Raw genomic sequence first — 121,896 nt, forward strand, 5'->3', positions numbered from 1 at the left:
TCTGTACAGAGAGATCCCATAAAACTATGACACATAGGTATTCCCTGTACTAAGCACAATTCAGCAGGAACAGTCCCTAAGTTTGCTCATAGTCTGTACAGAGAGATCCCATAAAACTATGGCAGCATAGGTATTCCCCTGTACTAAGCACAATTCAGCAGGAACAGTCCCCTAAGTTTGCTCATAGTCTGTACAGAGAGATCCCATAAAACTATGGCAGCATAGGTATTCCCTGTACTAAGCACAATTCAGCAGGAACAGCCCCCTAAGTTTGCTCATAGTCTGTACAGAGAGATCACATAAAACTATATCAGCATAGGTATTCCCCTGTACTAAGCACAATTCAGCAGGAACAGCCCCGTAAGTTTGCTCATAGTCTGTACAGAGAGATCCCATAAAACTATGGCAGCATAGGTATTCCCTGTACTAAGCACAATTCAGCAGGAACAGTCCCCTAAGTTTGCTCATAGTCTCTACAGAGAGATCCCATAAAACTATGGCAGCATAGGTATTATTTTATTCCCTTGCTTATAAAGTTTATCTGAGACAAACAAATGTATTTTTCACTATTTACTGTCTCTGTGTGTTTTCATTCTGCTCATTAGATAAATAAAACGTCTTTAATTGATACATAAGAGAATCCCCTCCCTGTGGCTTTTTTATCTGCTCACAACTGAAGATCAGAAGGAACATTCATGAAGTGGTCAGCAACTGAAAGGGCGTGGGGCTTCCCACAATTCACTATGATTACTCGGATTACTCAAAAAAATGAAAAATTATTTGACACATTTTGTTTAAAGGAGAAGTTCACCTTTAAAAGCTTTTAGTGGGTTATGCAATAAAGGTTGGACAGTTTGCTCCAGGTTTTTGACCCAAAGTAACCGTTCGGATGTTTGTTTTTTCAGATATCGACTAGTAGATGCTGCCTGCTGATTGGTTGCTGTTTGATACTAGACCTCGTACAAAGTTTTTTTTACTCTTAGTTTGATTTGATTGTCCAGTATAAATATAGTTGCTGGGGTCAGTGACCCCAAAAACCAGAGAGCATTTTACGTTTCGGGCTAACCTGCCTAAATTGCCTACAGCAAGGAAGAATAGAAAAGCAAGCGTTAGAAAAAACATTTTCAAAAATCAAGTATTTTCCTTCCTATTCTGCCTTTTTTAACTAAAATTTAAAATGCTTTGTGATTGTTGGGGGTCAATGACTCCAGCAACCAATGAAAGGGTAGCCTCATCTTTAAGTTAACTTCTAGTATGTTATAGAATGGCCACTTATAACCAACTTTTCAGTTGGTCTTCATTTTCTTGTAATTATTAGCTCTTTCCAGCTTTTAAATGGGAGTAAGTGACCCCATATAAAAAAAAAAAAAACAAATACTCTGTAAGGCTAAAAATTAGGGATGCACCGAATCCACTATTTTGGATTTGGCCGTACCCCCGAATCCCTTGCAAAAGATTCGGCCGAATACCGAACTGAAACCGAATCCTAATTTGCATATGCAAATTAGGGATGCAAAGGGGAAAATATTTTTTACTTCCTTGTTTTTTTGACAAAAAGGCATGCGAATTAGGATTTGGACTTGGTTTGGCCGGGCAGAAGGATTCGGCCGAATCCTGCTGAAATATGCTGAATCCTGGCCAAATCCCGAACTGAATCCTGGATTCAGTGCATCCCTACTAAAAATGTATTGTTATTGCTACTTTTTACTACTAATCTTTCTGTGCAGGCCTCTCCTATTCATTTTCCAGTCTCTTATTCACACCAATGCATGGTTGTTAGGGTAGTTAGACCCTAGCAACCAGAATGCTGAAATTGCAAACTGGAGAGCTGCTGAATCAAAAGCTAAATAACTCAAAAACCACAAATAATAAAAAATGTAAACCAATTGCAAATTGTCTCAGAATATCCCTCTCTACCTCATTTATATACTACTAACCTCTGACTTTCAAGCTACTGTCAGGTTGTTATGGTACCTGGGAGCCTAGCAACTGGTTAAAATTCCACAGAACAATAAGTAAAAATATGCAAAAAGAAATCATAGAAAAGACCAGTTGTCTTAGAATGTTTTTAGCTCCATCAAAGTTGTCCAACTGGAGGCCCTTGAGACAGATGTGGCCCTGTAAGAGATTTTTAGGGCCCCTGGACAAATTAGAAGTCCGCATTGGCAAGTGCCACTTGTGTAGAGGATTTATCACTTGAAGTAGGTGAAATATTACATTTCCAATCAATAAAAATCCCAGGGCAAAAGGTTAATGCAAGACTTACAGTAGGAAATATTTCATTTATTATCTAATAAGACGGGAATTATTGCAAAACAAAATAAATGTTCCACTTGCTTTTCACTCATTGCGACACTTGTCCCCCCCTCGAGAGTGGCCCCTTCTCATAAACATCCCCAGATCTAATGCTAATTCTTAAATTTAACGGCAACATTTGAGGTTTTGACTTTTTTTGAATGGGACTTCCTACTGCGAAACAGAACTTTCTGTTCAACTTCCTTATTGAAAAGGAGCAGAGAAGAATCACATCCCGTCATGATCGACCAAAACCTCAGATGTTCTCCCTGAGGAACTTACTTCAGCAAATTAACAAACAAAAAAAGGCACCTCGACGTGTCGGGAAACAATAAATCAAACTGAAGCAACTTTAACTCCTTCACTGGCCCCTGTGTAATATTAACTGAACCTCCAACAAAGTACAGAATACAGTCATAATCAATCCCTACTGTAAAATCTATAATCAGTTGTGCTCCCATTGTACCAATTAATGAAAGAGGTTCACTCATGTATTATAAGGGATAATGTACCCCCTACTGTAAATGATAAGGATATTAGAAGTCACTGAGGGGTTGTTCTGTGACCATATAAAGGCACAAGGCTGCAGGCTGAGTTATACAGGGAACTCTGAGTATCACTCATGTATTATAAGGGATAATGTACCCCCTACTGTAAATGATAAGGATATTAGAAGTCACTGAGGGGTTGTTCTGTGACCATATAAAGGCACAAGGCTGCAGGCTGAGTTATACAGGGAACTCTGAGTATCACTCATGTATTATAAGGGATAATGTACCCCCTACTGTAAATGATAAGGATATTAGAAGTCACTGAGGGGTTGTTCTGTGACCATATAAAGGCACAAGGCTGCAGGCTGAGTTATACAGGGAACTCTGAGTATCACTCATGTATTATAAGGGATAATGTACCCCCTACTGTAAATGATAAGGATATTAGAAGTCACTGAGGGGTTGTTCTATCACCATGTAAAGGCACAAGGCTGCAGGCTGAGTTATACAGGGAACTCTGAGTATCACTCATGTATTATAAGGGATAATGTACCCCCTACTGTAAATGATAAGGATATTAGAAGTCACTGAGGGGTTGTTCTGTGACCATATAAAGGCACAAGGCTGCAGGCTGAGTTATACAGGGAACTCTGAGTATCACTCATGTATTATAAGGGATAATGTACCCCCTACTGTAAATGATAAGGATATTAGAAGTCACTGAGGGGTTGTTCTGTGACCATATAAAGGCACAAGGCTGCAGGCTGAGTTATACAGGGAACTCTGAGTATCACTCATGTATTGAACATTCGGCGGACGCGAACGGTCGAAGTTCGCGCGAACAAGTTCGCCGGCGAACAGTTCCCTACATCCCTAAAAGCCAGTCCTCCCAAACCACCCTTCCATCAATTCCCAGAGTGATTCTGCCTACCTACGTAGGGAGCACGGTTCCCTCCCTGGTTTGGGAGGACTGGCTTTGGCAATGACCAGTTACTGACGCTTGGTCACTAAAAGGCATATTTTCACTCTGGCTAAAAGGAAAAGCCGTTTTTTGGTGGTCTTTTGGGTTTAATTTTTAACAACCAGAATATTGTTATACATAGATAATAGCAAAGATAAACTTATATATGCCTCATTACTGAATATATTTGTAGAGACAGTGGCTGATTGGATATCAGTGCACTAATATCCCACTTGTCCATCCTATGTGGTTTTAAGTTATGTGTATTTTTATGGACATTGTCCAGCCTCATTGTGGGTGATCCCCAATGATGTGTTTGTATAGCGTGTTCTTTTAATGAGATTAATAAAAGTTGAGTTTTAATTAATGAATTACCTCAGCACCTGAACTAGTTAACTGGAGGAATACAGGGGGGACACGGCAGTTATTGTGCGTTCCACCATGCTTTTCCTCAATAGATATATATGATAGTTACAATTGTTTCAATTTAACTTGCGGGTGCATTGTTACTTTGTTTCACTTTCTGTTACTCCGATAGTTAGTATCACTCATGTATTATAAGGGATAATGTACCCCCTACTGTAAATGATAAGGATATTAGAAGTCACTGAGGGGTTGTTCTGTGACCATATAAAGGCACAAGGCTGCAGGCTGAGTTATACAGGGAACTCTGAGTATCACTCATGTATTATAAGGGATAATGTACCCCCTACTGTAAATGATAAGGATATTAGAAGTCACTGAGGGGTTGTTCTGTGACCATATAAAGACACAAGGCTGCAGGCTGAGTTATACAGGGAACTCCGAGTATCACTCATGTATTATAAGGGATAATGTACCCCCTACTGTAAATGATAAGGATATTAGAAGTCACTGAGGGGTTGTTCTGTGACCATATAAAGGCACAAGGCTGCAGGCTGAGTTATACAGGGAACTCTGAGTATCACTCATGTATTATAAGGGATAATGTACCCCCTACTGTAAGTGATAAGGATATTAGAAGTCACTGAGGGATTGTTCTGTGACCATATAAAGGCACAAGGCTGCAGGCTGAGTTATACAGGGAACTCTGAGTATCACTCATGTATTATAAGGGATAATGTACCCCCTACTGTAAATGATAAGGATATTAGAAGTCACTGAGGGGTTCTGTGACCATATAAAGGTACAAGGCTGCAGGCTGAGTTATACAGGGAACTCTGAGTATCACTCATGTATTATAAGGGATAATGTACCCCCTACTGTAAATGATAAGGATATTAGAAGTCACTGAGGGGTTCTGTGGATATATCAGTACTGCAGTTTGTGACTGCATTCCATGCCAGTCTAGCATTTTATGGTTCAAATACTCTGTGCAACCATGCAAAAGTGCAGACTACATTAGAATATAAAGTTCTTAGTTGTATCTGCCCTTTATGACTTTTGAGCAGGCTGCAGTGTAACCAGGACAAGTGCTGATACATCCCCTTCTCGTGTCACGTTAGTCAAAGAAAATGCAGAAACTGACATTTGACAGACATAAACATGTTCTCTTATTAGTCACTCACCAATACAGCCCCGGAGTGGAGGCCCGATTTGCACAAGGGCAGTAACCCATAGCAACCATACGAGTACTGCAGTTATTATTTCTAGATATCTGATATACAGTATGTTACTGTGACATATACATTTAACCCCCAATTAACTAGCAGAAGAGTAAGTATGACTGTGTGTAAATAAAAAGTGTGCAGAAAAGCTAAACCAAAAGGCCAGGTTGTGTAAATGAAGTCTACTAAGACTGAGCTTCAGCCAATAAAGAGAGGAATGCAGAAAAATGCAGCCAACCAGGAGAAGGCAAAGAACAGCAATGAGGTGCAACAAGGGACAATAAGAAACAATTTACATTAATAATGGGACAATGTTTTTCTATGTCCCTCCAAAGCCAACGTTGTTCCTTACATTTCCTTACACAGCCCCAGGGGTCGGGAGGAGTCGGCGTCCAATTTGGGCGCACCGGCATTCAATTCGGTGTGCTGCGTTAATTGTTCGGCGGCCCAGTTCAGGACTGTCTGAGGCCTGTTTCTGGGGCGCGGCCTGGCGGTTAGGGACCCCTGCTTTACCATACTTGAGTAAACAGCTCTAGAAGTTATTTGTTTGTTTAGGATAGCAGTTGCCATATTAGCTTGGCATGACATCACTTCCTGCCTGAATCTCTCATAGCTCTGGGCACAGATTACAGCAGGGAGGGAGAGAGGAGCAAACTGAGCATGCTCAAGCCCAAGCCCTGGAGGTTTAAGCTGAACACAGGAAGTCTGATACAGAAGCCCATGAGTACACAATAGAAGGAAAGAAATGTGGAGATTCTTTTGACATTACTTTGAGGAGTTACTGGTGTATTTGTATAGACCTTTCTGATAACGCTTACTTAATTTTAACCTTTCCTTCTCCTTTAATACTACTGAACCTCATCACGCAAACTCCTCATTACGGCCCCATTCTCCAATAATAAGTAATAAAAATACTAGTGGAGAAGGTAGGCTCGCATCATGTTTTCTCCTATTTGCTGGCAGAGATTTCTGACCAAGACCAGGACCATATTAGCTTCAACTGTTGTCTTATCTGCAGTAGGAAGCCATGGACAGGAAGTAAAGCAGACAGACATGGTGGCCACCAACCACACTGTGCAACTTTACGTTGTTAATATTAGGTTCAGTTGTAATGGGAAGTGAGGTTGGTTGTGGTTCAGGATGGAGACTCGGCAGGGGCCCTATGAGGCTTAAAGTGTGGTCCAACACAGGAGACCTCTTCTGGAGAGTTAAGTGAATGAAGCAATATCTAAAGAGAAATATGGTCATCAACGTATCTTACGCTTCAGCCACCTTTAGTGATTAGACCCCTGCATATTTGACCATGAATGCTCATTTTAAATACAAACAAAGTCAGGAACATCTTTGTAATGCCTTATCTCGCCCATCCCTCAGCATTGCAGGCTCTTAGTTAGTGTGCATGGGTGAACTTGACCTTCATGTGAACGCACATGCTGCCCCATAGGATAAGGTAATAGTGCAATTCAAGCAAACCACAAGCAAGAAGGTGCTTAGGAAGATTGGAAGAAGGTTGTTTTTCTGTTACTAACCACAGGCTGTTGTAAGAGTAATTCTTAGAACAAAATGTTGGGGAAACTCACCACAACTTTCCCTTTTGCCACTCATCCATTGTCCAACCGTCAATGAACGTGTATCATGAATTACATAACAATCGGGTTTCTACATTTATTTAAGTGATACATCAGGGCATCTGCGGTCGCGGCATTGATAACAACGTTTCCTCTGGAATAGAGAAGTTCACTGCTCAGATGTAACCAACGTGTTTCAATTAAATAACTACAGCACACTGAGTGCTAGAGATACGTCATGTTTTTGAGATATCATTGTTACCCATGGGCTTTTATCTGGAGCACATGGTACTGTCAGCCATTGCATCAAAAATGATTAACTTTATAGAAAATTACATGCAGGATTTAAAGAGTTATTAAAGCCTCCTGTGACTGTTCAGGCCTTAAAACAACAGTGTGGGAGTAGGTACCAGAGATATATAATGAGCTCCCCCAACACCAAAACATAAAGCCCATGCTATGTAGTCTCCCATACCATCTAGACTCATGGAGATAAAGTATCCCTATGACAATAACATCCAAGAGTCAAGAGTGAGATTATTGTCATTTCATCCATATACGTTTGTACAGAACACAGTGAAACTAAACAACATTCCTCTAGGACCCTGGTGCTACACACAACATAGATGAACCGGACAACAGACTAAAAGTGCAAGTGCAAAAATATGCAACTCCTGCAAGACAGGACAGCAGTGTACACTCAGTAGATGGAATATGTTAAGTAAATAATGCTAAACGTCAGACATGATGGGTGTATCACTGTGATATGACAAGAGTAAGAACATGATAAAGAACATGATAAAGTGCAGATGTGCTCATAAAGAGAGACACCTATGATCTTCTCTGCTGTCTTCACTATCCTCTGTAGGGTCTTGCACTCCATGACAATGCAGTTGCCAGCCCAGACAGTGATACAGCTGCTCAGGATGCTCTTGATAGTCCTTCTGTAGAAGGTTTTGAGTATGGATGGTGGGAGATGGGATTTCTTCAGCTTGCGCAAGAAGTAGAGGTGTTGTTGGGCTTTCTTGGCTAAGTAGCTGGTGTTGTGAGACCAGGTGAGGTTCTCCGCCAGGTGGTCACCAGGGAATTTGGTGCTTTTGATGATCTCCACATTAGAGCCGATGTACAGTGGCAGGTGGTCACTCCTAGTCTTCCTAAAGTCAACAACCATCTCCTTTGTTTTGTCTACATTGAGAGACGGGTTGTTGGCTCTGCACCAGTCTATTAACCGCTGCACCATCCTCCTTCTATATTGAGCCATTAAGTTGTGTGTTCTTTTGTTCTTGATCGACCATCCCGGACCACTCATCTGTCGTCTGTCCACCCTTGACATGAATAAACCTCTGTTTATGTGGTGTACTGTATAACCCCTTTGTTGACTGATTTTTTCAATTGACTTTTCCACTTTCTGCCTGTTACCGTCTCAAAACACATCTTCTTCCTCATCTTGGCTACTTTTTCTTCTGATCTTCTGGATTTAATATGATTCAGGTCCCTTTCAGTCAAGCTACGTTTGTCCACTTTGGGCTCTCTCTAAGAACAAGACTGTTCTGCCTATGATCTGTAAGGATTGGCCTGGAAACATTTACACCATTGGATCCCAAAGATTCCCAAACTGTGTGACTACTTGGAGTTGTGGGGGGGCTCAGCCTGAAGGTCACTTATGTTGAAAACTTGGGAGAGTAACCATTTATTCTTAAAGCTACTACTGATGGGCGAATTAATTCACCTAGCAAGAATTCGTGGCAAAGTTGCGCATATCGCCGTTGGCAAATAAATTTGCCAGCGTCCAAAAAGTCGCTCACGTCAAAATCACTGTGCTTCAACACTATTCTGACACCCATTGACTTTAATGCCTGTTTCAAAATTGACACAAGCGACTTTTTCTGGATGCACGTACAAAATTGACGCGAGCGTCAATTTTTTGCTATCACAAATTTTTCGTGAATTTTTCACAGTTTTGCGAACTTCACGGGAGATTCGCTAATTTTTTGCCGAAGCGAAACAGGAGAAATTCGCCCATCACTAAAAGCTACATATGAAAGCATAAATGTGTATTTGCTGTCCTAGATATTCTTGCAACTATGATGGAATGACTGTTACACCGATATTTTCCAATATGTGGGAATTTCATGAGAGGGCCCTGAACAAAGGTTGTCCCTTCAAAGAGGGTCCTAGCGAAATATTGGACTTTAAAGTGGTAACAAGGATCTACAATTTTCTTCCAAGCCAACTAAATTAATAAAGGTAGCAAGAATGTATTTTTTGCCACGGAAAGCAACAAAGTGTTAGTGAGCAGCATGTTTCTCCCAAGCCACTGGTGGGGGACAACTGCCCAAGAGTGACCTAAAATCTGGTCATAATGAAGCATTTGTTGTCTTGGAAATTGACTGTCTATTTCATAAGCCATCACATGGGGGAATCCCATAAAAACAAAATAGTAGGGTGCAAATGCTACATTGTATGTACCAGTCCAATGCAACCACAGCCTGAAGATGTCCCCAGTTGCTACAGAGTTGCTATAGAGGTTAGAATAATTATTTTCCCCAGTACAACTGGAAAATACATGGGTTGAAAAATGTATTCATTTGTGTTGTTGCTTCTTACAGTCACTATAAATTTTCCATCTTCGTCTGATGGTGTAAGAGCGCCTCTTGCTGTCTGGTTAAAATAATGTTTTCCTTTCATATAACCATTACTCATATATCCTGTATATACTAGGAGTGCAGATATTATTTATGTATTGCATGACTCCTGGTAGATCTTAACCCTTCTCTATTTTTGATGTCAGAGAGAGAACTGATTTAAATGAAGTAAAGTCCAATATACCATGGGGAACATGGAATATTTATGGGATCTAAACGAGGTTAAAGAAGCCTTTAATCTCTTTGAATTAAAGGTGAGACTTGGAAATAAGCAATGATTTGCTAAAAAGAGAAGCAAATGTGAGTAATTGTGCAAATGTTCCATGGGCCAACTAAATGAAATTCACGTTTTAGTTGGTATCTGCATAATGGTTAGGGATGTGCTGAAATTGAATTCTTATAGGAGTGTTTCTCATTTATGTAGGGATGATTGGATGAAATTACAGTAGGTGTAGCCCTGGAACTATAGATATGTCAAGAGCACCCAATGGCGCTCTGCTCCTTTTCGGCGCCGTGTCCAAGATGGCAGCACCCATAGCCGCCACGTGGATAGCGGCGCCAGCGCAGTAATGCCGGCTTGCAGACATGTGACGTCTTCACGTCAAGTCTGGTGCCAAAATTCGAAATAAAAAGATGCCAATGTCACATATTCAATGCCCGATTATACGAATTGTTGACTCGTGTTCCTGGGTTTTCTAAGATCCTAAATTACTGTTTCCTGGATTCCTGACCCTCTGCTAGACCCTGATTCTGATTATTGCTGCCTGCCTATTTGAACTCTTGACTGAACTTGACTACGCTTACACCTGACCCCTTTGGATACCGCGAACTTGGACTTCAGCTAACCCCTAAGCTTGGTCCGGACTCTCTGCTGGTAGCCAATAGGCCCCCTTACAAGATGACAGGGGGTCAAACTACAATACAGCACCAGGTGGTAGAATATAGGGCAAGGGCCGGAGCTTATTTCAGGCACTTGCATGGAAAATGTTGGGTTGGTGCTGCAGACCCCTAGTTTATGGGAACTCAGTGCATGAAGCAAAGTGTGTATGAAGACCAGTTGACTAATCAGGGTGCTGTAGTTAGTTGAGTCAGTGTTGTCCAGGAGTACAGTGACCCTAAGTCATCCCAAGGTAAGGTCTACCATATTAGAATTCCCCTGGAAGAATCAAATGAAAGTCCAAAGACAAAGAGAAGAGAATCCCGGTGAGTCAATTAGTGTGGCTGTTGCTTTTGGTTCCATTGAGCTGCATGCTAAATATAAGAATCAATCAACATTAAATACAGTTTGGCCTAACGCCAGTAATGTCATCATTTGTTTTCATTAAACTTTATTTTTTTTTAATACAAATAACATTTCTCTCGAACGTGTATTTACGAGTGCAGGATTTTCTTTGTCAGACTGGCCACAGTAGTAGACAGGAACAAACTGAAGACTGATGAAGTTCTACATGTCATTAGGTTTGACCAAGGTCTGGGATGAGGTCAATACCCGCGTCCAATAACTACACATGAGACACTAGTGAAAGGGAGAAGGGGGTTTAAATTAAACTTTAAATAAAAAGGTCCAGCCAGGGCAAACAAATGACAACTGAGGGGACTCAACTAGGTGTTCCCCCCAACAATCTCTATCTTTAGGATAACCCCAAGCTGTCTCCATGCCTCATGTAATATCTCAAGTTTCTAATGGGTTGGAAATGCAGTTAGTAGAAGGTTGTGATAGAACCTCTGGTGTTTCGGTTGTAGAGACAGGCAGAAGGGTCCCCACTGTGTCCATTAGTTAAACTTATTTCCAACGTATTTCCAATATATTCTGGTTTTCTCTACCAAAAGAACTGCCATTCTTTTTACCCAGCATTGTTATTATAATTTCCCGAGTCATTGCTGTAATTGTAACCTAGCAAGCAATTCTATTGAGAATATCCAGCAACTGCTTGTTTTATTTAATTTTAGCAGACAAAATTAAAAACCCAACTTCTTATGACCACAGTTCACCGTCATATATATTTATCAAAGAGTGAAGTTAATAGGGAAGTTCCGCCACTAGAGTGAAATTCCGCCACTCTCCATTCATTTCTATGGGATTTTTATAGGCGTATTTATCAAAGGGTGAACTTTCACTTTCACCCATTGATAAATACGCCTTTCAAAATCCCATAGAAATGAATTCAGAGCTGCGGAATTTCACTCTAGTGGCGGAACTTCATTCTTTGATAAATTTACCCCCAAGAGTAACGTTCATGACTCTCTTTTGCGTTCTGCACAAACATTCAGTTCTGCCTTCTGGAGTAGGGAGTAATGGAGGCAGGTCCGGACTGAGAATTAAAGTAGGCCCTGGCATTTCAGGTACACAGAGGCCCAATCAGCCCACTCAGAGGGCCAAACAGCCCCCACCAATACTGACTTTCTATGGCACCTTATAGCAGCCCCTCTGGCATTTGCCAGAGCCCACAGATTGCCAGTCTGGGCCTGAATGGAGGGAATGCACAACACTTTACCCTGGTACAATTTGCCCAAGATGTACAACTTGCTCTACAAGGCTTGCACCTAATGACATGGTGATTTTTGTACAAGGAGTCAAGTGCATTCCCTTTCCCTTCGTGATCAGAAAAAAGGAGTAAAAATCGCTATTGAGAAGGCCCGCGGGCCGACCTGCGACCCGCAAACCCGCAGAACCATGGACCCGCGTCTATACCCGCACCCGAAACTTCTATCCGCAGGGTACTGCAGGTTTTTGTGGGTACCCAACCCGCTGCAGGACTCTAGCCCAGTATTGTTTTTTTTTTCCAAGAAGTTTCAGTGAGATTCTGAGGGTCTGGTGTAAGTGTTCTTTCTTCCCTCCATTAAAACTTGCACTGGTCAGCAGCCTACTTAAAGGGTACTGGCTTTCACAACTAAATGATTTCAGGGTCCCCTTTCCCAATATCCTTTGAGAAGATGACTTACGAGGCATCTTTCACTGCTCAGCCCCTAGCAGCTGTGAGTTCTGCTGTCACTACCATTACACCCTTGGAATGTCTCCTATTCCATCCCTGGTAAAAATATCAGGTTTATTTAGAAGTGTCCTAACCACATGAATAAAGTGGCCGGCACGTGTGACTTTCTGAATGTCATCTATAGTCCTCTTGGCCTTTCCTTTTTTCTCTCTCTATCATGAAGTGAGGATCCGTGTGCTGGAGTCAACGGCAACCTAAGAAAAATCTTATGCCACTACGAGTTCATGCAAAGCAGAGTAACGAGAGACGGCACATGGCACTGAGCACAAGCAACGATATAAATCTCCAGAGTAAATATATCCATTTCCAACTGGCATGTGCTGGAATGATCCAGGGAAATCACTTAGTAGGTTGATCTGAGTCAACAAGAAGTCAAGTGCATGTTGGAAAATTTGCAGGGATTTAATCATTATCGCTTCATTGTTCCAGTTCGATGCAATTGGTGGAAATGCCGTTCCTTATTTATACAAGAGAACCTGCATTCCATTAGACGTTAAGCACAGAGACCTAGTTACAGTTAATGTGGGTTGATAAGACAACTGACCATCAGGTTTAATGCCTCCTGGTGTTCCACAACCTCACCGACCTCATTGTAAAGAATAATTTTTGCTGTTTCAAATTAAAAATTCAGTTTCTCAAGTCTAAATGGGGGGTGTGAGTTGCCCTGTTATCTGTCTATAATGTCTTGCAATGTACTTGTAAAGGGTATTCATGTCCTCTTGCAAGTGCCTTTTCTCCAACCCCAACCTAAATAGTCTTTACTCAAAGCTTAATTTTTCCATTCATTTTAGCAGTTTAGTTGCACTTAGTCTCTGCACTCCTTTCCAGCTCAATTATATCCCTCTTAAAGGAGAAGTAAACTCTTTATTTGAAAAACCCCTACCCTACATAGACCCCCTGCCTCCTCCCCCCCAGTCTAGCTGTTACCCTAACCCTAACTTTTTCCTTTTCGCGGGCACCATCTTCTTCTCTTCGGTCTTCATTGGGAAGTAAGTTCCGTATTGACGCATGCGCAGTTGGAGCAGTCTTCGGGTTTTTGTCAACTGCGCATGCGCCGAAAGTCACGATAATTGCCGAAGCGACAGAAGAAAACCTGATGAAGACAGAAGAAGAAGAAGATGGCGCCCGTGAACTCTGATGCCACAAATCTGCACCGAAGGGTAAGTAAAAAGTTGGGTGCATCTGCCTGGGGTAGCAGCTAGGCTTGGGGGGAAGAGGGAGGGGGTCTATGTACGGTAGGGGGGTAGGGTTTTTTTAATAAGGGGTTTACTTCTCCTTTAAGGACTGGAGCTGCTCCTCAACTATTTTTACTTCTGAATATTGCTCATGGGTCATACACTTATTTAGTGTATAACTAGAATTCATGTTATTTTTGTCCATAGTCATGAAATAACTCTCTTATGAATTCACTTGCACCTATAAACATTAGGTCCCCAGTGCAAGACTAGATTTTGCAACAGACAGAGCAATAACCCATATGGCACGATAATTTGCACCTTTTTGGATCCATTAAATGACAACCATCCTCTCCATTTATCTGGTGGTCACTACATGAAACTTCCTGGTCTAGACTTAGGGCATCACTTATTACAGGTTGTGAAAAACCTAGTGTGGCATACAGCTGAGAAGAGTTCTATTTGTTCTAAAGACACTCCAGTGTCCATCCAGTGTCCATCATTTCATGTTCCCTTGGGTGCTGGACACTGACCACTTCTGGAATGTTGTAATGGACTTATAAACACAATGTACCCTATGAGAGATAACAAAGTTTATACCAGCATGAAAGTGAGAGAATTGCTGCTCAGACTGCAACGTGAGACAGTTAAAGGGCATGTAAAGTGTAAAATAGAATAAGGCTAGAAATGCTGTATTTTGTATACTAAATATAAACATGAACTTACTGCACCACAAGCCTAATCAAACAAATAATTTATGCTTTCAAAGTTGGCTACAGGGGGTCACCATCTTGTAACTTTGTTATACATCTTTGCAAGACTAAGACTGTGCACATGCTCAGTGTGGTCTGGGCTGCTTAGGGATCGTCATAAACAAAGCTGCTTGAGTTCTGCATGGCTGGGAAGTAAGGTGAGGGCTCCCCCTGCTGTTCATAAGTATGATTGTTTCCCTGCTCAGCAGTTAGGGACCGTCTATCCACAGCAGTAAATGAAGGGGGAATTTCACTGCATACAGTCAGGTTTCTTATAAAAACGGTACATATTTTTTAATTAAAGTATATTGGAGATAGGTTTCTTTTTCATTAAAGAAAGTAAAAATGGGATTTAATTTTTTTGTCTTTACATGCCCTTTAAAGGAAAGAAAAGTGTAAAGAAAGTATTACTAAAATAAGCATGACAGCCCTAAGGCTTTAATTCTAATCACAACTGACCTATCCGATTGGCCACCTCCATGGGCTGACCAGTAGTCACAAGCAGTAGCGTCACTTGAGGGGGGCGGGCCCTGGTGCGTGACGCGCAGCCGGGCCCCGCCCCCCTCCGTTCGGCCGCATTTGGGCATATTTGTCAGTGGAGCGTGAGCTTCCGGGGGGCCCTGAGGGGGTGCAGGCCCTGGCCCGCTCGCACCCCCTGCTCCCCCGGGAGTTCCGCCACTGGTCACAAGTCCCAGAGGACTAATTGCAAGCCAGATGCAGCATTCAGAGATCAATTGGGTTTGTTGGCAGAATTTGAATTCTTCCCTCCATTTCCTCTGTTCTCTCTTAGAAATGGGGTAATGGCTATGGTATAGACATACAAGGCAAATAATTGGGTGAGCAGAAGGGCCCACTGATACCTGGGCCCACCGGGAGTTTTCCTGGTATCCCGATGGGCCAGTCCAACACTGGCCACTGGGCCCTATACTTACCACCTACCCTATAGCAATCAATAAGCACAGGGCTGGACAATGCTACTTAGGCAGACTTGGTACATCTCTGTGCATGAGAACTAAGGGTCACAGACTTGGTCAACACCCCTATACTGAGGATAATGCAATGTTCACTTCAACTTTCCTCTTGAGTATTGAAACTTAGGATTGGGAGGTCCAACGGCTGTTACCTAAACACCCCAAATGTCTACATGTTTCTTTCTAAGTTATCTTTTTACTTCTACGTTACTTCTTTACCCCTTTCCACTTCCTTTCTAACAGATATAAAGTAGAAAGGCCAATGTCACTGAGGTTCTATCAGTCACAAGGACACAGGCTCCCCCATTGTATATGTTTAGTACAAGAAAAGTGTGTTGAGTTAAAAATTAACTACAGAAAGGCTCAAGCAACCCATGGGGGTGGGAAATTCCTGGGAAAGGAAGATACTTTCAACGGAACATTGCTTAGTGTTCAACTTGATCGTGCTATTCAATAATAGGCCCTGTCTGAAGTTAACAGAGGAGAAATAGCCTGACATATCAATCATACCCAAGCATTCTGTCTCTGTTTCATGGTGGCCTCAGCATTGGCACCTTATATGTTCAATCTTGAGTGTCAAAGATCATCATGTAGACTTATTTCTATGAATTTCAATGCTTCAGTTCAGAACATGTACGTTGTGTGCCGTCCTTCTCAGCTTTCCTATATCCAGTGTTCTACTCTGGTTTCATTCCAAAGAGTGAGAGCTAACTCTTTCCGTACAGTGTAGAAGCTCCGTGCATGAGTTCATGGACCTATTTGAAGTTCTATTCTTAGCGCAAAACATGTATCTGAATGTACATGGCTGGGAATATGTAGCACAAATTCCTCCAGGTGTTTTATTTTGGGAGATAGTAACTTTTCCGACAAGCAAAGCGGGCAAAGTTTTAACTAATGACCTGCCGAATCCAGTGAGTAGCATAGCAATTTCTTTCTATATTATTTTATTCTTGTCTAACATTACTGGGAAATGAAATTATGATGAGAGGTTCATCAATGCCCCTTGAGCAGAAGAGATCTCTTTCCAACTGTTGTATGAAATGTTTAACTGAATGAAATATATTGGTGTGCTCACTTCTGCCCTGAATAATTTACGGAATAAAAGTGACATCAGAACTTGGAAGTGATGTCACTGACAAGTTAAATATTGGCAAAGCCCAGGGTTTCTGTTTATTATGTTAATAGGCAGGGCAAGATTTACATAGCGGCCACCCCTAGGCCCACTGACGTTCGTTGTCCCTGTCCCCTCTATTTTATTGGACAAATTTTGATTATCGGGACCAAGCAATGGGGATTGGCGCACGGGAAATTTAAAAAAACGATTTTACCTCTTGTGCATCCCCAGTGTTTCTGAACCAATGTGGTTGTGGTTGGGCAGCATGCTGCCCCCTAAAATCCTGCCGCCCTAAGCCCGGGCCTTGGTGGCCTTTCCACAAATCCGGGCCTGTTAATAGGGGTCCAAACCTTTTTTCCACCATGAGCACATTTAAATGTAAAAAAAGCTGGAGAACAATACTACTGTGCAAAAATTTCCTGGGACTCGGGGTGCCAATTATGGGCTTGGTAGCCCTTATGTGGACTGGCAGCCTATATAGCAGAAGATATGGCAGCCCACAGGCTATGAGCAAACTTAGGGGACTGTTCCTGCTGAATTCTGCTTAGTACAGGGGAATACCTATGCTGCCATAGTTTTATGGGATCTCTCTGTATAGACTATGAGCAAACTTAGGGGCTGTTCCTGCTGAATTGTGCTTAGTACAGGGAATACCTATGCTGCCATAGTTTTATGGGATCTCTCTGTACAGACTATGAGCAAACTTAGGGGCTGTTCCTGCTGAATTGTGCTTAGTACAGGGGAATACCTATGCTGCCATAGTTTTATGGGATCTCTCTGTACAGACTATGAGCAAACTTAGGGGACTGTTCCTGCTGAATTGTGCTTAGTACAGGGAATACCTCTTCTGCCATAGTTTTATGGGATCTCTCTGTACAGACTATGAGCAAACTTAGGGGACTGTTCCTGCTGAATTGTGCTTAGTACAGGGGAATACCTATGCTGCCATAGTTTTATGGGATCTCTCTGTACAGACTATGAGTAAACTTAGGGACTGTTCCTGCTGAATTGTGCTTAGTTCAGGGAATACCTATGCTGCCATAGTTTTATGGGATCTCTCTGTACAGACTATGAGCAAACTTAGGGGACTGTTCCTGCTGAATTGTGCTTAGTACAGGGAATACCTATGCTGCCACAGTTTTATGGGATCTCTCTGTACAGACTATGAGCAAATTTAGGGGACTGTTCCTGCTGAATTGTGCTTAGTACAGGGAATACCTATGCTGCCACAGTTTTATGGGATCTCTCTGTACAGACTATGAGCAAACTTAGGGACTGTTCCTGCTGAATTGTGCTTAGTACAGGGAATACCTATGCTGCCATAGTTTTATGGGATCTCTCTGTACAGACTATGAGCAAACTTAGGGGACTGTTCCTGCTGAATTGCGCTTAGTACAGGGGAATATCTATGCTGCCATAGTTTTATGGGATCTCTCTGTACAGACTATGAGTAAACTTAGGGACTGTTCCTGCTGAATTGTGCTTAGTACAGGGAATACCTATGCTGCCATAGTTTTATGGGATCTCTCTGTACAGACTATGAGCAAACTTAGGGGACTGTTCCTGCTGAATTGTGCTTAGTACAGGGAATACCTATGCTGCCATAGTTTTATGGGATCTCTCTGTACAGACTATGAGCAAATTTAGGGGCTGTTCCTGCTGAATTGTGCTTAGTACAGGGGAATACCTATGCTGCCATAGTTTTATGGGATCTCTCTGTACAGACTATGAGCAAATTTAGGGGCTGTTCCTGCTGAATTGTGCTTAGTACAGGGGAATACCTATGCTGCCATAGTTTTATGGGATCTATCTGTGCAGGCTAAGAGCAGACTTTAGGGCTGTTCCTGCTGAATTGTGCTTAGTACAGGGGAATACCTATGCTGCCATAGTTTTATAGTATCTATCTGTGCAGGCTAAGAGCAAACTTTAGAGCTGTTCTTGCTGGAGTTACACCACTGGAAAGATCAATCTATATATTTTGTCTTCCCTCCCCCTATGTTTGCCATGGTAACTACATAGTAAATAGGATGTTACACGAAATTCGACATTTGATCATGGATTGTGCAAAGGTTGGAGAATCATTGCATTGTCCCCATATTTCCGCTTGTTAAGCCGTTTAGGGACTATAATAAGACTCCGCTCATAGAAAGAGTGTTGTGGACAAATAACCTTTTCTCCCCTCGCTGAAATTCAATATGCACCCACCGCTCTTTCATTTCAGCCGCGTCATTACAGGATTAAAGGTTCCCCGTCCCTGGAAGGGTGAAAAAAAGCAAAGTTGTTTTATTTGTTCAATTATCAAATAATCTCTCTGGGAACAATATAATGACAGCTTTCAGTTCTGTCTTCCACATTCCATTCCCTCTATCAGCTCCATTTATCCACCCAAACACCTACAGGAAATCGCTATGAGGATAAAGGTCACCCATGCCCTGCGCTTGGCAGTAATTACCTGCTGTCCTTATAACAGACTCGGCCGAGGGTCCATTTTTGAAAAGAATTTCTAAAGAAAAAGAGGAAATGAGATATTGAGGGGCAGGAGGCATCTTGTAACTAAGGGAAGATCATTATGGAAACAACATAACTGTAATCTCTTTGTCCTGGTGACTATAAGATTGCCATGTCTCCAAGCAGGGGAGTTTGAGAAGAGGGTCCCTGGCAATGCAAGAAGGTTACAGTCTTATCTGGGAGGGGGGAACTTTTATCAATCGAAGATGCCCAGCCTACAGTGATTCCTGTATCAGGGAGACTAGGGTGCAGCTTCTCTGTTCACTCACTCACTTAATTCTCCTGGACTCTTCTCTGTACATTTCATTATAATTCCTTCTGCAGTATTTCTACTCCTTGTTCTCATATAGAAATGGAGAATTGGCATGGGAGAGCCACATAAGGCAAAGCAGTTGGGCCGGTGGGAAGTTTCACAACGACGGAATCAAGTTATATTTGGTTTATCTTACCCTTGTGTGTGTTTGTGAATGTGATAGGGACTTTAGATTGTAAGCTCCATAGGGGCAGGGACTAAGGCGAATGTATAATATCTGTAAAGTGTGCAAGGCACATTGATAACACCTAATACTATATAAAAGTACATCTGCTGAGAGTTGCAGTTTTACAAGTGGAGAGTTGCAGATTCAATATCCTTAGTCTAGGTAACCCCCCCACCCCAACCCGTGTTCCCAGGCTGTGTCCCACTGCAATTACAATATTAAAATCCAATTAGCCATACTCCAGTGATTCCCAATCCCATAGAATTCCTGAATTCCCAACAGATTGTTACAGATCCATCACAGAACAAAGACTAATGGCTGGAACCCCCCAGTATCTATAATGTGTTAGATGTGCCCGCTATATATTTAAATGCATTGAATCATTCAATTTACGCGACACCAGAGGGGGGTGTCAGAGGGATGTGCCCAGCAGAGACATTTATTATTCCCTATGTGATGCCCATTATACAGAGGAATAGAGATTGGGCTAAAAATTGCACTTTTCACATTGCACTTTTCACATTGCACTTTTCACATTGCACTTTTCACATTGCACTTTTCACATTGCACTTTTCACATTGCACTTTTCACATTGCACTTGTGATACATGAGCAGTATCTGCATCTATAGTGGGTGGTGGGTGGGGGAGCACATTCCCTGGAACCTGCCCTCAGATTTGGATACAGAGCGATGTACCTGCCACCCACCTATGGCACCGACTCTACTACAGGCTGCACCGTCTGATTGGACCAAAGGCAAAGCTCTCAACCCACCTGCATTGAAAATCAGAACTTGGGATAAAAAACCTGCCCCAGCCGTTCTGACTCCTGTGGTCTGAGTGGACCTATTTGCCCCCAAACATGTGTGAGTGTGTCTGTGTGTGAGTGAGAGTGAGTGAGTGTGTGTGAGGGTGTGGGTGTGAGTATGTGTGGGTGTGTGAGAGTGAGTGAGTGTGAGTGAGTGTGTGTGAGAGTGAGTGTGAGTGAATGTGTGAGAGTGAGTGAGTGAGTGTGTGTGAGGGTGTGGGTGTGAGTATGTTTGGGTGTGTGAGAGTGAGTGTGAGTGAGGGTGTGTGTGAGAGTAAGTGTGAGTGAATGAGTGAGTGTGTGTGTGTGAGAGAGAGTGAGTGAGTGTATGTGTGTGTGAGAGAGTGAGTGAGTGAGTGTGAGTGAGTGAGTGTGTGTGTGTGTGTGTGTGACTGAGTGTGAGTGCATGTGAGTGAGTATGTGAGTGTGTGAGAGTGAGTGTGTGTGAGTACATGTGAGTAAGTGTGTGAGCGAGTGTGTTAGTGTGTGAGAGTGAGGGTGAGTGAGTGTGTGTGTGTGTAAGTGTGTGTAAGTGTGTGTGAGAGTGAGAGTGAGTGTGTGTGTGAGAGTGAGTATGAGTGAGTGTGTGTTTGAGAGTGAGTGTGTCTGAGTGCATGTGGGTGTGTGTGAGTGAGTGTGAGTGTGAGTACATGTGAGTGAGTGTGAGTGAGTACATGTGAGTGAGTGAGTGTGTGAGTATGAGAGGTGGAAGCCCATTGGCTGTGTGTGGTGCAGTTGCACGTGGGAGTGTGTAAAGTGAGGAGAGAGGACACAATCGTTCCATATCGGCATGGGAACCAGCGTTGAATGGGAGAGCACAAAGTAGCCAACAGATAATAATTATTTGCACATTTTCTGCAGGACACAAAGGGCCCCACAAGATCAGGTTATTATAGAGGATTAGGCCTTTGAGGACAGAAGACTTGAAAGTCGAGGTCAGACCCCCAACTGCCGCCCAGTTCCTCTGCCCCCCGTCATTCAGGGCCCGGCTCCCTCGCTACGTTTTCATCTGCTGGGAAAGAAGAAGCCGGACTTGGAAATTCCAAGAAACAACTTTAATGAACAATTCCATGAAAACAATTCATTAGCGAGGAGAAAGCACCACCCCCAGCCCCAGAGGGGCCCCTCGTGAGAATAAATATGTTTGAGTATGAAACACATAAGTATTAGATTGTTTCAGCATTTACAAAGACATTGTGCCTCTCAGTGGTATTGTGAGAGTTGTAGTCCAACAAGAGCTGGAGGCTTCCATGTTTCAGTTAATACAGTTTTCCTAATGAAGGTGAATTGCCCATTAAGCTGTGAGTCTCACTTCTCCCAAGGGACCTTTTATCTTATATTGTTACAGTTACTTATTTGCTTATCTCAATATTATTACAAAAGTATCTTATCTGCAGTTGTGGCTGTTCTGGGCTCTCTGCCAAACGCCGATTAAATTAGAAACTTTGTTTCTTTTTCTGGATGTTCGGTGCAGAGAAAAACGGGACTTTCCAGTACAAACGAGGGACTGCGGGTTGAGCTGTCAAAAGAGGGACTGTCCCTCTAAAACCGGGACAGTTGGGAGGTATGATCGTTGGACTCTTTCCAGCTTTTGAATGGGGGTCACTGACCCCATATGAAAAACAAAAGCTCTGTAATGCTTCAAATTTATTTTTATTGCTTCTTTTTATTACTCATCTTTCTTCTCAGGCCTCTCCTATTCATATTCCAGTCTCTAATTCAAATCAATGAATGGTTGCTAGGGAGGTCAGGATCCTAGCAACCAGATGACTGACATTGCAAACTGGAGAGCTGCTGAATAAAAAGCTAAATAACGCAAAAACCACAAATGATAAAAAAACAATTGCAAATTGTCTCAGAATATCCCTCAGTATCTCACTGACTTATACTGGATCTTTGGGGATCCAATAAATAAGACGCCGGGACAAATAGAGGAAGAGGCAACAGCAAAGTATTGGGACAAAAGTCTGAGACAGTTCAGCTGAGGAGACGGAGAAGAGTCTTTAATCTTTGCTGGAGTCTCTGTGACAATGGCCGACACTATCAGCAACTGAACTGAACTCCTGCAGGATAAGGACAGACATGGAATTCCTTGTGATCTGAGCAAAACAAGTCTCATTGTGTGAGTGAGTAAAAAGCATCAGAATCCACATTGGCTATTGAGCCCAGAATTACTTGTGACATCAGATAGTGGAGAATTGATGAAGGGCATTAACTACTAGACAATGGCACAAAGATACAATACGTGGGAAGCCACGGGGTCAGGGGAGCGAGTAACAAGCACAGAGTATGAGAGTAATGAGAAAGTGTCACACGTGAGAATGAAACGAATGACGTTTGTGTAGAGGAATCCTGAGCTTTATACAGGGGGTAATAGTCTCTGGGAAGGGAGTGTGACTGTGGGATAGCAGGTATAGTAGGGAGAGATGTGTCTATAGTAACAGTGGGATAATAGTCTCTGGGAAGGGAGTGTGACTGTGGGATAGCAGGTATAGTAGGGAGAGATGGTGCCTATAGTAACAGTGGATAATAGTCTCTGGGAAGGGAGTGTGACTGTGAGATAGCAGGTATAGTAGGGAGAGATGGTGTCTATAGTAACAGTGGATAATAGTCTCTGGGAAGGGAGTGTGACTGTGGGATAGCAGGTATAGTAGGGAGAGATGGTGCCTATAGTAACAGTGGATAATAGTCTCTGGGAAGGGAGTGTGACTGTGGGATAGCAGTATAGTAGGGAGAGATGGTGCCTATAGTAACAGTGGATAATAGTCTCTGGGAAGGGAGTGTGACTGTGAGATAGCAGGTATAGTAGGGAGAGATGGTGTCTATAGTAACAGTGGGATAATAGTCTCTGGGAAGGGAGTGTGACTGTGGGATAGCAGGTATAGTAGGGAGAGATGGTGCCTATAGTAACAGTGGATAATAGTCTCTGGGAAGGGAGTGTGACTGTGGGATAGCAGGTATAGTAGGGAGAGATGGTGCCTATAGTAACAGTGGATAATAGTCTCTGGGAAGGGAGTGTGACTGTGGGATAGCAGGTATAGTAGGGAGAGATGGTGCCTATAGTAACAGTGGATAATAGTCTCTGGGAAGGGAGTGTGACTGTGGGATAGCAGGTATAGTAGGGAGAGATGGTGCCTATAGTAACAGTGGGATAATAGTCTCTGGGAAGGGAGTGTGACTGTGGGATAGCAGGTATAGTAGGGAGAGATGGTGCCTATAGTAACAGTGGGATAATAGTCTCTGGGCAGGGAGTGTGACTGTGGGATAGCAGGTATAGTAGGGAGAGATGGTGTCTATAGTAGCAGTGGATAATAGTCTCTGGGCAGGGAGTGTGACTGTGGGATAGCAGGTATAGTAGGGAGAGATGGTGCCTATAGTAACAGTGGATAATAGTCTCTGGGAAGGGAGTGTGACTGTGGGATAGCAGGTATAGTAGGGAGAGATGTGTCTATAGTAACAGTGGATAATAGTCTCTGGGAAGGGAGTGTGACTGTGGGATAGCAGGTATAGTAGGGAGAGATGGTGTCTATAGTAACAGTGGGATAATAGTCTCTGGGAAGGGAGTGTGACTGTGGGATAGCAGGTATAGTAGGGAGAGATGGTGCCTATAGTAACAGTGGATAATAGTCTCTGGGAAGGGAGTGTGACTGTGGGATAGCAGGTATAGTAGGCAATTCTAGTAGGTAAGTAGTAGGTGCCTAAAGTATAGTGTTTCCACCTCACCCCTTAAAAACTGAACACATATAGAATACACAGTCTGCATGGCTAATTAGCAATTAATTTAGATGTATGATGTATGGCTGCACATAAATCAGTTCAGTCTGCAGCTAAATGAATTACTAATTAGCCATGCAGACTGTGTATTCTATATGTGTTCAGTTTCTAAGGGGTGAGGTGGAAACCCTACTATAGTAGCAGTGGGATAGTAGCAGGTACAGGCAGGTAAGTTGGTCTCTGGTGAAACTGTCCCTTGGGAGAGGCACTTACTACTATTAGTGATGTGTGAAAAAATTTGCCAGGTTTCACCACAAAAAGACTCCAACGGGTGAAAAAAATTGTTGTGTGTCAAAAAAAATGTTGTCTATTAACTTCAATACATTTGAAAAAATTTTCACAGTTTTGTGAATTTTCAGGGAAACTGGGCAGATTGGCCCTTTATTATCCATTGCTAAACAAGCACAGCAAGTGTCAGGTGCATAAATACAGCCTTTATGTGGCAGTTGAATAACATCTTTATTTTCCACTTGTTTCTCTCCCTGTGACACGGAGCTTGTAGTAAACAGCTGAGAAGGGGCGGCTACTCACTGTATGATGAAACCAGTTGCAATGGAACCTGCCTCCAAAGCTGAGCCTACACTGCCACCTAATGGCCAGAAAGCGAAGGTTTTGCTTGTTTGATATTTATATAAAACTCAATTTACATTAAAGGATAAGTAAAACTTTAAAATAAGTGCATGCAAAATGGATGAGGGGGCTATTCTAAGCACTTTTGTAATGTACATTCATTATTTATTTTTCTTTAATTCCAAGATATTAAGGGATACATGTGCTGTTAATATGAATGAATTTTGTTACAACAGCTCCACCTGCTGGTCAGTTTCCCACCAGTCTGACCACCAAGAAAATAAATATCCCACAGTCACACTCCCTTCCCAGGAACTATTATCCCACTGTTACTATAGGCACCATCTCTCCCTACTATACCTGCTATCCCACAGTCACACTCCCTTCCCAGAGACTATTATCCACTGTTACTATAGACACCATCTCTCCCTACTATACCTGCTATCCCACAGTCACATTCCCTTCCCAGATACTTTCATCCCACTGTTACTATAGGCACCATCTCTCCCTACTATACCTGTTATCCCACAGTCACACTCCCTTCCCAGAGACTATTATCCACTGTTACTATAGACACCATCTCTCCCTGCTATACCTGCTATCTCACAGTCACACTCCCTTCCCAGAGACTATTATCCACTGTTACTATAGACACCATCTCTCCCTACTATACCTGCTACCCCACAGTCACACTCCCTTCCCAGAGACTATTATCCACTGTTACTATAGACAGCATCTCTCTCTACTATACCTGCTACCCCACAGTCACACTCCCTTCCCAGAGACTATTATCCACTGTTACTATAGGCACCATCTCTCCCTACTATACCTGCTATCCCACAGTCACACTCCCTTCCCAGAGACTATTATCCCACTGTTACTATAGACACCATCTCTCCCTACTATACCTGCTATCCCACAGTCACACTCCCTTCCCAGAGACTATTATCCACTGTTACTATAGACACCATCTCTCCCTACTATACCTGCTATCCCACAGTCACACTCCCTTCCCAGAGACTATTATCCACTGTTACTATAGGCACCATCTCTCCCTACTATACCTGCTATCCCACAGTCACACTCCCTTCCCAGAGACTATTATCCCACTGTTACTATAGACACCATCTCTCCCTACTATACCTGCTATCCCACAGTCACACTCCCTTCCCAGAGACTATTATCCACTGTTACTATAGACACCATCTCTCCCTACTATACCTGCTATCCACAGTCACACTCCCTTCCCAGAGACTATTATCCCACTGTTACTATAGGCACCAGCTCTCCCTACTATACCTGCTATCCCACAGTCACACTCCCTTCCCAGAGACTATTATCCCACTGTTACTATAGGCACCAGCTCTCCCTACTATACCTGTATCCCACAGTCACACTCCCTTCCCAGAGACTATTATCCACTGTTACTATAGACACCATCTCTCCCTACTATACCTGCTATCCCACAGTCACACTCCCTTCCCAGAGATATTATCCCACTGTTACTATAGACACCATCTCTCCCTACTATACCTGCTATCCCACAGTCACACTCCCTTCCAAGAGACTATTATCCCACTGTTACTATAGACACCATCTCTCCCTACTATACCTGCTATCCCACAGTCACACTCCCTTCCCAGAGACTATTATCCCACTGTTACTATAGACACCATCTCTCTCTACTATACCTGCTATCCCACAGTCACACTCCCTTCCCAGAGAATATTATCCCACTGTTACTATAGGCACCATCTCTCCCTACTATATCTGCTATCCCACAGTCACACTCCCTTCCCAGAGACTATTATCCCACTGTTACTATAGACACCATCTCTCCCTACTATACCTGCTATCCCACAGTCACACTCCCTTCCCAGAGACTATTATCCACTGTTACTATAGGCACCATCTCTCCCTACTATACCTGCTATCCCACAGTCACACTCCCTTCGCAGAGACTATTATCCCCTGTTACTATAGGCACCATCTCTCCCTACTATACCTGCTATCCCACAGTCACACTCCCTTCCCAGAGACTATTATCCCACTGTTACTATAGACACCATCTCTCCCTACTATACCTGCTATCCCACAGTCACACTCCCTTCCAGAGACTATTATCCCACTGTTACTATAGACACCATCTCTCCCTACTATACCTGCTATCCCACAGTCACACTCCCTTCCCAGAGACTATTATCCACTGTTACTATAGACACCATCTCTCCCTACTATACCTGCTATCCCACAGTCACACTCCCTTCCCAGAGACTATTATCCACTGTTACTATAGACACCATCTCTCCCTACTATACCTGCTATCCCACAGTCACACTCCCTTCCCCAGAGACTATTATCCCCACTGTTACTATAGGCACCATCTCTCCCTACTATACCTGCTATCCCACAGTCACACTCCCTTCCCAGAGACTATTATTCACTGTTACTATAGGCACCATCTCTCCCTACTATACCTGCTATCGCCAGTCACACTCCCTTCCAGAGACTATTATCCCACTGTTACTATAGACACATCTCTCCCTACTATACCTGCTATCCCCACAGTCACACTCCCTTCCCAGAGACTATTATCCCACTGTTACTATAGGCACCCATCTCTCCCTACTATACCTGCTATCCCACATCACACTCCCTTCCCAGAGACTATTATCCACTGTCACTATAGGCACCATCTTCCCTACTATACCTGCTATCCCACAGTCACACTCCTTCCCCAGAGACTATTATCCACTGTTACTATAGCACCCATCTCTCCCTACTATACCTGCTATTCCCCACAGTCACACTCCCTTCCCAGAGACTATTATCCCACTGTTACTATAGACACCATCTCTCCCTACTATACCTGCTATCCCCACAGTCACACTCCTTCCCAGAGACTATTATCCCACTGTTACTATAGACACCATCTCTCCCTACTATACCTGCTATCCCACAGTCACACTCCCTTCCCAGAGACTATTATCCACTGTTACTATAGGCACCATCTCTCCCTACTATACCTGCTATCCCACAGTCACACTCCCTTCCCAGAGACTATTATCCCACTGTTACTATAGACACCATCTCTCCCTACTATACCTGCTATCCCACAGTCACACTCCCTTCCCAGAGACTATTATCCCACTGTTACTATAGACACCATCTCTCCCTACTATACCTGCTATCCCACAGTCACACTCCCTTCCCAGAGACTATTATCCACTGTTACTATAGGCACCATCTCTCCCTACTATACCTGCTATCCCACAGTCACACTCCCTTCCCAGAGACTATTATCCACTGTCACTATAGGCACCATCTCTCCCTACTATACCTGCTATCCCACAGTCACACTCCCTTCCCAGAGACTATTATCCCACTGTTATTATAGGCACCATCTCTCCCTACTATACCTGTTATCCCACTTATCCTTTAAAAAAAATATTTGTATTATCATACTGAAAATTGGGCTACAAGTTAGTGGAGCTTTGTCCTATTGTTGAGACTGGGCAAATAACAGTTGGGCAGGTCATCATTTTTGCCCCAGTGCAGAATAAGTGGTTTATTGGATATAACAGAAAATACTCTCTACGTCTGCCACTCCCTACGGTGCCATGTAATGGACAATATTAATGACTGGTGCAGGGCAGTGTTCTTTCTTACAAGTGACTTTGCTGTTCATTTCTCACCAGGAAAGGGTTAATGAGCTGTGGGAACTGCAGCTGTACTTTGCCTTTGATGCCATTTGTGTTTTAAGCTTCTTTATAGAATGTTATAAATAATCAGCGTTGTCCCAACTGTAAGAGGGGCAGGTGGGGGACTGCAGGTGTTTGGGACAGAAGCAGCTTTCCCAGGCTTCATACAGGGGCCACAATTAGAGTGTGAGCTCTTTAATATAAGAGGCAAGATCAGTGAGACAGAGTAGGAGATATTCACTGAAAATTAAAGGGGACGTTTGTCAGGGGACCCCAAAGTCTTCCAGTACATTGAAATTGCTCCTTATTTGGGCCTCGTGGGGCCCCCTATATCTCCTGCCCCCCTCTCAGCAACTGCAGGGTCTGCGTCTTCTGTAGTGACACCCCCTGATCTGCTGAGAGACCTCTGCCAGTCTGGAAGTGACACGAGTTTCTGCAAAGTAGCGAATGTGCAAGTCCTGCCTTTTCTTCAGCCAGTGGGGAGACAATGAAGCTTCAGAGGTGCACCCCAATATTTACTTTGCCGGGTAGGTGAGAATGGAGTTGCAGAGGTGCACCCCAATATTTAAATTGCCAGGTAAATGAGAATGGGGTTGCAGAGGTGCGCCCCAATATTTACTTTGCCGGGTAGGTGAGAATGGCGTTGCAGAGGTGCACCCCAATATTTACTTTGCTGGGTAGATGAGAATGGAGTTGAGCATCTATAAAAGCTTTGTCAGGTAGATGGGAATGCACATTGGGGTGCCTCTCTGCATCTTCCAGAACCAGTTATAGGGGGACACAGAGGAAGCACTTTTGTAACTCCAAAAAACAATATCCCTCTCCCTGGCAGTGTTGCTGCTGCCCTAGAGTCCTATGGTGCCCGTCTTGTTCTGCTCTCCATTCCTACAATGGTGCTCCACAGAGCAGGTGTCTGTTCCAGATTGTTGTGTGACTTGCACAGAGGCAAATCCTCTTATCCATCTTGTGTTTCCCAGCAACATGAGTCATAAGCTCTAGAAGACAACGGGTGCAACAGATCAACTCTGTCCTCCCAACCATAAATCCCTCTCTCTAATAAACACTGGGCTCATTTACACCCCCATAAATATTTCCTTCATCCTCACTGATTCTGTATGTGACCCCTTCTTGCTCAGACTCGCCTCACACAGTGATTGAAATATCACATAGGGGCACCCAGTATCCCCAGTTCTCTCCGGGGCACACAGTGGGATTATACAAAAGGCTTCATATTGTATTGACAGTGAAGTGAAGTTGTAATGGCGGATACATTGGACAGCTTCAAGGAAGGGCCAGATGCATTTTTAGCAAGTGAGAGGACAGAGGGCTACTAACAATACTCTGTGTACAATGTAGGGACTGTTCAACTGCCATTTAGTAGTCAGGAAGGAAAGAATCACCCATTCTTAGGAAACTGGGGGCAGTTCTGTATCATCCAATTAGTAGATACTGTAGGAGTTACTGGACCTTTTTAAATGACTGCAGGGTAAGACTTAAAGGACAAGTAAAAGAGAGAAAAACACCAGGAAGATGGTATGAGGTAACTGGTTAGACACGGCAAGTGCCCTTCTCTGTGACCAAAGTGCCTGACATTTTATCCTGGACTTGGGGTTCTTTTCAATGAGGGGCAGCTCCATCTTTCCTGCGCTCCTGGGGGCCCTGAGCTGGGCACATGCAGAGCACAGATATTCTGAGACTATTTGCAACTGGTTTGCATTTTTTATTATTTGTAGTTATTTAGCTTTTTATTCAGCAGCTGTAAAGTTTGCACTTTCCGCTATCTGGTTGCTAGGGTACAAATGACCCTAGCAACCATGCATTGATTTGAATAAGAGACTGGAATATGAATAGGAGAGGCCTGAATAGAAAGATGAGTAATAAAAAGTAACAATAACAATAAATGTGTAGCCTTACAGAGTGTGTTTTTAGAGGGGGTCAGTGACCCCCCATTTGAAAGCTGGAAAGAGTCAGAAGGCAAATAATTAAAAAATTATACATAAATAATGGAGGCCAATTGAAAAGTTGCTTAGAATAAGCCATTCTATAACATACTAAGGGGCATATTAATCAAGGGTCGAATTTCGAATTGAAAAAACTTCAGAATTCAAATCCAAAAAGACCAACCGAAATTAAGTCGAAGGTTTGTTTTGGTCGAATAGGTCTGTTTTCGATCTAAAAGGTCTGTATTCGGTCGAATTCGAATCGTACGAGTCGAAGTGTTTCCCAAAAAAAAACCCCTCCAAATAGGTTCTAGCAGGTCCCCCAATTCGGCAGGTTTTCGATGGTGAATGGTCGACGTTGAATTTTTAAAGAAACAGTACATGATAAAGTTCGATATTGGAATTTTTTTCAAATTCAAATGGAATTTGGACTATTCCCTAGTCGAAGTACACAAAGCATAGCTTGAAATTCAATTTTTTTACTTCGAAAATTCACCTCGATCTTTGATAAATCTGCCCCTAAAAGTTGACTTACAGGTGAACCACCCCTTTAAGTTGTGAATGAGCCATTCTCCCTACTCAGTGGTTCCAGGCCTGTGGAGATACAAGACTGCATAATACAGACCCCGGGGGGTTGACGAGTCTGCTCTGTAATGAAGATTTTGCGACATAGACAAGACTTCCCTCCCCTAAACTTTGGAAAAAAGACATGGTCTTTTATGACAGGGGCGGGGCTATGTAACAACAATCAGTGATTGGCTGAAGAACAGACAGGCTTGACCCATACTGCCCTTGCAAAAACGAGGCTGTGAGTTAAAGATTCAAGATTATCTTTTGGGATCTGGCTTGGCATCTCTGCATTCCCCTGTTCCATTAATTTTCTACAACTCTGGAACAGCCCAGAGCCCACTGAGCATGTGCAGAGCCACTGACACAAAAGATGCCTAACAAGATCCAAGATGGGGAGCTCCCACTGACAACTCTGAAGACCTGGATCATTACAGTTACAGGGCTTCTAAACCTTTGACCTGGCACAAAAGGCCATTATATAAAATACAGCATTTCTACCTATATTCTTTAAGGCTTTAGTTCTCCTTTAAATAAGGGACGGCGGTATTGCTTTAAACTTGAATTAAACATGTAACAGGAGCCATTATTACACATACATCAGCTTTTTAGATTGATCGCTCTAAAGGGGCCATTAACATTCTTTATAGGGGAGACGTAAAGGTGGCAGTTAATCAGTGGATGGAAACCCAATACAGAAAGGTACCAAACATGGATGATCACAAAGGGGTGCAAGTTGGCAGTAAATCTGACTAATTACAGTCATTAACATCGGAGGCCACACACATTCCGGGAACTTCCAGTGAACGCCATAAATGTGTGGCTTAAAGGGTAAGTGCTTCTTATTCAGCCCTTCTTTCTAAGAAACTCATGCCTAGGTATGTCTAACAAGGTCCTTAAAGGAAAAGTAAACCTTTAAAATAAGTGAATGTAAAATTGATGAGGGGGCTATTCTAAGCATTTTTGCAGTGTACATTCATTATTTATTTTTCTTTAATTCTAAAATATTAAGGGAAACATGTGCTGTTAATATGAATGAATTTTGTTACAACAGCGCCACCTGCTGGTCAGTTTCCCACCAGTCTTACCACCAAGTAGTCAAGGAAGTTGTCAGGAGAAAGAAAGAGGCTGCTCTGATGTTCTTCTGCTTAGGAAAGATGTGAGAAAGGCTTCAATTTTTTTTCCTAAACAGAAGAACATCAGAGCAGCCTCTTTCTTTCTCCTGACAACTTCCTTGACTACTTGCTGGTCAGAATAGTCAGAAACTGACCAGCAGGTGGCGCTGTTGTAACAAAATTCATTCATATTAACAGCACAAGTATCCCTTAAAATTTTGAAATTAAAGAAAAATAATGAATGTACATTGCAAAAGTGCTTAGAATAGCCCCCCTCATCAATTTTGCATTCACTTATTTTAAAGGTTTCCTTATCCTTTAAAGGAGAAGGAAAGGTTAAAACTAAGTAAGCCTTATCAGAAAGGTCCATCTAAATATACCAGTAAACCCCCAAAGTAATGTTGCTCTGAGTCCTCTGTCAAAAGAAACACTGCATTTCTTTCCTTCTATTGTGTACACATGGGCTTCTGTATCAGACTTCCTGCCTTCAGCTTAAACCTCATTGCCCTGGGCAAGAGCATGCTCAGTTTGCTCCTCTTCCCCAGGCAGGAAGTGATGTCACACCACATTAATACTGCAGCTCCTATTCTAAACAAACAGAGAGTTTCTAGAGCTTTTTACTCAGGTATGGTAAAACATTCTACAGAATAAATATAGCATTCTAGCTTGCACTATTGCGGCTAATCTATTGGCAATAAAATGCCTCCGTAGCTTTCCTTCTCCTTTAAGCAGAGTGGAGGACAATTTGACCGCTGGAGGCAGCTGTTTCATTGGAGGCTACGGACAAGTTCTGTACAAGACACACTTAGAAAAATGAAAGCTGATTTTTATTTATTTGTTTGTTTACAGCCATCCATTGGACATAAACATGCATACGTAATCGTTACGCACACATCACATGGTTTAATGTTAGTCATCAAAGATTAAAACATACAACATACATCCTTACAAAAATGAGTCCAAATTCAACCAGAAAACTTTGCTTTACTAAGGAATCCATGAAAATCCTTGTGCTGGGTACCATTTTGTTTTCTTTGTAATTTATACAACACGGCTAACAAACAAATCTGCTCGTTCTTGTAGGCTAATAGCCCAGGTGGGGTTCTGACCAAAGTTTTTAGAAAAAGGGTGTGGCGTCATACGCCATGAGGTTCTGGAGATCACCTTCAGGTGCTTTAAAGGGAATGGTATCAGCATTGATTCTCACCAGAAACCATGTATATGTGTGCTTTTGGACAAGGATCTTCCGGAACTCTCATTCTGCCATTTTTGAAGGACTCCACTTGTGGTTTTGACCAAAAAAAAAAAAAAAGGGGTCAGCATCTGCCATGACTTTATGGGGATACCTCCCAGAGCTCCAGTGTGGATCACCTCAACATCAATCCCAACCAGAAACCAAGTATATGTGTGATTTTAGTCAATAATCTCTGTAACCTCTCATTTGACCATTTCTAAAAGCCCTACTTGCGGATTTGACCAAGAAAGTAGGGTCAACTGCCATGACTTTCTAGAGATGCCTCCCAGAGCTCCAGTGGGGATCACCTCAACATCAATCCCAATCAGAAACCAGGTATATGTGTGATTTTAGTCAAGGATCTATGGGAGCTCTCATTTGACCATTTCTAAAAGCCCCACTTGAGGCTTTGACCAAGAAAGAAGGGTCATGAACTGCCATGACTTTCTGGAGATGCCTCCCAGAGGGGGATCACCTCAACATCAATCCCAATCAGAAACCAGGTATATATGTGATTTTAGTCAAGGATCTATGGGAACTCTTATTTGACTATTTCTTAAAGCCCCACTTGTGGATTTGACCAAGAAAGAAGGGTCATTATCTGCCATGACTTTTTGGAGATGCCTCACAAAGCTCCAGTGGGGATCACCTCAACATCAATCCCAACCAGAAACCAGGAATATTTGTTATTTTAATTAATGATCTCTGTAAACCCTGACCATTTTTAAGGCCTCCACTCCTGTGGTTTTGGCCAAGTAAAAAGAAAAACAAGGTAGCATAATTTGTCACAACTTTCCAGAGATCACCCTCTAGTGCCTCAACAGAAATCATGTCACCTGAAAGCAAATGTATGATTTTTGGGAATCAAGCTAACATGCAAGACTTGCCAGTAATTTTAGACAAGCTTCTCTAAAAACTCTTAGGTCTCTATCTTTAGAGGCCCGCCACTTATGGTTGACCAAGTAAAAGCATGTGACATCCATCATATGTCATAACGTTTCGGAGATGATTAAATGATAATTGTATCAACATTGATTCTTACTAGAAACCAGGCACATGTGTGGTTTTTGGTAAGGATCTATGGGAACCCTCAAGTCATCCAGTCAACGCAATGGGTCCAACGTAATTGTGGTTTTGCCCAAATAAAACAGGGTAACGCACACCTCGATTTGCAGAGATTGCCCTCAAGAGCTTCAATGGGAACCACTTTAGCACCCAAGATTTCCCAGGGATTCTCACCAAAGTGGTGTTCAGGCAAGGATCTCTGAGAATTTGTGGTTCACCGTCAAAGCGGTGGCGTTTTGAATGGGACTAAAAAGGGGTGGTGGTCAAAATACCACGTGTGCTATAAGCCCTTCTTATCTGGGGCAAAAAAAAGCGGCAATAGAATTTTTTTTTAAACTTTTTCATTAAAGCAGAAGTAGCCAATTCCGCCATGCACTGTAATTAATATTAAATATTAAGTTTTCTTTAACCCAAAAAAACTAAATAAAATTTAAAAAGAAAAAAAAAAAAAGAAATTCTTTAAAAAAAAATATTTAGTTCAAGTCACAGAGCCCTCTTCCATACAGAGGAAACCTAACGCAACGCTTAAATAGCTGCCACTGAAACGCCATTCTGACGCGTACAACTGCCTCCCAGGATTTAGCATTTTCAGTTTTCACTGATTTTGGCACAAAAAAAAGAAGATGATGGAGCTTATTTAAGAACAAGAATTACAGTTTAAAAAGGAGGGGAGAGCAGGAAGGGCAAAAAGGTAGAGCCGGGGTGGAAATAAAAGGAGCAGCGGGGGAGAAAGTCATTGCAATCACTAAAATCCTGTGTATCTCAGTCATTGCAGAATACTGTCTTCTAACCACAGGAGGTGCAAATCTAGTGGCGCCGTTATTGCAGCATCGTCTTGATTTGCTTCGAGGTAGTCTCATCATTCAAATGTTTTGTTGTGTACCTGAGCGGGAACCAAATGAAACAAGCAACAATGTCAGATTAGTTTTGGATGAGCCCCAATGAACAGCTTTCCCAAACTTACATGCCATACCCCAAACCTATGGATACCATAATAAAATCATGAAAGCAAAACACCCCTTGGTACCTCATGTGGGCAAAAATAAGGGGACACCTGCCTGTTCAACACTTCATTCCCAAACCAAAGCAATTAATATGAAGTTTCTCCTAAAACCCCTACTCTTCTGGGAAGGTTTCCACTAGATGTAGGAACATCATTGCTGGGATTTGTTTCCAGTCAGACATATTAATGAGGTTGGGCACTGATGTTCAGTTGGGTTCAGGTCAAGGCATGGTGCAGGCCAGTCAAGGTCTTCCACTTCCATCTATGCAAGTCCATTCAGTATGGACTTTGGGTTGAGGTCAGATATTGGGGATCGGGCCTAGTTTTCAGTTGGTCTTCCAATATATTTCAAAGGGATTCAGTTGGTTTGAGGTCAAGGCATGGTGCAGGCAAGTCAAGTTCTTCCACTTCCAACTCAGCAAACCCATTCTGTACATGCTTTGTACATGGGGGTATTTATTTGCCCTAACAGAAAGGGATCTTCCCCCAAACTGTTGCCACCAGACGGAAGCACAGAATTGTCAAGAATGTCATTGTACCCTGTAAAATAGAATCAGAGGCCCTTGCCCATGCCATGGAAACTGGCCAAAACCATTTGTTCTCCTGCACCATCTTTAGTTAAGGGATTCTGTCCTGATTTTTATGGTGTAGTTTTTATTTCTAAATGACACTGTTTACACTGCAAAAAATTCACTCTACAATATAAAATGTCATTCCTGAACCAGCAAGTGTATTTAATTGTAATATTGGTGTGTAGCTGCATTTTAGGTGATTTTGCCTGGTCATGTGATTTCAGAAAGAGCCAGCACTTTAGGATGGAACTGCTTTCTGGCAGGCTGTTGTTTCTCCTACTCAATGTAACCGAATGTGTCACATTTTACTATTGGATTTTACTATTGAGTGCTGTTCTTAGATCTACCAGGCAGCTGTTATCTGGTTACCTTCCTATTGTTCTGTTGTTAAGATGGCCATAGAAACAAAGATTTTCGGGCTGTGTGTGGAGTGTTTCGTGCCATGGTGATCGGTCGTTCAGACGATCAGATTTTAAGGTGGCCATAGACGTTAAAATTACGATCTTTTCCTGCCAAACTCAGATCTTTCCCTCAAACTTCTAGAAGGTGAAATGCTTTTTGTCTCTCCATACGTTGTTTCCACTGCTTCAGAGTCCTATATCAGCGACCTTTACATCATTCCAGCCAGTGCTTGGCATTGCACAGGATGATTTTAGGTTTGTTTGCCTCTGATTGCCTATAAAAAACCCCAAGTTCTCTATCAACACTTCTTGCAGTGATTTTGCTTTTAAAGATACTTTGGAACTCAACAGACTGGAGCGCCGAGATACTTCTAGCCATATAGTGTACCTTGAAGAAACAACTTATTTTAGGCTCCTCCTGATCCCTTCCCAACCCATTTAGCCATCATTCCTATCTGAATGTGTTGCATACGATTATGGAATCAATGAAAGCAAAACTATAGAAACATACCCGGGTTTGGAGTCCCCGCCACCGCAACCTGCAATCCAAAACCCGGACCCTCAACCCGCATTCTTATCCGTTTGGACCCGCAAGTACCTTATCCGCAACCCGGACCCGCTGACTATCAAGAATCAGGAAGTGCTGTCATTGTAAACCGGAAGTGACATCACCGGAAGTAGACGTGATCAGAAAAAAGGAGTAAAAATTGCCATTGAGAAGACCCGAGGGCCGACCCGCAAACCCGTGTCTATACCTGCACCCGGAACTTCTACCCGCAACCTGGTGCCGCAGGTTTTTGTGGGTAACCCGCAAGAGTTGTTTCTTTTTTGTCCTGACAGTGTTTGGGTTCAGCCTTGCACTGGACAGTAACTAGTAGTAAGGTTACTAGACCTATCAGCAGCCTGCTGTTTACTTACTTACTTACTTTACTGGAAAGCCATGCAAAAAGGAGAGTCTCCATCAGGTAAATAATGGGAAATTAAAAATCACAAGTTGCCGGTTGCTTCACGTCACCCGCCCGGGCGATACTTTAACCTAACGTGTCCATGACCCCACGGCAGACGATACAATGCCCTCTATGTGGGAACAATCATCAGCAGAACCTGCAGCTATTGCTGAACTACAACGGAACAGTTATTCCCATTACAAACTGTCAGATCTGCCCATACATACCTGAGAGCATTTAAAAGACCTTCTACACTGTTGGGAGGCTGTTCTTTCAGAACTTTAATGCAACCTTTCATCTAATGAGAAGAAAAAAAAACAACAGAGCGATACATTTAGTAGGGGGCAGACAATTTGCAATAAGCCGTCTTTTTAGATTTTTTGGTGTTTTCTTTATTGCCGCTATCAGGCTTGGAGTTTATACTACTGATATGGGACCTGCTATCCAGAATGCTGGGGACCTGGGTTTTTTGGGATAACGGATCTTTCCATAATTTGGATCCCCATACCATTAAATCTACTAGAAAATCATGTAAACATTAAATAAACCCAATAAACTGGTTTTGCTTCCAATAAGGATTAATTATATCTTAGTTGGGATCAAGTACAAGCGACTGTTTTATTATTACAGAGAAAAATTATACTGGACTCTATGGCAGATGGCTTTTTCATAAGTCGGTGCTTTCTGGATAATGGGTTTCCAGATAACGGATCCCATACCTGTACTATGTGATTGCAAGGGGTTAATTCCCTTAGCAATCAGGCAACAGGACAAGAAGGTGGATGAATTTGCACCTGGGCAGTAACCCATAGCAACCAATCAGTGAGTGGCTTTTTTCAGCCACCTGCAGGTTGAGCAATGAAAGCAAACCTCTGATTGGTTGCTATGGGTTACTGCCCAGGTGCAAATTTGCCCTGTGTATATAAAAGAACCCCAGTGTGTTCATTTGCAGACTGGAAAGAAGTACAATAGGAACATTAATACAATAAAAAAAATTTAAGACAAGTTAAAAAGTTGCGACATGCTAAGATAACTTCCCCTATAAGAGAGCACAAAACAGCTGCTGGCCTAGTGATTGTGCCATTGACACCCCATTAGTACAGTTGTCTATAATATATTAAATATATATATACTGATATAAATTACTTCCTATGAGCTTTGATGTAAGTGAGACCCAGTCAGCAGTTCATGAGGCCCATGTTACACCTCCATTTAGTGCTAAAGAGCCGGCATTAAAATCAAGTCTCCTAAAAACGCATTTAGCCGGGGCACGAAAGTGAAGCAGTTTGCCCGGAGCTTAGTCTGACACATTCTCTGACTGGAGACAAGACTTTCATAGGCTTCTGCTCACACTGAGCTCTGCTAATGTAGTCAGTGAATAGGAATAATGCATTTTATAGTGCAGACTGTCTGCTGTGCGAGTAGTGTAGAGGGGGGAGTAGTGGGGAGGGGAGAGTAGTGTGGAGGGGGGAGTAGTAGGGAGTTGTGTAGAGGGGAGAGTAGTGTGGAGGGGGGAGTATTGGGGAGTTGTGTAGAGGGGGAGTAGTGTGGAGGGGGAATAGTGTAGAGGAGGAGTAGTGGGAAGGAAAGTAGTGTAGAGGGGGGAGAAGTGTGGAGGGAGGAATAGTGTAGAGGAGGAGTAGTGCAAGGTAAGTAGTGTAGAGGGGGGAGTAGTGGGGAATTGTGTAGAGGGGGGAGTAGTGTGGAGGGGGGTATAGTGTAGAGGAAGAGTAGTGGGAAGGGAAGTAGTATAGAGGGGGAGTAGTGGGGAGTTGTGTACAGGGGGAGTAGTGTGTAGGGGGAGTAGTGGGGAGGAGGGAGTAGTGTGGAGGGGGAAGTAGTGGGGAGGGGGGAGTAGTGTAGATGGGGGGAGTAGTGTGGAGGGGGGAATAGTGTAAAGGAGGAGTAGTGGGAAGGGAAGTAGTGTAGAAGGGGGAGTAGTGTAGAAGGGGAGTAGCGGGGAGGGGGAGTAGCGGGGAGGGGGTTTTACAAACAGTGACTTACATCAATCTTTGATGTTTTTGCGAAAGCGCCCACTGGGTGCACATGGTCGTAGAGGATGATGACTCCCACCATGACTCTCAGACAGAACGATACCGTCTCTTCATTAGTAAAGCGGCTTCTGTACTCTCTGGAACAATAAGAAAATGCTTTACTTAGACTTGAATCCGCTCTCTTTCCTAGGAAGGTTGGGATACAGAATTAGGAAAGCAAAGACATTGTGATGAAGATAAGCTGCAGTCAGAAATAGAGTAATGGAGGTCTATGGTGCTGATGAACCAAGTCAACAGCTGATTGGCCCATGTGTGGGGCCCTACGTCGGGCCAACTACTGACTGAGGCTGAACCGAGTTGGAGCAACTACCATCAGCTCATTGATTCAGTCCTTGCCCCGACGCCCTGCATTCCCCATGAGGATCAACCCGGTATCTCCCTGTGTCAATTAATTCCCCTTAGATTTTGATCCATTGTATAACAGAACTGCAACTCCCAACATCCTCGACTGATTTTGGCTTTCAGAAGATGCCCAGATGACGGTTCAGCTACCTGAAGTGCTGTATTATTTATAAACACTGGGCAGTAACGCATGGCAACCATTTGTGCTTTGAGTTTTTTCCTTCAGCTACAAGTAGAACAAAGAAAGTAAAGATCTGATTGGTTGCCATGGGTTACTGCCCAGGTGCACATTTGCCCAATGTTTATAAATGACCCTCAATGTGATCATTTCAGGCTGCTACAAACACTCATAAGAAGAGATGAAAGACGGGAACTTACGGCGTCTCCAGCATTACCCGGCACACGCTGGCCATGGTACTTAAACAATCAGTGGTGTTTTCTATTGGTAAATTCTTGTTCTGTGCAAAAGACAAAGTACAATTTAGTTAATAAAGGAGCAAACTTCAAAAAATATTAGGGATGCACCGAATCCACTATTTTGGATTCGGCCAAACCCCCGAATCCTTCAGCCGAATACCGAACCGAATCCAAATCTGCATATGCCAATTAGGGGTGGGAAGGGGAAAACATTTTTACTTCCTTGGTTTGTGACAAAAAGTCACCTGACTTCCTCCCTGCTGAAAAAGGCCGAATCCCAAAACGAATCCTGGATTCGGTACATCCCTAAAAAATATATCCATCCCAGAATAACAAAACCTGCTTAGTACCTTAGAACAGGGACCCCCAACCTTTTTACCATGAGCCACATTCAATTGTAAGGGCTGGGGAGCAACACAAGCAGGAAAGTTTTTGGGGTGCCAAATAAGGGCTGTGATTGGCTATTGGTAGCCCCAATGTGGACTGGCAACTACAGGAGGTTCTGTGTGGCAGTACATCTGGTTTTTATACAACCAAACCAGGAATTCAAAAATAATCACCTGCTTTGAGGCCACTGAGAGCAACATCCAATGGGTTGGAGAGCAACATGTTACTCACGAGCTACTAATTGGGGATCACTGCCTTAGAATTATAATATAATTTCACCCCGTATATATATTTTAATACTCTCAGCGTGATCCTATGAGATTAGAAGAAGGGAAATGATAGGGAGAAGTATGCACGTACAGATAATATTGTATGAAACAAATTCTCGTACGATATTCGGTGCGTGTATGGTGGATGAAGAGCCGGCCAATATCGGCAGAAGACTTGGAAATCGGTCGGCTCTTCAATCGGACTGTCCGAGAAATTTTGATCTGGCGTCTTTGAAGGCCCCCAAACATCGGCCATTGTTAGTGCTGAATCGTCAGACACCGGTAGAATTCTATCGTTTCTCTCTGTATATCTGACCATTCAGCTCTACACGTGTGTATTGAAACGAACGATCTTTATTGGAAACATCTTTTCCAGGAAAGATCGTAATTTTAACGTCTATGGCCACCTTATGATACATTCATGGGAATAAAATGTTTTTTTTTTTCCAAAACACATCAGTTAATAGTGCTGCTCCAGCAGAATTCTGCACTGAAATCTGTTTCTCAAAAGAGCAAACAGATTTTTTTAAAAATCTGACATGGGGCTAGACATATGGTCAGTTTCCCAGCTGCCCCCAGTCACGGGACTTGTGCTCTGATAAACTTAAGTCACTCTTTACTGCTGTACTGCAAGTTGGAGTGATATTACCCCCCAGCAGCCTAACAACAGAACAATGGGAAGGTAACCAGATAGCAGCTCCCTAACACAAGATAACAGCTGCCTGGTAGATCTAAGAACAACACTCAATAGTAAAATCCAGGTCCCACTGAGACACATTCAGTTACAATGAGTAGGAGAAACAACAGCCTGCCAGAAAGCAGTTCCATCCTAAAGTGCTGGCTCTTTCTGAAATCACATGACCAGGCAAAATGACCTGAGATGCACCTACACACCAATATTACAACTAAATACACTTGCTGGTTCAGGAATGACATTTTCTATTGTAGAGTGAATTATTTGCAGTGTAAACGGTGTCATTTAGAAATAAAAACGACACCATAAAAATAAGACAGAATCCCTTTAAGTCCCTTTATTTAAGTCCCTGTACTCACTCACCTCCGATACAAACTTGGTGGTGGCATCACTTAAGGTTTTAAGCATGGGCGTGGCTTCTGCGTAGAACAAAGACATTCTGTTTGCCAGTTCGTTATTGACTTCGTTTTCTCCCTCTGCCTGTTTAGGGAACACAATGGATGTGAGAATGAGGAACACATAAGAAGACATAAGAAGAAGTAGCTATTTAGGGAAATCTTTGCTTTATTGCTCCTGTTCATGCTGAGCCACTTCCCTTACTGGTATAAGTGGAACCCCTGTTATGTGGATTCCTTCCCACAACTAACACAGAACAAAAGTGGAAGACGTTAGTGGGGCAGATAAGATACTTTCTTCTCTCTCTGTTTGTGTGTGTCCGTGCCCTGATATATATCGGTTTGAAAAAAGAACTGATCACCTCGTTGTGGTACCTGTTATCAAAGGAAAGGAAAACTCTCCAAATAAATCAATGTAAATTGCTCTTCTGAGCAATCTAGCAAATTACATTCATTTTATTCTTCTAGATTTCAATATTGTACAGGTATAGGACCTGTTATCCAGAATGCTCAGGACCTGGGGTTTTCCGGATAACGGATCTTTCCGTAATTTGGGTCTTCATGCCTTAAGTCTACTAGAAATTCATTTAAGCATTAAATAAACCCAATAGGCTGGTTTTGCCTCCAATAAGGATTAATTATATCTTAGTTGGGATCAAGTACAAGCGACTGTTTCATTATTACACAGAAAAAGGAAATCATTTTAAAAAATGTGGATTATTTGGATAAAATGGAGTCTATGGGAGACAGCCATTCCGTAATTCGGAGCTTTCTGGATATCGGGTTTCCGGATAAGGGATCCTATACCTGTAGCAGTATTTGCTACTAAAATGAATTGGAAAGAGAGGTGCCACCTACTGTTCATTCTGGTAAAATGAAATGAAGTTGGTGAGCAGAGTCAGCTGAATGTTTATGTCTGGCCAGAACTAAGCAGAGCAATGTCCGTTTCTTACTAAGACAGACCTCCCAACATTTTGGAAATAAAAACAGGGCCAAAAAAGTTGCCGCGCGCAAACATTTTTGGCCACACCAATTTTTGTGGCCACACCCCCTAATTACCATGTTCTTTTTACAACATTTTGCAGGTTAAGTTTGAACATATTTCTGTGTTTTTTTCAGTTATTACAGTTTTGCTAATGAAGGTGAATTGCCCTTTAAGCTGCGAGTCCCACTTTTCCCAAGAGACCTGCTTATCTTATATTGTTACATTTACTTATTTGCTTATCTTGAAATTGTTACAAAAGTATCTTATCTGCTGCTGTGGCTGTTCTGGGCTCTCTGCCAAAAGCCAATTAAGTTAGAAGCTTTGTTTCTTTTTCTGGCTATTCCGTGCAGAGAAAAACAGGACTTTCCAGTACAAATGAGGGACTGTGGGTTGAGCTGGTAAAAGAGGGACTGTCCCTCTAAAAACGGGACAGTTGGGAGGTATGCTGAGATCATTTTGTATCTTCTGTGTCCAGTCAGCACGTGGCAATGTTGTTTCTAGTTCATTCTGTTAGCACTGTGTAAAAACGAATAATGTTTTGAAAACTAGTAAAAAAAAAAAAAAAGAATGTGAAATGTAAAAGTGCTCAGAAGAGCAATTCTATAATAATATGTTGCAAGGGATTACATTTCCTTTCGTTGTACAGGAAGAAAGGTAACAGTTATGGTAAAAAAACTATAGGGTGCAATGTTTGAAGAAAAAACAACTCAACATAAATAACTTCATATATTTTTTTATCTGATTAAAATACATATTAAAAGTCACAGGATTACCATTAATAGACACAGAACCCCTCAGTGTTATACTCAGAGTTCTCTGTATAACTCAGCCTACAGCCTTGTGCCTTTATATGGTCACAGAACAACCCCTCAGTGACTTCTAATATCCTTATCATTTACAGTAGGGGGTACATTATCCCTTATAATACATGAGTGATGCTCAGAGTTCCCTGTATAACTCAGCCTGCAGCCTTGTGCCTTTATATGGTCAAAGAACCCCTCAGTGACTTCTAATATCCTTATCATTTACAGTAGGGGGTACATTATCCCTTATAATACACGAGTGATGCTCAGAGTTCCCTGTATAACTCAGCCTGCAGCCTTGTGTCTTTATATGGTCACAGAACAACCCCTCAGTGACTTCTAATATCCTTATCATTTACAGTAGGGGGTACATTATCCCTTATAATACACGAGTGATACTCAGAGTTCCCTGTATAACTCAGCCTGCAGCCTTGTGCCTTTATATGGTCACAGAACAACCCCTTGGTGACTTCTAATATCCTTATCATTTACAGTAGGGGGTACATTATCCCTTATAATACATGAGTGATACTCAGAGTTCCCTGTATAACTCAGCCTGCAGCCTTGTGCCTTTATATGGTCACAGAACAACCCCTCGGTGACTTCTAATATCCTTATCATTTACAGTAGGGGGTACATTATCCCTTATAATACATGAGTGATACTCAGAGTTCCCTGTATAACTCAGCCTGCAGCCTTGTGTCTTTATATGGTCACAGAACAACCCCTCAGTGACTTCTAATATCCTTATCATTTACAGTAGGGGGTACATTATCCTTTATAACTCCATGTGGGGCCTGGGAGAGTAGCTCTTACTGGCACATTGTTGATCCTCATGCGACTCAGGGTTCGTCTGTAGTAACTGAAATCATTCTGTATCGCAGGGTTTGTCATCTGGGAAAGCAGAAACAGGTCACAGCTGCATTACAGTTGGTCTGTGTATTATATATTAAAGTGACATTAATGATGTGCAAAGCCACAATGCTGTTGTACTAAATATATCTCTGGTTATACAGTGAGTGCATACGGCAGCTACATCCTCCCTGCAACCCTCCAGCAACTCCCAGTGCCCCCCGAGACTTACGCTTCCCTGGGACTGTATTTACAGGGCTGCCAGGTTCCTCTACAAACCTCTGTGTATCTCAAGGAAACAGAATTTCAAATATAAGGGAATTATAAGGGAAATATATTTCAAATTAAAGTGATACTTTCATGGGAAAACATGTTTTTTTCAGAATGCATCAGTTAATATTGCTGCTCCAACAGAATTCAGCACTGAAATCCATTTTTCAAAACAGGAAAAGACTTAATTTTGAAGTCTGACATGGGGTTAGACATATTGTCAGTTTCCAAGGTGCCCCCATTCATGTGACTGATGCTCTGTAGTAGGGATGCACTGAATCCAGGATTCGGTTCTGGATTCCGCCAGGATTTTGGCCGATTCCTTCTTCCGGCCAAACCGAATCCTAATTTGCATATGCAAATTAGTGGCGAGGAGGCAAATTGCGTGACTTTTTGTCACAAAATAAGTAAGTAAAAAAATGTTTTCCCCTTCCCATCCCTAATTTGCATATGCAAATTAGGATTTGGATTTAGTTCTGTATTGGGCCGAATCTTTCTCGAAGGATTCAGGGGGTTCAGCCAAAACCAAAGTAGTGGATTTGGTGCATCCCTACTCTATAGTAAAATATAGGTCGCACTGCGACTCCTTCAGTCCAGAGTAGGAGAAACAACAGGCTGCCAGAAAGCAGTTCCATCCTAAAGTGCTGGCTCTTTCTGAAATCACATGACCAGGCAAAATGACCTGAGATGCACCTACACACCAATATTACAACTAAATACACTTGTTGGTTCAGGAATGACATTTTATATTGTAGAGTGAATTATTTGCAGTGTCATTTAGAAATAAAAATAACACCTTAAAAATCATGACAGAATCAATTTAACCTTTTTTTGGGGGGGGGGGGTTTCATAAAACAATTAACAAGCAGCATTTTCAGCATTTTAAATTATTGACCTTTTTTTTCCAGCAGCTCTTTAGCTTGGCATTTATATTGCGGTGTTGCTGCGAGGCTCCCACTTTGCCTTGCATGCATGCAGCAGATTCAGGGCCAGATTTATCAAAGTGTGAGATTAGAGATCACCACAGAAAAACTCACTCATTTTCTATTCATTCCTATGGGATTTTTAAAAGCATATTTATCAAAAACGAACTCCATTAATAAATACGATTCTAAAAATCCCATAGGAATGAATGGAAAGTGAGCGAGTTTTTCTGTGGTGAGTTCTAATCTCACATTTTGATAAATCTGCCCCTAACTGTCAGTTGAATAACAGAGGGTATGAACAAAATGAAGGTGCAGAGAGGATAAGGTAAAATACCACAATCAGGGTGCACCTTTCATTCTCCAACAGAGGCACAGGCAAAGCACGGTTAAAAGTATACTGTCATGGGAAAACATGTTTTTTTCAAAACACATCAGTGCGGTTTCAGCAGAATTCTGCACTGAAATCCAATTGTCAAAAGAGCAAACAGATTTTTTTATATTCAATTTTGAAATCTGACATGGGGCTAGACATATTGTCAATTTCCCAGCTGCCCCCAGTCATGTGACTTGTGCCAGCACTTTAGGATGGAACTATTTTCTGGCAGGCTGTTATTTCTCCAACTTAATGTAACTGAATCAGTCTCAGTGGGACTTGGATTTTATTATTGAGTGCTGTTTTTAGATCTACCAGGCAGCTGTTATCTTGTGTTAGGGAGCTATCTGGTTACCTTCCCATTGTTCTGTTGTTAGGCTGTTGGGGGGGAAAGGGAGGGGGGTGATATCACTCCAATTTGCAGTACAGCAGTAAAGAGTGACTGAAGTTTATCAGAGCACAAGTCACATGACTGGGGGCAGCTGGGAAACTGACAATATGTCTAGTCCCATGTCAGATTTCAAAATTAAATGTAAAAAAATGTATTTGCTCTTTAGAAAAATGGATTTCAGTGCAGAAGTCTGCTGGGGTAGCACTATTAACTGATGCGTTTTGAAAAAAACATGTTTTCCCGTGACAGTATCCCTTTAAGTATATAACTGCGGAGGAACCTGTGGGGTTCATTGTCCTACCTTGAGCTCATCGAAGCGCAGAGTAAAGTGGAGAATTTCTGCAAACTGTTTGGCAAGAGCCTGCTCTCGCTCCAGGTGCTGTGTTGGGGAGTATGGGGTGCTGGTCAGAGCTCCCAGAAGGCCCCGCAATGCCGCCTCTAGGTGACCAAAGAGAGAGACACAGTTAGTAAATAGGTAATACATTAGATACTGATGCAGGTGTCATATACATATATAGACCATTAAAAGAGAAGGAAAGCTACCAAAGCAGTTTATTGCCAATAGATTAAAACTGAGCATGCTCAAGCCCTAGCCCTGGAGGTTTAAGCTGAAAACAGGAAGTCTGATACAGAAGCCCATGAGTACACAATAGAAGGAAAGAAATGTGATGTTTCTTGTGACAGAGGACTCAGAGCAGCATTACTTTGAGGGTTTACTGGTGTATTTATATAGACCTTTCTGATAAAGCTTACTTAGTTTTAGCCTTTCATTCTCATTTACAATGAAGGAGCCATATATTTTTATATAAACCATATAAAGAACATATACATATAGTCATAAGAAAACGTTTGGGAACCCCTCTTAATTGTTTGGAGTTTTGTTTATCATTGGCTGAGCTTTCAAAGTAGCAACTTCCTTTTAATATATAACATGCCTTATGGAAACAGTAGTATGTCTGCAGTGACATAAAGTTTATTGGATTAACAGAAAATATTTCAACTTTGTGACTGATGCTTGAACATTATCCTGAAGAATTTGTTGATATTGGGTTGAATTCATCCGATCCTCGACTTTAATAAGGGCCCCAGTAGTCCCTGAACTAGAAACACAGCCCCACAGCATGATGGGACCTCCACCAAATGTGACAGTCAGTAGCAGGTGTTTTATTGGAATGTGGTGTTCTTCTTCCGCCATGCAAAGCGCTTTTTGTTATGACCAAATAACTCAATTTTTGTCTCATCAGTCCAAAGCACTTTGTTCCAAAATGCCTGTGGTTTGTCTAAATGAGCTTTTGCATACAACAAGCGACTCGTGTGAGTGCAGAAAGGGCTTCTTTCTCATCACCCTGCCATACACATGTTCTTTGTGCAAATTGCGCTGAATTGTAGATAGGGTTGCCACCCGGCCGGTATTTTACCGGCCTAGCTGGTAAAATACCTGCCAAGGCGGGGGCCGGTATTACAAATTTACCGGCAATGTAGCTGCCGGTAAATTTGTAATACAATTAAAAGGAGCCCTCGGCCTGCCCCCAATCCCCTGGAACTTACCTTTTCTTTACTTCTTCAAGCGTCCGTGTCGTGGCCCCGCCCCTTCTGATGTCACGGCACGCCCCTTTGTGTCCCCGCCCCCCAGCAGCCGGTAATTTTTTTTTAAAAAAGGTGGCAACCCTAATTGTAGAACGATGTACAGATACACCATCTGCAGCAAGATGTTCTTGCAGGTCTTTGGAGGTGATCTTTGGGTTGTCTGTAACCATTCTAACAATCCTACACATATGCCGCTGCTGAATTTTTCTTGGCCTGCCAGACCTGGGTTTTACAGTAACTGTGCCTGTGGCCTTCCATTTCCTGATTACATTCCTTACAGTTGAAACTGACAGTTTAAACCCCTGAGATAGCTTTTTGTAGCCTCCCCCTAAACCATGATACTGAACAATTTTTGTTTTTCGATCTTTTGAGAGTTGGTTTGAGGATCCCATGCTGTCACTCTTCAGAGGAGAGTCAAACAGAAGCACAACTTGCAATTGGCCACCTTAAATACCTTTTCTCATGATTGGACACACCTGCCTATAAAGTTCCAGGTTTAATGAGCTAATCCAACCAATTTGGTGTTGTCAGTAATCAGTATCGAGCAGTTACATGCATTCAAATTAGCAAAATTACAAGGGTACTCAAATTTATGCACAGCCAGTTTTTCACATTTGGTTTAATTTCATACAACTGAATTCTGCTTCACTAAAAATCTTTGTTCAGAAATCACCCCAGTACTCCGATGTTCCTGGGAAATGAAAGACCACTGTTATCCTTTTTGTTGAAAGTGTAGTAAATTATTATGAAGGCTGAGAGGGGTTACCAAACTTTTCATATGACTGTATATAGACCATTAACAAGGTACAGGTATGGGATCCATTATCCAGAAACCTATTATAAAGAAAGCTCGGAACTACGGAAAGACCGTCTCCTGTAGACCCATTTTATCCAAATAATCCAGAATTTTACAAATGATTTCCTTTTTTTTGTAATAATAAAACAGAACCTTCCAAACTAAGATATAATTAATCGTTATTGGAAGCAAACCAGCCTATTGGGTTTATTTAATGTTTACATGATTTTCTAGCAAACTTAAGGTATGAAGATCCGAATCATGGAAAGATCCATTATCCTGAAAACCCCAGCTCCCGAGCATTCTGGATAGCAGGTCCCATACCTGTACTGATTCAGACAGAGCAGAAGTTCTGCATTCATTAAGCGCATAGGAATGGCAGTGAATAGAAGCAGGCTTACCTAGCCTTTGAGAGAATTCATAGAATTTCTTGAGTTTCCCTACGAGTGGGACCACAGCCGCCCAAGCCTTCTCCTGCAGCTTCTCATCAGTAGCATGTTGTATGGCCTTTAGGATGTAGGAACAGCATTAGAATTTAGGATGTTGCCCGAGTCCCTGAGGCTGAATAGGGGCCAGAACTGATCCCAGGTTAAAGAACGTCTACACAGATGAGGTATGGGACATTATGGGCGAGAGAATACTGGCAACAACATCTCAAGGGCCTCCACTTGCCCACGCCTGGTCAAGAGGAGATCTGTGTTATATGGACATACTATTTAAGTCATAGCGAGCAGGCTTACCGTCTGCTGGTTGAAAGCAAATATCTGACTGGTTGCTTAGGGTTTCAAGATCTGGATAAAACTTTATGACTATTATTACCCTTCTGAGTAAAGTGTACAGACCTCACGTGTTTGGAGAAAAAGACAAACTGCAAGTATAACTTACCTCCCGGATTTCATGGCCGGCCCCTCGGTAGGACTGTAAATGATCCAGGATCCCTTCTGCGTCCTTTAATACTACATTCACCTGATTATACACTGCCTTCTCGGATTCGCTGGGCTGAGCATCTAAACAGCATGAGAGCAGATTAACGCTTCGGCCAGTAACATGGAGTTAGAGAACGTGACTCATGGGTAAGACAGAGAGCTCAGGGCAAGCAGATTCTCCCTCTACGGGGAGATACATTGGCCGGCCCTAATGCTGCTCTCCAGCTCAACATATACACTCTACAGAGAACATGAGAAGAACTGTGACTGGAGAGAACTCTACTGAACAATATGAAGGACTGGGAAGAAAATGGAAAGTGTTATGCCAGTTGAGATGCCTTGGCACCATCACACAAATAGACATTTCCCCTGCTTAGGGCTTGTGGGGCACAAATTAAAATCAGTTACATAATTAACCTGCTCCTTATTTGTAAACCCAGTTAATTATTATATATATATGTGTTCCTTCCTTTCAATCTTGATTTTCTGCTCTGCCTATTTGAAAACCCCAACAAGAGCAAACTTCCTTTGCTTTGTTTATCCAGTGATTCTAGCTCAGATGACAGTTTAAGGGTTGGGGCAGGTGGGAAGATTCGGGGAGATTTAGTCGCCTGGCGACTAATCGCCTCTTCTGCGGGGCAACAATCTCCCCGAACTACCTTCCGCAAACTAATGTACTTGCGGTTCTTCAATTTCCGAAGTCATGAGGCAACTTTGGAAATCGAAGCACCACGAGTGCATTAGCGCAGGTGATTTTTCATTCAAGCAGGCGGGAGGCAGACGGAAGGCAGTTCGGGGAGATTGTCACCCCGCAGAAGAGGTGATTAGTCGTCAGGCGACTAAATCCCCCCGAATCTGCCAGTCTGCCCCAACCCTTAACTGACAGTTGAGCTGAAGCAGCTACCACACCTTCCACAGAGCTCATACAGGACAAACGGGTGTGGTAAAGTGTTACTATGGGTGTGGCAAACTGGAAATGGCTCTATCCATAGCAGGCAGAACTCCTTGGTATAATTCCCCTACTAAGCCTCATATTGATAGATAATTGGAAGGATCAGTGACCTTTTAAGGAACAAAGGCATCTCAGAATGGCATGACCCACCCAAAAGAGAATATCTAGAAAGATCAGTGTTACTCAATCAGAAGAATGAATGTGACAACAAACTGAACACGGATGGACTTCTCAAACACACAACAGGAATCTTAAAACATTCTAACAAACACAACACTGCCATTTTTTAAAGGCTAAAAAAAAACACTGAATGCGGTGACTAATGAATCCCCACTATTATGGCCCAATGTAATTGCATGATTGTAGGTCCTTTGTGTTCACTGAGATTAGGGACGGTACATAGGAGATTCAGAATTGAAAGAACGGGCCAAGGTCCTTATGTAGTGGTACCAAGTAAGTACATTTTTATAGCTGCTGAAGACTGCTATGTGCATGGAGACAGTTTGGTAGAATGGGACAATAAGCACAGATCAACCCAACAGAAGTCATGCTGCAATACACAGAGCGGCATTTGAGATCACTGATTTAATCAAGACTTGTCGGAAGTTGTACAATGAACTTAGTGGATACCAACAGTAGGTGTCTACTTTGACTACCCTACGAATAGTCTCCGTCTTCTATGCAGAATCATGCACATAATCTATACCCATTTTACAATTACATTTAGATCATTCACCACAAATCTCAGACCAGAGACGACTACATTTTAAGGAAATTCTCAGATGAACTTCACTTCTCTATTTGAAAGTTTTACATTTATTCTTTCACCAAGTGGAAATTACCTTCAGCGCTTGACTCAACTTAGGTAGAGCTTAGAACTGGCAATGGGTCAAACGAAGTAAAACAAAAAGTTGTTTTATTGCACAGATAGGTTTCTTTTTGGCTTTGCACAGATTGAAAGATCATCGATGCAGGGAGCATTTCTTATTATTGGCTCCGACAAGTCTTGATTCTGAGCTCTCTTAAATGCCGGAATATTGACGGATTAAAAATTAGACGTACATGGAAGCCAAGAGAGAGGACAATGGAAATGGTGATGGAAAACAGTGCATTAATGTCAGGCTGCAACAGGACACACAGGGAAAGGCAAATCACAATCTCACTGGTGTAAAACACAATACAACCTTCCCAGCTTTCCACAGAAGACATGAACCAGGCTGCTCAGTAAAGACACCCAGCTGGTCAACAAGTACAGCTTGCAATTCTATTGGCTAGCATGGTGCCTGATTTAATGGACATTTTACTTTTGACTTCCAGACTTAGAAATCAACATGCAAAGTCCAAGCTGGTCAAAAGCACAAACTAACCTGAAGTTGGTCTTCAGGACTGAGTGATGTTAGTTACATGGTGGGCATCCACTAGACTATCTAAGCCTGGGGGCAGATGCAATTTAAAGTCTTCCACTGTGGATACATGTACCTATATCCAGAGGTCACCGGAATTTGCTGCTGTCCAATATTCACATACAGTAGAAAACTGCTGGTTTGGGAGAAGCTACATGACTCCAACACTGGTATGATCAATCCTTACACTCAATAATGGTTGTCACAGTGATCACAAAGACAATTGTGGTGATATAGTACACCAATCTTGTCCAAATCTCATGAGTAAATTGTCCCATGGGCCATAATACCTTCTAGTAAAATGGTTCCTGCATCTTTGTTGGTGTTACAGGATCATCGTGTAGTTCTAACCATAGCTGAGAAGCCACTGGCTCTGACACTGGCTAAAAGATTCTCCCATGGGACCATCAAGAACCTGCAAAAGGGACCTAACCTTAAAATCCAGTGCTTTGTGGTTTTCTGCTTCTTGTGGCTTTCTATATAGGTACAATTGGAACCAGGGGTCAGCAAATGAATGGTGCATAACTCAATAAAGTCAGCATCTAGATTTTAACTATGTAACATGGATGCCCACAATGTGCCATTGGCAGGCATCGGACTTGTATGCCAAGACTTTAGCAGAAAGCTTGGAATTTGCTGTAACTGTTAGTTCATGTAAACCGCCACCAAGCACAAACCAATATGCTACATTAAGGAGAACTGGGTCACGAAGAACAAATATAGAAATCTTATTAAGTATGTGGCATCACAGTGCCAAAAGTCTATGGGTGTTCACCATGGCCCTCAGGTCTCACCGAGGATGAGATGGAGAATTCCCTCACGGTAGCACAGCAATGGACAACCATGTCCTGTTTCACCTGTTCTACTGGGAAAATTCACACAGCTACTGATGGATAGAGGTGAGGACTATGACCCTATGGACAGACCATTGATGGCCAACTGGAGAAGGAGGGTGTAAACAGAGGCCAAACAACTGTTAAATTGGTACTTTTTAAGAGCATAGAGTGATAGACAAACACTTACTGATCTACAGTTCCCAGCAGCATCGGTGGCATTGCAGATTGGCAATTGCTAAAATGCCACAGGTGCTTCCATAAGTGGGAGGTGCAATGGCATTAGATAAAAGTACAGTGCTACGCAATATGTTGGCGCTATATCAATACATGTTAATAATAATTCAGTGCTTTATTTAGAATTTATATCAGAAACAAACTCTGCTCCAGTTCTAGTAACCCATTGTAACATATCCGCACAAAGCACAAAATGTGAAAAGCAAATATTTGATTGGTCTCTATGGGTTACCAAACCTGGGGCAAACTTTTTGAGAAAAGAAAATTATGTTCCCCCTCCTGTAAATGATAAGGATATTAGAAGTCACTGAGGGGTTGTTCTGTGACCATATAAAGGCAGAAGGCTGCAGGCTGAGTTATACAGGGAACTCTGAGTATCACTCATGTATTATAAGGGATAATGTACCCCCTACTGTAAATGATAAGGATATTAGAAGTCACTGAGGGGTTGTTCTGTGACCATATAAAGGCACAAGGCTGCAGGCTGAGTTATACAGGGAACTCTGAGTATCACTCATGTATTATAAGGGATAATGTACCCCCTACTGTAAATGATAAGGATATTAGAAGTCACTGAGTGGTTGTTCTGTGACCATATAAAGGCACAAGGCTGCAGGCTGAGTTATACAGGGAACTCTGAGTATCACTCATGCATTATAAGGGATAACGTACCCCCTACTGTAAATTATAAGGATATTAGAAGTCACTGAGGGGTTGTTCTGTGACCATATAAAGGCACAAGGCTGCAGACTGAGTTATACAGGGAACTCTGAGTATCACTCATGTATTATAAGGTATAATGTACCCCCTACTGTAAATGATAAGGATATTAGAAGTCACTGAGGGGTTGTTCTGTGACCATATACAGGCACAAGGCTGCAGGCTGAGTTATACAGAGAACTCCGAGTATCACTCATGTATGGAAGCAGTCCTCTGATGTTTAGTAGGCAAACAGTGAGACAGACAAGAAGCAGACAAACATTTAGCACAGAGGACAAGTGCAGTCTACGGCAGGCAGAGAGAAAAATATATACAAAATCATATTCTCACTTTCAAAATCAAGGAAAAAATTTGGCCCCTGCTCAAGGTCTGTGCAAGTCAATACTTTAAGAAGGTTCCCCATGACAAGGTACCTGCCAAGACAAGAATGAGAAAAGACACAGGGTCTTTAGGAGACAGTAACAGTAGGATCAAATGCTGAAGTGGGGTCATATCAGAAGAAGAGGTGGACATCAAGCTGCTTCGTTCCTAGGAGAACCTGCAGGGTTGGGTAGGCATGGTTGGGTTGGCATAGACATCTGATGGATATTATTATATGACCAGCATTTTGACCACCTCCTTGTGGGCAAATCCTATGTCTGCTGTCCCCAGTGGTGTTCTCAGTGAGGGGTCCCAGCCTCCAAAGCAAATTATCGTTGGTATAGATGGACTTTCATGGCTTCTGTAGATTTTCTCATCAATGATATTCAAGGCATGAAGCCTATCAGGCAGACTGATTAACTTGTAAATTCTCAGGTCAAATTATACTAGTGATGCATGCAACCTATCATTTTTTGATTTGGCAAAAAATAAGCCCAAACCAGATTGGAACCATATATACATTTGTAAAAAAAAATCGGTGTTCAGTTTTCCAGAGCTTCAAAGTCACGTGACTTGGATTAAGTTTGGCGAAACACTAAGAGGCAGATTTGTCATTTTATCGAATTTGTTTGTACTCGAAATTCAAATATTCGACTATTTATTATTAAAATCGAATATTTAAACCTCGGACGAATTTTACCGGCTTGAAAACTTGAATCAAATTCGATATGAATGTCAGGAAGGCTGCAAACCACAAAATTGATCCCTGGACCTTTCCCATTGACTTAAAAAGCAATTCAGTAGGTTTTAGGTGCCGAATAGTCTAATTCTTAAAGGGCCAGAGTATGATAAATCGATTTCAAATTTTTTTTAAAAAAACTTGAATCGAGTTTGGATAATTCGATTTTGACAGTTTTGACCATAAAAAAAATCTTAATTCAAATTTTCAATTCAACCTTTAATAAATCTGCCCCTTAGGGTTGCACCAAAGCCAGAATCAGCGGATCCTTGTTTCATTCTTATTAGCAATTTTAACTGGCCAAATTAGAAGGTCTCAAAAATTCATTTAATGGGCAAAAGACTAGCAGATCTGACTAGCCAAGTGTCTTTAGTTTCAGCCAAGCTGCCGTGACATCCCTATACATAAATGCCATGAACAGAAAGTTGGGTTCTGATTGAGTTCAGTATTCAGCACAATGTTTGGTGAAAATATTAGGCATCGTGCTGTATGTCTGTGTAGGTTTCCCCACCACAAATACCTCTTCGGACAGCAAACTAGAATTTGCCCACGCCGGGCTTTGGATCCCTGATATTAGGACAATAAAAATAAAAAACTGATCACAAAGGACCCCAATGAGTTTGGATATGGAGATCATCTTTGCTGCCGGATAATAGAAGTGTCCCCTCCAAGTGGAGAGCTGAACGAGGCTTCACGCGACACTTACTTTCAAAATCCAAGAAAAAATGGGCTGCATTGTGGTCTATGTCTCTGGTTAGCACCTTAATGAGATTACCCATGTCAGCCAACCTAAAAATAAAGAACGGCACAGTCATTGAGTTCCAGTAAATGGGAGCGAAACGCGTGAGTTCAGTTAGTGCTCTGCTGCTTGTGGTTTCCTACAGGGGCGCAGGAGTGGAACCAGAGCCTGGCATGTGAGAAGGATAACTCTGTGCAACGTGTCCGTGGTTAGGCTCTTCCTTTCATACCCCCCCCCCCCCACAAAAGAATTAGGGAGTGGAAAGAGTGATGCTGGGTAATTTCTCCCCATTTACATCTCTTTTAGTAGAAACCCCAGCAGCCTAATGTATAGCACACATGCCTAACTTTTGGCACCCCCTTGAAAAAAAAAAAAAAACTTTCCTTTTCCTTTAAGCAGATATGAGACACATAAATACATAAAAGGATAAGTAAACCTTTAATATAAGTGAATGTAAAATTGATGAGGGGGTTACATTCATTATTTATTTTTCTTTACGATCCCTTCACGATATTAAGGGATACATGTACTGTTAATATAAATGAATTTTGTTACAACAGCGCCACCTGCTGGTCAGTTTCCCAACAGGCTGACCACCAAGTAGTCAAGGAAGTTGTCAGGAGAAAGAAAGAGGCTGCTCTGATGTTCTTCTGCTTAGGAATAAAACTTTCTCACATCTTCCCTAAGCAGAAGAACATCAGCCTCTTTCTCTCTCCTGACAACTTCCTTGACTACTTGGTGGTCAGACTGGTGGGAAACTGACCAGCAGGTGGTGCTGTTGTAACAAAATTCATTCATATTAACAGCACATATTTATTGTAAATATCTCTGGGAGCACAGGAGAGCCGTTAGTCACCATGTTTCTATATATCTAGGGGCTTATCTGGTTGATGGGAAACTTGAACAAATGTTTGACTACAAAGGGGGACCCTAAGCAAATCTATTAAGGCACCTGCTTGTGGCGTAGAGCTCCGCCCCCCTGAGCCCCAATCCATGCAGTAAAGGCACCTGCAGTTTGATACGATCATGTGTGGTTGCAGCTTTCACTAAAGAATCATTAAAGGGAAATCCTTATAGAAATAAATACTTGTGGCTACAGCCCTGAAGTGCTATCGAGGCAAGGAGTGCAATTAATGTGGCCTCGTTTCTTTTTTTGGAATAGTGGGGACTGTGCTACATGAATGCTGGGGCGGGAGATGCCCCAATTTTAATGTTTCTTAAAGGGGTGGTTCATCGTTCAGTTAAATTTTAGTATTTTATAGAATGGTCAATTCTAAGCAACTTTTCAATTGGCCTTCATTATTTATAGTTTCTTTTCTTTCCAGCTTTCAAATGGGGGTCACTGACCCCATCTAAATACAATCTATAAAACAAATGCTCTATAAGGCTACAAATGTATTGTTATTGCTACTTTTTATTACTCATCTTTCTATTCATGCCCCTCCTATTCATAATCAAGTCTCTTATTCACATCAATGCGTGGTTGCTAGGGGAATTTGGACCTTAGCAACCAGACTGCTGCAATTGCAAACGGGAGAGCTTCTGAATAAAAAGCTAAATAACTCCAAATTACTGCTAAATATGAATCTCTATATGAAGCTAATTATGTTCCCCTTATAAATTTTACCAAAAACCAGCTTGCGAAGTGGGCGCAATTTCCGATATCTTGGTTTGGTAGGATTGCCGCCCTTAAAATGAGTATTTTACCAAAATATTTATACTTATTTCAGACCCTACCGGTTATGGTACCCCCAGCTGTTCAATCTCAATTCCATCAGTTTATTTGGAGCCAAAAGAGTCACCGTATAGCTCGATCAGTGCTGCTCGCTTCTACCAATTATGGAGGTTTGGGTGTCCCTAATTTGCAGAAATATTATGGGGCGACACAATTACGACAATTGTTAGCCTGGTCGAACCAATCTCTTCCTACTGTTTGGACTTCTATTGAAAGCATGATTGTCCCAGATTTATCTATTAATCCTTACATTTGGTCTGATGGTGTCAAGGATATTCCCAAGAAAAATTTGCTCCCAACAACACGACTGACTCTGCAAATATGGGATAAACTAAAGTATAATCGAAATCTCCTCTCGCACTACTCTTTAAATGTTAGTTGTTTCCGAAATCCTAATTTTCCCCCGGGTGTTACAGCTTCCTTTTGCAAACGATGGGGTCAAACGGGCATGTTTACTATACAGGATTTTCTCCACAATCCTACCAAAACTATCCCAACGTTACAGGAATTGCGAGATATGGCACCACAATCTATTTTACATCAATTTGAATATTTTCAACTTCGCCACTTTCTACATCCGTATTTAGTGGCAGAAAAATCAAGGCCAAACACAGCATTTGAAACATTGGCTAAGCAGGGGCTCCCCCAAAAGGGACTTATCTCTAGGATTTATAGACTTCTCACTGAACCTTTCCCTTTAAGTTTGGAGCAACATTCCTATATGACTAAATGGCATGGAGTGACTCAGGGTACCTTATCCCTAAGTCGGCAATTTGGCAAAATGCTCGACAAATGATCACTTGTGTGAGACAGAAAGAGCATATCTATAAGATTTTAATGTTTTGGTATTATACTCCTGACCGACTTCACAAGCTCTTCCCTGATCACTCGCCACTTTGTTGGAGAAATTGCGGTGACCTAGGCACACTTCCACATATCTTTTGGGACTGTCCGGTTGTTAGGCCGATGTGGTTGGCAGTTAAGAAGGTACTAGATCAGGTCTTAGCAACCCAGGTTCCATTAGATCTATCTACCTTTTTGTTGGGAAGGCCCTTTGCTGGTATACCGAATTTTAGCCAAAAATTGGCCAACCATGTCTTAACAGCTGCACGAATAGCCCTAGCGGCCAGATGGCATACTCTTGATTGTCCAACTATTCAAGAAATAATCGCTAGAGTTAATGGAAACAGAGTTTTTGAAGCCAATATTGCGTATTTGCGTAATACTACCCCCCAATATCTTAAGATTTGGTCCATGTGGGAATTCAGAGGCTTTGTCTCGGGAGGGCCAGCCTCTTGATTCTGGGGGATATCTTTGACACTATCTGTTCATTAACTTTCTGCTAATATCATATATTTATTTATTTTAGTTACCCCTACATATGCTAATTCATACATGATACTTGCCCTGGACATAGGTAGCAGTTTCCTCTTCGGTCCTCCATTGATTTAACCATTGTTACTTAATATTTACTGCTTATGTGCTTTTGATGTATCATGCTAACTATGATGACTTGTGCCCTACACCTACTGTCTACTTTTCCTTTACCCTACATGCGGATATTATGTGAGCTTTTTCTCTTATTTTCCTTTTTCTTTTCTTTCTTTTCACCGGTCTGGGATCTTTCTCTTTTTACTCTTTTGTATTTTTTACTGTGAATGTTTCTTACTTTTGTTAAATTTCACTGTTTTTTTTTTATTTCTATGAAAATTCTTTAATAAAAATTATAAGTTACAAAAAAAAAAGCTAAATAACTCAAAAACCACAAATAAAAAAAAAGAAAACCAATTGCAAATTGTCTCAGAATATCCCTCTCTACATCATACAGGTATGGGACCTGTTATCCAGAATGCTCGGGACCTGGGGTTTTATGGATATTATCTTTCTGTAATTTGGATCATCATACCTTAAGCCTACTAGAAAATCACATAAACATTAAATAACCCCAATAGGCTGGTTTTGCTTCCAATAAGGATTAATTATATCTTAGTTGGGATCAAGTACAAACTACTGTTTTATTATTACACAGAAAAAGGAAATTATTTTAAACATTTTGGATTATTTGGATAAAAAGGAGTCTATGGGAGATGGCAACTCCTTAATTCGGAGCTTTCTGGATAACGGGTTACTGGATAATGGATCCTATACCTGTAGTATTTTTTGCTTCCAGTAAGGATCTTAGTTGGGATCAAGTACAAGCTACTGTTTTACCCGAAAGTCACAAAGTTTCTGAAAAAAGAAATCGGAAACTTTGTGACTTCCGGGCGCATGCCTTAACGATAAATCCCTCTACCGCACATGCGCCAACAAATGCCGGCGAATACAGGAAGAAGAGCGCACAGGCAAACATGGCTGCCGTGAACTCAACAGGAGAGGAACTGCACGGAGGGGTCAGTAACAAGTTAGGGGCATTTGCCCGGGGGGGAGAGGTAGGTCGGGGGGAGGAGGGGGGGCAACATAGGGGAGGGGGGAGGGATTTCAATTCTCCTTTAATCTCATGTAGGACCTCCAGTGGGAGATGCACTAATACATCCCTATCACTTGGGTGCTCCTCACCCGAACCATATGCATTATTCCCCACACTCGCCCCTCCGAATGCATTAAGCTGTGCAGCAACCTGCAAGGAAAATGGAATTAATGGGAAACTCCCCCACAAAAAAAAACTATTTGCATAACAAAAGACAATAAAATTCTAAGCAACTTCCCAATATCAATTCACTGGTTTTTCCATTATTTGTAAATGTAATTGCTACTGAGAACAGGGCCAGCCAGTTCCGTTCTGCACTGCTGCTTCTGCGCCTTGAACGAATGTAGCAAAGGATACAGGCAACCCTGTTTCAGGAGTCTGAACCAGCAGAGCAGAGGCTATTCACAGCCAATACTGCTATCAATAGCCAATACACTAAAGTAAAATAAGCTGGAAAATGTTTATTAAGGATGCACCGAATCCATGACTCGGTTCGGGATTCGGCCTTTTTCAGCAAAATTTTGTTTCAGCCGAATCCTTCCGCCCGGCCGAGCTGAATCCAAATCCTAATTTCCATATGCAAATTAGTGACAGTATGGGAAATCGCATGACTTTTTGTCACAAAACAAGGAAATAAAAAATGTTTTCCCCTTCCCGTCCCTTTTGGATTCAGTTCTGTATTCGACCAAATCTTTCGCAAAGGATTTGGGGTTCGGCTGAATCCAAAATAGTGGATTCGGTGCATCCCCAACGTTTATATAGGATCCGTTATCCGGAAACCTGTTAGCCAGAAAAGATGGAAGGCCATTTCCGCCTTTGAGTAAAGTGCCCACTATAGGCACGAAACGCGTTAGGCTCATACATGTTCTATTAAAGTCTTTTTTATTTGTTAAAACTTTGGCTACTCCCTTACTATTGGATGCTCTCTACCCACATTTGAATTTTCTACATACTCCAAAACTAATTGAGGGTTCACCCGGGACAAGAGACTACCTTATAAACTACATCATCTTTTTTATTTCTTTCCCTTTACTGATTTTTGTTTTAAGAATAGAGCCACACAACATTGAAATTATTTAGCATCTCCCATATTTATCCAAATAATCCAAATTTTGAAAAACAATTTCCTATTTCTGTGTAATAATAAAACAGTAGTTTGTACTTGATCCCAACTGAGATATAATTAATCCTTATTGGAAGCAAAACCAGCCTATTGGGTTTATTTAATGTTTACATGATTTTCTAGTAGACTTAAGGTATGAAGATCCACATAACGGAAAGATCTGTTATCCAGAAAACCCCAGGTCCTCAGAATTCTGGATAACAGGTGCTTGGTGCTTAGGGCTCTTACTGACGAGCGTTTTTACCTACGCTCCCCTGCGTTCCGTTTTTCTGTGTTCAGCCGCAGGGGAGCGCAGGAATAGACGCATTACATTTTTTCCGATGGGGTGTGTACTCACACAGGCGCGTGAAGGCGCCGAACGCAGGAAAAATGCAGCATGTTGCGTCTCAACCTGCGTTCAGCACCTACACGCGCCTGTGTGAGTACAGCCCCATTGGAAAAAATTTAATGCGTCTATTCCAGCGCTCCCCTGCGGCTGAACGCAGAAAACCGCAATGCAGGGGAGCGCAGGTAAAAACGCTCGTCAGTAAGAGCCCTTACAGTGGAAGAATATTGTGTCTGTTCAGCTAAAGGAGTGCCCCTTTCATGCTGCAGAAAAGCAACATTGGCATCTAGTGGCGGCTTTTAAGAATGCAACTAATCGAAACTGTCAGGGCTCTGACTAAAATAAATAACAGTAGTAACCCTAGCAACGACTGCTTCGCAGAAAGTTACAGTGAATATGGCTCAGGAGGATGGCAAGCATGCACTGTGTGGGGATTAAAGGGGTAGGACATATTAAAATTTAGCTATGTTAAAGACATTTTGCACTTTTTTGTAGATTTGGTGCATTTCTTTGTTTCTGCAACTGTCAGCTATCTGGCAGCAATGATCCAGGACTTCAAATTTGTCACAGGGGGTCACCATCTTGGAAAGTGTCTGTGACACTCACATGCTCAGTGGGCTCTGATTGGCTGTTGAGAAGCTAAGCTTAGGGCTCGTCACTAATTATCCAGCAGAAAATGAGCTTCCCTGGCTGTAATATAAGCTGATGCTACAGGTTTGCTGATTATTAAATTCTGATGCTAATTGCCCTGGTTTCTGTGCTGCCATGTAGTAATTATCTGTATTAATTACTAATCAGCCTTATATTGTGACATTTCTATTCTATGTGTACTGTATATTGTGAGTGGGTCCCTAAGCTCAGTAAGTGACAGCAGCACAGAGCATGTGCAGTGAATCAGCAGAAAAGAAGATGGGGAGCTACTGGGGCATCTTTGGAGACACAGATCTTTACTGCTAAAGGGCTGTGGTTGCCTTGGGCTGGTACAGAAGCACAAAACATCATGTACAACATTTCTAGCTACTTCTTTAGTTAGGCTTTAGTTTCCCTTTAGAAGTGAAGTGGGCAGATATCTGCCAGTCAGTTGTATAAAGAGTCTGTCAGAGATAATGAACTTTATTTCACTGGGTGCCTATAGCAGAAGTGTGAAACGTGCCAAGCTCATTTACAGACACCCAGGCTGAGAAGGGGAAATGAAAAGAGATCAGTATATAAATAAGACAGTGGGTAACACAGTGCTGGTACAAAGCTCACATGCAGATTAGGCAGCAGCTCATTAGAAATATTCAGTAATATCAGGTTTGGGGAAATTGGCTTCAGCACTGCATTTAATAATTAGATAATAATTAGATGTATGATTAGCATGTAATTAGAGAATAGTACAAGAGATGGGTTTCTATATCTGCTAGTCTGTGCCCGTTATGATTTTAAAGGGACAGTTCAGTGTAAAAATAAAAACTGGGTAAATGGATAGGCTGTGCAAAATAAAAAATGTTTCTAATATAGTTAGTTAGCCAAAAATGTAATGTATAAAGGCTGGAGTGAGTGGATGTGTAACATAATAGCCAGAACACTACTTCCTGCTTTTCAGCTCTCTAACTCTGAGTTAGTCAGTGACTATAAGGGGGGCCACATGGGACATAACTGTTCAGTGAGTTTGCAATTGATCCTCAGCATTCAGCTCAGATTCAAAAGCAACAGATATGTCCTATGTGCCCCCCTCAAGTCTCTGATTGGTTACTGCCTGGTAACTAGGGATGCAGCATATCCACTATTTGCATATGCAAATTTGCGAAAGATTCAGCCGAATTCAAATCCTAATTTGTATATGCAAAGTGGGGGTGTGAAGGGGAAAACATTTTTTACTGCCTTGTTTTTTGACAAAAAGTCACGCGATTTCCCTCTCCCCTTAATTTGCATATGCAAATTAGCATTCAGATTCGGATCTGCCTGGCAGAAGGATTCGACCGAATCTGAATCCTGCTGAAAAAGGCCGAATCCTAAATTGAAACCTGGATTCGGTGCATCCCTACTGGTAACCAATCAGTGGAAAGCAAGAGAACTGAAAAGCAGGAAGTAGTGTTCTGGCTATTATGTTACATATCCAGCCTTTATACATTACATTTTTGGCTAACTAACTATATTAGATACATTTTGCACAACCTATTTATTTACCCAGTTTTTATTTTCACACTGAACTGTCCCTTTAAGGCTTTTTATCCCCTCTCCAAGTAGTCAAGGAAGTTGTCAGGAGAAAGAAAGAGGCTGCTCTGATGTTCTTCTGCTTAGGAAAGATGTGAGAAAGGTTTCTAATTTTATTCCTAAGCAGAAGAACATCAGAGCCGCCTCTTTCTTTCTCCTGACAACTTCCTTGACTACTTGGTGGTCAGACTGGTCAGAAACTGACCAGCAGGTGGCGCTGTTGTAACAAAATTTGTTCATGTTAAATTAATATCTTGGAATTAAAGAAAAATAAATAATGAATGTACATTGCAAAAGTGCTTAGAATAGCCCCCTCATCAATCTTACATTCACTTATTTTAAAGGTTTACTTATCCTTTAAGACGAAAAAAATTGGCGCATTAAACTAGCCCTAAAAAGATATATGGGCTCAAGTAGGACTGCAGGCAGGTGCTGGGGCTCTAAAGGTACCTGGAGCATACAAGCATGTAGCTACAAGCCCAATCCCCATAGTATCAGTATAGAATCCGGCTGAAATTTCAGGTGAGACCCCTGAGGATAAAAAAAAGAAAGGAAACTCCTCCTTTTAACCTTTGTCCCAGTATTGGGGGGGGGGGCACCTGTAGGAAATGCAGCAGTTACAGCAATAATAATAATAATAATAATAATAATACTGATAGTCAATAGAATGCGCAACAAACTAGAGATGCACCAAACCCTCCGTTTTGGATTTGGTTTAACCCTGAATCCTTTGCGAAAGATTTGGCCGAATACCGAACCAAATTTGCATATGCAAATTAGGGGTGGGAAGGGGAAAACATTTTTTACTTCCTTGTTTTGGGACTAAAAGTCACGCGATTTTCCCTCCCCGGCCTTAATTTGCATATGCAAATTAGGATTCAGATTTGGTTCGGCCGGGCAGTTGGATTTGGCCGAATCCAAATCCTACTGAAAAAGTCCGAATCCTGAACCGAATCCTGGATTCGTTGCATTCCTACAACAAACATGAGGCGCTCACCTATAACCAGTGCTGGTGCTGCAGTCTGCGCTCCCCAATCTGAAAATGAACAATGAGAAAGGATCATTGGGGGGTTGTTTCAATCACCAAATCACAAAGACACAACGTTGCAAATACTGCTCTGAACTCACTGGACTTTGTTTATAAACACTGGGCAAATTTGCAACCGGGCAGTAACGCCTGGCAACCAATCAGATGATTGCTTTCAGTGTTCACCCTGCAACTGGCTGAAAAAAGCTAATCGCTGATTGGTTGCTATGGGTTACTGCCCAGGTGCAAATTTGCCCAGTGTTTATAAATGAGCCTCACTGAATGGGATTGTTGGTGCAAAATAAACCATTGTCACTCTTTATTATAAGCCATAAGTAACCCCTAGGGGTCACTGCGGGACAATAAGTGTAAGTTCTGGTGGCTCAGTACTAATTTTTCCAATCTAGTTTAATGTGCCCCCACGCTGGCACTGGGAATATAAACAACCCCATGCTTGTTCATTAAGCCATAGCTGCTCTGGGAAGCCTGGTGTGGTACTATGGGGCATATTTATCAAGGGTTGAATTGAAAATTCAAATTTGAAATTCACATTTTTTTTGTGGTCAAAACTGGCAAATTCGACTAGGGAGTTATTCAAATTCAATTTGAGTCTTTAAAAAAAATTGAATTTGATTTTCGAGATTTATTATACTCTGGCCCTTTAAGAACTCGAGTTCGACTATTTGTCGCCTAAAACCTGCTGAATTGCTGTTTAAGCGAAAGCGAGACGTTCAGGGATCATTCAGAGTCGTTTGCAGCCTTCCTGACATTCAAGTTTTTTCAGAGACAAAACTCGAAACGAGTTTTTTTTAAAATTGAATCGAATTTGATTCAAGTTTTCGGGTTGATTTAATTCATCCGAGTTTGAAAAATTCTATTTTTTTTTAATAAATTTCGATTGGTCAAATTTTGAATATATGGGAGTTTAGGGGAGTTTTTTAAAACTTTGATTCACCTCCCGTGTTTGTATATGTTAGGGATGCACCAAATCCAAGATTCGGTTCAGGATTCGGCCAGGATTCTGACTTTTTCAGCAGGATTCGGATTCGGCCGAATCCTTCTGCCCAGCAGAACCAAATCCGTATCCTAATTTGCATATGCAAATTAGGGACAGGGAGGGAAATCGTGTGATTTTTGTCACGAAACAAGGAAGTAAATAAATGTTTTCCCCTTCCCACCCTAATTTGCATATGCAAATTAGGATTCAGATTCGGTTTTTAACCAAATCATTCACCAAGGATTCGGGGGTTCGGCCGAATCCAAAATAGTGGATTTGGTGCATCCTTAGTATATATTAATTAAAAATACAGATGCAAAGAACCCTTCTTTCCTGGGTACCTGAATTCGAACTCCGGGCAGAAATTTTCGCTTTGTGTGCGATAATGGGGTTCTGTTCAGTCTAGGCTGTTGGATTGAGCCGACTCCAATCTTGCTCAAAATGACTCAAACACAGGTGAATCCTGAACCAAATCCAGGATCTTTAGTTGCTGGACACTGTAATTGGGCACATGAATGAACTTTGTTACAAAAGCGCCACTGATGTTCTTCTGCTTAGGAAAAGTTTGAAAAAGGTTTCTGGTTTTTTTTCCTAAACAGAAGAACATCAGAGCAGCCTCTTTCTTTCTCCTGACAACTTCCTTGACTACTTGGTGGTCAGACTGGTGGGAAACTGACCAGCAGGTGGCGCTGTTGTAACAAAATTTCATTCATATTAACAGCACATGTATCCCATAAAATTTTGAAATTAAAGAAAAATAAATAATGAATGTACATGGCAAAAGTTCTAAGAATAGCCCCTCATTAATTTTATATTTACTTATTTTAAAGGTTTATTTATCCTGTAAGCAAGAAGCGGAGTAGAAAAGCGGCAAAGAAACCATTACGGTCTGCAGCAGGCATAGGACTAGAATGTTTTGCTTGGATATTTCAATGATTTCACAGAATGGGAGGCTTCAGCTTATTCTTATTCTAATTTCACTGAGGCCCTCGACCCATCGCCCTTCACTCACACTCTGATAGCTGCCTGGTTGCTATGGTAATTAAGCCCTTGCAACCAGATAGCGCTTTAAATGCCAAGCCTGAGAGGCACAGAACAAAAATATCAGTAGCTCAAAAATGAAAGATAATAAGACGAACTATAAGAGAACTGTCTGTCCCAAACTACAAGTCATGATTTTTATGATGTAGTTTTTATTTCTAAATGACACTGTTTACACTGCAAATAATTCACTCTACAATAGAAAATGTCATTCCTGAACCAGCAAGTGTATTTAGTTGTAATATTGGTGTGTAGGTGCATCTCAGGTCATTTTGCCTGGTCATGTGCTTTCAGAAAGAGCCAGCACTTTAGGATGGAACTGCTAGACATATTGTCAGTTTCCCAGCTGCCCCCAGTCATGTGACTTGTGCCTGCACTTTAGGATGGTACTGCTTTTTGGCAGGCTGTTGTTTCTCCTACTCAATGTAACTGAATGTGTCTCAGTGGGACCTGGATTTTTACTATTGAGTGTTGTTCTTAGATCTACCAGGCAGCTGTTATCTTGTGTTAGGGAGCTGCTATCTGGTTACCTTACCATTGTTCTGTTAGTAGGGATGCCAGCGATTTGGTTCGGGATTCGGCCAGCGGCCTTTTTCAGCAGGATTCGGCCGAACCCTTCTGCCCGGCTGAACCTAATCCTAATTTGCATATGCAAATTAGGGGTGATTAGGGAGGCGGGAAGGGAAATTGTGTGACTTTATGTCACAAAACAAGGAAGTAAAAAATGTTTCCCCTTCCCACCCCTTATTTGCATATGCAAGATAACCATATGCAAATTAGGATTCGGATTCAGTATTTTGCCTAATCTTTCACAAAGGATTCGGGGGTTTGGTTGAATCCGAAATAGTGGATTTGGTGCATCCCTAGTTGTTAGGTTGCTGGGGGGGGGGGGAAGGCAGAGGGTAATATCACTCCAACTTGCAGTACAGCAGTAAAGAGTGACTGAAGTTTATCAGAGTACAAATCACATGACTGGGGGCAGCTGGGAAACTGACAATATGTCAAGCCCCATGTCAGATTTCAAAATTAAATATAAAAAAATCTTTTTTTTTTCGTTTGCTGTTTTGAGAAACAGATTTCAGTGCAGAATTCTGCTGGAGCAGCTCTATTAACTGAAAAAAAAAAACATGTTTTCCCATGACAGTATCCCTTTACAGTGAAGGTCTACGTCCCCCTGTGTAAACTGAATAGAACTCTAGGCTATAAAAGCTGCAGCCAAATTTCTGCCTTAGGGACGGCAATGGGCCCCACAGTTTAGACATAGAGGATCCCTGCTCCTGGCGTCTAACACAAGTCTGTTACAAGCAGTTGAACTAAATCACACTGCAGGTTACACAAGGGTCTAATGAAGGCAGCAGGCGGCATTACTTCTGACTGAGACAATGGCAAATGATCAGCTCAAATGTGTTCCAAAGCCACAGACAAAAATGGATGGTTATAACAATAACTCCAATATCAACCTCCAACCCCACAAGCAGCACACATGGAGCAGCTACACATGGGGGGTTTAGCTCCCTCTGCTGGGGAAAGATGGGATGCAAAGCATCAAGCTTCCCACACTGATTTGGCCCCTCTTTTTGTTCTCACTATAGATCAGTCCCTTCACTTCCCCAAACGCATAAAGAACTGCCACTTCCTCCTGCAAATGGAACATCCCATAATGCAGTCACACGGGGGGGGGGGGCAGTGAATATTTAGTTCCCTATCAATGGAGACCAGTCAGATATCAGGCTAAAGGGGTGGTTCGTCTTTACGTTCATTTTTAGTATGTTTTAGTATGACTTATTCTAAGCAACTTTTCAACTGGCCTTCATTTTTACTTTGTTATAGTTTTTTTTTCTTCTGTAGCTTTCAAATGGGGGTCACAGACCCCATCTAAAAACAAATAATCTGTAAGGCTCCGATTTAACAGTTATTTTTACTTTTATTGCTCATTTGGCTATCCAGCCCTCTCCTTTATATTCCAATGCATGGTTGTTAGGGTAATTTGGACCCTAGCAACCAGGCTGCTGAAATTGCTGCTAAATAAAAAGCTACGTAACTCAAAAACCAAAAATAATAAAAAATGAAAACCAATTGCAAATCATCTCTGAATATCTCTCTCTACATCATACTAAACGTTAATTGAAAGGGGAACAACCCCTTTAAAGGCTCCGTAAACACTTTGCTGGAAATGCGTTGGGGCTTTGATGGACTTGAAGGGGTGGTTCACCTTTCAGTTAACTTTTAGTATGCTATAGAATGGTAATTTTTCAATTGGCCTTCATTTTTTATAGTTTTTTTTCAATTATTTGCCTTCTTCTGACTCTTTCCAGCTTTCAACTTGGGGTCACTGACCCCGTCAAAAAAACAAATGCTCTGTAAAGCTACAAATGTGTTGTTATTGTTACTTTTTAATACTCATCTTTCTATTCAGGCCTCTCCTATTCATATTCCAGTCTCCTATTCAAATCAATGCATGGTTGCTAGGGGAATTTGGACCCTAGAAATGCAAACTGGAGAGCTGCTGAATAAAAAGCTAAATAAGTCAAAAACCACAAATAATAAAAAATGAAAACCAATTGCAAATTGTCTCAGAATATCACTTTCTACATCATACTAAAAGTTATCTCAAAGGTGAACAACCCCTTATACAAAACACATCAGTTAATAGTGCTGCTCCAGCAGAATTCTGCACTGAAATCCATTTTTCAAAAGAGCAAACAGATTTTGTTATATTTCATTGTGAAATCTGACATGGGGCTAGACATATTGTCAATTTCCCATCTGCCCCAAGTCATGTGACTTGTGCTCTGATAAACTTCAGTCACTCTTTACTGCTGTACTGCAAGTTGGAGTGATATCACCCCCTCCCTTTTCCCCCCCAGCAGCCAACAAAGAACAATGGGAAGGTAACCAGATAGCAGCTCCCTAACACAAGATAACAACTGCCTGGTAGATCTAAGAACAACACTCAATAGTAAAAGCCAAGTCCCACTGAGACACATTCAGTTACATTGAGTAGGAGAAACAACAGTCTGCCAGAAAGCAGTTCCATCCTAAAGTGCAGGCACAAGTCACATGACTGGGAAACTGACAATATGTCTAGCCCCATGTCAGATTTCAAAATTGAATATATAAAAATCAGTTTGCTCTTTTGCGAACTGAATTTCAGTGCAGAATTCTGCGGAAGCAGCACTATTAACTGATGTGTTTTGGGGGAAAAAACATGTTTTCCCATGACAGTATCCCTTTAAGGCATGTTTTACACATCATGATGTGACATAGGCTGAAGAATTCTGTATGAGCGCGCCCAAGAAGAGCAAATAAATGGGAGAAAAGAAAGAGGCGTAGTCTGCCGGGGACGAACATTGGCTCGCACCTTCGTAGAAAGGGCTTGTCCTCGCACTGAATAGCTCCACTGACGGCAAACAATGAGCCTTTCATCGTAAGCAAAACAAGCTCGGAGAAAAAAGGAAGAATGTAAAAATACATAAAATTTTCTCATCCTTTTGTAAGAGCAAAGTTATTGCTGAAATCACTGAGCTGTGTCCTGGTTCTTATTAGCATAACCATCAGGGTAAGTCCATACACTGCTTCCAACCATCTCTCTATCTACAGACAGTGTAGCAGAGAATTATGCACCCATGGGTGGTAACCAGTGTCCGAAAAATTGCCCAAGTCTATATTTTACATTAGTCCACATCAGGTGCAGATAAAGAGAAACCTACCATGCCTACTCGGTGCCCTGTGTAAACTTGAAATGCATCAGGTTTTGTTTTTCTTTTTACAGGGATGCACCGAATCCACTATTTTCGATTCGGCCGAACACCCGAATCCTTCACGAAAGATTCGGCCGAATACCAAACCGAATTTGAATATGCAAATTAGGGGTGGGAAGGGGAAAACATTTTTAACTTCCTTGTTTCGTGACAAAGTCACGTGATTCCCCTCCCGGCCCCTAATTTGCATATGCAAATTAGGATTCGGTTTAGCCAAGCAGAAGGATTCGGCCGAATCCAAATTCTGCTGAAAAAGGCCGAATCCCGGATTCAATGCATCCCTACTTTTTTTTATCTCATTTCTATTGCCATGTAAAAATAAGTGCCATGTGTAGGCATGAAAAGCATCAGGCTCTGTTTCTCTTTGCTTTGATCTCATTGTTAGGGCCATGTACAGGTACAAAACTAGGGATGCACCGAATCCAGGAATTCTAATTTACATATGCAAACTAGGGGTGGGTAGGGAAGGGAAATCGTGTGCCTTTTTTGTTTCCCACCCCTAATTTGTTTATGCAAATTAGGATTGGGATTCGGTTAGGCTGAATCTTTCGCATAGGATTCGGGGGTTGAATCCTGGTCGAATCCAGAATAGTGGATTTGTTGCATGCCTACACAAAACGAATCAGGGTTCGTTTTTATTTCATTGTAAGTGCCATGTGTAGGCATGAAAAGCATCAGGCTCTGTTTCTCTCCATTTTTATCACACTGTTAGGGATGTACAAGTACAAAACGCATCAGGCTTGGTTTTGTTTCATTGTAATTCCCGGGGGAGACAAGCAACACGTATGAAACACATGGTTTTGTTTCTTCCTCACTGTAATTGCTCTGCATAGGCACAAAACCTAGACTTTATTTCCCTTTGTTTTGGCCTCTACTGTCCTGTGTATGTACGAAAGACATCAGGCTTTGACTTGGTTTTCACATTTTTGTAGTGCCCTGTGTAGGTCTAAAATGCATCTCTCTTTCACCTCATTCTTCAGCATAGTCATGAAACACGTCAGACTTTGTTTCTCTTTTAATGGGACTAAAAAAAAATAAAAGCCTGGCACGTTTCGTGCCTACTAATGGCACAGTGCCCTGTCATTGTAAGAAAACCTTCAGGGTTTGTGTCTCTTTGTTTTGACCTCTTTGTTAGTGCCCTGTGTAGGCATGAAATGCGTCAGGCTTTTTCTTTGCTTTGAACGAGGCTGAATAAACTTCTGTCACTGATGTAAGATTACACAGGTGTTCCTTCTTTTAAACCTTTTTGTCCATTGCTCTTGCTAAATGGGAAAAAGCAACATATCCACTTTGACACTTTAAATCGATTTACGTAGATAGCGAATACATTAGTGTCCACTCTCCCTCATCATCCTCCTTTTTTTGTGTACCTTTTACTAGGGATGCACCGAATCCACTATTTTGGCTTCGGCCGAACCAGCGAATCCTTTGCGAGAGATTCGGCCTATACCGAACCAAATCCTAATTTGCATATGCAAATTAGGGATGGGAAGGGGAAATTTTTTTGCTTCCTTGTTTTGTGACAAAAAGTCAAACGATTTCCCTCCCCGCCCCCATATGCAAATTAGGATTCGGTTCAGCCGGGCAGGGGGATTCGGCAAAATCAGAATCCTGCTGAAAAAGGGCGAATCCCGGAGCATCCCTACCTTTTACTGCTAGAAGAGAGACCGTACCCTGAGCATCATGGGCCACTTACTTGTGACCCCTGCAGTGCACCCCAGAAGCTTCACACTGAGTAAATATTGAACCAAGAATTTTAAATACAATCAAACCTCAATTTTACAAACCCTTATTTTAAAGCGATACTATAATGGGATAACAAGTGATTTTCATAATGCATCAGTTAATAGTGCTGCTCCAGCAGACTTTTGCACTGAAATCCGTTTTTTTAAAAGATCAAACTGATTTTTTTTATATTTCATTGTAAATTCTGATATGGGTTAGACATATTGTCAGTTTCCCTGGTGCCCCCAGTCATGTGACTTGTGCTCTGATAAACTTCAGTCACTCTTTACTGCTGTACTGCAAGTTAGAGTGATATCACCCCCTCCCTCCCACCCCCAGCAGCCCATCGGTAACAGCTCGATGGTAGATATAAGAACAGCACTAAATAGTAAAAATCCAAGTTCCACTGCGACTCCTTCAGAAAGCAGTTCCATCCTAAAGTGCTGGCTCTTTCTGAAATCACATGACCAGGCAAAATGACCTGAGATGCACCTACACACCAATATTACAACTAAATACACTTGCTGGTTCAGGAATGACATTTTATATTGTGTCATTGGCAATTAGAAATAAAAACGACATCATAAAAATCATGACAGAATCCCTTTAAGTATTGCCTCATGTACCTTTTTTTTTTTTTTTGTGTGTGGTCCCACCATTATGTAATATATAATACATGTTTCCAAATATGACACCGTTTTTTAGCGTCCCCTGAAAAAGGTTAAACGGGGGTTCTACTGTTTATACATTTTCATCAACTGGCAGTTGGGGGTTTAATTTACACCAAAAGCTTAAATTTGACACATGGGTCTTTTTTTCCATCTAGATCACAATGTAAATACCAAAACTAAAGAGCATTTGAGAGGGCGAGTCTAATGACTTGGAAGTATTTATGGTTTGCTGGAGGAACAAGTTCGGTCCTGCAGATGCATCTCACCGTGATTACCTTGTGTCGTCCCAAAATTCACATCTAAAGGGAAATATTTGTGTCCCTATTGAGAGAGGACAGCTAAACAAATATTTACCAGTACACGAAAGCTCCTTCAAGTGGATGAGAGTCGAACTTCACAAGAGGATGAGGAGAGGCAGCCTGTTCCTGAGGATCTGAAATTAAGCAAAAACACCCACATTGTGACTTTTAGTGCAGGATGAAGGGCCCATATAACATGGCAGCTCCAAACTTCTGGAACAAAACAGGACATTGGAACCCAGGTTAGAGTCCTGCGCTGAACCAATTTGTTTAACCCGACCCGGGACCAGAAATCCGTACCTGGACCCGCATTGGTACCTGCTTGGACCAACTACCCGACACGCAAGTACTTTATTCTCAACCCGATCCGCTGACCATCAAGAATCAGGAAATGCTGTCATTGTAAACCAGAAGTGACATCATCGGAAGAAGGCGTGATCAGTACAAAAAGAGTAAAACTTGCTACTGACAAGACCCGCGGCCGTCCTGCGAACTGCAGAACTACCGACCCGCATCTATACCCGCACCCGAAACTTCTACCCGCAACCCGCAGGTTACCCTTTTTTTGTGGGTAACCCGCCGGTACCCGACCCACTATAGGACTCAGGTGCCAGTGGGCCCTCCTGCTTCTAACCATTTGGCCTATTCCATGGTCATTCCATATTTCTTTATGGGGGAAAAATGCTTAATAATTAGGAATGCACCAAATCCACTATTTTGGATTCGGCCAAACCCCCAAATCCTTTGTGAAAGGCCGAATACTGAACTGAACCCTAATTTGCATATGCAAATTAGGGCTGGGAAGGGGGAAAATTTTGACTTCCTTGTTTTGTGACAAAAAGTCACTCAATTCCCCTCCCCACCCCTAATTTGCATATGCAAATTAGGATTTGGTTCGGAATCCTGCTGAAAAAGGCCGAATCTTGGCAGAATCCTGAACTGAATCCTGGATTCGGTGCATCCCTATTAGTAATGGAAAAATATAGTAAGTAGATATAAAAGACTAGGAGAAAAGAGAGGATGAGTGAGGGGAGGAGAAATAATAATTTGTAAAGTGGGCCCACTGTCAAAAGAAACACAGCATTTCTTTCCTTCTATTGTGTACTCATGGGCTTCTGTATCAGACTTCCTGTTTTCAGTTTAAACCTCCAGGACTAGGGCTTGAGCATGCTCAGTTTGCTCCTCCCCTCCCTCCTCCTCTCCCTGCTGTAATCTGAGCCCAGAGCTGAGTGAGTAGGGAGAGACTCAGGCAGGAAGTGATGTCACACCAAGCTAATATGGCAGCTGCTATCCTATATACACATGTAGAGCTTCTAGAGCTGGTTACTGTTGTATGATAAAGCATTCTACAGAATAAATATAGTCTTATAGCTTGCACTATTGTGGCTAATCTATTGGCAGTAATCTGCCTCGGTTGCTTTCCTTCTCCTTTAAAGGGGTGGATCACCTTTCAGTTAACTTTGAGCATGTTATAGAATGGCTGATTCTACGTAACCTTTCAATTGACCATAATGTTTTCTTTTTTATAATTTTCCAATGATTTGTCTTCTTCTTCTGATTCTTTCCAGCTTTCAAATGGGGGTCACTGACCATCTAAGAAACAAATGCTCTGTAAGGCTACACATGTTTTGTTATTGCAACTTTTTATCACTTGTCTTTCTGTTCAGGTCTCTCCTATTGATATGCTAGTCTCTAATTCAAATCAATGCATGGTTGCTAGGGTCATCTGGCCCCTAGCAACCAGACAGCTAAACAATTGCAAACTGGAGAGCTGGGGAATAAAAAGCTAAATAACTCAAAACCACAAATAATAATAAAAATAAATAAATAAAGCCAATTGCAGATTGTCTCAGAATAGCAAAAGAATCTGAGGCTCTGACCTGCATAAATCTAATAAGCCAGCCTTAAAGGGGACCCGTCACCCAAAAAAAATATTCCAAATACTATTTTATCACATTAGTCAAGCAAAATTAACTTTAATTACACTGTATAAATTATTTGAATCCTTTGGTCTGGGAATTCATAATTATAACAAGCAGGCAGGAGCCATTTTGTGGGACACTGTTATTAAGACAAGTCTTGTATCATCTCAGAATCTTGTTTGTGCACCAGAATGGGGGACCTTATGTCCATCCCCATGTCCTGGTTACACAATTAAATGGTGAAGAGAACTGGGGGAATGTGGGGAGAGCAGTGACATGTAGGAAGTGCTGAATGGAAAGTGAAAGTAATTACCTAAGGCATAGAGGAGGGGCAGACAATATTTGATTGACAGCTGAGATGTTTAAATGAGTTTACACCAGCTATGAATGCTTTAATAAACAAAACAATTTGAATTTCAGCTTTCATTTGAAAAGGACTTTTATTATACAACTTTTTATGTCTGGTTGACAGGTCCACTTTAATACTAGTTTGTTTTGTATTGACTGGTTCTCAGAACCACAGCTCTTAGGGGTTGGTTCTCTGCTGCAATATGATTGGACTGCACTGTGCCCTATCACACTACTCAGTACTATTGAAATAATGGCGCCAGTGCTCGTCAGGAAACATAAATTAAACATACAGGACTACATTAGCAGCAGGAGTGTAGCACTGGCTGAAAAGTTTGGCTCTCGGGGGCCCATGACTTTATTACTTTTTGACAAGACTTGTTTATTCCGCATCCTATTCCAGGTCCAATCAATTCAAACCAGTCAAGTGGAAGAGAATTGCGGCGCTTAGACATGGGGGCATTGTGTATTTACAGCCGTGGCAATAAAACACAAAGGAAACCGAAAACTGTGCCGCTTTGCCTGCCTCCGCATTATCTCGTCAATCAGGAAGTAATAGTCATACGTCTGTCCGAGAGAAAAGAGCTGCCATATAGACTGGCAGTCAGAAAGCCTGACTTGCTGCTTCCTGGTTCTGATCTAACACACGACTCTAAAAAGGGAAGTCAGGAGTCACATTTTGGGAAATATTACAGGAACGCCCTTCCATGAAGCTCGGCTGATATCTGCAAGTTGCATCAAACAAAGGACTCGTTGGCTCACCACACACAGACACACACAGACACACAGACACACAAAAAGCTGCTGGGAACTTACACAGGTCTAGTGCTTCCTGCACAAAATATACAAAATATCTGGGACACCTAGCTGCTTCCCTATACACCCCACCTGCACGCTAACCAGCCCCAGGTTTATACTTTTACCCAATAACGTCTCCGGCGGAGCTTACCTTGAACGGCACAAAATGCAAAGTGCAAGAGGAAATCGCAGGGGGTAACAAGCCACAAACACACAACGTTTGCATCAGTTCCGGACGAGATGCAGGGGAAGTGTTTACCCTGTAACCTTTGTGCTCTTTACACCCTCAAACAGAGAATTGCGCTCAACTTAATGGGAAACCACAATGCATTTAGCAATCCCTTCCACTAGAATATTAACGGAAAACAGGATATGAGGGAGGCCTTAAGGGCATGTCCCCCAAATTGCTGTGCATTATAAAATACATATACATCAAATATACATGAAACTTTCAATGGCTTTCGTGTAAATACAATGGCTAATGTAAGCAGAATTTGTCTGTTACATTTAGGGATGCACAGAATCCAGGATTCGGCCTTTTTCAGCAGGATTCGGATTCGGACGAATGCTTCTGCCCGGCCTAACCGAATCCGAAAGTGGCATCATCAGAAAAAAAGGGAGTAAAACAGGAAGTGCTGTCATTGTAAACAGGAAGTGACATCATTAGAAGTAGGTGTGATCAACCCGCAACCCTGAGAACCACCGACCCGCGTCTATACCTGCTCCCGAAACTTCTATCTGCAACCCGCAGGATACCGCAGGTTTTTGCAGGTAACCCACGGGTACCCGACCTGTTGCAAGACTCTAATTGGAGCTAACAATCTGAGTTTCCTTGCCATGTTCAGATCATGATGGTGACCTGTAGAGACCTGTTGGGCCAATGGGCCAATGCATCTTGGTCCACTGGAATAAACGTCTAACCTGCTTGTTAGATATCGGACTAATTTTGCAGCTTCATATTGTTTGGGCAGGCCATAAGTTTGGTCCATACAGAGGCAAATTGAGCCATTTTCAATCAGGATTTAGGCCCCCGAGCAGCTTTTTTATGCATATTTTATTGAATTCCTAGACAATACATCTTGTGTACTTCCTATAGCAATGCCAATGTAATTGGTGCAAATGTAGTAGAGAATGTGTGCTTATACTCTTAGGGGCCCATTCACCAAGCTCGAGTGAAGGATTCAAAGTAAAAAAAAACTTCGAATTTCGAAGTGTTTTTTGGGCTACTTCGACCATCGAATGGGCTACTTCGACCTTCGACTTGGAATCGAAGGATTCAAACTCAAAATCGTTCGACTATTCGAAGTACTGTCTCTTTAAGAAAAAACTTCGACCCCCTAGTTCGCCACCTAAAAGCTACCGAAGTCAATGTTAGCCTACGGGGAAGGTCCCCATAGGCTTGGCTAAGTTTTTTTGGTCGAAGGATAATCCTTCGATTCGAAGGATTTAATCGTTCGATCGAACGATTATTCCTTCAATCGTTCGATCAAACTATTACGATATTCGAAGTCGAAGGATTTTAATTCCCAGTCGAATATCGAGGGTTAATTAACCCTCGATATTCGACCCTTGATGAATTTGCCCCTAAGTCTTTTCAATAAAACATTACGGAGATTCCTTGTCTGTGCCGAGGTTACAGGGAAACCATAATCTCTTCTGCAAGTAGAAGAAAGCAATGTAAATATAACAATTGGAGCTCTATATCCAAGGCAACGGCGAGTATCACAATATCTAGCCATTTATTGTAGCCACGGGCTCCTATTAAGCACGCCGACCCGCTGAAATCCCGGCCTTAACAAGGACCCAACGCAATCTCATGGCAGCAGTGGGCACATCGGCCAGGTATAATCACATCTCCTTTTCATATTAATGCCAGCGGGGCAAATAGCTACATAGCAGCTTTATTGTGATATACGGCGCTCTGATCTTCTGATCTAAAAAGGAAAGTTTATCTGAATAAATCGGATTGCAGCAGAATGATGAAAGAACTTGATGTAAGGACGAATGTCAGGATGTTTCAAAGCAGCAGTAACCCTTACAAATAGAAGGGAATATCATAAAAGTGATCCAGTGCTGCATCCAGTTCTTTTTCTATGAGCAGTGGGAAGCCAATTAATCTGGAATTAATCACATTCGTATATTAGACACCTAATCAGGAAGCATAGAGTCCAAAGGAGAATCTGCAAATCCAACTTATTCCTGCTAGAAATTACCCACAAAGACAGAGAAGCACTTCCACCACATACATAAAACAATAAACATGATTAGAATATAAAGAATTAAAGGGAGTGCTGGTTAACTGGTGAGCCCTGAAAAACTAACTGCCAGCCCTGCAGGTGGCAGCTGAGGGAAACTAAAGGATTTCCTCATAAAGGAGATATTCACCTTTCGTTAACTTATAGTGAGGTTTTTTTTTTGTGTTTTTTATTACTTAGCTTTTTATTCAGCAGCTCTCCAGGTTGCAGTTTGGTTGCTAGGGTCCACATGCCCCTAGCAACTATACACGGATGTGACTAAGAGGCTGGACTATGAATAGGAGAGGACTGAAAAGAAAGATATGTAATGAAAATTACCAGCCTTTAGCCTTAAAGATCATTTGTTATTTTTATATGGGGTTAGTGACCCCTCCATTAAATAAATTATAAAGATTAAATAATGAAGACCAATTGAAAAGTTTCTTAGAATGGCTATTAACGTAATGGTGAACCACCCGTTTAAACAGAAAAGTCAATGCTCTGGAGAGAATTTTGTGCACATTTGCTCCCATTATGGTATTAGGGTTTACATCCCCTTTAAACTTAAAGGGATCCTGTCATCGGGAAACATGTTTTTTACAAAACGCATCAGTTAATAGTGCTGCTCCAGCAGAATTCTGCACTGAAATCCATTTCTCAAAAGAGCAAACAGATTTTTTTATATTCAATTTTGAAATCTGACATGGGGCTAGACATTTTGTCAATTTCCCAGCTGCCCCTGGTCATGTGACTTGTGCCTGCACTTTAGGAGAGAAATGCTTTCTGGCAGGCTGCTGTTTTTCCTTCTCAATGTAACTGAATGTGTCTCAGTGAGACATGGGTTTTTACTATTGAGTGTTGTTCTTAGATCTACCAGGCAGCTGTTATCTTGTGTTAGGGAGCTGCTATCTGGTTACCTTCCCATTGTTCTTTTGTTTGGCTGCTGGGGGGGTAAAGGGAGGGGGTGATATCACTCCAACTTGCAGTACAGCAGTAAAGAGTGATTGAAGTTTATCAGAGCACAAGTCACATGACTGGGGGCAGCTGGGAAATTGACAATATGTCTAGCCCCATGTCAGATTTCTAAATTGAATATAAAAAAATCTGTTTGCTCTTTTGAGAAATGGATTTCAGTGCAGAATTCTGCTGGAGCAGCACTATTAACTGATTCATTTTGAAAAAAATGACAGTATCCCTTTAAAGAAAAGTCACAAAATAAAGCAGCGGTGTCTGGGGATTGATACAATTTGCCTGCAACTGAATTAAAAGCATGTTGTGACCTATAACCACAAGATCAATTCCCAACGGGACTTTGGCACAGTGCACAGCAGAGTGGTTTTATATAGAATTCCCTATACTCAATTCATGGGGTTATTAAAGGGGACCCGTCAACCAAAAATAAATATTCAAAATCCTATTTTAACCCATTAGTCAAGCAAAATGAACTTTAATTACACTATATACATTATTTGATTCTTGTTTTCTTTCAGTCTGGGTATTCATAATTATAGCAGGCAGGCAGGAGCCATTTTGTGGACACATGAGCTTACAACAGCTATGAATGCTTTAATATAAAAAATAGAAATTGGATTTCATGTTTATCGGTAATTTGAAAAGGATTATACAGGTTTTTGTGTCTGGGTGTCAGGTCCACTTTAAATGCTATGAATGAGCCAGAACAGGTCCAGTGGAATGAAGATTTGTTACTGAAATAGGGCTCTGGGAGAAGGGCAGTGCTTCCTAAACCATGGGAACCTCTCCCCTATGTGGGGTCTTGATTAGATGAGACCACTTTAGGTAAGATTTGGGAAGAAAGATATATAATGAGTTTTTCCCAAAAAAATGTTTTTAAAAAAAGTCATTTATTAGGACAACGCGTTTTGTGCCTATGAAACGTGTTAGGACATTTCTTTGTCCTAATAAATAACTTAAAATTTTCAATATACTTTCTTTTCCCGAATTCTTGGGAAAAATCCACTATACATCTTTATTCCTACTTTTTTATACACACCCTTAGACTGGGGTGGATAATGGGATTTCCCTCAATTTCTAATTAAAAATGAGTTGCTGAATATACAGGGTGCAGTGCCCCTGCTTTACTTCATCTTGTTGTGAGCTCACATGCACCATTTTTCTGTAAGACTTGGATGTTGGATGTTGCTCCCAGTGGCCTCAAAGCAGGGGCTTATTTTTGAATTCCAGGCTTGGAGGCAAGTTTTGGTTGTTTAAAAACTAGGGATGCACCGAATCCACTATTTTGGATTTGGCCGAACCCCCGAATCCTTCTGGAAAGTTTCGGCTGAATACCGAACCAAATCCTAATTTGCATATGCAAATTAGGATTTGCATATGCAAATTAGGAGTGGGAAGGGGAAAACATCTTTAATTAGGATTTGCATCTGCAAATTAGGGGTGGGAAGGGGAATCCTGGTTTCGGTCCATCCCTAATAAAAACCAGGTGTAGTGCCAAACAGAAGGTTGCCAGTCCACATAGGGTCCAGGAACTTTTTTCATGCTTGTGTTGCTCTCAGCCTCTTTTTAACATTTTAATGTGGCTCACAAGTAAAAAAAAGGTTGGGGACCTCTGATTTAGAGACATGGGGGCAAATTCACTATGCGCCGAAGCGCCTAACGCTAGCGTCAATTCGCTAGCGTTGGTCATTTTCGTTACTTCGCAAATTCACGAACGAACGCTGGCGTAAATTCGCTAGTGTTACTTCGCACCCTTACGCCTGGCGAATTTGCGCAATGGACGTAACTACGCAAATTCACTAACGCGCGCGTTGTTCTGAACGCTACCTTTTACGCTAGACTTCCTTCGCCACCTCAAACCAGGCGAAGCGCAATAGAGTAGATAGAGTAGATAGGGATTGCTGGCGTTTTTTCTATTTTATGGGTGATAGGCTGAAAAAGATCGAAACATTTTTGGGGCTCCCCTCCTTCCCTCCTAACTCATGGCAACTTAACTATACAGTGGGCACATGTGTAGGGAAAAAAAAAATTTATTTGATGATTTGAAGGTTTCCCAGGCATTTGTAGTGATTATACGTATTCCTCCATTGAAATTTGAATTTGGCGCCGTATGCAAATTAACCATCGCTAGCATAACTTTGCTTCGCTTAGTGAATCAACGCTAGCGCAACTTCGCAACCTTACGCTACCCCTGAGCGCAGGGGTGAATTTTCGGAGCGCTTGGGAAACTACGAATCTTAGTGAATTTGCCCCATGGCCTTCAAGTGGTTGTTCACCTTTGATTGAACTTGTAGGGAGGGATATTCTGAAACAATTTGAAATTGATTTTCTCTTTTTATTCAGCAGCTCTCCATTTTACAATTTCAGCCACCTGGTTGCTAGGGTCCAAATTACCGTAGCAACCATGCATTGATTTGAATAAGAGACTGGAATATTTAAGGAGAGGCCTGAATAGAAATGAGTAATGAAAAGTAACAGTAACAATACATCTGTAGCCTTACACAAGATTTGGTTTTTTTTAGAATGGGGTCAGTGACCCCTACTTGAAAGCTGGAAAGAATCAAAAGAAGGCAAATTATTCAAAACTATAAAGAATAAATAATGAATTACCAATTAAAAAGTTGATTAGAATTGGCCATTCTATAACATTCTAAAAGTTAAGTTGAAGGTGAACTTCCCCTTTAAAACAGTCACACATAAAATGTGAACACACTACATACAGGTATGGGACCTGTTATCCAGAATTCTCAAGACCTGCGGTTTTCTGGATAACAGATCTTTCCATAATTTGGATCTTCATACATTAAGTCTACTAGAAAATCATGTAAATATTAAATAAACCCAATAGGCTGGTTTTGCTTCCAGTAAGGATTAATTATATCTTAGTTGGGATCAAGTACAAGCTACTGTTTTATTATTAGAGAAAAAGGAAATTGTTTCTAAAAAATTAAATTTTTTGGATAAATTGGAGTCTATAGGAGATGAGCTTTCCGGATAATAGGTTTCCGGATAACGGATCCCGTACCTGTATCAACCTAGTTGTACGTTAGACATAGAAGAGTCCAAAGGCTAAGAAATATTCAAGGCTCTATCTTTGGGAAGTAATTATAAAGACACACAGAACCAGTGTAGAGGGGGGAGAGGAGATTGTGGAATGGGGCAAGTAGAGGCACTTCTCTCCTGTCGGGCAGCTGTCACAGCAGTTCATGTTAATATTATCCTGGTGGTGTAGGGGGCCCGAGGGCTCTGTGTTTCACCTTTATTTATAATAGATATAAATCCTCCTGCAGCTCTGCATTCCTCACACATACACACCTCTAATTGCAAGCACATATCTGAATCCCCTTAGACTGAATCCACTGCTTCTCTGCCTGCCTGTGCTCACTTGCCTCTAAGTAACTCCAAAAAATTAGAGTATTTTAAAGTAATGAAAATATGAAGTGCCGTTGCCCTGCACTGGTAAAAATGGTGTGTTTGCTTCAGAAACTCTACTATAGTTTATATTAAAAGGCTGCTGTGTAGCCATGGGGGCAGCCATTCAAGCACAGGATACACAGTAGATAACAGATAAGTACTACTATAGTTTATATAAACAAGCTGCTGTGTAGCCCTGGGGGCAGCCATTCAAGCACAGGATACACAGTAGATAACAGATAAGTACTACTATAGTTTATATAAACAAGCTGCTGTGTAGCCATGGGGGCAGCCATTCAAGCACAGGATACACAGTAGATAACAGATAAGTACTACTATAGTTTATATAAACAAGCTGCTGTGTAGACATGGGGCAGCCATTCAAGCACAGGATACACAGTAGATAACAGATAAGTACTACTATAGTTTATATAAACAAGCTGCTGTGTAGCCATGGGGGCAGCCATTCAAGCACAGGATACACAGTAGATAACAGATAAGTACTACTATAGTTTATATAAACAAGCTGCTGTGTAGACATGGGGGCAGCCATTCAAGCACAGGATACACAGTAGATAACAGATAAGTACTACTATAGTTTATATAAACAAGCTGCTGTGTAGACATGGGGGCAGCCATTCAAGCACAGGATACACAGTAGATAACAGATAAGTACTACTATAGTTTATATAAACAAGCTGCTGTGTAGCCATGGGGGCAGCCATTGAAGCACAGGATACACAGTAAATAACATACGTTCTATAGAATCTCATTGTATACTACAGAGCTTATCTGTTATCTGCTGTGTATCCTGTGCCTTTTCTCCTTTTTCAGCTTTGAATAGCTGCCCCCATGGCTACACAGCAGCTTGTTTATATAAACTATAGTAGTACTTATCTGTTATCTACTGTGTATCCTGTGCTTGAATGGCTGCCCCCATGGCTACACAGCAGCTTGTTTATATAAACTATAGTTGTACTCCCTGCTGACTCATAGCTCTGGGCTCAGATTACAGCAGGGAGGGGAGGAGGAACAAACTGAGCATGCTCAAGCCCTAGCCCTGGAGGTTTAAGCTGAAAACAGGAAGTCTGATACAGAAGCCCATGAGTACACAATAGAAGGAAAGAAATGTGCTGTTTCTTTTTAAAAGAGGACTGGGAGCAGCATTACTTTTACTGGTGTTTACTGGTGTATTTACGACCTGTCTGATAAGACTCAGTTTTAATCTTTCCTTCTCCTTTAATCCTACGATTAGATTTCTATATACATACATCAAAGTGACTTAACTTCTAAAAAAATGTAAGTAAGCCAATTATACCTCCGAAATGACTTTGTGGTAGTGAACTATGGATGTATCAGCGCCCTAACGGGCAACCTAGGGATTCTTGGTCATAGTAATCAATACAAAGCACAATTTAGAAGCCCTTGCTAAGTTGGCCACATCAGCCATTGGCATATGCAGAAACTGCCGGCTGCAGCCGTATCATTTGTATGTGGCACAATGCCCGTCTCCTCTCTGCAGCCCGAGCAGCTGAGCCGAGAAGAAAAAAAAAAAGCAGGTGCTGCACATGCAGAGCAGTTGTTTTCTGATTGGCGCTTCCGTTTCCCTGGTAACAACCAGTGGCCGGCAGTTTGCCTGCTGTCTCCAGGCTTCTCTCTATTGTAGAGTCAACTAGTAACCGACAGTCGGCAAATGAAAGAATCTGGAAACATAGTTATTATGTCTAAGTGACAAGGAGACAGTGGGAGAGAGGGGTGGGGTCCTGTTTGTTTTTTTGTGCCTAAACCCTGTGAAAGTTTGAGGAGCGCATATATACTCTCAGACATTAAGGCATATTTGGCAAAGGATGCTGGGAGTTGTAGTCAAACCAAAGAGTGAGATGGTGCAGTGAGAAAACGAAATACAATTTTTACTACAGGTAGGGGACCTGTTATCCAGAATGCTCGGGACCTGGTATTTCTGTATGTGTTCCATTCAGAAATGTGTTCCATACCTTAAAGGGGTGGTTCACCTTTAAGGTAACTCTTAGTATGTTATAGAATGACCAATTCTAAGCATATTTTCAATTGGTCTTCATTATTTATTTATTTTAGTTTTGTAATTGACTCTTTCCAGCTTTTAAAAAGGGGGTCGCTGACCCCATCTAAAAACAAATGCTCTGTAAGGCTACAAATGTATTGTTATTGCTACTTTTTATTTTTCCTCTTTCTATCCAGGCCTCTCCTATTCATATTCCAGTCTCTTATTGAAATCAATGCATGGTTGCTAGGGTCATTTAGACCATAGCAACCAGATTACTAAGATTGCAAACTGGTGAATAAAAAGCTAAATGACTCAAAACCCACAAATAATAAAAAATGAATGCCAGTTGCATATTGTCTCAGAATATCCCTCTCTACATCGTACTAACAGTTAATTTAAAGGTGAACAACCTCTTTAAGTCTATGAAAAAATGTATGAAATGCTAATTAAACCCAATAGGCTGGTTCTGCCTCCAATAAGGATTAATTATATCTTAGTTGGGATCAAGTACAAACTACTGTTTTATTATTACAGAGAAAAAGGACATAGTTTTAAACAATTTTGTACTTGATCCCAACTAAGATATAATTAATCCTTATTGTAGGCAGAACCAGCCTATTGGGTTTATTTAATGTTTATATGATTTTCTAGTAGAGTTAAGGTGTGGAAATACAAATTCCAGATTTCCCTTATCTGGGAAACTCCAGGTCCTGAGCATTCTGGATAACAGGTCCCATATGAAAACATATAATTAATCTGTGGGCAAAACGTTGCCCCCTGGATTGCCAGTGGCTACCAGCCAGGCCTTCATGCCTGTGGCTAGCTATGTTTAAACATGTCGGCTTTTCATTTCTAACTGTAAACATGTCATTAGAGCCCCCCTCTGTCTCCCGTGGCCCTTACAGAAGAATTACAGGCCTTGCATGAAAGCCGCACATGAGTAAGGTCCCATGGCTCGGGCTACACGCTTTTCCCTTTCTCTCATATTTCTCATTTTCTCTGAGCTACGCCATGAAGATAATGTAACCGAGAAGAACATTGCCCTCCAGCCGGCAGCATGCTGTAGCTTGTCCCACTTGGATTGCTTTCTCTATAACATCTCATCCCCACCTGTGTCTCTGCAAAAAGGACATTTGGTACTTTCCAGTTTCTACATCAACATTCCCAGAGCTGAACCAATTAGCTGCTCTCGCCCAAAGAAAAATCTTCCCTTGAAAACCAGGAGAAAATGTAATTTGAGGATGCCATTACACAGATTAGAATTGTCCAGCCTATAGCTCTTAAAGGAAAACTATACCCACCCCAAACAATGTAGGTCTCTATAAAAAGATAATGCATCAAACAGCTCATGTGTAAAAACCTGCTTCATGTAAATAAACCATTTCCGCAGTATGCCATTGGGTAATCCTAAATAGAAAATTGCCATTTTAAATAATAAGGGCCGCCCCCTGGGATTGTAGGATTTACAGTGCACACAAACATACCAAACAAACCATACATGCTAGGTCACATGAGCCAATTAAATGACAGAGATGTCTTTTGCTTCCACACTTCATCCTGCAAGGGCAGAGACACACGCTCAGATTCAGGGAAATTAGTTGCCCAGCGATAAATATCCTCTTCTTCGGGGCGACTAATCTTCCCAAACTGTCTCCGTGGCTAGAATGTAAATCGCCAACGAGGTGTCAATCAGTGCACTTTGTTTTCCGAAGTAGCCCGAAGTTGCCTCACGAGGAAAACGAATCACTCTGAGTGTCATCCCGCCTGCAATTTACATTCTACCTAGCAGGAGGCAGTTCGAGGAGATTAGTCACCCTGAAGAAGAAGAGATTTATCGCCAGGCAACTAAATCTCCCCCAATCTGAGCGTGTCTCTGCCCTTACGGTTACAGTTATAGTATTTCTGGTCAGGTGATCTCTGAGGCAACACACAGACCATCACAACATGGTGGTTCAAGGCAAGAGATGTAAAAGGAATATTTACTTAAATATATATTCCAGTTTGGTAAGGTTCTTTAATATGTCACTTAAAATTAAATAAACTACCAGTTGCTTAAATATTCATTTTGGGGGTAAAGTTTTCCTTCAAACTGTTGTTGAGCTACAACTCCCAGGATACCCTAACAAAAAGCCGTAGAATCTGGAGGAGCCAAAGATTTGCAGCCATTTTGGAGTCTAGAGGGAATAGCATATTCTCTCCGAATATCCCTGTCAGCATAATCCTTAAAAAAAGTCAATTTAAAGGCGAGCTACCCCATTGTGGGGCAGGGTGCCTCCTTGTGAGTTTACCCCCGCCATAGCATTCCAGTTTCCACTGGTAGGGATTCTTTTGGGTGCATCAAATCTACAAAAACAAAGAGCAAGACCTGGGGTATAAGGTTAGAGGTTCAGGTCTACCTTTGATTTAATGAAAATCATGGAGATCAAAAGCCTACAAATATCAAAGAACGACAACAGAGAAATGTCATGTCTACAGCAGGTTGAGGTTCTTCTCTGCTAAGCCAGTAGGTGCTCAAGATCAGACCATACTATGCACCTTTGCTCTCGCTTCAAAAACAAAGAGCAAGGCCTGGGGTATAAGGTTAGAGGTTTGGGTCTACCTTTGATTTAATAAAAATCATGGAGATGAAAAGCCTACAAATATAAAAGAACGACAACGAAGAAGGGTCATGACTACAGCAGGTTGAGGTTCTTCTCTGCTAAGTCAGTAGGTGCCCCATTCTATGCACTACTGCTCTCGCTAATAAGATAACATCCTATCCGGTTCATCAAAATTTGTTGACCAGCTCCCCCAAGCCTAAAGGGTTTATAGCGAAGTGCCAGCCACTGAGGCTGATGCCCTAAAAAGAAGCCTAGACACAAGGCCCTAGGCACCAAGTATCCCCTGAAGGATCAATTGGCTGCTTATAGCTAGTCCTCAGATTCCTAGGGAGTGTATACTGCAGGTCTGGGTGCTCATTTATGTTTGGGTGTCACAGTTTAATATATGGACTGGCTACAGAATCGCACATTTGGACATTATCCCATTCTGATCCAATCCAGAGAGCATGCTAGTCACACGTATTAGTCAATCTGGAAAGAATGTGTTGCCTGACTCCAGGGATTGGCCATTGAAAATTGCTTTTACTTGTTTCTCTAAAGCTGGAATGGTGCTTGAGATTCTGGGGGATTTTCTAAAGACGGACATTCATGGGAAAAATTATTTTCATAATTCTGCAAAGAAGAAAAATACAAGGTCGGACACATTGTGCCAACGCTCATGAGCCACTTTTAGAGATGGATTGTGGATTATTTCCAACGCTGATACTTCTGAACAAGGTTCAATGACTTTGCCCGTGTAAATTTATGGCAGAATAGTAGAGATGTATTGACGGCAAGTTCTTTAAGCCCTGGAATGTGCATTCTACAACAAGCAAGTTGAGACACAGATGTTTCTGTGTCAGCGCTGGTTGTGCATGCAAAGAAAGCCAACGTAACATATAATACAATAACCCTATAGCTGCTCTAAGTTCCCCTTTATGTAGAGCAAGGCTATTAAAAGGGACCACATAATTTTTCCATGGGAGGGCGCCATTCATTAATAGTATATTTTTCATTTAAACGTAGTTCCACTATCCAGGAGGATAATGCATTTTCTCAATGCAATTTATGCCCTGCTGTGGTCTCCATAACTGAAGACAGGGATCTAGACGGCCCACCCCTGCCTACAGCCAAGAAGCCTGCTGGAATCTCACACTGTCCTGCTATACAAGCAATAATAAGGAGGGCTACCCCCAAGGAATTCAGATAGGCAGCAGCAAGATAAAGAAAATGTGAAACCGGAGCAGCCTCCAGCTTTTGTAGAAAGGAACCCATACAGCAGTTCTATATCTTAGAACAAACAAAACTCTTTAAGGGCCTTTAAATAACCATTTCATTTCTTTTATTTGGTGAACAATATAAAGAACACAGATCCAGAGAAGTTGAGATCTCACCAATGATCCACATGGTACTCACAAGGGGAGCAGACTTTTAGCCAAAAAATGCTCATTGATTGGGTTGGGGATTGGGTCAATGTTTCTCATGAGTTCATTATTATAAGCATGTATTTATTAAAGGGGAACAATCGCAAAAATGAAAATTTAATATAACCTTCAGCATACTGAAATAAGACATTTTCTAAATAAAGTCAATTAAAAATTCTGTACTGTTTCTGAAATAATCAAGTTTATCTTTACTATTCCTCTCTCAGCATCTGTTTCTCTTCATTCTCTCTTCATGCAGCAGTTGGGTGTCTACATGCAGGATTTGTGCAAACGGCAGTTATTTTGGTAGATTTTGTTTGTACTGGAACCAGTTATTTGAGTGAGCACACAGGATAAACAAACCCCTTATTAAAAAAAAAAACCAACCCTCCCCCTCCTCCCACCAAGCCTAGCTGCAACCCTGGGCAAATGCCCCTAACTTTTTACTTACCCCTCGATTCAGGCATCGGAGTTCATGAGCCATCTTCCGAGTCTATGGTAATCTGAGAATGAGACCGGCGGAGCAGGGCATGCGCAGTTGGAGCAATTTCCCAGATTGCGACAACTGCGCATGCGCCGAAATTGACGGAAATTGCCGAAGCAACGGAAGACGACACGAAGACCCGGAAGATGTCTGCCGTGAACTCTGATGCCTGAATCTGCCCTGAGGGGTAAGTAAAAAGTTACGGGCATTTGCCCGGGGGAGCAGCTAGGCGGGGGGAGGGTCTATGCATGGTAGGGGGGGTAAGACAATTGCATGTGCTTGAAATTGCAGCCACCTGGCAATCATACAAACCCCAAAATCACTAACCTGGGGCAGCCTCTGGAATTGGATTCCTGCTGAGGGGGCTTCATGCGACAGTTTCACAGTATCAATAGCCCTCAGAAGAATGCGATTGATAACAAACAGCCGCCAAAATGTCCCCTGCTAACCTGAATGAGGACTAAGCAATAAAGTGAGGAGGGGCTGGGTCCTTTATGGTTTACTTTGGGGAAGGGACAGAGCTAACAGGGGTATGGGGGCAGGGCAAATACCCGTAGTTTTGCTGACAAAGTGGCCAGGAAAAAGAAATCCATAGATTCATGAATTAAAAACAGCATGTAGTATCAAATAGCACAAAAGAAAGTGCAATACCTAAATATCCCTTTACTGATATCCAAAAGATAAATAGTAAGGGAGGATAATGAAATAAACCAGGTAGGGACTGGCCAGACACCTCCTGAGCCATAAAGGAAACAAGATCATCTTCAGCACCATGGAGAGCAGCCAACCTTGCTCACATGCGATCCAATGAGGATACACCAGATGCACAATTCAACGGAATCCCAGCACTATTGTTAGACTTGGCCTAAATAACCAAAAACACACTCTCTGCCTAGTCTTCAATTACATCTCCCAACCATATGATGGAGGTTTGAGTTCTGTTAGAACAAGAGAGATACGGGTGACCATTAATGATGAGCGAAATTTTTTTGCCAAGTTTCACTGCAAAAATGAAGCCCATAGACTCATATGGGTGAAAAAATTGTCGGGAGTCCAAAAAAACTGTCCCACAGACTTCTATGCATTTTAGGGAATCTTTGCCATTTCGTGATTTTTCAGCGAAACGGGTCAGATTCGCCCATCACAAGTAACCATCCCTGCATTACAGGCTGTGATACAGACGGGGCCTTGGGATGAACCAGGTCCATGATTTGGTTAAATCCTTTCAGTCAAACCAAATGACAAGCCTAAAAGGAGAACTAAACCCTAAAGTTAAAAAAACCAACCCCTACCCCACACAGACCCCCCCCCTCCTCCCTCCTACCCCCCAGCCTAGCTGCTTCCCCCGGGCGCCATCTTCAGCCATTTCGGTAATCCTCAGAATGAGACTGGTGCTTCAGCAATTTTTGTGAGTTTCGGAGCATCTGCAGTTGTTGCGAATCAGGAACTTGCTCCTGGTCTTAATCGGAAGATTATTGAAGAGAACAAGATGGCGCCCGTGAACTCCACTGGAGGGGTAAGTAAAGACCTAGGGGCATTTGCTAGGCTAGTAGCTAGGCCTAGGGGGGGAGGAGGGAGGGGGTTCTATGTACGGTAGGGTTTTTCTTAACTTTAGGGTTTAGTTCTCCTTTAAAGGAGAACTAACACCTATGCTGAAATCATTTACCGATGCCCCATTTCTCGTGTGAATTTCTAAGGAGATTGGCCACATCATAATCCTGCTCCCCCTCCATTTTCAGCACATGAACTGAACAAACCCATCTTTTTTTCCTTTACCTTCCTAGTCTCACTGAGATAATAGGTAATAAACCATCTTGTCCTAAACTAAACAGGCACATAGGCCATGGTTTAGTTCTCCTTTAAATTGATCTGACATTACATCCCTGAATAACGGACTACTTTATGGTCAGACAAAACAATTTTGTTTAGTTTTCCCGAACGTTAATTCATATTCATACACCTAGGATATGTCCAAGCTACATGCCCAGCTAGTAATGACTTTGTGTTGCTCTACAACTTTCTTTTACATTTTAATGCGGCTCACGGCTACAAAAGGTTGGAAATCCCGGTCTAGAGAATGTCACGATTTTCTTATTGATCCAACAAATGTCGATGGAGAGACCTGATGTTTAAACAGGAAGACTAAGACGTGCATATGACAGTACAGCGCATTACAGTAGAACAAATTCATGCGGCAGTAATGCCTGAGGGAGTCCAAACAGCCCCTATTTTTATGTATCGCTGATAAGAATTCTATTTTTAGGAAGTACAGATAGAAAAGGGTGGTCTTACATCCTTGAAATAGATCAAATGTGTGAAACCTTACTCTTCCAGTATTTATGTATGTTACTATGTTACTATAATCCCGGGACTGATCCGATTGCCATCTTGGAGTCAGTAAGGAATTTATTCCCCCTCTGAGGCAAATTGGAGAGGCTTCAAATTGGGTTTTTTGCCTTCCTCTGGATCAACTGGCAGTTAGGCAGGTTTTATATAGACTTAAATGGTTGAACTTGATGGGCGTGTGTCTTTTTTCCACCTGTCTTATTATGTTGCTATGATCCAGGGACTGATCCGATTGCCATCTTGGAGTCAGAAAGGAATTTATTCCCCCTCTGAGGCAAATTGGAGAGGCTTCAAATGGGGGTTTTCACCTTCCTCTGGATCAACTGGCAGTTAGGCAGGTTATATATAGACTTAAAAGGTTGAACTTGATGGATCCCGGGACTGATCCGATTGCCATCTTGGAGTCAGGAAGGAATTTATTCCCCCTCTGAGGCAAATTGGAGAGGCTTCAGATGGGGTTTTTTGCCTTCCTCTGGATCAACTGCCAGTTAGGCATGTTATATATATATATATATGTATATATATATATATAGACTTAAATGGTTGAACTTGATGGACGTGTGTCTTTTTTCAACCTAACTTACTATGTTACTATGATCCAGGGACTGATCCGATTGCCATTTTGGAGTCAGGAAGGAATTTTCTGAGGCAAATTGGAGAGGCTTCAAAAGGGGTTTTTCGCCTTCCTCTGGCTCAAATGGCAGTTAGGCAGGTTATATCTAGACTTAAATGGTTGAACTTGATGGACATGTGTCTTTTTTTAACCTAACTTACTATGTTACTATGATCCAGCAAGAAGACAAGCTGACCAGACGGAGCGTTTATATTTGGCTAAGCGCTGCCTCTCTAGGGGTTTATGTATAGTAACCTCAAAATACAGATAGGAGAAAATCATGCCTGGCAGGTTCCCCGTTTGCTATGAAATCCTAACAACATCTAAATAACCACAAATAGCAACACAGAGTCACCAAGAATATGCAAAGTCACTGGGCATGCGGATAGTGCTTACCAATATACATAGGGAAATAGGGCGCTGCCATACAACTTGACTATACAGAGGCAGACAAGTAATGCGGAGAGACGACACAATGCCTAACAAACAATAACATTTATACTTCTCTACGGCACATGGGAGTTTCCATGTTTTACGCAGCAAGAAACACCAAACTAAATATTTATAATGTTCAGAAGCCAAATTGCTCTTTTAATAAGTCCCTGCTTTGAAGTGCAAATTGGAGATAAAGTAAACGTTATTTTGTAGGCGGGGTAAGCCAATTTATCTGCCATTGGAATGAGAAAAAGCAGTGTATAAACAAAGCAGGTCATTGCTTTCATAAACTCCCATGAACTTGAAATCCAACCAATCAAAATTTATTCTTAAAATCAGATTTTTTTCAACTCGGGTGAATAGGATCGACCCGAAAACTCGAATCGAATTCAAATCTAATTCGATAAAAGTTTTAAAAACTCAATTCGAGTTTTTTCTCTGAAAAAACCTCAAATGTCAGGAAGGCTGCAAACAACTCAGAATTGATACCTGGACTTCTCCTATTGAGAGACACAGGGTCAGATTCGGGGAGATTAGTCGCCTGGCGACAAATCTCCTCCTCTTCGGGACGACTAATCTCCCCGAACTGCCTTCCCGTCGGTGACAATGTTAATCACCAGCAGGATGGCACTCGGAACGCTTCGTTTTCCAAAATCGCCCAAAGTTGCCTCAAGGAAACTTCGGGCGACTTCGGAAAACGAAGAGCTCTGAGTGCCGTACCGCCAGCGACTTACATTCTAGCTGGCGGGAAGGCAGTTTGGGGAGATTAGTCACCCCGAAGAAGAGATGATTTGTCGCCGGGCAAATAATCTCCCCAAATCTAAGCGTGTGTCTCTGCCCTAAAGGTGAATCACCCATTTAAAGGGCATGTAAAGTCTAAAATAGAATAAGGCTAGAAATGCTGTATTTTGTATACTAAATATAAACATGAACTTACTGCACCACAAGCCTAATCAAACAAATAATTTATGCTTTCAAAGCTACTTTGTTATACATCTTTGCAAGACTAAGACTGTGCACATGCTCAGTGTGGTCTGGGCTGCTTAGGGATCGTCATAAACAAAGCTGCTTGAGTTCTGCATGGCTGGGAAGTAAGGCGGGGGCTCCCCCTGCTGTTCATAAGTATGATTGTTTCCCTGCTCAGCAGTTAGGGACCGTCTTACAATTCCTATCCACAGCAGTAAATGAAGGGAGAATTTCACTACATACAGTCAAGTTTCTTATAAAAACGGTACACATTTTTTAATTAAAGTATATTGGAGATAGGTTTCTTTTTCATTAAAGAAAGTAAAAATTTTTTTTTTTTTTTGCCTTTCCTTGTCCTTTAAAGAAAAGGAAAGAGAGAAAGGAAGGAAGAAGAAAAAGAAAAGAAAGAGAATAAGGCAAGAAAAGAAAGGAAGGAAAAGAAAGGAAGGCAAGAAAGAAAGGAAAAACGTAAGTATATAATCCAGCAGGCCGTCAGTCAGAAGCCAGTGATTAGAGATATCCAGCATGAAGGCAGGTTTATGTGATCTAATCATACTTTCTAATCAGAGCTTTTAAAGAGCATATTAAATGCCGCCATAAAGCTGCGGCCTCAGACTGAGCGAGTGGCTTCCACCACGCAGGGAAATGAGCAAAATGACTGTTGTCCTAACGAACAGAAATAATAGCTGGTATTAATGCCGCGGCTTTTAATTTGCACGCACGGCGACCTCTTAAAAAGGGGGAAGCAGAGACGGAGGGGTTTAGGCTCAGCACCCTGTAATTGCCTAATAACAAGGAGAGGATTAAGTGAGATCACACAGTGTGGCCCCCTGCAGAAATCACCCCCCAGTATCATTAGCCAATCACATATCAGAAGAAAAAGGAAAACAAAATATAAAAGGGGTAGAATAATATATGTAATTAAACATAACTGTCAATCTGTGAAATCAACCCTTGGACTCATGGGGATTTTCTTGTCCTTGTGTTACTGTTTTTATCTACATGAGGCTGCTGTAGTCTCTGTAATGTAAAGCAGCCGAATTCCCATCTAACCCTCACATCTCACTGTGTTGTACCAGTCTCTACCTGTAACTCAATGGAAGAAATCCAGTAGCACACCGGTAGTATTGAAAAAATCTTCAGTGTTTTATTAGCCCATACATATACACAATAGGGCAACGTTTCGGGCCCAACTGGACCCTTTATCAAGTCTACCTGTAACTCAAGTCAGGCCTGGACTGGGAGTCAACATAGGACCTGCCATTCCAAGTACAGGTATGGGACCTGTTATCCAGAATGCTCGGGACCTGGGGTTTTCCGGATAACGGATCTTTCCGTAATTTGGGTCTTCATGCCTTAAGTCTACTAGAAATTCATTTAAACATTAAATAAACCCAAAAGGCTGGTTTTGCTTCCAATAAGGATTAATTATATCTTAGTTGGGATCAAGTACAAACTGCTAATATGGCAATATACTGGTTTGGGAGGTACAGAGCAGCACCCTCAAGCCCTGCACAGTACTGCAAGCCCCCAAATGCTTTTACTGGTATGGGACCTGTTATCCAGAATGCTCTGGACCTGGGGCTTTCCGGATAACGGATCTTTCCCTAATATGTACCTATACCTTAGGTCTAATAGAAAAAACCTGTAAACATGAAATAAAATAGATTTTGCTTCCAATAAGGATTAATTATATCTTAGTTAGAATCAAGTACAAGCTACTGTTTTATTATTACAGAGAAAAAGGAAATCATTTTCAAAAATTTGGATTATTTGGATAAAATGGAGTCTATGGGAGACAGCCATTCCGTAATTTGGAGCTTTCTGGATATCGGGTTTCCGGATAAGGGATCCTATACCTGTACACAGAGGCCCAAACAGCCCCTGACAAGCCCACTATATGGTAACTTTCTATTGAACCATACAGCAGCCCCTCTGGCATTTGCCAGAACCCACAGATTGCCAGTCCGGGCCTGACTCAAGTACATGTGCAGTGATCACCTGGATTGCTGGGGGGCACACTGTGAATGTAGGGCACCCAGTAGGAGGCTGCACATCTCACAGAGGATACAGAGCTTAAAGAAGAAGGAAAGCTACAGAAGCAGTTTATTGCCAATAGATTAGCCACATTAGTGCAAGTTATAACACTATATTTAGTCTGCAGAATGCTTTACCATACCTGAGTAAACAGCTGTTGAAGTGTTCTCTGTTTGTTTAGGATAGCAGCTGCCCTATTAGCTTGGTGTGACATCACTTCCTGCTTGAGTCTCTCCTTGCTCACTCATAGCTCTGGGCACAGATTACAGAAGGGAGAGAGAGAGAGGAGCAAACTGAGCATGCTCAAGTCCAAGCCCTGGAGGTTTAAGCTGAAAACAGGAAGTCTGATACAGAAGCCCATGAGTACACAATAGAAGGAAAGAAATGTGATGTTTCTTGTGACAGAGGACTCAGAGCAGCATTACTTTGAGGGTTTACTGGTGTATTTATATAGACCTTTCTGATAAAGCTTACTTTATTTTAATAGGATACGAAGCCCATTTGTCTTCACTAAAACATTTAAAAGATAAAAACCCAACAACCCCTTTCATTTTCTGAGATTAGAGTAAAGATAAGAGTTCCAGGAAACGTCTGCGCCTCGGGCAATGGGATTCGCATCCCTGGAACAATCGCCACTGAGCAAAGTTTATTTTATTAAACATGGTCATTATGTTGTTATTCTTTCTCTTACTGGAAAGCAAAGACATCCACCAAACACTGATAATGAGCACCAGGGCCTGCAGCACACTGCTGGGGGGTAGAGCCAAGTTCCAATAGGGGGCAGTGGTCTGATTTAGTTGCAGTTGGGCCGCTTCCTTAAAGGATAAGTAAACCTTTAAAATAAGTGAATGTAAAATTGATGAGGGGGCTGTTCTAAGAAACTTTGCAATGTACATTCATTATTTATTTTGGTTTTATTCCAAGATATTAAGGGATACATATACTGTTAATATGAATGAATTTTGTTACAACAGCGCCACCTGCTGGTCAGTTTCCCACCAGTCTGACCAGCAAGTAGTCAAGGAAGTTGTCAGGAGAAAGAAAGAGGCTGATCTGATGTTCTTCTGCTGAGGAATAAAATTAGAAAACTTTCTCACATCTTTCCTAAGCAGAAGAACATCAGAGCAGTCTCTTTCTTTCTCCGGAATCAGGTGCAGCGCAAAAAGCTAAATCATTAAAAGAAACACTACCAATAAAAACGAAGACCAACTGCAAATTGTTTCAGACTGCCCCTGTCTATATTATACTATAAAGGTATACAAATGAAATACACATCAAAATGGCTTTTCTGGAAGTCACACACCACTACTTGTGGTTTTCAGACTTTTATGGCTGGAGCCACGGTTTAAGGGCCCACATTAGGTTAGGGCCCCAATTTATAACAAGATAACATATATGGGAACCATTGTTGTATAAGACGGCAAGAATATTTAGAGCAACAAATAATTGTTCTCTTCACACCTATAATCTAGAACTCTAGGACAATCTATGAGAAAATAGACATTGGGGGGTTATGTAATAAAAGGCACTAAGTTTGCCCCGGAGCAGTCACCCATTGCAACCAATCAGCAGGTAGCATTTACTGGTCAGCTGTTTAAACGCATTATTGGTTGGGTAACTACAAATTTAGTGCATTTTATTACATACGGGGGATTGTTTCTAAATTTCACCAAAAGATATAAATTAATGTGGCATTAAAGGGAAAGTTTTTTTTTCCCCAGCGAGCCCTTAATACACCTTTAATCCCCAAGGTCCTTTTGAGGACGCCAATAAAGAGAATAAATAATTAAAAGGTGTAATTAAACGCCTAGTTGATATAGAAATATAATGATTTTATCGACCCTTAAGATAATTCTTAATCAATTATTAATTTGGGGTCCTGGCCTGCTCGGTTTCAATTAAGAATTATTTTAAGGGTGAATAAAATCATTATATTTATATATCAAGTAGGTTTTTGATTGAACTTTTTAATTATTAATTCTCTAAATGTCACCCTAACAGGGCTAAACATGGGGCAAACATCTGACCGATATAAACAAATCAGACGAAATCTTAAACCTGCAAGAAGCTTGCACTCAAACGCAGAGAGTTTGGCGCTGAATCAGCACGCAGTCAGGTTCCCGGTTCCACCCAAGCATCAGCCACAGATTACTGCACAATAACACACAGAGCTGAGTCAATCTCCAGATCTTGGAGGGGATTTATAAAGATTATTATTCCCATTGGGGTAGAAATAAAGCTCAGCTTGATTTGTGTGGAGCTCAGGGTCACAGAGAGAACAGCTGAAGCATCTCCTGCCAAGGCTCGACTGCTGAGCGATTCTTAGTAATGTTCCGGCTCCGGCACTACACGTGCACTCACTTGTATCAGTCTGAAGACTCTCACTGCTGCCAATATACAGTATACAACATACAATATATATTAGCCACAATAGTACAAGCTAGAACACTATTTTATTCTGTAGAATGCTTTACCATTCCTGAGTAAACCGCTCTAGAAGTTCTCTGTTTGCTTAGGATAGCAGCTGCCATATTAGCTTGGTGTGACATCACTTCCTGCCTGAGTCTCTCCCTGCTCACTTATAGCTCTGGGCTCAGATTACAGCAGAGAAGGGAGGAGCAAACTGAGCATGCTCAAGCCCTAGTCCTGGAGATTTAAACTGAAAACAGGAAGTCTGATACAGAAGCCCATGAGTACACAATAGAAGGAAAGAAATGTGCTGTTTCTTTTGACAGAGGACTCAGAGCAGCATTACTTTGAGGGGTTACTGGTGTATTTAAATAAGGGAAGCACCAAAGCCACTATTTTGGATTGGGCCGAACCCCCGAATCCTTTGAGAAAGATTCGGCAGAATACCGAACCGAATCCTAATTTGCATATGCAAATTAGGGGTGGGAATTGTAAAAAAAATCGACTTAGTTGTTTTGTGATATAAAGTCACGAGATTTGGATTTGGTTCGGCGGGGTAGAAGGATTTGGCCGAATCCTGCTGAAAAAGGCTGAATCCTGGCTGAATCCTGAACGGTATCCTGGATTCGGTGCATCCCTAATTTAAATTGAACTTTCTAATAAAGCTTACTTAGTTTTAACCTTTCTTTCTCCTTTAAAGCACACCTGAAATTCAACTTTTACTATGCCTTACACTACTGGTGCATCGAGTAACTTCTGAAACCTGTGGGTTCACCAGTGTATTAGTGTTGTGCCCCCCACCCCTCCTCAGCCTGGGAAGGGACAGACAGACACGCTATCAGATATGATGTCAGAAGGGGCAGATTCTGTGAGCAACATTATCCAACCCATCAAGGGTTAAAGGCAGTAAAGCTCAGTCGCATGATTTGCAGCTGGTCCTCTAGTGACATCACATCCTTTCCTACAGTGATGTCATCCTACCTCCACTAGTGACATCACATCTTTTCCTACAGTGATGTCATCCTACCTCCACTCGTGACATCACATCCTTTCCTACAGTGATGTCATCCTACCTCCACTCGTGACATCACATCCTTTCCTACAGTGATGTCATCCTACCTCCACTCGTGACATCACATCCTTTCCTACAGTGATGCCATCCTACCTCCACTCGTGACATCACATCCTTTCCTACAGTGATGTCATCCTACCTCCACTCGTGACATCACATCCTTTCCTACAGTGATGTCATCCTACCTCCATTAGTGACATCTTCACATAAAGCCCACCTACATTTGACTGTCTGCCTATCACAAGAAGGGGATGGGTGCGGGTTTATAAGGATAGGGCAAATGTTAGCCCAGGTTGGTGTAAATCATAAGGGGGCAGGAATGGGTCAGCAAATCGCCGAACTGTATATAACTGCTGCATGCAATGGTTTTCAAATGATTTTGTATTTTGCATTTTTTTTTAGTATGTCGCTCTTCTGTCTGCTAAATAAACAGTTGGGGTATTAAGAGACTGTATCAAGTCCCAGAATCTCAATCCCTTCAACAAGAGCAGAGAGGGAACCCGGAAGCACATCATATTGGGAATTATGAATAATATAAATTGATAGGAACATGGAGTAAGACAAGTTAGAGCAGATCAGGATATAAGAGACGTAACATCAGCTATAAAACGGCCTACAAACTGCCTGGCAATTTAAATGTCGGTGGCAAATGGGAGCCACTGGCTCAAGTTTATTTCAGCAGGAATCAGGTAGCCAGTGTGGCACAGGGGGATTACACACCATGTTGGGGGAGAAAATACATCTCCATCGACAGCAACTCCAATTTTCATTAAAACCGCCTTTATTATTTGCAGAACTTTGCATAGCAGTAAAGCAACATAACATTCCTATACTGGTATGCAAAGTTCTGCAAATAGTAAAGGCGGTTTTAATGAAAATTGGAGTTGCTGTCGATGGAGATGTATTTGTGTGATATGAAGAAGCCTTTGTGAACAGGCTTAAGGACTTGCACCCATAAAGAAAATTGGGCCTAGAAAGTAAGTGCGGTTTTGATTGGAAGTGTGAGGGACAAAAACACAAGAGCCATAAATAACCTGTAGGAATATCCAGAATGGCGCTTAATGATGTCATCAATTAAAACAGATATTTAGTGAAGTCACATGACTAATACATTTTTTTAAAAATCAGAACTGGAGCAGCTGGTGTAAAATACAAGGATTGTGAGTACAGAGATGTTAGTTACACGGGGGGGTAGATGATGGTGGCACTGGGTAATGGAGACTAGAGAAAAGGTAAAAAAGTGGGGCGTCACTGGGTAATGTGGGGGACAGGCAATTTAATTGTTGGGTAGAGACAAAGGGTGACTAAGTCTTGAGGGTCTTGGGAAATTTTTTTAGTAATGACACAGGGAAGTTACAGGTCTAGAGAGAATGGATGCCTCTGGGTAATTTGGGGCACGGGCATGTTAATTACAGGATTAGAGTTAAGGGGTGTCAGTGGGTAAAATGTGGTACAGTTTATTACAGGATTAGAGACAAGGGGTGGCTAAGGAGAGGGTGGCAGTGGGTAACAGGGGGAAGACATTAAGCTGGACACACAGGAGGAGTGTGGGGTTACAGTTAATAGGAGGGTGACAGTTAATAGGAGGGTGACAGTTAATAAGAGGGTGGCAGTTAATAGGAGGGTGACAGTTAATAAGAGGGTGACAGTTAATAGGAGGGTGGCAGTTAATAGGAGGGTGACAGTTAATAGGAGGGTGACAGTTAATAAGAGGGTGGCAGTTAATAGGAGGGTGACAGTTAATAAGAGGGTGACAGTTAATAGGAGGGTGGCAGTTAATAGGAGGGTGGCAGTTAATAGGAGGGTGGCAGTTAATAGGAGGGTGGCAGTTAATAGGAGGGTGGCAGTTAATAGGAGGGTGACAGTTAATAGGAGGGTGACAGTTAATAAGAGGGTGGCAGTTAATAGGAGGGTGACAGTTAATAAGAGGGTGACAGTTAATAGGAGGGTGGCAGTTAATAGGAGGGTGGCAGTTAATAGGAGGGTAACAGTTAATAGGAGGGTGACAGTTATTAGGAGGGTGACAGTTAATAGGAGGGTGACAGTTATTAGGAGGGTGACAGTTAATAGGAGGGTGACAGTTAATAAGAGGGTGGCAGTTAATAGGAGGGTGACAGTTAATAAGAGGGTGACAGTTAATAGGAGGGTGGCAGTTAATAGGAGGGTGGCAGTTAATAGGAGGGTAACAGTTAATAGGAGGGTGACAGTTAATAGGAGGGTGGCAGTTAATAGGAGGGTGGCAGTTAATAGGAGGGTGGCAGTTAATAGGAGGGTGGCAGTTATTAGGAGGGTGACAGTTAATAGGAGGGTGACAGTTAATAGGAGGGTGACAGTTATTAGGAGGGTGACAGTTAATAGGAGGGTGACAGTTATTAGGAGGGTGACAGTTAATAAGAGGGTGACAGTTAATAGGAGGGTGACAGTAAATAGGAGGGTGACAGCTAATAAGAGGGTGACAGTTAATAGGAGGGTGACAGTTAATATTAGGATGACAGTTAAAAAGAGGGTGACAGTAAATAAGAGGGTGACAGTTAATAGGAGGGTGACAGTAAATAGGAGGGTGACAGTTAATAGGAGGGTGACAGTTATTAGGAGGGTGACAGTTATTAGGAGGGTGACAGTTAATAAGAGGGTGACAGTTAATAGGAGGGTGACAGTAAATAGGAGGGTGACAGTTAATATTAGGATGACAGTTAAAAAGAGGGTGACAGTAACTAAGAGGGTGACAGTTAATAGGAGGGTGACAGTTAATAGGAGGGTGACAGTTAATATTAGGATGACAGTTAAAAAGAGGGTGACAGTAACTAAGAGGGTGACAGCTAATAAGAGGGTGACAGTTAATAGGAGGGTGACAGTTAATATTAGGATGACAGTTAAAAAGAGGGTGACAGTAACTAAGAGGGTGACAGTTAATAGGAGGGTGACAGTTAATAGGAGGGTGGCAGTTAATAGGAGGGTGGCAGTTAATAGGAGGGTGACAGTTAATAAGAGGGTGATACATGTGGGGCAGGGCAGTGGCACAGGAGGAGGATGAGGGAACAGTGTAATAAATAGACAGAAATATCACATTCTCTCGGCTGCTCGGAGCGCACAATCTCTCACCTGGCGGAATTCACTGAGGGACGGAGCTCGGGCCTAGCGTGGCTGCCGCATCTCCACACACAGCTCCCTTCTCATTCACAGCTCCCGGCTCTGACACACACTGCACCACAACCGCAAGCACCGCCCACTCTCCACCTCCTGCCGATAACACCGCCCTCTATCCGCCCACTCCCACACGGACCGCCTACTCGCCCGCGCGCTATTGGATAGTCCGACAGACACCGCGAATTAGATCCCGAGTCTCTGTAGCTGCGGATTATTTGCGCTTTAGGAATGAATTTCACACGAGGCTATTGAAGGAAACTGAAAGTTATAGTTTTATGACAGTAGTAGAAAATTCCAGGGCAAAAATCGAGACTGGATCCGGTTGCCATCTTGGGACTGGCAGAAAGCCATCGGAGACATTATTTCTATGGGTGGCAAATCCCCGGAAATGTGGCGTCGTCATCGCAACCAACTACAGAAGGGATCAGCCATCTTGGGAAGGGCACATAGTGTGTTCTGCTGATTTTTACTTATAACTTTATCTGCCTGTGATTATACCAGTCACTGCGGGTATTTGTTACTAGCGAAACATTTAACATCTACTGTCAGTGAACTAAATCCGTCTGTTTTAGAGGCATAAGGCTGAGTTATACAGGGAAAGTATCACTCATGTATTATAAGGGATAATGTACCCCCTACTGTAAATGATAAGGATATTAGAAGTCACTGAGGGGTTGTTCTGTAACCATATAAAGGCACAAGGCTGCAGGCTGAGTTATACAGGGAACTCTGAGTATCACTCATGTATTATAAGGGATAATGTACCCCCTACTGTAAATGATAAGGATATTAGAAGTCACTGAGGGGTTGTTCTGTGACCATATAAAGGCACAAGGCTGCAGGCTGAGTTATACAGGGAACTCTAAATATCACTCATGTATTATAAGGGATAATGTACCCCCTACTGTAAATGATAAGGATATTAGAAGTCACTGAGGGGTTCTGTGACCATATAAAGGCACAAGGCTGCAGGCTGAGTTACACAGGGAACTCTGAGTATCACTCATGTATTATAAGGGATAATGTACCCCCTACTGTAAATGATAAGGATATTAGAAGTCACTGAGGGGTTGTTCTGTGACCATATAAAGGCACAAGGCTGCAGGCTGAGTTATACAGGGAACTCTGAGTATCGCTCATGTATTATAAGGGATAATGTACCCCCCTACTGTAAATGATAAGGATATTAGAAGTCACTGATGGGTTGTTCATACATAATAATCATTTCAGGCAGACAGCTGTAACATTACTGACAAAGATACAGTTGAGTCAGAGATTCACTGAATTGTATGACACTGTATCAGAGCCACATAGCAGGGCTCACACTGGCACAGAGACATCCACACGACACGAGAGCGAGACGCACGCCCCCTGGAGTCAGTGGGGAGAGAATCAGTTTCAGTGCTTGTGCGAGTGCTTCAGGTACCCCCACCTCTCATTATACAGGACGGCGCTACTGAGAGGCCCTAGAGGAAGATAAATGAGAGCAGGAATTTACTGTATCACTGGATTGGATATTCCAGGAGAGATGTTTTTTTGTTGGAGGTAAATAAACAACATTAGTTGCAGCAGTAAATGTATTTTTATTTATTTTAACACGTCTTTAGTTACCTGTCTGCTTCATTAAAAGGGTTGTTCACCTTCCAAGTGCTTTTTTTCAGCTGTGTTGTTTCAGATTGTTCTCTGCTGTGGAGCAGCACTATTAGCTGATGCATTTTGAAATAAACATGTCTTCCCATGACAGTATAAAATAGGGGACAGGAAGTAAAACAACTACCCCTACTACATAGGTTCTCTTTCTTACAGTAGGGATAGTTAACTCCTTACATCACCAACACTGCAAATCCTTTCATTCCTCTCCTCCTCTTCGTATGTTTCTGGTCATCTTCTTGGTTCCTCACAGAGACACCCAATTCCTGTGCCATTTCCCATTTTAAACCTCTCTTGCTTGCTGCTCCTTATCCCTGGAATCCTATCCCCAAATTCCTCCATTAAAGGGATACTGTCATGGGAAAACATGTTTTTTTCAAAATGTATGAGTTAATAGAGCTGCTCCAGCAGAATTCTGCACTGAAATCGATTTTTCAAAAGAGCAAACAGATTTTGTTATATTGAATTTTGAAATCTGACATGGGGCTAGACATATTGTCAGTTTCCCAGCTGCCTCAGTCATGTGACTTGTGCTCTGATAAACCTCAGTCACTCTTTACTGCTGTACTGCAACAGAACAATGGGAAGGTAACGAGATAGCAGCTCCCTAACACAAGATAACAGCTGCCTGGAAGATCTAAGAACAACACTCAATAGTAAAATCCAGGTCACACTGAGACTGGTTCAGTTACATTAAGTAGGAGAAATAACAGCCTGCCAGAAAGTAACAGAGAGGAAAGGAAAGAACCCCTCTTCTATCCGATAATCCTATGGTCCATTTCTAAACATTAAAAGTCATCAACTTGCTTAATACCTATAATTGGAAGTGATTACACCTTAACTGTATGATTACGTGATTTTAAAAATATAAATAGTGGATATATCAATTCATTAAAATTTCATTATTATGTTACAGAGTTTATAGTTTTTAAATTAAAGTGCTAATTCATTGAATTTTTTAAAAAGGGCAGACTAAATCAAATTAATTAGGATACCTAAAGTGCAAGTGCATTACTCCAATTTAGGACATAGAAAAATAAGTGAAGAATGAATATATGAACCAAATTAATTAACGATAAATCAATTACCCAGCAACTCAACCTGATATAGAAGTAGGAAAATTGATATACAAGAAGGTGGAGTTGTGCCAAAACTTTCTACCTATTGTATTTATTATCCCTGGGACACCACAAAGCAAAGAATGGCACAAAAACCAGGACTGTGGTCTCGATTTTTAAACTGGCCCTATCTGTTGAGAGAACTGTCTAGACCTCACTAAAACACAATTCCTGGCCCCCTTGAGAATCCCATTGCGGGATACAATAGGAAGGGAAAAGAGTGGGGTTTGAGTGCTGAATTCGACCAAACAACCTCCCCCCTTGACCAATTCTAATAATTAAATAAAGAAGGCTTGAACCTAAGTTATTGAAAATTGTTTAAAAAAGATTTTAAATAGCCTGCCAGAAAGTAGTTCCATCCTAAAGTGCAGGCACAAGTCACATGGCTGGGGTAGCTGGGAAACTGACAATATGGCTAGCCCCATGTCAGATTTCAAAATTGAATATAAAAAAATCTGTTTGCTCTGGATTTCAGTGCAGAATTCTGCTGGAGCAGCACTATCTACTGATACGTTTCGGAAAAAACATGTTTTCCCATGACAGTATCCCTTTAAGGAACTCAGATCCTACAGGAGTATGGTATCTGGTCCAATCTTGCACTTAAAAGGGTGGTTCACCTTTAAGTAAACTTTTAGTAAGTTCTACAGTGTATAATTTTAAGCAACTTTTCAATTGGTCTTTGTTATTTATTTATTTTTTTATAGTTTTTGAATTATTTGTCTTCTTCTTCTGACACTTTCCAGCTTTCAAATGGGGGTCACTGACTTCATCTAAAAAACGAATTGTCTGCAAGGCTACAAATGTATTGTTATTGTTACTTTTTATTACTCCTCTTTCTATTCAGGCCTCTCCTATTCATATTCCAGTCTCTCATTCAAATCAATGCCTGGTTGCTATGGTCATTTGGTCCCTAGTAACTAGTTTGCTGAATTTGCAAACTGGACAGCTGCTAAATAACTAAAAAATTACATACATACATATATACATACATACATGTCATCCTCATGTTTGAAAACTTTTATGTATAGGATACAGCAGGACAGAGCTGCAAAGGACATTGTTCTTTACACATTCCTTTAACCAAAAGCCCAATACATGGGAACAGTACCCCCCAAAGCAACTGTGCACACTATTCACTAAAATATAGTATAAAATATAGTATAAATGTTCCGTACAATAACCTGCATATGGTTATTAAATAATAAATAAACGTGTTGTTATTTGTAAGGTCAGATAACATTATAAATGTAAAAAATACAAGGGTTTATTATAAGGGTTTATAAAAGATGTGATTACAAATTGGCATTGCTGTCCCTATAACATATATATGTGTGTGTGTGTGTGTGTGTGTGGCAGCTGCAAGTTACACAACTAATACTAATGTGTCTGTTTTGCCCTTTAAATATGATAGGGGATGTAGCAAACTTCCTTCTTGCCTTGTGGTCTAACACATTTAGCTTTACAAACACAATATGGACCTTAAGGTTAATGAGAATAAGTTCTTTAAGTGCATATTTCCAGCACATATTACTGAGCACAAATGCAAAGCCATTAACCTGCCAGACAAATGCAACACTGAATTAACCACAGGCAGAGAAGTGTCCAAAGAACAAAAAAAAGATCAGAGACAAGTCGTAAGAAGGGGGAGAGACCCCAGAATTAAAGATGGAGAAAAGAAGGCGAAGTCTGAGAAGTAGGGAAAGCGCAGATGAGAAGGAGAGAATGATCTCAAAGAATGAGGGAGAATTTAAAGGACAAGGAAAGGCAAAAAAATAAAATCCCATTTTACTTTCTTTAATGAAAAAGAAACCTATCTCCAATATACTTTAATTAAAAAATATGTACCGTTTTTATAAGAAACCTGACTGTATGCAGTGAAATTCTCACTTCATTTACTGCTGTGGATAGGAATTGTCAGATGGTCCCTAACTGCTGAGCAGGGAAACAATCATACTTATGAACAGCAGGGGGAGCCCCCGCCTTACTTCCCAGCCATGCAGAACTCAAGCAGCTTTGTTTATGATGATCCCTAAGCAGCCCAGACCACACTGAGCATGTGCACAGTCTTAGTCTTGCAAAGATGTATAACAAAGTTACAAGGTGGTGACCCCCTGTAGCCAACATTGAAAGCATAAATTATTTGTTTGATTAGGCTTGTGGTGCAGTAAGTTCATGTTTATGTTTAGTATACAAAATACAGCATTTCTAGCCTTATTCTATTTTAGAATTGCCCTTTTAGAAGGAGAAAGAAAAGGAGAGGTGCTCAAGATTGGGAAAGAGATGCAACATTAAGAGAAATCTGAAGAGGAAAGAGGGAGAAGAATGAGAGAGAGCGAGAGAAACAGCAGGTATAGTAGGGAGAGATGATACAATTTATGTCAGTGTTTCTAGACCTGTGACCCAAGTTGTATAACTACCCTTTCAATGTGGGGGGGGGGGGGGGTTCTGGTAATTTCTTTCAATAACAGCTGACAGACCATAATATGAAGAGCCCACACACTCTCCTCACTGCCAGTACAGACAGCATTTGGGCCAACAAAGTGAGCGTCAGACCTTGCATCACTGCTAGAAAATAACTGTAGCCTCAGCTCCAGTAAAAGGCCAAGTTAAATGTAGCATGAAATGAATTTCATCTCTTGGATACCACATAAAGCAAAAGATATTCCGCAGAATGTAATGGCAGCCCCTGCTCGTTATTCCATTCCCCTTTATATTATTGTTATGGTAACCTTTATAGAAAGGAAAAATTCATTTTGTCTTCAAGCGTCCCGGCAGTTGCCGTACAACTATAATATTCTTAAATGGTGCTCCCTGGAAAACAATTACCTGTACTAGGAAAATGCAGCACATGAGGGACAGTGGCCTTTTAGAGAATCCCTGTCCATCATGCGGCCCCCATCAAGGCAAAGGTTGGCTCTGAACCTTCAAAGTGACTGCCACAAGGGTGTGTACACTTTACACTTGCTCATGAATACTCACCTGGGGCCCCTAAGCAATACCCGCCCATCACTTATGAGACAGGGGCAATACTTTTAGCCCTGTTGGTAAAACACCAAAACATTTTGCAGCGCTGTACAAAGGGTTAATACAACACAAATACAAATTACATTCTGATCCATGATCATTGTCACTTCCCTGCATGGTTTTATGCGTAAAAGATCTTGCCAAACTAATTGAATTACCTTTTATGAGGAGGTGAGCAAAAACCTTGACTCTGGGATGGCAGTGGATGTGATCTACTTGGGCTTTTCTAAAGCATTTGATACAGTGCCACACAGAAGGTTACTGGATGATTTAAGGAATATTAACCTGGAACATAATATTTGTACCGAACATTTTCTAATCGGACCAGTATACCACTTTCATTTTTAACTTGTTTATTAAAGGAGAACAAAACCCTACAAATGGATATGGCTAAAAATGCCATATTTTATATAATGGACTTATTGCACCAGCCTAAAGTTTCAGCTTGTCAATAACAGCAATGATCCAGGACTTCAAACTTCTCACAGGGGGTCACCATCTTGGAAAGTGTCTGTGACACTCACATGCTCAGTGGGCTCTGATTGGCTGTTGAGAAGCTAAGCTTAGGGCTCGTCACTAATTATCCAGCAGAAAATGAGCTTCCCTGGCTGTAATATAAGCTGATGCTACAGGTTTGCTGATTATTAAATTCTGATGCTAATTGCACTGGTTTCTGTGCTGCCATGTAGTAATTATGTGTATTAATGACAAATCAGCCTTATATTGTGACATTTCTATTCTATGTGTACTGTATATTGTGAGTGGGTCCCTAAGCTCAGTAAGTGACAGCAGCACAGAGCATGTGCAGTGAATCAGCAGAAAAGAAGATGGGGAGCTACTGGGGCATCTTTGGAGACACAGATCTTTACTGCTAAAGGACTGTGGTTGCCTTGGGCTGGTACAGAAGCACAACACATCATGTACAACATTTTTAGCTACTTCTTTAGTAAATATTTAGTTTCCCTTTAATGACCTGGAGGTGGGCATTAAAAGTACAGTTTGTATTTTTACTGATGATACTAAATTGTGCAGAACTATAAGTTCCATGCAGGATACTGCGACTTTGCAGAGTGATTTGACTCAATTGTAAAACTGGACAGGAAACTGGAAAATAAGGTTCAGTGCAAAATGCAGAACTTGATGGACTTTTATCTTTTTTTCAACCCATCTAGGTACAGGTATGGAACCTATTATAAAGAATTATATCTTAGTTGGGATCAAGTACAAGTTACTGTTTTATTATTACAGGGAAGAGGAAATCAATTTTAGAAATTTGGATGACATGGAGTCTATGGGAGATGGCCTTTCAGTAATTCGGAGCTTCCTGCATATACCTATACCTGTATATAACTTTTCTGGTGCTTCTCCCCAAACCTCTCCTTAATCCTATGCTCCTTAGATAGATCCCAATAACTAAAAAGGGCTGTTGGTTCATAATGTGGAAATGTCACAAGCAGAGGAACCCAGCCGTGTCTGATCTACCTCCTGCCACCCTCTGCGGTAATGGTGACACTTCCTTTCCTGTAGTTCGTAATTCTGATCTGACTCACCGTAAGAGTCTTGTACAAACCTACAAGAAAGGCAGCTCAAAGTGTACAGCCTGAACAGGAAAAGGTGCTCTATTTATAGTGAACACTTACACACAGAGCTGGTTTAGGGGTTCCATTGGGCCACACAAAGCAGCAGCAGCAGTAGTAGTAGTAGTAGTAGTAGTAGGTAGGAAGAGTAGAGGATAGTAGTAACTAGATGGACACAGTAGGGCAAGATGACAGCATAGAAGGCATACAATGTAACTTTCTATACAGGTATGGGACCTGTTATCCAGAAACCTCGGGACCTGTGGTTTTCCGTATAACAGATCTTTCCATAATTTGGATCTTCATACCTTAAGTCTACTAGAAATTCAAATAAACCCAATAGGCTGGTTTTGCTTCCAATAAGGATTAATTATATCTTAGTTGGGATCAAGTACAAGCGACTGTTTTATTATTACAGAGAAAAAGGAAATCATTTTTAAAAATTCAGATTATTTTATTATAATGGAGTCTATGGGAGATGCCTTTCCGTACTTTGGAGCTTTCTGGATAGTGGGTTTCTGGATTATAGATCCCATACCTGTATTAGCTTTGCCCAATCAGCATCCCTAGATTCAAGTGGAGTCCCTGCACAGTTGGAGAGATGACGCCAGAATCTTGTTAAACTTGCCAAACATACTGAGATCCATTCATTTAGCTTGGTCAATAAACAAGCAGATCTCTGTCTCATTTGGCCACCCACATGCTGGTCCAAATCAGGCACAGGCCAAAAATGGGAGCCATCTGATGATGGAACGTTCCAGTGCAGGATTTCCAAACTTGCTGGTAGATATCCTATGAGCTGCCAACCTGGGGGCAAATTCACTAAGATTCGTAGTTGCGCCAGGCGTAACTTCGCCGCACTTCGCCACACTTCGCCAGGCGTAGTTTCGCCAGTGCTTCGCAAATTCACTAAAATCCGAAGTTGCGCTCAGGGGTAGCGTAAGGTTGCGAAGTTGCACTAGCGATGGTTAATTTGCATACGGTGCCAAATTCAAATTTCAATGGAGGAATACGTATCAGCAATACAAATGCCTAGAAAACCTTCAAAACATCAAATAAAAATGGTATTTTTCCCTACACATGGGCCCACTGTCTAGTTAAGTTGCCATGAGTCAGGAAATGTAGGGGGGAGCCCCAAAAAAATGTGCGATCTTTTTCAGCCTATCACCCATAATATAGAAAACATTTGTACTTTTTTTGAAAACAATCCCTATCTACTCTATTGCGCTTCGCTTGGTCTGAGGTGGCGAATGAAGTCTAGCGTAAAAGGTAGCGTTCAGTACACTGCGCACGTTAGTGAATTTGCGTAGTTACGTCTGTAGCGATAATTCGCCAGGCGTAAGGGTGCGAAGTAACACTAGCGAATCTACGCCAGCGTTTGTTAGTGAATTTGCGCAGTAACGAAAATGCCAAACGCTAGCGAAGTAACGCTAGCGTTCGGCGCTTCGGCGCTTAGTGAATTTGCCCCCTGGTTTGGAAGGGCAGCAGCTTTACTCAGTCTGTATATGACCAGCTTAATTCTGTCTTTCTTTTGTTTGCGGTGGGGGACAGTTCCCTGCAACTAGAGCTCATTTACCTGCATTCTCCTGCCAAAGACTCCATCAGGTCAGATTCTGACCTTGAGAAACCTATGGATAGAATCTATTCTAGGTTATTACAGTTTAACTAATGGGAGTAAGAAGAATGCCAACAGCTCTGATTTCAGTGATGTCAGAGTTGAAAGAAAGTAGACTCTAGGGGTCAGTGTTCATAGGGGGCCAGCAGGGCACTGACTGATTAGTAGTTTTAAAATCCTGTATATATAGTAAAGCAGATGGAAATCAGCCTTAATTTCTTTAGTTCTCAGACATGAGAGGATTCTAGCATAAAAAAACATGGAAAATACCCCTACACGGACAACAGATCACATGTCATCAGCAGGGCCGCCATCAGGGGGGTACAGTTGTACCGGGCCTAAAGGGCATCACTTCAGCACTGTTAAGGCCTGGCTAATTCAAAAAGTGCAGCCTGCCCCCCTTATGAGCGCCGAAGTGATGCGCCACCAAATCCCCGAATGAGACGAAGCGCCAAACCCGCGAGACCAGAAGCCACAAAAACAACTGAAGTTGAAGTCCCGAAGCCGCAAAAAAAAAACCAGAAGCCGCAAAAAGACCAGAAGCCACAAAAAGACCCGAAGTTGAAGTCCCGAAGCCTCTAAAAGACCCGACGTCACAAAAAGAGCCAAAGAAGCTGAAGAAGAGACTAAGGTAAGTTCCACTGAACACCAACATGTTTTTTTTTTTATTTTATTTTATTAAACCCCTGGGATCTGGGGTGGGTGGGATCTCACTGGTGCTTGGGGGGTGGGCAGACACCGAGAAAATTTTGCTGTATATCCATCTATATACCACAATGGCAGACTGAATGCTGAGCGTAAAGGGATAAACCATTAGAAAATGCAGTGATATTTTGCTGTGTAATTTAGAGAAGTATTAGTTATATGAAGACTGCTATGATTTCATACTGTACCAACAGATGAGTAATAATGTGATCAGTACTCGTAACTCCCATAGAGGTGCAAAGTATTTATAATTACACCGGAAACAAGTGAATGAAGCCAACGGACTGCTGTAACCTGGCGCCATAAAGCAGGCTGATAAAAGGAGCAAGTTCTTACAGTGGAACGAAACCAATATGGCAGCTCAGCCACCAATTTGCCAATGAATAAAGCTCACTATGCACATTTTCATCATTTACAGACTATTCTAGTGCAATGTTATATCAAAACTACAATGGCTTCTGCTTAAAGGCTAATGATAATTTTCCTATCATATTTGCTGAGAATTGTTCTTTACACCCCTTTTAATTCCAATTATCGAACACAGAGCAAAAGCCGGAAGAGGCGCAGGTTGACTGTATGTGAGAATCTTTGTAGAACACTGCGTATAATTAGTGGCGCTAGAGAAAGATTATGTTAATGATCTCCAGCCAGACCAGCCCTAGAGTATAGGTTAGCGTTCAGGAGAACACGGCTACAGAATTATATTAACAAATTAGAGGCAGTTGAAAGAAGGATTATTAGATTGATACACAGCTCTCAGAATAAAGACAATTGGGCTGGGCTCAAAGAACTTCATATATATCACCAGTGTCAGATTGGGATGCCTGGGGCCCACCAGAAACCCTTTGGGGCAAATTCACTAAGACGCGAAGCGCCGAACGCTAGCGTATGTTCGCTAGCGTTTGGCATTTTCGCTACTGCGCAAATTCACTAACGAACGCTGGCGTAGTTTCGCTAGTGTTACTTCGCAACCTTACGCCAGGCGAATCTTCGATAGCGACGAAACTACGCAAATTCACTAACTTGCACAGTGTAGTGAACGCTACCTTTTACGCTAGACTTCCTTCGCCACCTCAGACCAGGCGAAGCGCAATAGAGTAGATAGGGATTGTTTCAAAAAAAGTAAAAAATTTTTCTAAGTCCCAAAAAACGCTGGCGTGTTTTCTACATGATGGCTGATAGGCTGAAAAAGATCGAATTTTTTTTGGGGCTCCCCTTCCTCCCCCCTACATTTCCTGACTCATGGCAACTTACCTAGACAGTGGGCACATGTGTAGGGCAAAATAAAATTTTTATTTGAAGGTTTTCTAGGCATTTGTAGTGCAGATACGTGTTCCTCCATTGAAATTAGAATTTCGCGCCGTATGCAAATTACGCTAGCGCAACTTTGCTTTATATAGCGAATCAACGCTAGTGCAACTTCGCAACCTTATGCTACCCCTGTGCGCAACTTCGGATTTTAGTGAATTTGCGGAGCCCTGGCGAAACTACGCCTGGCGAAGTGTGGCGAAGTGCGGCGAAGTTGCGCCTGGCGCAACTTCGCATATTAGTGAATTTGCCCCTTTGAGTGTGAGCCCACTCTCCAAATAATTTTTCACTTTTCTTCTTTGTTTATTATTTTAATCACTTCTCCTTACATATTATCATCCATTCCTTCCTCCATTTCATCTCCTCTCTCTTAGACATGGGGGAATGGCTGTGATATAGACATACAAGGCAAATAATTGGGTGAGTAGAAGGGCCCACTGACACCTGGGCCCCCCAGGAGTTTTCCTGGTATCCTGGTGGGCCAGTCCGACACTGTAGATCACCCGGAGGACAGAGTTTAGGGGGCCAGTAGGAACTTAATCCCATCAAGGGGCTCAGTAAAGTAGAGGTGGGTCCTTTGAACAAACCCAAGGATAACAACGACTTTATGTGAAGACAAATTTGCCTAAATTGTGCCACTGGGCACATACTGGAATCTCTCAGGCAGCTTAACACATTGTCCTATGGGTTTATAGATCTTCCAAAGTAAGAAATGTGTCTGCCCAAAACAGCATGGGTCTATCCTCACTGGGGTCTTGTAATGGACCTGTATCCCACCCTGATGCAGAAAGGCTCCAGCCTTATCTGAGAGGGAAAAAAATGGGCAATTGGGTTGGGCAATCCGGGATGCAGCTGTTGTCAAAATGCAATGCGCAGAAACTTCAACACTTAAAGGGCATGTAAAGGCAAAAAAAATAAAATTTGGGGGACAGTGAAAGGTACAATTCTACAGCATGTATCACATAGTAACATGCAACTTATAATAGGCAATCCAGACTTTCCACCTGGGCTATCATCCCAAGCCTTTGTCTGGTGATCAACCAATAATTTTCATACAATAAGAGATTTAATAAGTCCTAGAGGGTTTATGTCACAGACTCTTTTAAAAGAGTCATACAATATCCCTAGCAAAGAATTGTTTCGTTATAATCAGTTAGTACACTTTTACAATCAACAAGGCCCATTCAAACCAACAATGGAAAGCTCTTTATTTGAATCCAGATGTAAAAATCCAGGGTATACTGCCAAAGGGATCTCCCAATTATATGCCCAACTTACTGAAACCGATCCTGAAGATAAGCCAAAATATGTGCGATTATGGGAAGATGATCTTCCTATATTGTCAGAGAAATAGGAGAAAATATGGAATGCTTTACAACACATCTCCCCCAATATTAGTATTAAGGAAACAGCATACAAAGTAATTATGAGATGGTATACCACCCCGGTATATAAAAAGAAATACCTACCTAATTTTCCGGATACCTGTTTAGGAATGGTTCAGAAAGGGGTACGTACTATCATTCATGGTGGAAATGTCCTATAGCCAAAATATGGGCAGAGACATTTCTAATTGCATCTAAGATTTTTAGCATACAGTTATCTCCGGATCCCGAAAACGCCCTGTTTTGCCTCCCCTCTTTAGAACTTACTAAATTACAAGACAAATTATTAACACAGCTGTTGGCAGCAACTAGATGGACAATAGCGCTAAATTGGCCATCTCCAACATTAGTGATATCACAAGTAATATCCAGAGTGGATCATGTACATTCATTGTCTAATCTTTCTGCTCTCATATCTGATTCTCTTGAATCACATAAACAAATGTGGGAACCCTGGGAACAATTCAAAAGAAACCAAGAATCTTAAACTCGTCAACACCTTTATCATATATACTCGATCTGATTAGTACTCTGGAAATTGGAGGGTCTGATTATTACTTATGGTGATCCAAGAAAAGTAAATTTGATAACTTTTGTTCTGTAGTGTACAATATGATATATGATATATAGAATCCCCCTTTTTTACTTCTTTATTTTGTTTTATTTTTATTTTTTTTTTCTTCTCCTATTTTGTTTTTTACATTTTTTATGTTCACAGCAGAAACTTATGCATACAGCAGTGTGGTTATTGATTACTATGCAAAGATATGACTGATGAGGAGTATGCTGTATTGTTCAATTTGAAATGTTTTTCATGTTTGGAAAATTGAAAATAAAGAGAAAAATAAAAAAAAAATCCCATTCTTACTTTCTTTAATGAAAAAGAAACCTATCTCCAATATACTTCAATTAAAAAATGTGTACCGTTTTTATAAGAAACCTGACTGTATGCAGTGAAATTCTCCCTTCATTTACTGCTGTGGATAGGAATTGTCAGACGGTCCCTAACTGCTGAGCAGGGAAACAATCATACTTATGTACAGCAGGGGGAGCCCCCGCCTTACTTCCCAGCCATGCAGAACTCAAGCAGCTTTGTTTATGACGATCCCTAAGCAGCCCAGACCACACTGAGCATGTGCACAGTCTTAGTCTTGCAAAGATGTTTTACAAAGTTACAAGATGGTGACCCCCTGTAGCCAACTTTGAAAGCATAAATTATTTGTTTGATTAGGCTTGTGGTGCAGTAAGTTCATGTTTATATTTAATATACAAAATACAGCATTTCTAGCCTTATTCTATTTTAGACTTTACATGCCCTTTAAAGGTCTACCAGAGCCTCAGGCAATGAAAACCTCTCTTGCTTGGAGCACCAAGTAGAGGAGTTCCAATAAATTCTGCTCAACAGCTTAAGCAGTAACCCTACTAAATATAGCCATCAAAACTCAGATAAAGCTCCTGCTCCTTAAGAGACAACACTGACCTTAGACTTCAGCTCACTATGAAGCTGGTGTTATTCTCATGTTACTCAGGGCTTACTAGAGACGTGGCATAGACCAATGATACCATATTTGTCTGTAAGATAAGCAGCCACAATTATTAATTTAAGTGACAGTTCTAAGATCCCTCAAGCTATAAAAATATATATATAATACACAAAAGCCATGAATATCTTGTTAATTATATCCTTATAAACGGTGAGTTCTGATGTCATTAATTATAAACGGTGAGTTCTGATGTCATGTCTGTCACATGACTCACTGAAACTTGTGTATTATAATAAATAAAGTACCCCCAGTTGCAAAATATGAGGATATTAGAAGTAACCTCGGAGTTCCATGACCTGTATAAAAGCACTCAGCCTTCGGCCTCTTGTTTTTATATGGTCATGAAACGCCTCAGTAACTTATAATATCCTTATAATTTACAAGAGGGGGTACTTTATTCACTATATATTAGTGGCAGTTCCTCTTTTAGCTCAGCCATACAATATGAACGTTTATTTTGTTCCATACAGGGAGGAAGTAGCAGGTTTACAAGTATAGGAGCTCGGCTATTCTGCGGCGGCTGTTCTTTATTGTTATTGTTATATTGACTAGTGCACTAGTAGCGTAGGAGGAAAAAGGAGTAGTTCCTCTATAAAAGAACGTGGGACATGTTATAGAATAGCCTTCTTTTCAAATGGTCTTCCTTTTTAATAGTTTTGTAAACATGTTGGCGCCTTGTGCATCTTTCCAGCTTGCAATTTAAAATGCTACCTGGTTGTTGGGGTCGCTGACCCAAGGGACTTTAGCACATTTAACACATTTCCACAACTCCATAACTGCCCGGTGGATCTTATAGTCTACGGTCCCTATCACATTCACACAAACTATGTGCCTTCAGCCCAAAGACTCTTGCTTTACAGTTGTGCCCCTCTGCTTGTCCAGAACCCCTCGCCTTGCACCTCTCGTTTTAAGACCTGGCGGCATCTGAGTAGCTGAGGGCTCCTCCTAAAGCCAAAGGCGGCTGCTACAGGCAGAAGCACGAGTCGAGACCAGGGTGCTTGGCATTGCTTCTAGATTTAGGGTGCCAACCGTTACATAGAGGAGATGATCCCTGAAATGATTTGGGCTTACTTATAGTTCTAACGTCTTGCTCCAGTTAAACTTGATGGGTGATCATAGTGTTTAACAGCTGTAGGTGTCTGACGAGCAAAGATGGATCAGGAGTAGGGTTGGGTAGATCAATGGAGTGACCATGCAGGTATATAGAGTACACAATTCCTGAAGGCAACCCAAAGAAAGATGGATATTCTCAGGCAGAATACAGCATCTCTATAGGAGTTACTCTAAATTCTCCAGCTACTCCTAATCCAGGGAACACTCCTCCTACCAAACAGTGTTTTATTCAAATAACCATGGAAATTCTTAGGCAGGGTAAACCATCTCTATAGGAGTGACCTTAAGCTCTCCAACTACTCCTTTTCTAGGGAAACACCCCTCCTACCGAACAGGCTCCTCACAATATCTAAGCTCTATAACTACTCCTACTCCAGGGAAACTCACATCCCCAAAACCACCAAACAGATTCCTCACAATATCTAAGAGTTCTACTCAAAGAACCATGAACATTCTCAGGCAAGGTACAACATCTCTATAGAAGTGACCTTAAGCTCTGTAACTACTCCAGAGAAACACCCCTCCTATCAAATAGGTTCCTTGCAATATCTAAAAGTTCTAGTTGAGTGGAAGGGCTTAGTCTGTGCATCCTATATATCTACAAGGTTGGCCTGCCAACATTATTAGTGGCAACCCTAAATATCCATTAGGGTAATATATATATATAATAGTGGGCACTTTGGGGCAAATTTACTCATGGTCGAAGTGACTAACGCTGGTGAAAATTTGCCAGTGCGACATCATTTTGGTATTTCACTCAATTATGTGGAGCGCTCACCTACCCAAATCACACTTTTGTAGTGTCAGGTGCTGTACTGTGAGACCCACTCCTGTCACTGGGTCAAATCAATATCCAGAAAAAAAGTCAGCAGCACACCGAATCTGGTTGTAGTTGTGTTGAAAGATGAAAATTTATTTAGCCCATATGCAAAAAGGCAAAATTTCGAGCCTACCAGGCCCTTTATCAAGCCTACCAGGCTAGCTAGCTAGCGAAGGAGATAGACTGTAATGCTACTTCGCACTCTAACGCCAGGCGAAGTTGTGATCTGGTGAATGGGCGTAACTACGCAAACTCAGTAAGAAGTGGATTTTAATGAACGTTACCTCTTGCGCCAAACTTGCCTTCACCACCTCAGGCCAGACGAAGTTTAATAGAGTAGATAGAAGTTCCTCAAAAAAAAAAATTTCTACGTTCCAAAAAACACTGGCGACTTTTCAGCTTTTCAGGGTGATAGGCTGCAATATATCGTAAATTTTTTTTGGGGTACCTGGCTTCCCCCCTACATTTCCTAACATTTGGCACATAAACTATACACTGGGCTCATGTGTAGGGCAATATAACAACTCTATTTTATTTTATGAAGGTTTCCCGGGCTTGTGTAATGTAATGTATTTGCTGCAACATATAAGTCTATTGTACTTTAACTTCATACCGTATGCAAATTAGCCAACACTAGCGTAACTTTGCTTGTCGAATTAACACAAACGAAACTCCGCCATTGTTCGACGCCCTGGATGCAACTTCATATTTTAGTGAATTAGCGATGTCCAGGCGACTTTTAGCCTGGCGAAGTGTGGCGATGTGAGTGCTGGCGAATTTCCGGAGGTTAATGAATTTGCTCCTATGTGTCTTTAGATACAGAACAATAAAGGAAATAATTCATGTGCTTTGAGTGAGAGAATTCAAGGCACTTTTGAGACCAGAATATATTATAATATCACTGTTGGGCAAGAGCTAATTGGGCATCTCTGCATTGGTCGTAATTAAGCCAAAAAGTTGCATTTTGAGCATCTGAGTTTAATGTTATAATTCCTGCCATTGCATTGCTGGTATTGATCGGCATCTCCAGTTTGGGGAAAAGAGATTTTTTTTCTCTTTTTATTATTATTGGAAATAAACACAGGTTTAATCTGTTGTCAGGCAGAAATATCAATTCCTTATTCCCACCTATTTAAAGTCAGAAATAAATAGGGATGCACCGAATCCAGCCAATGCATTCCTCCCAACATTTTGGAAATAAAAAGCGGGACAAAAAAGTTGCTGCGCGCAGTGCTGCAATTTTTTTGACCATGCACATTTTTGTGGCCACAAATTACCATGTTCATTTAAAAAAAATTTGGCAGGTTATGAAAGTTTGAACATATTTCTGTGGGGGTTTTTTTTCAGTTATTACAGTTTTGCTAATGAAGGTGAATTGCCCTTTAAGCTGTGAGTCTAACTTCTCCCAAGAGACCTTCTTATCTAAATTGTTACAATGACTTTTTTGCTTATCTCAAAATTGTTACAAAGTATCTTATTTGCGCCTGGTGGCTGTTCTGGGCTCTCTGCCAAAAGCCAATTAAGTTGGAAACATTGTTTCTTTTTCTGGCAAAGTAAATCGGGAATTTCCAGTACAAACAAGGGACTGCGGGTTGAGCTGTCAAAAGAGGGACTGCCCCTCTGAAAACGGGACAGTTGGGAGGTATGGTTTATGGCATGCGTCTTAATGTGGTTTTTTTTGTTGTTGTTGTTGTTTTTTTCTTTCAATTTTGTTTTGTTCGATGTGTTATAAAACAATAAAAAGTTTTTACCTTTAATAAAAAAAAAGTTCAGACATTGATTGGCTCGACTCTTGTGATCAATGTGTTTGTCCGCACAGCACTGTGGGCCCAGGAATATCTTGGCCTGGCACTTAATTATTTATATGCGGCTCTAATAAGCTTAAAGGATTTCCATTGCTTTCTAATGATTTCTAGCGATCGATGCCTTTAGTCAGCTAAGGAAGCTCTCTATAAAATTAAAGAAGCAGTTTCTTCTTCTCAACCTTCTTTTAGGGGCCTGATGGGCTCATATACGAGAGCAGGAGGGATATAGGCCACAATACTACAGGCTTTACAGCTCCAGGAACTTGCACCGGCCCTTCTGCTTCTGTCTTGTATTAAACATCCAGGGAAGGGTGCGGATGGGAACCTGTTATAGGTAAAAAGTATAGAGATGATCATTGCCTTGTGTCACCCAGTGCTTCTTTTGGTGGATTATGAATGACGTGGCAAAACCTCCTATGGGTCCTATGTATCTTAAATGAGCCCATGTATTTATTTACACACAGAAATGTATAAACATATATTGTTTGACGTGCCCTTTAAGCACAATTAAGCTGGAACTGTCCCCTAAATTTGCTCATAGCCACTACAAAGAGATACAGTAAAAAATCTGCCAGCACTTCCCCTGTACTAAGCACAATTCAGCAGGAACAGTCCCTAAGTTTGCTCATAGTCTGTACAGAGAGATCCTATAAAACTATGGCAGCATAGGTATTCCCTGTACTAAGCACAATTCAGCAGGAACAGCCCATACGTTTGCTCATAGTCTGTACAGAGAGATCCCATAAAACTATGGCAGCATAGGTATTCCCTGTACTAAGCACAATTCAGCAGGAGCAGCCCCTAAGTTTGCTCATAGTCTATACCAGTGATCCCCAACCAGTAGCTTGTGAGTAACATGTTGCTCTCCAACCCCAAAATGTTGCTCCCAGTGGCCTCAAAGCAGGTGTTTTTTTTTTAATTCCAGGCTTGGAGACAAGTTTTGTTTTCATAAAAACCAGGTGTACTGCCAAACAGAGCCTCAATGTAGGTTGACAATCCACATAGGGGCTTCAAATGGCCAATCACAGCCCTTATTTGGCACCAGAACATTTTTCATGCTTGTGTTGCTCCCCAACTCCTTTTACTTCTGAATGTTGCTCACGGCTTCAAAAGGTTGGGAATCCCTGGTCTATACAGAGAGATCCCATAAAACTATGGCAGCATAGGTATTCCCTGTACTAAGCACAATTCAGCAGGAACAGTCCCCTAAGTTTGCTCATAGTCTGTACAGAGAGATCCCATAAATCTATGGCAGCATAGGTATTCCCCTGTACTAATCACAATTCAGCAGGAACAGTCCCATAGGTTTGCTCATAGTCTGTACAGAGAGATCCCATAAATCTATGGCAGCATAGGGATTCCCCTGTACTAAGCACAATTCAGGAGGAGCAAGTAGACTCACGTTACAGTATCAGAATTAAACACATATGTCTTATATAATGTTTTCTAACCCGTTGCTTCTTTGGCCCCACTGTTCTGCTGATGTGATACATGGGACAAGCTGCATAACTGTAAAAGGACAAAGGATTCAAAGCTAAATTCCCTGTATTCCTGTTGCACAGACATAAGCTCCACTCACTCCTGTAACAAAACGCAGATCACTGTGACACTAGAACTATTGTACTATCAGTATAACTACAGGTATGCAGTGACTTCTAATATCCTTATCATTTACAGTAGGGGGTACATTATCCCTTATAATACATGAGTGATACTCAGAGTTCCCTGTATAACTCAGCCTGCAGCCTTGTGCCTTTATATGGTCACAGAACCCCTCAGTGACTTCTAATATCCTTATCATTTACAGTAGGGGGTACATTATCCCTTATAATACATGAGTGATACTCAGAGTTCCCTGTATAACTCAGCCTGCAGCCTTGTGCCTTTATATGGTCACAGAACAACCCCTCAGTGACTTCTAATATCCTTATCATTTACAGTAGGGGGTACATTATC

General features: G+C 41.7%; 1 protein-coding gene across 4 annotated transcripts; it reads right to left on the reverse strand.

Annotated features, from left to right (window-relative positions):
- Window positions 1–32,820: 32,820 nt before the first annotated feature.
- Window positions 32,821–102,385, reverse strand: cyrib.S (CYFIP related Rac1 interactor B S homeolog). Of its 4 annotated transcripts, XM_041568017.1 has the most exons (14): window positions 102,232–102,385; window positions 73,109–73,187; window positions 64,530–64,568; window positions 55,651–55,733; window positions 54,176–54,258; window positions 49,660–49,781; window positions 49,176–49,281; window positions 46,693–46,829; window positions 44,396–44,473; window positions 41,760–41,876; window positions 40,008–40,087; window positions 39,238–39,364; window positions 37,461–37,531; window positions 32,821–35,193 (listed from the first exon to the last, which is right to left on the reverse strand). In XM_041568017.1, exons 5-14 carry the CDS (start codon window positions 54,246–54,248, stop codon window positions 35,130–35,132), a joined length of 975 nt encoding a protein of 324 aa, XP_041423951.1. In that variant the 5' UTR covers window positions 54,249–54,258; window positions 55,651–55,733; window positions 64,530–64,568; window positions 73,109–73,187; window positions 102,232–102,385; the 3' UTR covers window positions 32,821–35,129. The 4 variants fall into 4 exon arrangements, with proteins under 4 accessions (XP_041423951.1, XP_018079451.1, XP_018079453.1 ...); XM_018223962.2 differs by lacking the exon at window positions 55,651–55,733; XM_018223964.2 differs by lacking the exon at window positions 54,176–54,258.
- Between the last annotated feature and the right edge of the window lie 19,511 nt (window positions 102,386–121,896).

This window comes from Xenopus laevis, chromosome 6S, assembly GCF_017654675.1.
Source record: "Xenopus laevis strain J_2021 chromosome 6S, Xenopus_laevis_v10.1, whole genome shotgun sequence".
Classification (NCBI taxonomy): Eukaryota; Metazoa; Chordata; class Amphibia; order Anura; family Pipidae; genus Xenopus; species Xenopus laevis.

Excerpts from the sequence above, each read along its gene's own strand:
- cyrib.S (XM_018223963.2), bottom strand. The coding sequence starts at position 54,248 with ATGGGGAACCTTCTTAAAGTATTGACTTGCACAGACCTTGAGCAGGGG. Across the intron at positions 49,282-49,659 it reads CCGGCCATGAAATCCGGGAG|GCCATACAACATGCTACTGA; the intron begins GTAAGTTATACT and ends TACATCCTAAAG. Across the intron at positions 46,830-49,175 it reads TGAATTCTCTCAAAGGCTAG|AGGCGGCATTGCGGGGCCTT; the intron begins GTAAGCCTGCTT and ends TTGGTCACCTAG.